This window comes from Haemorhous mexicanus, chromosome 20 (assembly GCF_027477595.1).
Source record: "Haemorhous mexicanus isolate bHaeMex1 chromosome 20, bHaeMex1.pri, whole genome shotgun sequence".
NCBI classification, from domain to species: Eukaryota; Metazoa; Chordata; class Aves; order Passeriformes; family Fringillidae; genus Haemorhous; species Haemorhous mexicanus.
Window position 1 is genome coordinate 7,083,304 of NC_082360.1, and position 120,580 is coordinate 7,203,883.

At 39.8% G+C, this 120,580-nt stretch overlaps 3 protein-coding genes across 10 annotated transcripts; 2 read left to right on the forward strand and 1 right to left on the reverse strand.

The window, feature by feature from the left end:
- Window positions 1–6,369: 6,369 nt before the first annotated feature.
- On the forward strand, window positions 6,370–29,728 carry TOM1L1 (target of myb1 like 1 membrane trafficking protein). Of its 3 annotated transcripts, none has more exons than XM_059864620.1 (15): window positions 6,370–6,531; window positions 6,614–6,698; window positions 8,904–8,982; window positions 14,948–15,097; window positions 15,365–15,484; window positions 16,981–17,088; window positions 17,697–17,813; window positions 20,690–20,823; window positions 23,211–23,271; window positions 24,489–24,603; window positions 25,348–25,444; window positions 25,902–25,980; window positions 26,819–26,906; window positions 27,182–27,254; window positions 28,607–29,728. In XM_059864620.1, the coding sequence occupies exons 1-15, from the start codon at window positions 6,474–6,476 to the stop codon at window positions 28,665–28,667; spliced, it is 1,425 nt and encodes a 474-aa protein (XP_059720603.1). In that variant the 5' UTR covers window positions 6,370–6,473; the 3' UTR covers window positions 28,668–29,728. The 3 variants fall into 3 exon arrangements, with proteins under 3 accessions (XP_059720603.1, XP_059720604.1, XP_059720605.1); XM_059864621.1 differs by having other exon boundaries at window positions 6,392–6,527; XM_059864622.1 differs by lacking the exon at window positions 6,614–6,698 and having other exon boundaries at window positions 6,403–6,531.
- A 458-nt stretch (window positions 29,729–30,186) lies between these two features.
- LOC132336779 (cytochrome c oxidase assembly protein COX11, mitochondrial) lies at window positions 30,187–34,732 on the reverse strand. The gene is made up of 4 exons (XM_059864623.1): window positions 34,460–34,732; window positions 34,238–34,393; window positions 32,968–33,093; window positions 30,187–32,468 (listed from the first exon to the last, which is right to left on the reverse strand). Exons 1-4 carry the CDS (start codon window positions 34,694–34,696, stop codon window positions 32,286–32,288), a joined length of 702 nt encoding a protein of 233 aa, XP_059720606.1. The 5' UTR covers window positions 34,697–34,732; the 3' UTR covers window positions 30,187–32,285.
- Window positions 34,733–34,766: 34 nt separating this feature from the next.
- On the forward strand, window positions 34,767–102,816 carry STXBP4 (syntaxin binding protein 4). 6 transcript variants are annotated; one of them, XM_059864317.1, is made up of 24 exons: window positions 34,771–34,929; window positions 36,401–36,451; window positions 40,233–40,281; window positions 43,826–43,899; window positions 44,098–44,193; window positions 45,184–45,253; window positions 46,068–46,142; window positions 48,103–48,188; window positions 48,808–48,937; window positions 49,481–49,613; window positions 51,644–51,750; window positions 52,116–52,299; window positions 53,288–53,366; window positions 55,798–55,880; window positions 56,373–56,469; window positions 57,783–57,895; window positions 58,562–58,648; window positions 59,742–59,807; window positions 65,519–65,695; window positions 68,649–68,765; window positions 69,283–69,332; window positions 70,439–70,569; window positions 87,021–87,078; window positions 99,956–102,816. In XM_059864317.1, the coding sequence occupies exons 2-24, from the start codon at window positions 36,439–36,441 to the stop codon at window positions 100,065–100,067; spliced, it is 2,187 nt and encodes a 728-aa protein (XP_059720300.1). In that variant the 5' UTR covers window positions 34,771–34,929; window positions 36,401–36,438; the 3' UTR covers window positions 100,068–102,816. The 6 variants fall into 6 exon arrangements, with proteins under 6 accessions (XP_059720301.1, XP_059720302.1, XP_059720300.1 ...); XM_059864318.1 differs by lacking the exon at window positions 40,233–40,281 and having other exon boundaries at window positions 34,767–34,929; XM_059864321.1 differs by lacking the exon at window positions 70,439–70,569.
- The last annotated feature ends 17,764 nt before the right edge of the window (window positions 102,817–120,580 follow it).

Below are 120,580 nucleotides of genomic sequence, written 5' to 3' on the forward strand. Positions count from 1 at the left end.
TGCTGTAATGCATTTGCTTAATTCAAACTTGTTTTGAAACTGCTTTGTCAGGCAATTGAAGTTATTAAAGTTATGACATTTGTTATCCCTTATAAGAGATAAAAATTAGTGGTTTTCTTTATGAGAGATGCTTAGTGTAACAATAATTGTTGAGTAATCTCCTAGTTCTATTGTTTACCTTCGCATCACACAATTTTTTCTTAAATTAGCAACCTAAAAAAATAGTGGTTTTTATTTTTAGAGGGAAGAAGAGCAAAATGGCCCCAGCAGAAGCTAAAAACCAAACTAAGAACACATGTTTATTAGCTTTTTAAAGAAACAGATCCAAACCTGTAGCAATTGTTATTTTTATGCTGAGAAGTCCCTTTGCACTGCAGAAAAGTAACTGGTATGATGAACACTGCTCACTGAAAAGCAGTTAAACTTCTACCCCTCACTTGTTTAATCATTCCTGAGTTCTTCTACCAAGCACCTGCCTTTTAATTTGCTACAACCAACCTGAAACATCTGTCAATTTTTTTTTTCCCCATGAACTAATAATGCTGTAATTAAAATCCAGCAGAGAACTCAGCTGAGACTCCTGGTTAATTAGGACAGGATGTGGCCGTGTGGGCAGCATGGCACTGCATGGCTTGGATTGGAACCAGGGTGATGAGTTTCTGCCAGTCCATGAAGCTTTTAGATGTTTGTTCCAGCAGCCCGCACAATTATTTGAGGACAGTCAAATTTTGCTGAAATTATTTAATTTGGATGCAATGCCCAAAAATTATTTTCTGTGTGTGTATTTTTAAAGGATTTGTGTTTAGTTATTGTTTCTCTCTAAGCACTAAGAAAATGAGAAGCAGCAGTGCTGAACTAAGCTCTTCCTGAGAGATGTTTTGCACTTCAGGTGGCAGTGGGAGCTTCACAAAGAGAAAAATGAACTCCTTGGTAAAGGCCATGCCTGCTGCTAATGGGCAGAGATTGAGAATGTGAATTTCTTCCAGGATTGATTTCCATGCTGATAATTGCAATGGTGCCCAACTAATCAAGATTGTTCCTGGTACTGAAAATACCAGCTTGCTTCAGGTTTGATGCTTGTTGATTCCTGTAGCTCAAGTTCTTATACCACACATTCGAGATGTAAGGATTTGGAGATTGTTTTGTTTTGGAACAACAGACAAACTTTTATTTCTAGTTTTATTGTATTTCAGCGCACATAGAGATGAAAACATCAATCTGAAGACCTCATTTATCAAGTAATTTTTAATTTTAAAAAGTGCACAAATTAAGCTTTTTCAAGCTTGCCCATTGAAGGCAGAGAAATTTATATTGCGCCTCAGAGTAAGATATAAGAAGTTTTTATAATGAACTTAAATAATTTGAAAACAAAACTAAACTAAACTTGTAGCACATAGCAATGTGTACTATCTGTAACCTCAGTGTCCTGCTATGCATCAGCACCATGTAACTCAAAAAGCGTTCCTGATTTAATTGGGCAAGTGTGTTTTATAATTGTCCAAATTCCTGAAGGACCTTCTACAAAATAAACTTCTTCAGGTAGCCTCTAATGCAAAGAGGTGTTTGGCTAATTCATACATTCTTTATTGTTAACTTAAATGAGAACCACTTGTTTGCCACTTTCTTTTGATGATAGAAAAGTTCCCAACTTCTCAAATGTTAGTTTACAAAAAATCTGAATTACCAAGTTCATACCTAATTTTCAATCTTGAGCTTGTTTTTATGCAGCATTAGGTAGATAGATAGATATACACATATATATAGCTGTTGCATCCAATTAATGAGAAAACTGTCTACAATTGCTGTAATTTAAGATTAAGGGAGTCTTTCTTTCTTTGTGAATTTTCCTGTGATAGTCAAGTTGAGGATTCTACCTTCCAGTGGATAAGATATATTTAGTATTTACCCTACTACAGAAAACTTAAGTCAAGACTCACCATATTCTCCAGTATAATAATAATTTCATAATTTCATTATAAATCTAGAATCTATTAGAGGAGAATACACCTCTGTAAAGAAGCTTAGGGAACTGGATGATGCATCTTTGTCTCTGAGAAGGTGAACTTCAGAAAAAGCTTAGTTAAGTTTCCTGAATATACAACAGAATATCTCCAGCTTTGATCCAGGGAAAAAGAAGAGTTGTTTCCTGAAAGGGAGGAGAGGAAAGTTTTTGGATTAACACCATATGATGAGGGTAGAATCCCAGAGGGAGGTAATGTATAATATCTTCCAAAAAAAAAACCCCAAAAAACCCCCAAAAATCTAAACCAAACTGAACAACAATAAAGCCAAACAGAAAACCAACAAAAACAAAAAACTCAACCAAAAAACCACAACCCCAAAAACCTCAACCCTGCGACAATAAACAAATTAAACCCAGAAACATAAATTCCTGAGCAGATGCAAAATCCTTATTTTTAGCAAGATTCTAGCCTTAGTGAAATAAACAGACCAGGAGATCCTTCTTTTTGATGCCTTTATTAAAAGTGATCAGCTCAGAATAAAGGATTTGGCAGGTCCACAGGTTCCTGCAGCAGCTCCCTGGGGTGACTTGGAAGGGGAAGATTTGCAGAGCTTCGTCCTTTCATGGCAGAGGCAGAAGTCCTACCGTTAGAAGAACTGTAGGAGTATACCCGAAGTTCATCATTTGGGTTGTCGGTCCAGGGGCTCCTGGGTCCGACTGACTTCGTTGTAGTCAGGGCGAGGAGTGACCGAGGTTCTCAGTGTCTCTGCCGGCTTCGGAGCTCGCCCCTGCTAATCAAACACCACTCTGACCTCTCAATTCTGCTTTGGCTCGTCTCTTTTGGGGTATTTTTCAGGATTTGGTGAGGGTCTTGTCCCAATGCAGACTGGGTTTTGAGATACATTTGCATGTTTCCTGAGATGCAAATTCCCCCTCCCTCCCCACCGTCTGGGGTGGGGGTTGTCATCCTCTTGGCAGCAGGCAAGGGTGGTACTGAAAAAGAGAATTCTCCACCATAGAGGGTTAATGACGATACTCAACAGGTGATTACAACATTTAACTACCAAAAGAACTCTTGGCCAGTGATCAGTTCCCAGATTTACTTTAAACTCTGCAACCCCTTCTCTTAAAATAAACAGGTAACTTTTTTACTCATAACACTCAGCCTGATGTAAAACAAGGTAGACATGATTTTAGTTTCAAATTAGCTGAGATTCCTGTTTTGTATTGTTAAAGAAAAAAATTTTTTTTTTAAATTCTCAGTGTTTTAGGAGTGGGAGAAATACAGATTTGTCTAACTTCGTCTGAAATTCCAGGGCAGTGAGAGCTGCTTAGGGCATGTGATCCAGGAAATGCAGCAGAGTCACCGTGTGAGAAAATCTGACTCTCATCCTCAAAAATGCCACCTCCCTGACCCTCTTCTACCTTTTGACTGCTTGGCATTGCATTTACTGAGATTTTTTTTTTTATTATTATTTCAAGTTGCAAGAGAGCACTGCAATGCTAACGAGCTGTATCTGAAGCTCAGTAAAAGAGAAAAACCAATATGTCTGAGAGGGAATTTTCCTAAGCCACCCTTCAAGTAGCTGCTGCAAGAAAAACGAGGAAATTCCTTGACCAAGCTTGCCCTCTGCAGGCCTCTACCTCTTTCTGGCACTGCCAGATTTGTTCCTTTATTTCTAAAGAGGCAAATTAAATGTGCTGCTGACATAACATCACTTGGACATTCCTTTTTTTTTATTTTAATAAAATATAATTACTTAAATAGATATTTGGGGACAGCTCTGTATTCTTAGTGCAACTGGGTCCCAAACGGTAATTTATTTTGCCCAAATAGCTCCTTATAAGGTTAGCTGTTACGTGAAGCAGTGAGCTAATAGAGATGATGCAGAAGGGATTTGATTTAACCCTGGAGCTCTTTGTTCAAGTAAAGCACAGGCCATAACCAGCATCTGGTCTAATGAGCCACAGTGAGAATCTCACCGACTGCATTTCTTATGCTGGATAACAAGGAAGAGCCATCCTAGAACAGGCTTCTGGTGAAGGCAGTGAGAGTAAATACAGCCCTTGAGAGACGGAGGAGAGACTGCTTTGCAGCTCCTCACTTAATGTCTAATGAATAAGGACCTTTTAAGAATCTCTCATTTTTAAACAAAACCAAAAAATCATTGCAATGGCTTTTAATTTTCATAAAACACATAAAAGCAGGTACAGGTCAATATCAAAAATCAGTTTATGAATGACAGCTGTTTAAGTATTTCACTCAATGTCCTCTGTGCATGTATGTGATTCTTTGAAAATAGGACTGAAACCTAAATAAAGGTGTGATTTTAAAAATAATTTATGAGATATAACTCTGAAATGTAAAGCCAGCAAAACTAAATTTTAAAAGAATCTCTGCATAGCTATAGCAATTTGGGATTTTTTTTTATTTGTAATTGACATATCATCAAAATCTCTGGTAAAAATGAAATCACATTGACAATCCTGCTTATGTTGGTATAATACATGTTAGCTGAGCTGAGGCAGACAGAATGCCACTCACTTTTGTTTCAAAACATTTTGCAAAGAGAAGTTATTTAATCTCTTCTTTCTTTCTTAACACTCTCTATGTGCTTGCAAGAGGCAGAAAATATCCTTTAATAGTAATAATTAAATGTAATAGTAAATCTTCAATAATAGTAAAACTGCAAGAAATGCAAGGTGCTCCTGGGACTCTTTGACCACCAGCTCATGAATTCTGAGGATTCCAGCCCTGAGAAGGCTGAAGAGCCAGAGAGGTTTTGTTTCAAGCAGAACCTGAAGCCCACTAGTTCACAAATCTGTACCAAAAGCTGATTTCAATTAGTAACCTTAATCAGTAAATTCCAATAAAAAAATGCTGTACTGGAATTTTTTTCCCTGATTAGCTCAATAAAATATGCTCTTTGAAACAAGATCTAACTAGTGCTGCAGGTTTAACAAGGGCTAATTTAAATAGGCCCTCATTACAGTTCCAGGGTTAAAGAGCAAATGAATGAAACACCTAAGTTTAGAGGATATCTTTCAAAATTCTGTGAACTAAAATAAATAAACTGACTTCTGTTTTGACAGCTGGTGTCTGGCTTTTAGCCAAATAACAGGATAACAGAAGTGTGGAAAATTGAGATGTGCTCATTAGAACAGTCTCACATGGAGCCTCATCAGGCTGCATGATGGATTTGACCCATTTACTACAGACTGAGTAAGAAAAAGACTCCTACATTCATGGTACATTATCAATTTGCCTAAGAGGTCTTTAACTTGTTTTTCATAGAGATACTTGCAGGTACACCAAAAATTTGGTTTTCTCCAGCATTCGTGTTAAAACCATCCAGTAGATGGGGCCACAGAGTTGTACAAAACACAAAAGAAAATAAGATTAGTTCCTCCTAAAAAAAACTCTCGTACTGCAAATAGAGCTTTGTTAATCAATAAATTCTAATGTCAGGCAAATAATTTATTTGCTTATATCGTGTCTTGACTGTATGACTCATTAAGCTCTACTCAAAGGCTAGTTAATATGATGCTCTGTGTGTTTGATACTGAAATAATTACAACTCTCAGCCAACAAAAATTATAGCTGAGATCTTAATTTTCATTCATCGTTCGTTCCCAAGTATTGTACAGGTGTGAGACAGGCTTGTGATGAAGCACCACAATGAAAGTCATTGACATAATTGCAGCAAGGAAGTCCACCATGTGGAAAGGTGTGTGTGGCAGGAGGAACATGTTAGTGGTTCCTGCAGAACACAAAGAGGATGAATTTATGAATGTAACTTGGATGCACCACTGGGAATTTTCCCCTTTCTTTGAGATTTTTGCTTGTATTCTTTTTAAATGTGCGGATCAGAAGAGGAGGTTTCAGGAGCAGGGGCAGCCCCGGGGGCTGTGTCCCGGTGGGTGCAGAGGTTAAACTGTTCGCACACGGGGTGCAGCGTGGTACCAGCAGCAGAAGGGGCTCTGAAGCTTCGCCTCACGAAACGCCAAGTTCCTCGTGGATTCAGTTGTGAAATCCCATCTGGGAGCCGGCTGAGCCACTGCTGCCTATGAGCGGGGGGCTCGCAGGTCCATGGGGCAGGAAAATGAGCCCGTGGCTGTGTGAGGTCAGGGGGTGCTTTAGGTCCGGGCCGGGGTGAGGGGCGCGGATGTGGCACCGGCGTCGCCCCAGGGCAGGGCGACATCGAGCAGCCGGCGTAAGGTGCTGATGTGAAGCGACCCAAAAGACAGCTTCGGTTCCCCAGCAAAAGCTTTGCCTGGCGGGTATCGAGGAGAGCCCTATCCCAGGGGAGGCCCGGGTGGGACCCGGCGGGGCGGGGCGGTGCCGGTGCGGTGCCGGGATCAGGTTGGAGGGGCCGCGGCAACACCTGGAGGCGGCCCCGCCCGAGCGCAGGAAGGGAGCGCCCGGCGGGGCGGGAGGGAGCAGCCGGATCCGGCGGCGGGGCCGCGGCTGCCGCCCCGCAGAGCCCGCGGAACGCTGCCGCTAGTGGCCATGGCTTTCGGGAAGGCTCCGAAGGACCCGTTCGGCACCGCCGTGGGTAGCCTGGTCGGTGAGTAGCCTCGAGCGGTGCCCCCGCGCCGCCCCCTCTGTCCCCGCCGGGTGCTGACCCTCGGCTCCCCTTGGCCTTTCAGAGCGGGCGACGCTCGGGTCGCTGCAGACGGAGGAGTGGGGACAGTTCATGCACATCTGCGATGTGATCAACGCCACGGAGGAGGGGTGAGCGAGCGGGCCGGGGGGCTGCGGGGCGCGGAGGTGGCACCGGCGTCGCTTGAGGGCAGAGCGCCATCGAGCAGCCGGCCTAGGACGCTGATGTGAAGTGACCCGAAACGAAATAGCGAAGGGAGCACGTAGCTTTCATTCCCAAGGAAAAGCTTTGCCTGTCGCGGGGCCAGCGGGACTTTACGGATTAGGCTCGAAGGTTCTTCCCCATAGACACAGAAAAAGCTTTGCCTGTCGAGGGGCCATCGGAGCTTTTACGGATTAGGCTCGGAGGTTCTTCCCCATAGACACATGGTAGAGAAAGGTGGTGACACGGGTTTCTTATCTGCTCGTCAGGCTGAAGGGCTACCCCTGTGCTCTGCAAACCCACCTGGAAAAAGGCTTCGAGAACATGGGTGCCTACAACGCTATTTGAAGCTCTTGGCTATTGCCTTCGAGCTGCCCACCGTGTAGTGTCTCTGCCAGGCTGTGCCTCAGCCGGGGTGAAGTGTGGGTTCGGATCCTGTGCAGTGGGGTCTATCCCATCCAGGTGTGCTCCCACGACTGAGCTGGTCTCTTGCACCACATCCATGTTTGCTCAGCCATTTGCTGCTCTGAACTTCCTTGTTTCCACGTGTAAAAGGGGAAAAAAGGAGACTTGTTCTCATGTAAGATCTGCTTCAGCATTGCATTGCATTCTAGCAGTGGCATATTTTAACACTAGCTAAAAAGTTTTCTCCAGAACAAGGAGGTATGGCTTACTTTCTGCACAGGTGTCTTTTTTACTGTATCAACTTATGTATCCTCTCCTTGTTTTGGATTCCATGCTCTCAGCCGTGGTTCTTAGTACTTGGAATGTCAGTAATAATGACTTCCTTCTGGTTATTGCCATTAGCAACAGCACACTTTGACCCTCAGTTTTAGTTTTTATGTAAAGTTTCCATGCAACAGAGCCTTTTTTTAATAAACTGTTTCCTTTTGTGCACAGCTTAGAAGCTCCTTGTAACTTCCTCCTAAGCAGCTACTACTAGTCACAGTCTGTAACAGGATAGTAGGAGCAGCAGAACTGCTGCATCTAATTAGGCAAATGGTTATTTTAATGCAATATCCAGCTCCTGACCAGAGCATTCCCAGATGTTTCAGTGGGGGAAGCAAGCAGGAGTGGGATTGTAGTACAGCTTTCTGCAAGGGAAACTTCTCCACTCCTGTGCCCCCATCTGTCACTTGATGTTCTTCTGATGTGCCTGGGTATGACATATAATTAAGAAAAATAGAGAAATGTCTCCTATTTTTTTTTCTGTTTTTTCTCATGAGGTATAGCACTTCAAACAAAGAGATGCAGTAATGGTAAACATTCAGTTAATTTCATTGACTTTGAAATGTTTTCAACAAATATTTCTTTCTTTTTTTTTTTTTTTAGTAAAACATTGTATTTGGGCCTATTGCTTCATCTTAGATTCTAGAGAGATCCTAAAGAGCCGTTAGGACATCTTGTTTATGTTGATCATGAGTGTTGGGCTGGCCCTAATAATTGTACACTGTAGGTAGTCCATATTAATGAGGCAAAACTGCTTCCCACGTGTGATAACCTCGATACCATCTTCCACCCTTTTCCTCCTACACAGATAGTTAAAAGATATGGGGTGTATATATAGAAATGAAAATGGCTGGGTTAGAAATGCCCCTGTCTCTTGGCTGGAGTGGGTTGTCCATGCATCCATGGTAGTTACTCAGATGAGTTAAGTGCATCCTGCAATTATAAGATTAAACTTATCCATGACACCCCTACTCCTGACAGCACTCCCAGGAGAATATTTTCTAATTGCATCATACATGAAAACTGCCAGTCAACTCTTGATATATCTGGCAGTTGATATTTCCTTTCATGGCAATAAAAGCTAGATATGTAATTCTATTCTACAACAGTGGAAAAATATCATTTTGGAGCAGACTTTACAGGGGAGAAGAACTTTATCTCTCTGCACAAGTCTCTGGAGTAATGCACAGTCTGCAGTAACAAACCTGATTCACTGCTTTGTTGCTCTACTTCAGTGCTGAAGAGATTTTGCTGAAATCAATGGGGCAATTGCTCTGGTTTTATGTGGGTGTAAGCACAGGGGTGGATTTGGTCCTGTATCTCAGGCTGGTATTTTTGTTTCTTGGATGAAGTTATGAACTAGAAAACTTCTCTGGTAACTTTTCCTCTTTCATTTCTTGTCACAGGCCTAAAGATGCAGTTAAAGCACTGAAGAAGAAGCTTTCAAAAAACTGTAACCACAAGGAGATCAGGCTTACCTTGTCTGTAAGTACAGCTATATTTATATTAATTACACACTAAGAAGGCAAACAGTCTAAACGGTAAGGTGGCTTGCAAATTATCCCTGACACAACTCTCCAGGATGTTTTCAGTCTTTGTTGTTTGTGTGTACAGCACTGCCACAGTGCAGATCAGATGGTTTGTTGGCATTCCATGGACTCCTGGATGATGCAAATTCTGGTGGGGGTGGTGGGTAGGGAGCTAACTTGTTCTGTGTAAAAAGTAGGATAGTTCTTATTTGCTCCAGTGACTGTCCTGTGAGAGCCCCACCTGTTTGTGAAAGACAGAGAGGTTAGGGTATTACATAAAAGCTACATTTGACCATTCTATTACTCACCTTGTGGTGCTGATCGTAGTCAAACTAAGCACAGTGTGCAGCATTGGTGGAATGTGTGATACGTGCTTGCTAACAGGAAATGTTATCACATATAAATGATAAACTTGAAGGAAAAGGTAACCATGGTGAGTTAAGTAAGGGAGCAAGAGGCAGAGTTAGCTGTGTGAAATTCACATGTTATGGCTAAAGGTAGGAGTGTCTGGGAATATTCTTGCTTAACATGTGGCCCCTAGAATCTGACAGTGTTCCTGAACTGCCCCGGGGTTTGGGGAGCTGTTGATTTCAGTCAATTTAAGATTTACTGGAGTGTGTTAATGCAGGAAGTTCTAATACTATCCTGAGTTTCTGACTTGAATTACTCTTGACTACCAGTAGTGCTACTGTGACGAGAGTCATATCTTTTGTATTTTAGGTTCTTGAGGATTTTAGTTTTTTGTTAATTGGCTAAAGGTATTTTCTTCACAATTTCCTTTTTTTGAGGTTTTAGAGGCCTATCTGCATCACTTTGGGTACTATTACTCATGGGTTTGGTATTTGTTGTGCAAAATCATAATCTATATCAAGATGTGCTGAGAAGTGATTAAAGAAGATGGGTGATGGATAGTGCCAAATTGTAGGTCGCTTAGCAATTGCCCAAGTGTCTCCTGACAAGTTAGAGATGCAGATAATTGTTAAACATGTCAATATAGACCTCTCTCTCACTCTGTTTCCGCACTTCTTCTCTGGCGTCCTCCTCCACTGTCTCATGAGTCACATTTTTGTGTGTTCTGTGTGTTTGCATAATGGGAACACTGGCTTTCCACTGTACCTGCCATCCCTGTATCAGGTCTGTCTCCTGCAGCCCTTGTGCAGGGAGGTCCTGTTGTGATTATCTGACACAGTTGCTGCTGATAACCCAGGGTTTAGGTTTGGGAGCTGTTCCTTGAGTATTTCCAGTGCAGATATACCCAAGGTGACACTGTAGCTTAGCTTTTAAATATGTAAAAGTGGGAGAAGGATCTTGATCCAGGTCTGTCCAAGGAAGAACTTTATCACACTGACCTGGGAGCTCATTGTATTGCAGACAGAGCATGTGGCAGGTTCATCTGGGAGTGCAGTTCCTGTTCTGTTCCAGCCCCTTTCTCTGTCCTCCCCCTCTCCCATGCACACCTGTAACTTGCCTGCCAGGCAGTCACATCCTCTTGGCCCAGCTGCTGTTTTCTGTTTGCAGAGTGCTCATCCCTGTATTCCTTAATCTTTTTTCTTTTTTTTTTTTTTTTTTCAATTTAAATAAGTTCCAGCCTTTCTTCTAACTCTCTCTCTTTCTAGTTTTAGTTCTTGCATAAGATCTTTTATACTTTGCCTCTCCCTGTGCCTCTGGCTTTTTTCCTTTTTATTTTACAAGTACACTGTTTTTTTACCAGTACTGCCATAATTTTAGCATGTGTAAAATATTTCCTTTGATGACCTCATTGCTAGCCATGTGTGCCTTTTACCTTTCCCACATCACTCTTCCTATGTGCTGTATCTTCTGGTTTTATCTTTTTAATTGCCTTAATGAAATTGTTCCTGTTTTCCATTTTGAAATGCTTAGATGACAACAGCAATTAATTGCAAATGGAAAAAAAGAAGTAATTTTCAATCCCTGAAACACAAACTGTTCCCTCCCTGTGCAATTCTCATCTCTTAAAAATTGTTTTCCTCACAGAGTTTTGCAAAAATAAGGGTTTTTTTTGGATGAACTGTTAGTGCCTGTATTTCTTACAGTAAGTGTGGTCCTCTGGCTTTTGAGATTATACATCAGATTGTCTCTCCTTCCTGCATTAGATAAAACTAAGAAGTATAAACAAATTACATTTCTTATAAATGCACTTTGATCCACTTCTATCTATTCATCCTTGAATTTAATATTTCTAATGAAGCTGCTTAAGGAGCTCATTCCCAGAGGATGCACACTGAGTAGAGTGTGGAAATCTTCATGGAAGCAGCTCGACTGCACATGTTAGCCCTGTTTCTGTTACTGGGATGTGTTAAATCTCAGCAGTGTGTTCCTCCTCCTCGCTCTTGGATGATGCTTTATTTACTTGGAGGAAGAAGGCTGAGTGCCAGCTGGATAATGTGCTGGCTATGGCTTGGCTTCAGGTGCTCTGAGCTGCTGAAGTTCCTGTGAAGTCACGTGGATGGAGGTGTTTGTGTCAGGCCATGGAGTTGCCTCATGCCCAGTCTTTGATAACACCGAGAGATCAGGGCTGGCACTGGAGGTTGTGCAATCAGAGTGAAGAGGATTAGAACTTTCAGGCAGGAATCCAGCAGACTCTGTGTGCATTACTTGACTTTTTATTACCGGCAGACTTTAGATACATAAATTCTCTTTATGTAATGAGTACTGAGACAGCTGTTCAGTCACCTGCACAGAGCTCCCTTGCTTTTGTAAAGCATTTGCTGCAGCGCCCCAGTCCAGATCCCTGTGAGGCCTCAGGAGCTGAACAGCACATGGGGAAATTGTTTATTGAATGTGTCCCTCTCACTCCTGCAGTCAAAGCAGTGGACAGAAATTTAAGATTAAATTACTATTCGTCTCTGTACTATATTGTTGGAAAATATTTTAAAGGAAGTCATTTTCCCCCAGAAATTGGTGATGTTCCATCCCTGGAAGTGTTCAGGTCCAGGTTGGATGGGGCTCTTAGCAACCTGATCTAGTGAATGGCAGGGGAATTGGAACTAGTTGACCTTGAAGGTCCCTTCCAACATAAGCCATTCTATAATTGCCTAGAATTAAATTTTGACAGGTATTTTTTCCTAAGAATATTTCCATTTTTCCTTTTAATCTTGTGTAATTTTTTAATGCAGAAAAAATGTAGCATGGTACATGTGGCCTTCAGATTTTAGTTTGTTAAATTAACATTCTACAAAACAGAGGATCTAAAAAACAAAAGCATGAGAAAGTCCTCCAGCCCCTCAATTAAAAGAGTACTGCTCTATTTTCTTATACTTTATGGTATGTGCTGACAAAGAAGAAGAGGACATCAAGTGGAAGCAAAAGAAATCCAGATTTCAGTGTTTGAAATGTGAAATCTGAAAAATTCAAGACTTCTGAAAATTCAGTGTTTTTGAAATGCTGAACCTTGATCAAGTGTACCCAGCCCCTGCCCTGTAATTGGTGAGTGGCAGCTGAAAGAGCTGCTCATACCGGTTTGGTTTAAATGCTAGCCTTGGAAAGAGCACATTGCAGTTCCAAACCTCAGCTGGGCAGGCATCAGGATGTGTTCAGTGGAGTGTAATCCTGGAGACAGATTAGTGGCTTGTTCCCTTGAGTCAGAAATATGAAGAAGCAAGCTGTTCATCTGGGTTTTCTCGCAGCCACCTTGGGTCTGAGAAGTGTCCCTCACAAGCTGCACCCATTGCTCAGCTTGATGGACCAAACCTGGCTGCTTTAGATGTGGAGTGAGTCCTGAAATCCGAGCGAGGTCTCTCTTGATAAGGATCATAGCTGACTTTCTGCTGTGCTCACCAACTTCTCCCATTTTTTGTTTCTGCTTCACAGTTTAGCTTCACTTCTTTGTAGATGCCTTTTATCATTTTACTTCTGTGATTCAGTCCTGCAAACCAGAAGCCTTGGATTACACAGTTTGCATCTTTTGCTGAGTGCAGATCTCTGGGATCAGTTATACTGGGACACAGCAGCTCTGTCAATTCCAGCACTTCTCACATCCTGTTTGCCATTGACAGAAAGTTTAATGGTTTGATTGAAGTTAATTTGCCAGTTTCGTTGTTAAAACGTGTTTCTGTTGAGTTTCCATTGAGCTGTGTGGAGCAGTGGTTGACTTGGCCACCTTGGATCTGTTCCTTCTGGTGGAAGTGGTTGGGACTGTGAAATCCTATTTGCACTGGAGTCCTATTTGCATGATAAATACCCATATTGAAATTCTAATGAAAGGTGTTATTAGCATGAAAGTGGCTTGTCCAGTTAAAAATAATTGAGTCAAATTCTTCTTTTTCTTATACAAGCTTAGTTTTCCCTGAAGTGAGTGGGCTGGGCTGGCATAATTGAGTGGAGGATCCAGACCATTAGTTCAGTACTTTCAATCAGTGGGTAAATACTCAGTCCCCTAAGTAGGGAATTAATAATAGGGAGTAGTATAACAAGTTTCCCGTGCACTGGGTTGAAAATATTTTACACAAAGCATCTTTGAAGTACTGTACAGGCAAATGACTTGGCTTATTAGCATATGTTTCATGTACACTCTATGAAAAGTAATGTTTTGAGCCAAGATTTTTTTGTAATGAAATCTTTAAGCTAGCTTTTTGCACAGCTGTCTGTCAGTGTCTCTCTGTTCTACCCTGTTTTCATTTTGGCAATGTATTTTCTTCTGGTCTTCAACCTGTTGACCTGTAAGTTCCTATTCACACTGGGAGAAAAATCCCAGAGTCTTGGGGCTAAAAAATGAGTTAATAAAATGACTTCACTTCACAAATGTAGTCTGCTCTGAATAGGAAAGGATACTTAACCTACTTTTATCAAGATCACAATATCATCCCTTGAAATACATGTATCCTTTTGAGAATATGTTCTGTCTGTGACATGATTCAGGGGAAATTCTGTCTCAAAACCCATGAAATTTTGCAGCTTTTTGTTAATGTCAGCCCTTTGCTTTCATCTTTCTATCATCTCTCTTACACTGGAAGGGAAAACGAAGCTACAATTGAGGAGAAAGCACAAGAGAGACAATCTTTCCCTGTGTGGGTCATCATCCATCTTCAGATTTGGGCCAGGCAAGATGAGTTTTGTTCCTGATTCTGCACCAGATCTGATTGATCCCAGTTTCCTGTCAAGTCCCAGCTGACTGAGATATAATGGCAGTTTTTGACATCTCTTCAGCAAAATGAGAATTGTAATCAGCCACCTCCAGATGTACAAGAGAGAAGTATTATGTCATTACCACATCCTGCTGTGTTTGATAGGGCAGGCACAGTGCTTACAGGGATCCTGCTCTGAGCATTTGAAGCATGGTTTTGGAAGTAGACTTCCCTCATGAAGATGAATCTGAGAATTGGAACATTTCAGCTCATCTGTTTCAAATCAATGTGACCTTTGAAATGTGTGGAGAAATTGTGCTCCAAGTTGGTGAATTTGTTCTTTCCTATTTTATCATTAGTCTCTGACTTACAGGGCAGATTAGACGACAGGCATTTAGTAATCTGATTTTCTTCTCTTGCAGAGCTCTTCAGAATCTGTCAGACCAGGGTACCTATATGCTAGGCAGTGAATTAATTCCATTTCTGAACCTGTACAAGTAATTTCTTTAAGATATGGGCAGATTTCCTGCTGTTAAGGTACCATGTGTTGAGTACATGCTGTGATATAGAAACAAGTGTGACCATGCTTCTCTGTTAAAAATAGTGTCACCGTGGCTGGCACAGCTCCTTTGGACTGTGCAGGTATAACAGAGCACACAGGGAGCTGCTGTTTCCCTGAAGCGACCTCATTAGGCATTCTAGTGAGTAGTTATCTGTTCATATCCATTCCTACTCTTCCCATAACTCCATGAAACAAACAAAAAGGAAAAAAGCAGTCAATTTGTGGGGGTTTACCCCCCTATTCTTTGTGTAATTGAAGGTTTTTTGTGTGTGCAGCTGCTTGAGATGTGTATGGAGAACTGTGGCCCAAGATTCCAGTCTTTAGTTGTGAAGAAGGATTTCTGCAAAGACAAGCTGGTGAAACTGCTGAACCCAAGATACAACCTGCCCATTGATATGCAGGAGAAAATCCTGACCTTTATCATGGTGAGTCTGGAGTAAACTGTGAGTGTTCACAGTGTCTCTGCCGTGTGGTAAATGTTTAATTGTGCAACCTGTTTACATCCTGGGAACCTCTTCTGAAAGCAGACCTTAACTCTGGAGCTCTTGTGGTTCCTGTTGCACTGAATGGAGTTATCCAAAGTGGAAGAAGGGAATGACCTGTCTTTAGGACCATACTTTTTAAAAGCATTTGCCTGACCCACTGACTGGCCATTTCTGTGACTCTTACTGTCCCTGATATTTCAAAACCAGGTTTGGGCACGAGGTTTTCAAGGGATGGTGGATGTGAGCGAAGTAAAAGAAGTTTACCTAGAATTGCTGAAGAAAGGAGTGGAATTTCCATCCTCTGACACTAGCAGTGGTGGATCTAAGGTGAGGATATACAAAGACACTTCAGAAATGGGATGTGTTAATTTTATGGGACACAGAAGGCATGTTTGATCTGTATTTTTTTATTTAAATGCTTCAGGGCGAAATATGACCAAATTACTTAAGCAGGTGAGCAGGAATCAGTTTCAGTTATGGCAGCTAAGATAACAACAAAGAAACCTGATCTATATAGTAGTTTATTTCATTTTCAAGTACAGATTCATGGACATGTTCTCAGAAATGAAGCATCTCTGTCTTGAGACTTTAAAAGATCTGTGCATGCTGTTTACTTCAAAATAAATGAGTGCTTAGTGCTCCAAACTTGTCAGCTTCTGAAAGCCTCAACAAAAATGAGTAAGGTTTTCACAACACATACTGTTGAGAATATGAGCATCATCTATCTTTAAGATTAAATGGAGAGATATAGAAATCTGTAAGAAAATATTGTCTGCATATCTCTCCAGCTTTGCAGAGTAAGTGTTATTTAAGCCTCTGTTATAGGCAGTATTGTGTGGTATTTAGGACATTAAATATAAGTATGGTTTGAACATTGTGCAGCAGCTGGAAATACAGTGGATGGTTTAATGCCATTCTTTCTGGATTTCTTTTTTTTTTAGACGAATTTTTACAAGAGCTTTGGGCAGTGTGAAAGCCGTCTGCCACTCTGTGGAATCTTGCAGTTACAGAATTTGATGTCTCTAATCACTGCAGACAGGAATAATTCAGATTTATCCTGAGTTTCATCTTCTGGTTGAATAGTGGAGTGCGCAAAAGCTTATGTATTTAAAGGTGGTTTGAACAAGCTGTGTGATGAATGCTCTCAATAGATACTAATTTTTTCCCTCACCTAGTGCATTAGAGATTATTTTGTTTACCTCATGTACTTGCCAGTAGAAATCAGTAGCAAACCTTCTTTTGTCTTCGCAGACCTGAACACAGTTTTTACCTTAGTCTCCAGGAAGTGAAGGGTTTGTAGTGCAGGCTGAGATTTGCATTTGAATTTTTTTGGCCATCAGTTCAGATGCAATGCAGGTGAAGCTCTCTCAGACTGTTTCTGCTTTTCAGTCCAGGAGATTTTTGTATTTTACATTTTGAAGAGACCCAGACTCAGCCCTCCAGCCTTTCTACTGCTTCCAAGTGTGATCACATTCCAAATTGTCCGTCATTGCAAAATTGCAGTGGCACTCTGGGAAGGACTCTTTGCTCTTAGATGGCTTAATTATTCCTTGCTAGCCTGTACTTAAGCCATTCCCACTTCATCCTGTGATGGAACTTACTTGAAAACCCTTTCTTAAACTATTTGATTTCCAAGCCTCATTTCATTACAAAATACCCATTAGATTTATTTTTTTAAATAGGACTTGCTCAACAAATTCTCTGGGACCACTGATGATGAGGAAGGTTCTGCCCAGTTGTGTAGTCTGAGAGATGTTCCTCTCTCAGCAGGATGCCTGCTGCAATTTTGTTCAACCCAAGCTCTGTTTTTTGTGTTTTCACAGATTTCACCCCGGCCTTGTGCAAAGTCATCCCCATCCTCTGCTAGTCCTGCTAAATGTTCCTTTCTGCCTCTTCCCACAGGCCCAACGTTGTTGTTGACTCCAGAGCAGGTACAACACTACAGGTTTAGGGGAGGGTGGGTCCACCTGGAATGTGCTGTGAATGTGTGGCTAGAGCAGCCTGGGTGCCCCTGGAGGGACCCTCAGTGCACAGGGTGTAGCTCTGGGTTCCTGCTGGGTTTGTGGAGTTACTACTCGAGTCTGTGGATGTCTAATCACATCTTACAGTGCTCTTATGCAAATTGATAAAAGCTGGTTCAGAGATAAGTTTGGCTTTCTTGCTTGTTTCACATAGGCTTGTGTGAAGAGGTTATTATAAAAAGCAGGAAGGAAAGGATAGTTCTCTTCCATTCCTGCTTGCCCTGTATGTAACTAAAAGGAGGAACAGTGACATCAGTGCGAGGGATTAACTGTAAGGAAAACAAGTAGTGCTATCAAGCTTGGATCTTAGTTTGAGTGCACATTTAAAAGCTGAACTAATTCTATTCATTTCCATGTCATGTTACCAGAGTAAAATAATGCTAATTATGGTGATGATGATAATAATAATAATAATAATACATATCATACCTAATGGGAAAGAAAGTGAGTATTAGAGGTAAAAATTATTCTGCTTGCTCTGTTCACCTGCACAATATTCTTCTGTTGAATTCCAACAGATTGGGAAACTGTACAGTGAACTGGATATGGCAAAAATGAATGTGAGAGTCATGTCATCAATACTGAAAGAAAATGTTCCTGGCTCTGAAAATCCGGATGATATGAATCTTTTACAGGTACATGATAATTCCTTGATGGGGCTATTGGTTTGGTTATAGTTGCTTTTTAAATTGTTATATCTTGTCTTTTAACATCTGGATTCAGATTGACAAATGGAACCCAGCAACAGGTTTTTATCTCTTGTTTTGCTCAGCTTTCTTTCATCTCCTTCACCTTCCCTTTGACATTTTGATAGTCAGGAAAGGACAATACAGGTTGTAATGCAAATTTAAGGTCTAGGGAATTCCAGTGGCAAAGGAATTTCATAATGGAGCGTTCTCTGTTGAGCATGTTCTGTCAAACAGCCCCGAGAACATTCCAGCTGGGGAATAGATGATGACACAGTGTCACTCTCATATCCATCTTGGAGTTTGCAGAGCTCTCTTTATTATCACCAGTCCCTTAGGGGGAGACTGAGGGCCCATGAAGAATATGAAACATTGGCTTTATGTGTGTGACCTCAGAGACTGGGAGCTTGCTGTGCTACAGAGGAATTAATGTGCTCTTTAAGTGTAGCCTGAAGGAAGTGTATTGCAATAGTCCAGTGATGAGACAGTGAACCTGTACATGCTCCTTCTGTGATATTATGTGCTTGTGCTGTATTTTCCTGTTCAGAAATTAAAAGTACAGTATTACTTCAGCGTTGCAATACTGACCTATGTTAATGGAAGCTTTTCGGTTTCACGTTGTCTCTGAGAACTTAAAAAGCTTTTACTACATCCTTCTGTTTCCAGCCTTACCTCCAAACTGCTGTAATGAGGAAGCATTTTTGACAGTTTTGCAGCATTAAGTGTTTTGAAGAACTGATTTAATTTTTGCAAGCCTTCAGTGTGCTTCTCCTCCCCAGTGTAGAAATTTTACTGTGCAACAAACCCTTACTGGGTGCTGTTGAGGATACGCTGGTTGATTATTCTTGACCACCTCTGTTCAGTCCCTGACAAGGTTGGGAAACAGGAAAAGTTTGTCTTTCATTTCCTGTCTGCTGCCATGGCACTTCTGTATGTGGGTGAACAGATTGAGCTGCCCACAGTAAACCAGTGGATTCTGACTGACACTCCCAGTAATAAAATTGTTGGCAAAAGGTTGAGGACAGGGTGTGGAGTTCCCATATGTAGGAGAGTGAATGAAAACTCATTCCTTTCACTGTTGTTCTTTCTGTTCTTTTTCCCCTGTGTACGGAGTGGTGTAAAACATCAGGCACAGCCAGCCTATTCCTTGAACAATGCTTAATGTTCTCTTTTTGTTTGTGGCACTACCTGGAGTGCTTGGATTGGACTTCTGTTGTCACAGAACAAAATCCTTTATTAAAAGATATGCTTGTTTAGACTTTGAGTGAGTTAGAGACATTGATTTTAGTACTTCAGGTTATCTGGAGTTCCTCAATAAAAACTGTAACAAGGTGAACTTGATCAGTGTTTACAGTTCTTTTTATTCATTAGTGGCCAGGCTCCTCTCTTTCCCCACCCTGTTTTGACAAGGCTTAAGATATCATATTTCACTGGAAATCATGTGCTGGCCAGTAACTGTAGTTAAAGAATAGTTCAGAATCAGCCAAGAGGAGTAACAAACTTCTGTACTGGATGGTGAATAGACATAATGAACAAATAGTGGATGGATGTGCAGGAATTTGGGTCCAGATCAGCAGCTGGTAAGAATTAGCACAAATGTATTGGAATCACTGATGACTGTTATTCCAGCTGCTACTCCATCATTGTAAAACTCCAGTTTTCAGACAAATCCATGCCTGAAATTAGCATCTCAGTTTCTTCTCTATTGAGCATTAATACTTGCCAGTCTGCTTGTGTAATGGAGTCTTTAGAAATACACATTTTTTTAAATGTGGATCACATAGTAAAGTGTGCAGTTGGGGAGATTTTAAATGTAATTACAGACATTAGGGTGAACACAGTTTTGTGTGTTTTATCCTGGGCTATGAAGCTTAAGTACTGAAAAGTACAGCCCTCTGCAATCTTGACAAAGATTTAGCAAAGGGGTGCAAATTTCTTTTTAAATAAATAATTGATTTACATAAAGTATTGTATTTTTTTGAGAAAAAATCAGATCACTTAGAATATCAAAGCAATTTCTGAATAGTAGTGTGCAAAGAGAGTCATTTCCCCCTCTTTTTTTTTTTTTTTTTTTTTGTTTCTTTAAGCAGAGCCAGCCTGCATTTGCAAATGTTGTATGAAGGAGAAAAAAGTTGGCTGAGCTAAAGTTCCTGTTGCTAAAGAATTTGTTTCTTTGAACATGCAAGATTTGCAGAGGGGAGTAATATAAACAGACTGTCTTCCACTTCACCAGGCAATAATGCAAAATTCTGCTTAATAAACTCTCATAATTCTCCTATCTGTTGATTCTCTAAGGTTTGTGTTGCTTTCTCAAAAATCTATAGATTAAGTTTATCCAGGCTTCCCACTTAAATGAATAGTTGGAGCTTGAGATTGTCACAGAGCACTTCTGACCTTTAGACTAATATTGTCTTTTCTTCAGGCAGACATTGAACAGGATTATGTCCAAGTATCCTGCTGAGTTTAATCAGCTTCAAGCAGGATCAAATCACATTGGCTCTACATCACCCAGAGGGGTCTCTGTTATTTTGCAATTTGGAATTTACGCTTTAGAGGCACAAATATCTTTAGAAATGAAGGTGAGTTGAGAGGTAGGGATTGTGTAGGAGTCATATGGTGCTGGGAGTTGTGACCCTGCATTGCAGAGATCAAAGACTTGGACATTGTTCCATTTGCAGTGGTTGGTACCTGTGTGGTTTGTGTAAGTTAAGGAATGTTACCTGTGATTCTATAATGCTTGAGTGTCTTCATTCATCTCCAGAACAGACTCACTGAGAGACCACAGTCACGATTTTTAATTTTTTTCCTTCCCTTGCCTTGGTCAGAAATTGTACAAGACCTGTCGGATGATGCAGGAAAGGATCATGGAATTGTTGGTGACAGTGGAGAATGAAGATGTAATTGTTGAGCTAATACAAGTAAATGAAGATCTGAATAATGTCCTCCTGGGACATGAAAGGTAAGTACAGGTCCTCTCTCCTCACATTTGGATTCCTGCCTGAATAAATACACTTATTGGAGAGATGCTTCCTATGCCTATTGTTGATCCTCCCCCTTTTTATCATTTTCTGAATTTTATCATAAAATTCAGAAAAGAAATATTACTGCAGAAAGAGTAAATCATGTATTTGCTGCCTCCTAAACACCTCAGAAATGGTTCTGGAAAGTAGTTAAGAAACATTAGAGTGGTGTAAAGCAAATTAACAGCATAGGCAGGAAATCAGATGGAGGCACACAAAAATAATTTGGAATATGACATCCCTTTTTGGCACAGTCCAGTGAATTTGTCAACAGCTGCTCCAAATCCTTTGGTGATGGTGCTTATCTCTGTTAAGTGTCTGTGCTTCCAGAAAAGAATACTTGTCCTCCTTCCTAAACAATTCTGACAGCTTTACTGCAGCAATTGGCCATAGAGCAGCCTTCTGCCTCAGTGCATACTTAGGAGAGTTGCTTGCTCTTCTCAGCTGGATTGAAACATAGTGCTCTGCTTGTCTTACAGCAGAAAATGTTTCTTTCTTTCACACATGAAAGCACAGCAGTACTCCTGTTGACATCCTGGGTATTTTTCTGTTATGCCACTGGTAGCATGACTGGATGCTGGCAAAAATGAAATTAGTTTTCAACTTAAAATTCCAGTGTTGTTCCCCAAAATATCATATGAGCATACTTATGGAGGGTGTTCTTATTTAATAGGAGATACCCTTCCATATTAAGAAGCTCATCTCTTCCACGGCTAAAAAGTGTTCTAGGAATCATTATGCATCAAGTGCAATTGTTTTGTATTAAATTTAGCAAATTTGTATAATTTAGTCATCTTTTCTTTTTAATCCTCTTCTGAGTGCTGCGCTGAAAATATCAGTAATGCTTCTAAGTGTCAGACATAAACTTTGGGCCGAATCATGACAATGTTTTCATTTACTTTTTAATCTTGTCTACTGTAGTGTTGGTGGATTTTACAGCAGCTATCTTGAAAGAACTGTGTGCTCACTTCTTCCTTTAGGCTTTTCCTTTTAATAAGCAGAAAAGGAATTTTATTCAGCTTTTGTGTAAATCCACTGAAATCAGATGTGGGCTTACATTTTTTTTACAAGTGATGAATACTGTTGAGGCCAGGAACCTCAAACTGTGAGTATAAGTTTGTGGCTATAATTCAACAGATTCCTCACATGGTGATGGAAAGAATGATTAATTTGGACAGAAAACTACTGTATTCTAGTAATGTCGTGCTATGGTTTGTATGGTACAGGTCTTCCTGAGTGGAGATCCATTGCACTTGAGAGTGGATAAGTATAAAAATGTATCTGGTTAATTTTGTATTGCATAAGATTTGTTCTTTGGATTTCCCTCTGAACAATGAGGAGTGTAAAGGACCAGATGATTTTAATGAGCTGAATCTGTTTCACACTGTGCGTGTTGTCGGAGGATGAGTCGTGCTGCATTTTCTGTTTCTGATTATTAATGTAGAATCCAAATTAAATCCAGAGCAATCTCAACTGTGCAACCAACAGCTCATGCGTGTAACAGTGCCTCCCTCTAGTGTCTCTGCAGCTTCTTGGTTCTTCCTGGATTTCAGATAAATACTTTCTGTTCTACAATTGGAAAGGTTTTTTCACTGTTGTTTCTTCATGCATCTATGCTCTTTTTCTGAGCCTCCCTAATACAGTAACCCTGAATAGCAAATGCAGTTGGATAAACTGTCCACACATCTGTCCATGCAACACAGGGCTCCTGGTGCTGAATCACAGTGACCTTCCAGATGCTCAGTGTCACCTGTGTGGGTCTTCTCTGGACCCACAATAGCACTGGTATCACTCCTAGAACATACATATTTATGCAGATAGATTTTTTGCTTGTTTCTATTTTTTAAAAAATTACTGCAAAGGGCTGTGTGCGAGAACGGGTGTCTGGGCTGTCCTGGGAAGGCATGAAGGAATGCCCAGAACTCTGAGGACAGAAGGCTTCCTGGGACTCAGCTGGAAGTGTTCTGGTCAGAAGGAATTGGATTTGGCACAGTGGATGTTCACAGTTACCTGCCTAGTGTAAACAGAGGCAAACCACTGTCAGAGGAGCCTTGGTTTTGTTTAGGAACAAGCAGATGTCTGTCTCCAAATGTGGGGCCAGGAACAAACCAGCTGGTGTTGGTTGTAGGAGATACCAGGACCACAGCTCTGGAATGGGAGTCAGATTGCCCATAAAGCCAAGTGCCCCAGAGACCACACCTGGCGTGCTTGTTTGGTGCTTCTGGAGTCTTTTGAGAATCAAAAGTTGATTATAACTGGTTTCATGTTCTTCTGAAGCACAGCACAGGAATGTAAGAATGAATATTTAACTCTGCACCTTCAACAGGTTCTCACGGAACAGAGTTCGTTTCCTGGAGAACCAGAGGATACAGAGGGAGCAGGAGGAGGTAATTAAGGATGAGCCCCTGAAATGCAGGACTGCAAACATACCTTTTGCTCTTCCTTGTGAAAAATACACTTCTGATACATGCAGAATTTTATTCTCTAGTTGAGAGGCACAGGAGACGGCAGAGTGACACTACTCTTAATGATTTTTCTAAAGTCTCACTTGCAGAATTTCATGGAAATTCATGTAACTAAAGTAGCAAATAATGTCAAATGTAAGAGGGAAGCTTGGGCATGAAAAATGAGAGAGATTTATTCAAATGCTGATTTATTGCCTCTGCAGCTAAGCACAATTATCTGCCGTGCAAAAAATGAGAAGCCATAGGTTCTTTTCATTTGTTTCCTGTTAATGAACTAGAGACTGAAATACTGCTGCACTTTGAGAATTCACTTCTTCTATTGATTTTTTTTTTCCTGAGTCAAAGCTTTTTCTGAATTGTGAATAATGGCTTGAAGCAAATCTTTAATGACCATCCTTTATTGATTGATAATTATGGTTGTTAATTATATTGCCCAAAGTAGTTTTGCACATGTTTCACCTTCTTCTATGCCATAATTGTGCAGTCATCTGGGACTCAACATGAAAATGCATTGTGAATGCTGAAATACTGCTGACAATTATTAAAAAAAGGTAGAAGATGGTCTTGTTTTCCTTGAAAAGCCACTATTACTATATTCTGGTTATGCAGGTGGATGGTTTTGCTTGATGGACCCACTGTTGGGTTGGTTAATCATCCAAATGATGCAGCATTTTTATATTATTAAGCAGACTCTGAGTTTAAAATGTATCATCTTTTATTTATTTCTTTTTCATCTGGTGTTACCAAACCTGTATGATTCAAGCATTTGGTTTTATTAAGCCTTTGGCTAGCTATGTTTTTAATTCCAACACATTCACAGGAGAAAGGAGGGGAGCTCTTTTCTGTGTCTTAGGAAACATTATTGTGGTTTTGATTTTTTTTTCTATCCAAAAAGGGACTGGAAAAAAAATCAATCTCCTAAGTACATATCAAATCTCATTAACGCAAGTAAGTAGCATGAAAGGAATTGTACAGAATTGATCAGAAAATCAATATCAAACCTGTATCTAAATGTTCAGAATGTCTTTACAGAATTGAGTCCTTTCTATTTTCTACTTCAGAACTGGTTTTATTTTTTGAAATTGATCTTTTCTGCGCTGGAAAAACCACGCATAACTTACTCTTTTTCAAATGTTAAGCTGTACAGGAAACAGCCATCTGCTCCCTCAAGTGATCTACTTGGCCTCTCCATAGATTCTTCATCTTCTGTGTTTGCAGTGGTGCAAAGGGATCCTGCAGTGTCTCCTTCAGGAAGTAAGTGGTGAAGGAAGTCCCCTTCCACTCTGATTCCCTAAAACCCTCAAGAGCTTAGTGGAGAAATCAAGAAGTTCCTTGTAAGGGGAAAAAAAAAAAAAAAGATACTCCTTAAAGTTAAGGATGTTCCTTAAATTTTCTTAAAAGGAGAATTAAAATGTGTCCATAGGAACAAAATTGTAAGGTATTGTAAGGTTGCCTGTAATTTTTTTACAACAATTTTTCTCCCCTTTTACATAGATTTGAGCAATAGAATATGCCCTGTTTTCTACTGCAGTGAAGCCTGTAAAACACTCTGGCTTGTTCTGTAGACTTGGCAGGAAGAAACAGTTTTTTCAGGAGTGTTAGAAAGACTTGGCTTCAAGTACCCTGAATTACTATTTGCAGAAGCCCCTCCTTTACCTGCTTTAGGGAAGTCCATATACTAAAGCTAAAGGTGTGAATGTCCCCCTGGGAATAAATCCCTAGATTTCCATTTTAATCCTTTTCAAATAGCAACAAGAATTTTAAGTGGTATCTATCATGTAGAGTTCTGCTGATGCTCTAAATATAGAGATAAATACTTTGGATATAAGACTTCTAAGAGTCATTAAAACTTTGCCTGTCATGTGATAAACAGCAATCCATTTCAGAGCTGAACAGGCCTTCCAAACAAAAACTTTACTCTTTTAGTGTTCAAAGTACAAGTAGCTACTTTTGCATAATAATGTTTAAATTACCATTAATTATCACTTTGAATTTCAGATGGCCTATCTGCACACCCTGAAGATAAAACCAGCTCTTATCCATCAATTTACCCACAGCTGGATTCAGCAACTCCTACAAAAGCTCATCAGTCCCCGTGAGTAGTAGCTTATCAAGGAATGGGAATGGATAACTGATCCTTAAGGGTATTAGTGCTCTATAATTCATTTAATGAATATAGAATCTCTGAGGACACAGATTTACTACTTTTACATATTAGTTCAGTAAAACAAGTGAAAATTTCCTCTGTGCGAGACATTGTTTGAGGGTTCCAAATACACTTACACCTGCATCACTGTTTTGTCATAGATAGACATAAATGTACCTGACTTTTGGCTGGGAAAGGGAGAAACATGAAACACCTCTGGAAAAGGGTTCAAGACAGGGGAGGTGTCTTTATAATTCATGTGCATGGGACACTGGTCCATCTGCCCACGCTGCTCTCAGTTGTAACACACAGGAAAGACAGACCAGCCAAAAAAAAACAATGGAACAATCAGAATAAACAGTTTTGATCATTTCTTACTTATATTCAATGTATTGCTCTCTCCTAGATTTGCAGCTGAAGCACAAAACAATAGTTTAAGCAGCCCAGCTGGACACACATATAGCAATGTGAACATATATAGCAATGTGAGTAATACTTATGTTCGGGATGATCATTCTTGTCTGGCAGCTGTCAAATGAGACCTTCTGGATTTACTCCAACTGCAAAGATGCAAGTATCTCTTCTGTGGCCCTTCCCCATACCTCAGGGAATATTCTACTTGGTAACCAGGTCAACTTTTCTCTTTTGCTGCCACAGATCCTAATGTGGAAGCCTGTTTCTTTGGATCCAGCACAGTCCCAAGGGAATTGGCAGAAAGCTCTTGCTCTATTATTTAATTTGTTGCTATGCAAAGCAAACTGAGCTCTCCTCCTGTTGCCATGATGTTACTCTGGTGTACATTTTATCACAAATAAGATATTAAAAACAAACATACAAAATACCCCCAAAAACCGCAAAGCCCCCACAAAAACACAGCTCACGAAAAAGTCACTTAAACCCCTAGTACAGAGCAGGACAAATGTCATACTGCAGGAAAACACCCATAACAGAAGGAATGGAAGGAGCCTGGAGGAATTTTGAGATAATGTTATGAACGCAGTATGAAATAGAAAAGATGAGAAGCAGCTCCCAAACAAACATGCACAGTCCTTACTTTAAACTGCAAATAAAAGCAGATGTTTAAATCTGTGTGGTGGAACAAGTCACACAGAAGTAAATTATACGCATGTGCTATAGAACACTAAATGTTGCTTTGAAGGTTGTCTGGAGAATGAAGATTAATTGGGTTGCTAACTGTTGGTCTTGGAATTTTTACCTGCAGTAGTCAGAGAGTTTAAAGATAAGCCAGCAATTATGTGAGTTAGGTCAAACCAGTTCTCATGGAACAATCTGTTTATGCATTGTTTTGCTCGATGTCCTTAGCTGACGACTCTTTTAAGCCCGGTGCCTCTGAACCCAATAAATCTGCAGGCTGGACAGACTGTGCCATCAAATGCACCATCACCAGCAGGTAATAAATACTGCAAATCACCTCTTTCATGCTTCCTTTTCTTGTTAGAACTTAAGGCCTTTACACAATGGCTGTCAGTGACAAGGAACAGCAACAAGCATTGACAAAGTCACATTTCTCATGGATTCCATGACACGCCTGTCCATTTTAGCATGTAAAGCAGCTGAATCCATGGCAGATAATGTGCTACTTTTGGAAAGACACCAAAAAACATGCAGTAATTATGCTTTTCATTCTCATTTAAATCTGGATGTGTCTCTCTCTTTTTTCTTCAGCTACATCAAAGAACAAGTCACAGTCACCTCATTACTATGAGATAATGGAATTTGATCCCTTGGCTCCCACTGAGTAAGTAACTTTTAAAATAGAATTTTAAAATTCTGTGTTACCAAAGACAAAATGGCTTTTTCTTCTGAGAGGAAAACCAGACCACTCTACTTAGGCTGAGTTAACTGACCAGCTGCATCATTGATGTAAATGACAGTGGCTGCATTTTGTACGTTTTCTTCAAATATTTCTGGCATAACCAATTAAGGAATAAACTATATTGTGCTCATTAACTGGCATCTGTAAAAATGAAAGAGTAATGCTCTATCAAAATTACTAAAATCTTATCCAGTGATATAAAAAGGTGAAGGGAATATAGTCAGGGTCCTGCTGACCCTGGAGGGAGCTGATTGAACTTCAGCACAGGTAGTTCTGGAACAAGGTAACCAAAGGAGTTCCTGTTCATAGCAACTGTGTTCTTTAAAGAGTGTTTTTCTACTGCATATGAAAAAAATCCTTAATTTAAATATTAACTACAACAGGGAATGGATGCTGTGTCTCTCCGGAAGACCAAAATAGTGAGACAGCAAACTAATACAAAACCAAACAGATGGCACAACTCCCCTTTCTAACATTAAATTGCAAAAAAAACCCCAAAAACTGAGCTATCTGTACAAAACTTATTTCTAAGGAGCTGCTGTATTTTGAGGTAGGAAAATCTCAACAAAGCTTTGTGGTGGTTTTTTCTTTGGGGTCACTATTTGTGACAATGTTCGAAGGGGTCTTAGGATGAGGGAAGAGATGAGAAAGTTGACTCCATGTTCAGAAGATTTATTATTTTATGATATATATTATATTAAAACTATACTAAAAGAATAAAAAAAATATTTTATCAGAAAGTTAGCTAAAAATAGAAAAAGAATGAATAACAAAAGCTTGTCTCTGACCAAGACAGTCTAGACAGGTGAACTGTGATTGGCCATTAATTAAAAACAAACACATGAGACCAGTCACAGATCCACCTGTTGCATTCTACAACAACACATAATCATTGTTTACATTTTGTTCCTGAGGCTTCTCAGCTTCTCAGGAAGAAAAAATCTTAAAGAAAAGATTTTTCATAAAACATGTCAGTGACAAAGCTTCCATTGTGTTTTTTTTTTTTTTTAATTAGTGCAGTAATTGCACAGTGGTGCACTTGCCATTTGTGTTCTGCAGTCCTGTTCCCAAACTTGTTTGAACAAAAGTGACGGTATCCAGAGGTTCATCTTTAAATGTACAATCAGATAATCAGAGCAGGGTTGGCTCTGTTTCCATGGAGACCTGGGCATCCTGCAGGGGAAGCTATACTGTAGACTTTGGGCAGGATTTCCCTGGTGCCATTTGTCAAAATGAAATGTGATATAGGAGTCACCCTACTCCTCCTCTTTCAGAGCTATTTATGAAGAAATTGATGTTGTGCTGAAGACAGAAGTTAAAAAGAACACAGACTGAACGTGGAGGTGGAATCCTTTCCTGAACACTCTCTAGTGCTGGTCCTGTGCAGTGCTTCCAGTAACTACAAGTGAATAACAGAAGAGGTTTTGCATTTTGACACAGTAATTAGTGTTGGAGTACTAAGCTGTGTGCAAGTTGAAGAGTTACTTGGCTCCACACCTTGACAATTTGTCCTAAATGTTCAGCTGTGTGTTCTTCAAGGTCACTTGCGTGGTTATTTTAAAGTATTTTGGGCGCCAGTAAAATGTGACTTCCAAATTCACCTATGTATGAAGTAAGACTTGACACCTGGCACAAGTAAAAAAAGACACATTTACATTCACAGAAACTGCAGAATCCAGTTTCTCTTTTGGCCTCACTGCTATGTTCATCTCCCTAGAAATCTATAAGGGCGTTTTGAGATACAAATTTTTTTTTCCTAAAATTGGTCTCTTAATAGATGTCTGAAGATGTGCAGTGTTACTTGCCTACATCCTTAATACTGATTTTCCTTTATTATTTTCTTCCTAAAAACCCACAGTATAGTTGGATTTTTGTTTTGGGAAGAACCTAAGTTGGGACACAAAGTGCTGTCATCAATAGTTAACAGAACAGGAAAAAAGCCTGCTTGTTCCTATGTTGTTGTTGCTTTTCTTTTCTCAGTAAATATTGGAGGGGGATCAGTTGTTTCTTTCAATATTCCTGCCCTGCAGAGATTCTTCTGGTGAAGGAAAAATTAATCATCTACAATGCAGATGAGCAATAGTTACCCGTTTACTTTAATTGTTTAATTCTGTTAATAACTGTTTTATCTTTTAGTAAGTGCCTTATCTATTTTAATGCTGAATGTAAACTGTGCACTTTAACAGGTATAGTTCTCTGAATTTATAGCTGATACAAAATTTGAGAACTTATTCATGTTCATACCAGATAAGCTAATTTTTTGTGAAATAACTGCATTTTAAACATTCCTTATGTTAACTGTTTAAGAAGTTCTCAGCTGCTTTTGCAATTTTTATAGCATAAAATTCCAAATAAAAGCAAATGCTTACTGAGAAATAAACTCTTATTGCTTCCAAGTTTTTCTCTATTTGTGTATTCCCTGAAATATAAATGTAGGTAGCATTGGAAGTATTTTAGCATGAAACTGTGGAGTTTGCTGCAGAACGATTAGAACAACTTCCTTCTATCGAAAGGACAACCTTGAAGGAGTCTGGGAGTCTTTTAAGTTGAGGTGAAAAGGTGAGTTGCTTTACTCTCATTTTTCTTGCAAATATGTAGTGGTCTGGACAGCAGCCTGGGAAAACAGCTGAAAATCGGATTGGAGGTGGATTGATTTATTTTTTTCCCCTACAGCTGAGTTGTACTGGCAGAACCCCCACAGTGAAGGGTAACAAATCAAACTGGGCTGTTGCAGTGTAATCCATAATGGGCGATTGCTGACAGAACCTCTCAGTGTTTGATGCAGCACAATGGTTATGGGATTAGCAGGGTGACCCCAACGTCTGGGAAGAATGATGCATCTGACTCCGTGATATCAGAAGGCTAATTAATTACTTTATTATACTATATTACACTATATTACACTACATCTAAACTGAAACTGAACAAGACCTCAACTGCAGAAAATCTCGTGACTGTCTCCTGACCAACCGCAAGACACAGCTTGCAGAGATTGGTCAAGAAAACAAAACACACCAGAATCCAACTACCAAATTCCTTCAGGTAAATAATCTTCCAGCACATTCCACATGTTCACAAAACAACTGGAGCAGCATATGAAGTAAGAATTGCTTTTATCATTCTCTTCTCTGCTTCTCTCAGGTTCAGAGAATGTAATTCCCACAAATGGTCACAGAGAGATGGAAGGGAATTGGCTAATGACCAAGGTTAGAGCCGGTGTTAGAGGAAATGTGCTCAGTATCTGTGCAAATTTGGGCTTTCAAACTCAGAGAACCCACATTTTTATGGAACTGCCACTTGCCAGGGGGATACTCCTTTTCTTCTAAAGAATGTAGCCAGAATAAAGCAATGGCTGGAGAACTGCCATAATCAGTTCAGCTTTCAGAAGGACAATGGACTAAAGACAACTGAGGTAAGAAGTTGGGGTTTTTTTTCCCCCCTAGCCTGGAATCAGAGATATGTCTTGATTTTTTTTTTCCCTAAAGCATACTGGAATTATAAAGCTTGCTGCTATCTTCATATAGATATATTTCACTTGTGTGGGCTCCATATGTTCTGCTGAATAAAATGCATTAGAGATGAAAGAATGAAAAGTTTTCAATCATTAATAACAGTGAAGACCCGTATGTCATCCAAAATCTGTTTAACCAACACAAGTAATTGGTACAATAATGGATTTTAAAGATAGCATCCATTTATTTTCAAAAAAGCAGTTTTTGAGTTAGTGTATGCAAATGTAATTGAGACTTAAGGAACTGGAAGTTACCATTGCCTTTTCAGAGTCCAGGCTAACCAACATCGCCCTTACTTCAGTAGATCTTCTCTGCTGGAAGGTGTAGAAAGATGTGGCCCAGCAGAAGAGATACTAGCTGGTATTAATTTCTGTCTGAAAATGAGCAGGTTACTTGAACTTGCTCTGCAACTTGCTTCCGGTTTGCAAGGCAGTGATGAAGTGTCATTAGACCTACTGCACAGATAATGCCCAAAAGTTACATAAACATCACTTATGTGTTCTGCTGGTAAAGAGAGTCCCCCTGGAGAGCTGCTGCACTGCTGGGCAGGCTCAGGCCAACTCAGCCTCTGAATGGGCTGGTCTTGGTTTTTGAGGAGATGCCTATGCTGTTCATTCAGCTGCAATTCAGAGCAGTTGTTAAACCCTGCCCTACCCTCAAAGCATGTCAGACACAAGCCAAGCTTGTCTCTTGGGGAGGTGCCCAGTGTAAAGCCCTCTGCAGAGGCAAAGTGCACTCAACAGCAGCACACATACATCAAACGAGTGGGACACAACACAGAAATAAGATAGTGCTTCCAAATGGAAACCATCCCACAGATCTGATGTGCTTACACTTAAATTACTGTTCTCATGATAACAGCTTTAGAGCAGTCTGCTCTTAGCAATGAACTACTGATTCAGTAATAACATGAGAGGGTGCATCACCTTCTGAATCATCTTCTCCTGTGCCAGGGAGGCTTACACAGAAATAACAGTCTAACTTTGTTTAGTTATGAGATTACCTTAATTTATTGTATGGGTTTACCTTCTTCTAAAGTAATTTAACATGCAAGTTATTTTCCGGAGCCAGCAATGGAATTTTAGATGCTTTATCAAATGATTTTTTTCTTAATTTACATGTTGGTTTAAAATTTTGCCTTGTGGTATTCAGATAACATCTTACAAAAAGATGGCCTGAGAAAACCCTCTCTACTTCAGGAAGAGGGTGTTCCCTTCCACTGTCTGATGAAGAAATACTGTCCCTAAAAAACAGGGATACATTAAGTTGGTTTCCAAAAAAAATATATATACATATACTTTGGTAAGAGCATGTGCCCATGGAGGTTTAATAGTATAATTTCAGACTGCACAGTACTCCTGCAGTTTTTTCTTCCAAGGAAAAAGGGCATCAAATCTGGCACTCAGATGCAGCAGAAGTCAGATTTTCTAGAGAAGGCCCGTTACTGATACCCAGGAAGTGGCAACTTCTGTCCTTCCTTTGCTTCAAAGAAGGTGTAAGAGAGAGTGATCAAATCAACTTTAGCCATTTTAGGGTCCTCTGCAAACTCTGGGTCTATGTAGAAAAAGACAGGCATGTCCACTTCCTCCTGAGGATTTAGCCTCTGTTCTTCAAAACAAAAACACTGCCAGTGGGAGGAAAAAAAAATTCCACAATTAGACAACAATAGTAACGATAGATTTTATCTCTGCCAACACGAAAGAAATCTTAATGGTTTAAAATAAACTCTCATTCCCTTTATACTCCTAAAATCCTGGGAAGGATCAATAAGATGAGCAACAAGACAGCAATTTTGTTACTGTGGTGATATAGGAAAAAAATATATTAGCTTTTAATGAAGTGTGTAAAAGTGTCAAGGGACCAGGCCAGCTCACATCATTCTGCCTGCCCTCAGAGTAGTACTAAATAACAGATTTTGGAGCCACTCTGATGGGATGAAGCAGCTTGATGTAAGGGCAGTAAAGCTAAGAATGAATTGATGCACTTTATTATTTGAAAAAAACTATATATTTTCTTAAAATGCTGGCATACGATGAATGTTGTCCAGGATTAAAATGCAATTTATGTGGAACTGTTTTCTTTTGTGTAAAGGAAAATGCAATCTTTGCTTTGTTCCGACTTACTTGTATTTTATTGAAATACTGTCCTGCTTCAAAGGGGACAACGTTGTAGGTGGAGATTCCAATTATTGGTTTGTCAGTAGGATTTTTTGCTTTATAAAATGCCAGTGCAGTCTCTCCTGGTACCACCTGTGTAACATAATTGTACAGTGATTTTCTTCTTTTTTTTTTTTTAAATTCACTGCAGCCCTCCACCCCTCAAACCAAGTTCTTTAGACTTTATCTAGAATTAATTTTCTGTATTGCTATTTCAAACCGGTTATTTCACAAATATTTTTGATTACATGCAATTCATCTATATTCAAAATTAAAAGCTTCAATACTGTCCTATGTATTTTTAATCTTACCCATTTTGCCTGAGTCTTCAATTATCCTCAGCAGTTCAACAGCACACAGAGCATTTTTAATATGCAGATTTAGATATGGTGTGCATTTGATTTCTGAGGTTATTCTTTCAGTACTGGACTCAGAAACTATTAAGAAGCATAACTCCTTATTTTGAGAACTAATTTGAAACAGAAAAGTTAATTTGTGATTTTTTTAAATATTAAAAAAACAAGTTCCTATAAGGACAGGGCAATAGGAGAAACAGTACAGATTTAGATATACTGTTATACTATATATTTTTACATATATATATATATATATATATATATATATTTAGAGAGAGAGAGAGAGAGAGACTTTTATGGTGTATGTGCAATGTGCATGTGGTATATACACCATGAAGTGTATATGTAAATATAGTTTCAATAACTTTTGATAGTTTAATGGAGTGGCAGAGGGACAGCTACACCCAATGTCCTGTAAAAAGGACATTGCCATGCTGGAGCATGTCCAGCAAAGGGCAACAAAGCTGATGAAAGTTCTAGAGAACATGTCTGGGGTTGTTCAGTCTCAAGAAGAGGAGGCTCAAGTGGAACATCACTGGTCTCTGGAACTACTGCCATGAGCGGGTAGTGAGGCGGGGATCAGGCCCTTCGGCCGTGCCTGCACTGAGGGCACCAGAGGAAATGGCGTTGGGATGATACAGGGAAGATTCCCATTAGATATTAGAAGCATTTTCCACTGTTGGTCGAGTCAGGCTTTGGAAAGGGCTGCGCAGGGAGGTGGTCCCCATCCCTGGAGCTGCTCAAGAGAGGCTGGACCTGGTGTGGGTGCTGTGGTTTAGTGGTTGCAGGGACAGTGCCGGCTGCACGGTCGGCCCGGGTGATCGTAAAGGCCTCTTCCGACCGTGACCACGGCTCTGCACGGGGGGAAGGCGGTGACTCACGTAGATCTCGCTCTGCTGCGGTCTGAAGTTCCACTGGATGCTGGCATGCGTGTCGGCATTGAACGTGACCCTGATGAGCCGGTCCCGCACGGGCTCCATGCGCTCAATCCGCTCCGCGTCGCGCCCCGCGCCCGCCGTCCCGCCGAGCCCCGTGGCCTGTCAGGGAAGGGCAGTGAGGGCCCCGCGCCCGCGGAATCGGCGCCGGTCGCGGGCCCCCCGTACCTGGCAGTAGAGGCGGTAGAGCGGCACGGCCGCGTACGACAGCCCCACCATGCCCACGGCTGCCGCCGCGATGTAGCCCACGGCCGAGCGGTTCCGGCGCCGCCACTCCTCCTCCTGCTGCCGGGTGAAGGGGTTGGAGCCTCGCATGCCGCGGGTCCCGCAGAGCCCGGGCCGGGGCAAGACCCCGAGCCGCAGACCGCGGGCACAGCGCGCCCAACCCCGCCCGCACAGCGCCATGACCGCAGCGCGGGGGCTCTCGGGACGGGGGACCGGGGAACGGGGCGGGACGGAGGCGGGAACACGACGAGAGAGGAGGAGAGAAAGCACAGGGCAGGGGCGGGCCGCGTCGCCATCGCATCTTTGCCTTCTGCTCCCCCTCAGAGCGCGCTGAGGGCGTCCTGGCGCAGCCGCCCGTGGCTGCCCCCGTCTCGCTCGGCAGCGGGACAGCTCGGGTGCAGGTTGTGTACGAGGTAACTAGAGCAGCCCACAGGCCGGCGGGGTTCCACGGCTCCGGTCCCGCACCGAGTGGGCTGTGCTGGACGGGCGTGGCCCCGAAAGGCCAGCCAGGAGCGGGGTCACCGGGAGGGCGGTGGTCTCGCAGGTAGCTGGTACCAGAGGAATGACCCGGGTCCCGCAGATACCTGCTTGTCTCCCAGGTTATTCCGCGCTCTCGGCCCCAGGACGGGCTCTGGGCGCGGGGCTGCCCCGGGTGGTCCTTCCGGGGCCTGCCGTTTCTCCCCTTTTGTAGACACTTGACACTGTTTTTTTGTTTGTTCCTTTTTCCTCCGGTGCTTTGCTTCTCGTTATTTTCATTTCTAGGGATTTGGTTTTGTTCAGGCAGAGGTACTGACGCGCTGCAAAGGTAGCGAGCGCTGTTAGTAAGCAGAGGTAACCTGAGCACGGGCAAAGTCGGGCAAGTTCACAGACAATGGTTTTTCACACGGCTGGTGCCGTGCACTGCAATAAAATTTGCTGTAGCAATACTTGAATTTACTGCTTTAGAGCTGCGTCTCTCTTCTTTGATGGTTCCAGTAAGGTGAATCACACAAGGACTGGCAGCTCCTGTTACTTCTTCATTTTCCACGTTGAATAAGAGAATGGTAAAGGCTCGGTGTAGCTATACTTTGTTACTTCCCCTGTCTTCAGATGACCGGTTTTTTCGTTCTTTAGTGAGCAAAACCTGAAAGTGTTTACTGCAGGAGCATTTGTAGCATTCCAAAGTGGATTTAACATCTTTTTCACACAAGAAGTACAGACGTGCAGGAATTGGAGTGGTTTTGTGGAGGCTGACACTGCACCTGGGGATTTTGCTATATCTTGGCCTGAGTCTGTGATGTGACACTGGTGCCAGGAGCACGTGTACTGGCTTTGCCCGTGTGTTGGGAGAGTTCCTTGCCCCTCTTGTTTTGGAAATAATTCCGGTTCTGGGTTGTGGCATGTAAGGGTTCAGCCGTGCACCTCACAAGGTCAGGAAGATTTTCTACTGCTGATACAAACTGATATTTTTTGCATTAGTGCTTTTTTAGCAGTTTCTGAAATGATTGTAGCTCAGTACATCCAGGGTTGTATTTCTGTCAACCTGTTGTATGTGCTAATAAAAATACAATGTGAATTTCTGGGGGCTTTTGCTACATTGGTGGTATGTAAGCCCATTTTGTATGGTTTGGTCTGTTCTACATACTTCATGTGAAAAGTTCAGAGACACTAAATACCAGAGAGTCAGTTAAAAAAAAAAAGTGAGAAAACAAGGTACACAAAACACCATTCCCTTTCCAAGTAACTTTAAATGAAAAAAAAAAAGGGATTGTCTTTGCCTTCAGCAGTTACATTGCATCATCCTAGAGTTGTAATCTGTTTTTTTCCTGTTTTAGATTTTGATCCTGGGTAGGAGCCTGTTCTTCATTTGTCAGAACTCTTAATTTTGAACTTTTATTTTAATAGTGCTTCTAAGAAGATGTCCAGTACAGATCCCCTCACAAATGCAGAGAAGAAGTAAGTACTTTTTTTCCCTAGATGCAGAAATACAATTAATGGATTATAATAATAATTTTTAAAATAATAATAAATTTTGTAGTTTCATTGGTAGGATCTTGTTTTGATGAAGACTTAGTAAAAAATAACTTTGATATTGAAGCAGTCTGCAGTAACATTGCAGGAAAGCTGACACCAACACCAGTGAATTTACACTTTAAGGGAGGAATTGTCCCTTAAGCTTTTCATTAATTTAATCTGCACTTGGTTAGAACTAGTTTTGTAGAGATAAAACCCTGCATGGAGATTTCTTAATTTAATTCTTCTGAACTATGAAAACATACTTATGTATATACTTGTACAATAGATCATTTCTTTGTACATCTGGGGTACCAGCAGTAGCATAAGACTGGAGGTTTTGTATTACAGTGCATTACTTTTTCAGAATATTCTGTCTCTAGACCTTTAATATTTTATGTGTAGTACTTTGGAACCATCATATTTTTACCAATGTCACAGGATATAAAAAAATTATATTCATTCTATAAAGCATAATCTTATCCACTTGGGAGTTGGATCAGATTTTAAATGTCAAACATGGATTCAGTCATGATTGAAAAGTAACTCCAGACCCTTTCCAAACTTCCTAATAACCACGCCAGTGCTATCATCAAAACCAGAATTAAAACCAGTCATAGGTAGCTCTTGCTGGACTTAGCATGTTTGTTGTACTTGTGCAATAGAATCCAGCAAAGAATATTCAGAAGAATAATAAAAAAATTTAATGGAGATTTAGAATTATGCCACCTCATAAATAACTTGATTGTTTAGAAAAGAAAAACCACAAAATATTAAAAATGCTAACTTGTTTTTTACTGGGGCCTGAAGAGGCCAAAACTCTGGTTGCCTGATGGAAATTCAGGGTATGTGATCACATACCAGATACATCTTTCAGACAGCTGTGGCTTGCTAGAGTCATGTGAAAGATGAGTAGTTTACATGAGTAGTTCCTAGCTCACTGTGTTCCAAAGGTGGTTTTTCACATTAGAGATGAACAGGAAAGGCACCTAAAACTGCACTTCAGCTGCATGCTGATGGCAGGCTGTCATTTTCTGTGCTTTTATTTCTTGTAGGAGATGATGCTTCCAAGAATGGACTTGGTTATATGTTAACTGAGGTTTACCTGAGCTTTACATCTTCTCTGTGCAGGGCGTTAGCCTCAAACCATTCATGCTTCTCCACAATTACAACGTTGCCTTAGCTTTTTTTAGGCTTAACAGTTGATGTATAATGACCTATGTTTTCTTTTAACCTTTACAGCCTAATCAGCAGAATGTATTTTGAATAATGAGTGGGTTTGGATGAATCGCATTGAGTGCTCATCCATGCTGTATGATACAGCATTCCTTTGCCCATGGTCCTTGAAATCTGAACTTGGGGTTAGTGATGCTGAAAAGCTACAGTTGCATGATGGATTTCTATAGGATTTTTGTTAAAGGCCTTTGGTTTATTTTTAACAAAAAAGATCTTGTGAATGGAACTTCCAAAGATTCTGCAGATCTTTTTGTCATCTGCTAAATTGCCATGTAATCCATCTCAGTTGCTAAAGCATTGAAAAACTTGCATTGGGAAAGGCAAGTTGTAATTATAAATGTGGCCAGAATGGAATAGTTTTCCAGCTGTTTGGAAATGAATCTTACTTAACAACAAATGACAAATCTTGAAAATTTAGTCTTTGTTATTTATTATAAATTTCATGGAGTTTTGAGTTACAATTTTGCTAGATCTTTCTGGAAGTAAAAAGTAATTAGTGTTCTTCTGAGTGTGTTCTTGAAGGACAGAGCACTTGCAAGAGAAGCAGTAATGCTGTCATTCACTAAAAGCAGCACAGCATCAGAATTTGAAGGTAAAGAGGGATAGAAGCCTTGGGATGATTTCAGGAAGCTGAACAAAGCACAGTTTACTTTGAAGAAGGGGTGGAGGAGCAATCTTCTGAACAAGTAATGTATTACTGGTAATAACTCTAATAAAATGAGTGCAGTAAGGCTAATACTACTTTATATCTGTTTGAATTGTGCAGAAGTTTGTCATGTCTGGTTTAATAAAAATAACTTTTTGCTTTTTAACAAGGAAGTTGGAGAGCCTTGAGCCATGTGTTAATTGGGTGACTTCTATAGCAGAAAATATGACACTGGCTGGTCTGAGTGATGTATTTTGACAAATGCTCCTGATATTGATACCACAAATTGAACTCCACTGGTGTTAAGTACAGAGGTCGTTTTGTTGAAGAAAATCTATTGGTGCTTTTTCTTCTGTAACCTTGCCTAGAGCAAATCTAATTGGTGTGAGGCCTCAGATATCAATGGTTTTTCTGTAATGCCAGTAACAGCAGCAGAGTGAGCTGACTGAGGAAAGGCTGCAAAGGGGCAAATTTTCATCTCTGAAAGGATGTGGTCACTGTGCCACTGGGGCTTTTCACTATTTGGGAACTGGGAAGGCTGCTTTATGTTCCTGTTTCCTTCTCTGATCTGCCCCTTAATCTGTGGTGGGTCACTCTGCCCCTTCTGTGTGTGCATTGCAGGCTTTCAGGGCTGACTGCTCTCTATGAACCCTGTTCAGCATGACATCTCTCAGCAAAGGGAATCTTTCCCCAAAAGGATTATCTGCTAATGAAACCACAGTCACTGCAGCTTAAAAAAAAAAAAAAAAAAAGTGCCTGAGATAAGCTTTTGCATTCCTGGCGTGGCCAGCCCTCCTGCTGCACCTCCAGACCTGACAGATGCTGTCTGATCACAGGGCTGCTCCTGGCTAGAGAGGATTCACGTTTCTACTTAAAGCCCTCAGTGAGCACAGGGTAGTAGGCTTTCATTTCAAGCTGCAGTCTTGTTATGATCTTTTGAGAGGGGGGGAGTAGTAGGGGTACTACTTCCAGGGCAAGCCTGGAAGGAAACGTTCATTAACCAAACTGGTGTCAACATTCAGGATGTCTGAAAATGTGCATCTCTCTGCAGGACCAAGTCTCCTATCACAGGATCTGACCTCTGGGAACAGGGGTGACACATTTGACTTCTTACACTACATTATTCCCAGTGTAATGACATAAATTTGGCAGTTTTATTTCCTTTCACAGAAAAGTACATGTCAGCTTGCATTTCTAGAGAAAATAAATAACCCAAGTTCTGTGTTGACTTTTGACTGCTCTATCTTGAAAGTCTAAAAATCAAGTTACATTATGGCACAAGCCAGTACCATGATTGAGAATGAAAAGTGATAGCATTTGTTTCATTAATACTCCCAGTCTGCTTTGTTGGTTTTCCCTTTTGTGTGGTGGTGCATAATGCAGTCTGCTAGGAAGATTGCTTTAGAAGGGTCATGAGTTACTGCTTTTGACCTTGTTTGCAGGGTGCATGTAAATAAATTATTAGAAGAACAGGAGGAAATAAGTTGCTTTTAATCATTGCTTTTGCCTTTGGCAGCTGGATCTAGATTGCTTAACCACAGTGTAGTAAATTTTCTCCTTTGCGTTTATCAGTCTTTAAAGTTGCTCTAAATGGCCGTTTCAAAGAGAGAAAAAGTAAGCATTACCTCTCTAGGTGAATTAGTGCATGTGACGCAGAGGCTTTCAGAGAAGATTAAGTAGGCAGAACACTCAGCTGGAGCTCTGTGTTTGGGTTTTTTAGCTGTTAGCAGAAATCATCCTGCTCATAACCTTTATCCGGCTGAACTGGAAACATCCAGTGTGTTTTGGTTGCGTTGTCCTTGTTTTTCCTGCTGGGCTGAAGGATGTCCTTGCTTTCTCCAGGAGCTGAAGATGAACCAGAGCGTTTTGATGGTCTCTCTCTCTTATACTGGTATGCTGAACCATTCAGTTCTGAGGGCATTGCTCTAGTCTGTAATTGGGCAAAGTACAGGAAAGATCATTTAAAAGCTGATAATTTTCAGCTTCTTTTCATCAACAACCAGAGTTCATAATTTAGATTCATAATGTAGATTTTTGTGTGTCAAGTAATAAGTGTTTTATGAGCAAAGTGTATTATTCTCCTGTTGATAAAGATAGGTAAATGTTTTGTTTGTGCACATAAATGACTAATAATTTCTCAGGAATTGAGATCAGATGAATATCTGGACCACTATGTTCTGATAAGTACTAAAAGAAATAAAACCCAAAGTTGTTGAACTTCTTTGTGTATGCTGCTAAAAGGAATAGAAGCAGGTTCATTTTAATTGCCTTTGCTGGAGCATCTAGACAAAATGTTGCACACTTAGTCTGTTAGCATTCCAGGACTTCAGCTGGAGTGTTGAGTTTAGTATTTTTTAGTGTAAGAAGGTTATAGTGTACATTTTGGTGAGTTTTACTTGTTTTTTTCATCTCTTGCCTCACATCTTCTCTATGTGCTAAAGCCTTCCTTACAGGTACTTTTGCCTGACCTCAAAAAATGAGTAGCAACATCTGATTATTTAATTGGCATATTTTTCTGCAAAAAACATTGAATTATTTTTTATTACTACTACCAAATGGTTTAGAAGCCTATCGCCTTATTTATATTGTTGAGCACGTTCCTAAAGCTCTGGGAGAAATATTCTGACATTTCACAAATATTGAAATTGATGACATAAAGTAAATGTTGGATGGGTACTGAATCCAAGTAATTTTACAATGAAATTGTTAAAGCTCTGTTTATTTTATTAGAACTATGACAAGTAGCTTGACTTGAAGATCTATGTTATATGGGGAGAAAAAAGCCTTAACACTGAAAGTCAACTAGATGTGATATGCTAAACAAATTTGGGGCATTTGAAAATCTTTGTTTTATGTGATAAAGTAATTTTAAACTGCATGTATTGGAGGGATTTAGTCTTTAGAGCATAAACAGACCTGAGTACCTTGTAAAAGTTGTCTGTCCAAAGTGTCAGTTCTTTCTAATTGTAGGTGGCAGCATCACAATTCCAGTGTTTCAGAGATATCTTACTCCTCTCCACTGACTAATAATAATGATTAGTTGTGTGTTCTCTGTGTCCTCTTTGTCAGAATCCATTATAGTTTCATTAGGATCTCTCTTTTGAAAGTATTCCAAGTTACTTCTGAAGATGTAGATCCTTTCCTATTACTTGTCTTGTTCTTAGATTTGATCATATTTCATTATTATTTTATATGGTAGTATATAAAGAGGTTCTGCAATTTCTGGCAAACTCTAAGCTTCAGGCTTAAAGTCTGAGATTTGATTTTTTCAGACTTGTGAAAGTAAAACCTCTGTGTCAGTTTGTGCGAGATTGAAGTAACTTTTGTTCTTGCTTTTTAATTTTAACAAAAAAACTGCTGTATGAAAATGCTGAGGGGGAATGGCAGAGCAAAACCAATGACAGTAGCAGCAAAAGGCAAGTGAGAAAAAAATTGAATAATTGCCTATTTTAAAGATCAGTGTACCTTGTTTAAGATTTCAGCGATGGAGACAAGTCAGGACAAAGCATGCTGTCCTTCAGCCTCAAAACAAATTTGTGGGATAATTGCAGTGACAGTACTGGGCAGTAATGCAAAATACTCTGTTCTTGTCATGGAGGAGGAGGTTGTCCAAAGGCTGTTCTTAAAGAAATATCGGGCTTGGGGATTTGTTCTTCCTTTCAGGCTGCGATGAAGTAAAAGCAGTTTGGTTCACTTTTAGCCTTACAAAGGCTAAAAGGCTTACCTTATGCTCTGACATAGCATGGTTGGTTCACTTTTAGCCTTAAAAAGGCTAAAAGGCTTACCTTATGCTCTGACATAGCATGGTTGGTTCACTTTTAGCCTTACAAAGGCTAAAAGGCTTACCTTATGCTCTGACATAGCATGGCATGGTCATGTGCAGTCCTGTCAAACACATTCTAAATACACTGGGTTTTGCTATTTCTTTTTAGCCCGTGAAACAAATACTTCAGGAAATACTACAGTGAAAATTATACAGTGCTTGGAGCATAGGTTTACTTTTTGTTTCTAAAGGTTATTAGAATTATTAGGTCTCTTCTTGTGGCCGGCCTTTCTAAAGCAAAGGCTAATTTGGCAAAATGCTTTGAAATATGAGGTTTGGGGAAATTGTTGCTTTTCAGAGCTACTGCTTATCCTTTGATAAAAAAATCTCATCCAATTTTCTTCTCCCAAACCAAAAGAACTGCAGATGTTCTTTAGTAGTTGAATCGCTTGGCTAGTGCTAGAATTTTAAGAACATTTGAACCTTCTGGATTTCTCTCTTCTTTCTCGCACAGCACCTTTTAATGATGTACCCTGCTTTTTGCAGGGTACATCATTAAAAGGTTTCAGGCATAGAGTTCAGGCTGTGTGCTGGATTAGGTTGTGTGGAAGGATTTGGGTCACTGTGTCCTCCACTTTGATCTTCTTTCCCACCCTGCTAATGAATTCTTGTTGTTCCATTTCACTAGGACCCTCTAGAAAATCAACTCTATCTAATGTAGGACAATATGTAGGTCAAAGCAGAAAAACCTCAGTGGTGCTTCTGCTCTTTTCTAGAAGAGATCTGCTGAGTCTTCTCCAAAAATATTGCAGTGAAAGGACAGAGGAGGTATAATACAACTAACATTTTTTTTACCCATAATTAATCTACATGAAAATAAAACCTGGTAAAGGGTAATCTGGATTTATTACCATTCTTAATATTCTGCATTCTCAGAGCAGTGTGCTGGTCATGAGTCTGATGAAACTGTAAATTTAGGTTTCAAAACTCTTAATTTTACACTGTATTCTTTTTTAATTCTGTTTCATGATCAACTGCCTTCAAAATATTTCTCTGCCTTAAGACAATTCCAAGTGCCATCCTGGTGTTTTCCCTTGGGGTGGGAAGGTACACAGAGGATCAGGCAAAAGAGTTTGGAAAGAAGCCTTTTTTACAATAGAGAAAATAATCAATGTTGAGTGAAGAAATTAGTAGATTTGGGAAAAGATTATTTCAATTATATTTTTGATATCTTAGGAAATAATTTTATGCACTGGCTTAGCTGTGCTTTTATTCAAATATTCATTACCTAATGAAAACTGATTTTACGTTATGTTTTTCTTGCCTAAATTTTAAGGTGGACCAGCTTGTGGAATTTTGTTTATGTTTAATCACAATCCTTTTATTACACAAAATGGGATTCACAGTTCACCCTGAAGTGCTTTGGGGGAAAAGGAAGTAAAATCTGTATAGTTATTGTACCTATTGTACCTTTTCATCTGATGTTTGTGATGAACAGATTGATTTTTGGCTGGGAAGATGATGGCTCAGAGGTATCACACAATATGAAGTTGTCAGTGGAGAAAACTGGTTTGGGTTTGTATTTGAGTTGAAAACACAGTCACTGTAATTTCTTTTCTATTAACACAGCTCTACCTACATTTCTGTAATTTGATTTTATTTTGTTCCTTAGGACCATTATGGGCCCTCATGGAATAAATCGAGCTGTTCACCGCATCTCTTTCTCTGATTGCCAGAATGGATTAGGTAACTAAGATTGCACATTCTGTTATTCTGAGTAAATTAAATATAAAAACACCTTTGTCAGCTCATACCTGGCATCAGGAAAGTTTATTTGGCTTTCATGGATTTGACAGCAAATACATTTAGCACAATAGAATAACCAATTCTAACCACAGGTGGAATAACCAATTTTCCACTTTTGTCTTTTTGTTTGTTGTTCAGGAGTTAAAATTATTGGAGGTTATCGGGCACAAACAGCAGAAGATTATGGGATTTTCATAAAGAGAATTCTCCCTGGGGGTGTGGCTGCTGTAGATAGTAAGTAATTGTAACTTTTTTGGCTACAAAGACACTGCATATAAAAAGCTGTCAAAATAAGTATTTTACTTTATGGGTAAGGATATTTAAAATAGTATGGTTTAGTCAGGATCTATGAGGTTTTTACTTACTTGAAAGTAGATAAATGAAACTTGGACCCTTTGTGGAAAAAGATTTTAATACACTCAGGTCTTGAAAGTGTGTTCAAATCTAGATATGGCTGGTGAGGGCAATTGGCAATCTTTCTGGCAATTGGCAGCACTGTTCAGTGAGTGTTGAGATGCTGAATCACTTTTAATTTATAGGGTATAAGAGTTGGGTTTCCTGTGTAAACCTAGTATTTTTAAGTAGTTCTAATAATTTTTATTACTATTTTTTTAATGGTGGTGTACTGGTCGTTAATATCTGTGTGGAGAGAAGAAATTACTCTCAGTAGAGTTTGCAATAATTAAGCTGCAGACTTCCATCCTAGATCTCTGTATGGGTTTTTTTGAGATTCCATCTTGTCTTGTGCAGAATGATCATTTAAAATAATCTGATTCAGTTTCCTAAACTTGTGATTTTCAGGAGGTTAAAAAATAGAATTGGTTCTAAAAAATCTTTTAACTGACTTTATTCATGTCTAAAACATTAATATATCTACACATGGTAACTTTCAGTAATGTTAAGAGCAAGAGTCAAATAAAACTAGTTCTACAACTGCAAAATATAAATTCTAGTCTCAAAAATATTTATGCTGTGTGTAAATAATACAAATAGCTAAATGACAGTTATTTTGGTGGCTGTTCTGGTAGTAAGACTGATTTATAAGTTCTAGTCTTATCTCAGTTATCTGTCGTAATTAGGATCAGGTGCCAAGAGTCATAAAGTTGTTTAATGCATTAAGTCACATAAAATTGAAAGGAAAAGTCCTGGGTTAATACCTGGTTTAATACAATACACTCACCATTTTCTTGTTGATTCATCAGTCACTGTTGGTTTCATTTAAAGGCCGTTTGCTCACTGGGGACCTAATTCTGGATGTCAATGGAGAAAACCTGGTTGGAGTAACAAATGAAAGGTATGTTTGTACTGAGTTCTGAATGTTTATTAGAGCTTGGACTGTTATACATGGATTATTTTGGACACTATCAGTGACTGATTGAAAGAGCACAGCTCCCCTGAGATCCTTGGAATTCAACTCACAAGTAATTTATCCTATAAATCTAATGCAGCAAAACTGTTGTTTGAAAAATGAAGGACTTTATATACTTCTGTAACAGCAGAATCAGCTGGTTTCTTAATGGCACAGATTACAGAATGTGTGTGAAAACAGCAGTAGAAGCTGTTAATACAACTATCTGCTGGTCCAGTACTGATGAATGTAAATGGTGGCAGCAATCATGTAATAGCACAGTGAAGGGGAAGAAGGAGCTGTAGATGGTTTCTGTAGCTGGATCTGTAGAGATCAGTGCAGCTTTCTGTGCTGGAGATGGAGATTGAAAATGCAAAGGAAAATTGTCATTTGTATTGCTGGCAGAGATTGTGAGCCAGGCACACCTGAGTAGTAGTAGCTTTTGTTGGGGTGGGCTGTTAATCCTGAAGGAGGCTCAGGAAGGCAGCAGGATGGCCCAAGGAGTGCTGGGGACAGAAGGGAAGGGAAAGAGAGGTCAGTCCCAGTTTATTGCTGTCAGCAGATGTACCACAGCCTGTCTTTTGCTCTGTTCCATGGTGCTCATTTTAAGTTTTGCTGCTGCTGAGCTCTTTTCTCTGTATCTGGCCATGAAAATTATTAACTACCTTAGCAATTTGTCCATTTTCCTGCTCTTCTAGCACTGCTCACTTCTTGCCAGCGGCCTAGTATATTTATTTGGCCTTTTTCTGCCCCCTTCTAGGGCTGTCGACATCCTGAGAACAGCCTCTGCCTCTAATCATATGTCTCTGCTTGTTGCTAGAGATGAAGAAGCAAAGTAAGAGAAATTGTTTTAACCTCTAATGAAAGTCCAGATGCTGTATCTCAGGGTGGGTGGGTGGGCTTGCATGTATTTTTATTTCAGATCAGTTTTAATTGGAGAATTGCACTGCATGTCACATTTTTCTGCGTGGTATTTGATACCAGTTCATTTTGAGATCACTTGCATCAATCACTTCAAGTAGCAAGCTCAGGCCAACTTCAGTTTAAAGAGGAGGATTGTAATGTTATGTTTACAGCTAATAGTGTTAAAAATTATCTGCTGTGATAGTTTTTGAAATACTACTCACATTTTAAAATATGAAAAATGAGGACTCTGTTAGAGCTACCACAGAACTATAATATTTAAACTTGTCTTGCATTCTGACAAAAATTCAGTTGTTTTTTTCCCCTCAGTAGTTTGCTTTTCAATATCTAATGAGCTTTGAAAAGTTTGGATAAGTAGGTTAAACTATTCAACGCAGCAGGTAGTTTAAAGTATATTCATTTTAAGGACATTTATGTTAAGTATTGCTTTAACCCGACTGATGAAAGTTAAGCATAAAAACCAATATTGGCAGAGAATCATCAGCAATGTGACAAACCAGGTCTGTATTCCCTTTTGACTTAAATCTCGGGAGAAAACAGCTGTTATGTAACTATTTTTGATAATCATTGCAAGAGTATCTGCTGTTATTTGCCTTTCCTGGGATATTCCACTTCCAGAATAATCTCCCCAGAAAGGATTTTTCTCTAAATTCCTTTAGCCTTTTGTCCAAGTTAAGCTTCTTCTTTCTGTTCCTTGAATTCAACAGACATCTAAATCAGTCTATAGCCTCTGATCTCTCCTTTTTTCAGACTGCCTAAATATATGTGAGGTCCACTCTTAATCTGCTTTTATCTAAAGCATACTGGCCTAGTTCCTGTAAACTCTTTGAATAATTAAAATCCATCAGTCCTTTCACCACTCTGGGGGAGAAATGCAGTGGCCTGGGCAGAATTTGCCACTCCATGCAGTCCCTCACCAGCTACCTTTTGACTTTGCATTCTATGCTTAAAGGTTATTTGATTTACCTTCAGCTGTGTTTATGTGTGTACTCTGGGGCCAGCATTAGTACAATAAGTGTTGTTCTTTTTTAAAAAATAATGCACCCAGCATTTTTTCACAACCTTCAGAAGTCAAACTGGAATTAGCTGGGAATTACTCCCCTTGCAATCGGTTAATTTCTTTTCTCTCTGACTTACTCTGTAATATTAATTTGGTGATGTTTCTGGTTTATATCACTCTAGATTATTTTTATCTTTTAAATCAGTTATCATGGAGGTAATCAGAGCTCAGATTATAAACTTCTTTTCTTAAATTAGGCTGGATTCAATATCAGATGAATCAGGTGTTCTTGTATTCTCTTCAGTGCCTGTCACTAAGGGTGTACATCTTTGCCTGTCTGTTACAGTGTGATTGGTGTCTGCAAGGAATTTCTTCTTTTGGCTTTTAGTAGTTAATAAATATCTCTTCTATCCTCTTGTTTTTAAGGAGCCATATCTTTGTCAGTCTCTTCTGGGTTCTTGTTCAGTGTAATTGAACTAAAAGCATTCTTTAAAAACTTGAGTATGCTATAGGTGTATAATCTGATTCCCTCTAATATAAGGAAATTGTTCTGGAGCTTGGTAGTACCACTGTCTTATTATCTGTAGTTGATTGTATTACAAATTTTTAAAGTTTAGTAATATGGGGTAAAGTGAGGTTAAAATGAAGCTTTTGCACCAACAGTCCATAATCTGTTGCTTTCCCATCTTTATCATGCATTACATGATTTTTTTTTTTTTTTTTTTTCCCTTTTCTGACCATTTGACAGGGCTTTCCTCTTTCAGTGGAGGTTGAGCTTCCTTCTCTGAGGAGGAGCAGTTGTTTGGTACAAGCAGTGCAGGTTTCTCAGGGTCCATTCAAACTGACAAAGAAAATCTTTTTATTGGCACAGGAAAGAATTTCATGACCTAATGGATAAGTATGGATCTCACAGTGACACAACCTCTGCAAGAACCTCTCCAACACATCAGTTAGCTGGTGAGAGATCACTTCCCAGCCTGAAACAAACCTGGGAGACAAAAATCAGCCTTGGGTGGAGTAGAAACTTGTCCTTAAAATTCCTTATTTCAGTGGAGGTGTATTGGAGGAAGTGGCTGAAAGTCAAAACACCCATGTACCTTGAGGAATTTGTGTGTCAGTTTCCCTAGCTCTTTAAATAAATATACTGGTATCTACTTTCAATTTTAATTAATTATTTATATGAAAAGTTTTTGGTATTTGTAGCTGAAATGTGCCACAAAATGCTAATAGAAATGTGATCCAGAGCACTATAAATTCTGATCTTTCTGGAACTGCTGCCTAATTGAGATGCCTTTATATATCATGGGGGATTAGTCTGTTTTGTATTTTGCACCCAATTTGAAAAAAATCATCACTTTTTATATTTTAAAAAATTATTCCTGGAACTCTGGGTGGCTCTCAGTTCTTTACTGTGCAGGAATTTTTTTGTTGTTGTTGTCTAATAGCTTAGTTTGTCTGTTTTCTAATATGAAAGTAGTCCTACTGAACTTCCTTACATGAGCTGAAATTTTGTGCTTTTTCCCAAATGTGGTTTTTATTTGTTTATTTATTTTTATTATTATTTATTTTTTTGAAGCAAAATCTAGAGACAGCCTTTCTTCTGGATCATCCTCAAGATCACAGAGTCCTCAGTTGCAGCTGAAGGATAGCATCACCAGCAGCAGCAGAAATAATTCTGTCCCACCACCATCCCCAAAGCTTCTAAAGTAATCTCCAAAACTGACTGTGCTTCTCTTGTGGGAGGTTCAGGAAATGCTCGTCAGGAAAATTTGGGTTGAAAGTGTTAAAGTTTGGTTTTATTTTTTAACTTCTAGTCCTGGAGCTCATAATACCATCGACATTGCAGACTAATAAGTTTTTTTTCTATTTATTTGTTGTTTATGTGGCAGAAGAAGATTAATCAGGTTCATTTTTTTGTGTCTCCTAATGAATTAATGTTGCTGATTTATATGTACCCAGATACTCCCATAAGCCTCAGGATATAGTATATATCTCTATATAGTAGACAGGAGTTTTTAGCCTTGTAAAATAGAGTATAAATTCTTTTTGTAATTGTCAGAAATGCCTGAAGTTGCTGATTTTGTTGTAAATAGTGTAATATTTGAACACTGAGATTAAATGTATAATATTTCTATTTGTTACTGTAATACATATTTGCAAAACCTGTAAGATAAAAGAAGCTACTGCTTCAGTCTTTATTATCTAGTTTTGTGAAGTAATTCTGGTTTTCGTTCTCTTTGTGTCTCTAGTGACAGTGCATTTCAGATTATCTCTGTTTGCAAAGGAACAAGCCTAGGTTTGAATATTGTAGGAGGAATTAACAGAAATGAAGGGCCTTTGGTATATATTCAAGAAATTATCCCTGGTGGTGATTGCCATAAGGTAAAGGCCTTTTTTCCCTTCCTTCCCCTTCAGACACCTGTATTTTTGCCTTAATTGCTTTGGTATGCTACATCTGCAGTCATATTTTAAATACAAAATGTGTTTGTGTTCTTCCTTGCCTTCTCTTTTAACAGAATTATCTCATTGCACTCTTACAGAGTTACATGATAATGGAAATATATTCATAAGTTCATTTGAGTTAAATGAGGATCTTATTCCTCAGTTTATGTATGAGAAGGTACAAAACCAACTTCTGTAAGAGATTGCATGATGCAAGGTAATGCAGGAAGGATGGGACAGAGCTACAGATTGCACCTCTCTTTATTTTCTTGGACATTCAAGAAATCATATTTCCCTGAGACTTAATTTAGATATTTAGATGGATCCTTGCAGTTGGAAATCATTATGTAGGCAAATTCGAAAAAAATTATTCTGAGAGTGCAGACTAATAAAATGTATAAATTTGTGTTGATTACTGTTTTAATTTGTGACAAATGCAGTATGTAAATCAGGGGGATTTGTCAGTGTAAAAAGTGAATAAATAATGCAATATCCTGGTTCAGGTACACAGAACTGTTTATCCAAGTGTCTCCTCTGGCATCCTGAGTAATTATGGTTATGTGGAAGTGTAAATAACCAGCCTTTGCCTCTGGCCCAGCAAGAGGAGATGAGCTCAATTCATGAGCAGTGGATTTTGTCCCCAAGCAGTTTGTAACTATTTGTTGCTGAATTTTTGTAGACTAAGTTTAATCCTAAAATGCAAGCTGGAAGATAAAAATGCAAGGTTTCTCAAAGACCTCTTTTCTCCTATTTTGTTGTGGCTTCTAAAATATTTTTCTTACTGTGAACATATAATTTAAAGCCTATCACACATAATCAATAGACTGAGGCTAAGACATCAATTCCCATTAGGCTCTAATACTGGCAGTAATGGAGGTAATTTCCCAGTACTGGTTATCCTGTTTGGGAAGGTGAAACAGAAAGCATTTTTCAAATCTCTGCCATGTGAGGGCACCGTTGGATATCTTAGAACATGCTGGATGAAAGCAAAATGAAAGACCTCCAGTTTTCTTCTTTAGCCAAAACACTAAGTGACAAAAAAAAAGGTAGTAAAGTACTGGCATAGGTTTGAAACAGCACAGCTAAAATTATGGTATATGGGTGTTAGGCAGGTAAAATTATACTGGTTTTGAGAAGGTATTTTATTTATTTCCTATGTATCATTTTCTGTACACATTTTTTTTCACATAGAGTGACTTTGTGTTTGATTTCTTAGGAGCTGAAGAGCAGAGACATATTCTGTGTTACATAATGTGTATTACATTAGACAAATGTCATCACTCTGTAACCATAGGTGAATTACATGAATTTCCAGTTGAATTGTTGAGGGCTCTTTGTAAAAAAGTGTCTCTGGGACAGAAATGTGAAATGTTCTTGTGCTGGTAGAGAGTTTGCAATTAATTCAACAGAAGCACAAAGCTGACAATATTATTTCTGTCATGGTTTTGACTGGTGAGTACTAATAGACCAATCTGGTTTTCTCATTAACATGGCCAGTGAGTGTCTGAAGAGTTCCATGTATTGCCATGAACATTGTTTTTGAAATACAAATTTATCTAGCTCAGAGCGGAATTAATTAGTAAAGAGGCTTCCTAAAGTCAGATGGGTCGGTGCTGGAAAAATCTGTTGTTTATTTCCATCTTTTTTGTTTGTTTGTTTTGGTTTGGTTTTTGGCTTTTTTTTAACAGAAATGTTTACCTGGATCCAAAGTTCTTCTCCATACAGTTTCTGAGGTCTGTTTTCTCTGATGAGTTTTTTTAATGACTGCTTTAATGGTAAGGGATGATTGTTTAATCTGTTTATTTCTGGAGGCTTGTCAAGCACAGGCAGAATGCAGAGTTATTCTTGGTATTTTTTAGTCCCAGTAGAACCAGGGGAATTTGTCCGAGTGCTGTGACTATACAGTTCTTTCTGTAGTTTTAGCAATTAATATCAAGTTTGCGAGTTTGGTTTTATATTTTTTATTTTAGGATGGACGATTGAAACCTGGGGATCAGCTTGTGTCCATCAACAAAGAGTCCATGATTGGAGTCTCCTACGAAGAGGCAAAAAGTATAATCAACAGAACAAAGATGAGGTATCTGTTACTGTCAAACAGCCAACCATCCAAAATGGTTTAATAGATCATATTTATGATCAGATTAATGTGAAATGTGTTTTTGTGTGCTTACAAGAAATGAGGGATACTAATTTTTTAAAATACTCCGTTGTAATGTTATTTTGTAGAAAAGATTCAAGTGCACCTTTTAGACCTGCAAAATTATGATATTTTAAAAAAATTACAGTATTTGTCTTTGTAATGATGGGTAACAGAACATCCTTTTAGAAAACTAATTAAATAAACCCACACGGTGTTTGGAAACATGTAATTTTTGCAGAAGTATAATCTTATGAATAACATAAGTATACAATATGTTGAAACTTTTTAAATTTTTATTCTAGGTTTGAAAATTTTTGGGAGATAGCCTTTATTAGGCAGAAAAACATACCCAGTCTTCCACAGAATCTGCAGCATCCTTTCAGCCTCTTAACATCTTCTGTAGCACATGGAGAGCAACAGGCTGCAGCACTTGGTCCTCTTCCCTCTCCTAGTGGGAGTCTGGTGTCACCATTCCCTCCAGATGCTGTGAGTGTACTTACTACTCCTCTTACAACAAACTGAGCAAATGGTTGTTTTTCTCCTAATTGTAATTGAGTTTCCATTTTATTAAGAAAACAATAACTGTTTTCCTGCACAATACTGTCTTTATAATATCAAAACTTTTGGAAAAACCATATTGTATAACAGGAGAGTAAACCACACTGATGAGACGAATTAGTTGACTTGGGGGAAGAAAGCAAATGAAATAAGCATTTACTGTGTTCTTAGATACCAAGCTCTCCTTCACTGTTTCCTTGAAGTTTTGGAATTAGATACAAATAGTTAATGTATTTTAGAGACAAAACACTCCCTGCTTACTACCTCTGTGTGAGTACAGTACAATCTCACACTTTCTCTGTGATGATGAGATTTTTGCTTTAAAAAAGTCCTAGAAATATGTGGGGTTTTCCCCCATTCTTTTGGCTAAGCAGCAATTTTAATTCGTACAGCTCACCATTACTGTAAAGAAATAATGTTTACCACGAGAAAGAAGATTTCAAAACTTATATTTCAATTTTTGATAGCAGATTTTCAGTTTATCATATTTTGAAAGCAAAATAAAGTATTGCCTTAGAAGAAGGAAGAATAAAATGTTCTCAAATACAAAGTCAAAACAGGTGACTCTCAAATCTTCTTATATTTGTACTTAAAATTCTTACCCATTTTTCTTTCCTATTAGGGATATAAACATTGAAGTGGGTTGCCTAGAGAGTCTGTGCTGTCTTAGTCTGTGAGGGTTTTCAAAACCCAAGGTTTTGATGAGGCCCCAATCTGATTTTTTCCAATGCTGTTCCTTCTCGCCACCACCCCCTCCATGTCTTTCTTTTTCTCCTGGGGTAGTTTTGATCTCCCCAGCCCTTTTTTCTTCCCCTGGTCTTCCTTCCTGTCTCTTTTTTCATGAACCTGTATTTCTGGTTTGGCTTGTGATCTGCTTTAGAAATGGTATTTCATGACTTGTCATTTCCTCTTGTAGATGGAAACTGGAGTCAAGATGGGAGAGCAATCTCCAGTTACTGCTCTAGACAGCAATCCTGCTGATGTGTCTGCCACGGGTAAGTGCTGATTTAATTCCCTGCCACCCTTTTCCTTGTTCTTTCAATAACAGTCAAACAGAACATAGTGCATAGTGAGACTCAGAAGTCTTTAAAAAAAAGGGAATATTGCACTGTTTTTATAGTCCTAAATAAAGCACTGAGATCAATGGATTTTTAGTAGCTTCTGTCAAATATAACTTACATTGTCTCTAACAAACAGCTGAAACCAAACAAAAATGAGTGATCACAACATTTGCTATACAGCAGTCATGATAATAGACTCAGTAGAAACCAGATAATGAAGACTCACATATAGATCAAGATTAGGTTGCCATAGAAACTGTGCTTTCTTGATTTGATGAAATTCTGGGCATGTATGCTGCTTGCATGGTTTTTTTGCTTAAATGAGGGCAGCATATTGAAAGGATGGAATTAACATGCAGCCCTCTAAACAGCTTTTCAGTTAATAACAAATACAATATATTGTGTGTATTTGTATTTTAGAGTCATGTAACAAGGACAAGAGTAACTTTGATCACATCTTGAAATACCTCTTTTGAAAACAACATGTAAGGAAAAACGGGGTTTGTGAAATGTGGTCAGAATCAAATCTGAGCTGAACAATTGTAATTCCTGTGGAAAACAACTATGTTGTATTTAGAGTGGAAATGCAAGAGTGACACAATAATGGGAGTCCCCATTAGCACACTGAAAGAACTGACTCTGTTCAGTATTTCTCTGTGCAGACCTCAATATTCTTCAGGCAGTGGCAATTAGGCATAAGCTGAACTTCTAGATATCTCTCCACTGATATTATTTAAATTGTACCTGCATTTTTTAATACCCCATATTAGATATTCAAATTTAAAATTAAACAGTTCCTATATTGCCTGTCTGACCAGTTGGTTCCCTTCCTTGAAGGGTGAGCTGCTCAAATGTAGGGCTGTTGAAACTGGCAAGGTTTTACTATTGAATACACCTGGAGATTAATGTTCACACGGTTTTTACTTATTGGCTGTGAAAAACACTACAACTGAATCAAAGGAACAAGACAAAATTATTATTTGTTAATATATTCAGTATATAAGACTCTTGGTTAATATGATTGAGTAGACAGGAGCTTCTTCTTTTGAAGACACCAGGAAAGGCACAGTCTCTGAACACATCTGAAGAATGTAGGGAGTAGAGCAGAAAGCACAAATACTTGCAGCTCCAGTCATGTTTCATTTTCTTCTTATTTAACAGCACATCTTTAGAAAAACCTGCCACTTCTTTCATGCTGCCCTTTTTCAAGGATAAACTTTCAAGATAACCTTGAAAAATTCAAGCATCTCTTAGATGAGATACTCTTGTTTTTAACACTTTATAAAAAAATCAGCATAGTTTTGAGAAGTTTTTTGCCCAAACTCACACACGAGGATTTTTCATTCTGAGCTGCAGTGAAGTTGAGCCAATTCCACCAAGGTTCTAGCCCACTGCCTTCAGACTTTAATATAGCATGTGAGAGGTGTTAATGTCAGAGATTTTCAAGATATTTTGGTTTATCCTTTTGGCATGTAAAGAGAATGTAAATTACTTTGAGCTTGGAAACAGATATGCTGTGAAACTAAAAAAATTTTTAAAAAACCACAATTCTCTACAGATACCTTCTGTTCCTTTAGAGAGAATCTCAAACTGCAAGATCCTTTACTTGTCAAACACTGGTTTTGATTTCAGTACCTTTTTAATTCATTAATGAAACGATGAATTAAGACCTACGTTGTATTTATAAATAAGGAATGCAAACAATATTTTTTTTTATTTGCATACATCTACAAGCCAAAGTGATAGTTCAAAAAACCCATTTAAACTTGTGTTTCTGGCTGTAAGGGTGGAAGGAGAAGATGGGTGATGGCCTAATGGACAGGAGTTCTTGGAAAAGAGTTCCTTCCCAGGAAAAAATACTGAGGAGCCTGTGGAGTTCAGCCTAAGCTCCCTCCCATGTTTGGAACAGGTCGTTTCCTCTCTTCCCAAGAGTTTTTTAGATCACTCCATGTGCCAGTGGCAGCTGTCAGTTACACTCAGGGTGTGTCTTGGAGGTCTCTTGGGATTCACAAGTGTGTTTCCCCTTCTGTTTCCTGAGTATCTGTGTATCTCTGAGAGAAGAGAAAATACCACAAGGAGAAGCCATATGCTTGATGGATCACTCAAAGCTATTCTTGGTTATTTTCTGTTAATTTCCTACTTGTCACTTTTTTTATGCAAAAAAAAAAATAGTGAATGTGTTTGATACCCATAATTTTTGTTGATTACAATTATGTCCTTTAAAAAAAGAAGTCAGCCTAAGGATTAACATGTATTTTTGGCAAGTGGTATTTAGCTGGCATCCACTTGATGAGCAGAGCTTCAGAACAAATTTTTTCAAAGCAATAGTTACCGCTACATCTTTATTACTTTTTTTTTTCCTTAGTTATTGCCCGCAGCCAGAATGATGATTATGAGCCCCAAGGAAAGAACTTGAGTATTCATCTCAAAACAGAAAAGCTGGAGAGGGTAAATACTTAAAAATCTTCTGAGTTCTCCTTCCTCCCCCTTCACAATGCAGGTAAAAACATATGGACAGTATTTCTAGGCTGACAAACTTTAAAGTATAAATGACACACAGAATTTTCTATTTGGTGGTTCTTTCATGTTGCAGGCCAATATTTCAGTTTATGTATTGGGCAAATTACTGTTTTTGTTAATCTAATTACTGATTAACTCTTCTGGGAATCAGAACATCCCTCAGGATTTTTAAAGCAGTTATTAAGGACAAAAGGGTTTGCTTATTACACTCATCTGTATTCAAGGTTAAATAATATCTGAACATCTCTCAATTAGAAGGAAAAGTCACTGAGTGGCTCTGGAATAAAAGTGTTGTCAGTGAGAGTGTACCAGGATACAAAGGCTCTTTGAAGTGTAGCTCTTTAATTACTCCCCCATGTCCCTGCAGTCATTACCCTTAGTCCTTTCTTTTTTAGCTCCAAAATAAGTTTTTCCTTCCAGGCACTGAATTATCTTGGGATTCAGCTCACAGATGAACAGCAGCAAGCCCTAAGGCAGCAACTTCATAAAGATTCTAAAGGAACAGTGTCTTTTGGAGGTAATAATTTGTTAATTACCATAGAAAATAATGAAAAATAGAAATACAGAAATTATATATAATAACCATTAATATATTTCTTGTCGTTATTGGGCTGATGCTGCAAATAAAATGATAATTTGAGGCAAGAACCTTATTTTGCTGTATGAAAATAATCTTGAAGTTCTGCTTGAAACTAAGTAATGTGAATGCAAATCACAAATTTATTTTATTAAGAGCAGCCTTGGGAAAGTTTTATTTTGTGCTCACAAAATCTTGAATTTTTTGTTCTGACAATAGGGAGCTGTAATTTTTCCAGAAATTGCTTAGGAGAGTTGTGATGGTTAAAGAAGCTTCTTGAAGCAAGTAAATGGATGGATCATTTAATTTTAGTATGTGGGAAGCAAGAACATTTCAACTATTGCATATAGAAACAGGTTTGCACGGAAGACCATCACAATTCTTCCAGCTAAACCTAATTCTGATGAGAATCAGTTACTTCTTGTGGTTGTGACAGTTTTGGTTGATGACAGGGACAATTTAAAAATATTTTTCGGAAACTGTGAGACATGGTGGATCTGATGCTAAAACTGATGGAAATTTCCCTTTCCCTAAAGTCAGTGAAAAACACTAGGGTGTGAAAAATAGTATTTTCTACTTAAACATCCAAAAAGATCTTCAGCAGGAAAAATTCTGGATGTTCTGTCAGATTTTATGTGGAGTAAACCGACCTTTGTATTTCCACCTTTCTGTCATAGTGTAGCAGAATTTTTAAATCGAAAATGTATGGGTAATCAAAGTCGTGTTGATTGTGCATTAGACACTGTTTGTATTTAAAACTTTCAACTTGGTCAACATCAGTTTTACCAAGCCTCTATCAGGGGTTTAAAGGGTCTGAAAGGAATCCATGAGCTCTGAGCTAGCAGGAAATTTTCTTTTTTTCTTGTCTCCTCTGGTAAGGTCAGATGATTAGAAGGGCAGGTGTGTATACCTGGTGTGCAGATTTATTTAATTTTTCACAGACACCTGCCAGATGCAGAACCTCTCAGGTACTTTGAAGGTGCACTTCACACCACCTTTGTTTTCTTTTCTCCTTCACAATTTGATTTGAGGATGTTTCATTCCATGATGTGTTTGGGCCTTTTTATTCTTATCAGCTTTTCCAGAACTTTCTCTTTGGAGATACATCTCTGTTTTTCTTTTTTTTCTTTAGAAATCTGCATTTATCAGAGTGGCTGTTCATGGTGATATTTTCAGTTGTGTTGCATCAGTGATCTGTTACTAAACTGAACTTCCAGGCTATGGCAACAAAATCTGAACTGCTTTTTTCCTAGATTTTGTTGAAGTTTCAAGAAATCTGTTGTCTGTGCAATCAAATGAAACTGATGATGGCCACAAATCTGAAACCTTTGGGAGCAGTGAAGTTGCCAGCTTACAGGACTCACAGGTAAAATATGTGCCTGGTCAGTGTTTTAACAGTTGGGAGGAGATTATTGGAGAGTTTATTGTATGTAAAATAACTCCAAATCTTGGGCAGATGTTTAAAACAGCTCTGCAGCATGGGATTCTTGAAGATTAAGATAACCTAGTTTCTGTGAAGCTTTTTTAAGCAGCCTAATTTGTAGAAAGCAACTAATGTAATCAAATTGTGGTTTGTTTTAAGTCTGGACAACATTGATTTACTGAGGTTTCTTAATAGAATTTGGATTGCTGCAACCTGTATGAGTGAGAAACAATTACTGGGCCCGGTGATTTGAACTACTGCTACAGTGAAAATGATTTTATTCTAGAGGTGACTTTAAAAAAGAGCATTTTTAGTATATGAACACTGAAATAAAATTCCTTATTATTTAAAATGTTAAAATAGCATTGCATTCTTGATGCTTTAAAAGCACTTTATGAATCCATTTTAAAAGGAAAAGTAATTGTTCATTTGGAAGATTAAGTTGTTTAAAATTTTATTAAACATTTTTAGCATTTTCAGATCTGTAAATCATCCTAAAATTAAGATTTTCTTCTCATTTTATTAACAAGAACTTTTAATATTAGTTGTTAAAGATTATGTAAGACAGTTAGCAATCCATTCCAACCTTATATATTTATATACCCGCAGTTTGTAACCTGTGATTCCTTGGAGGATGACGTAGAAAAACTTAAGAAAGAAAGAAATGAAGCTTTAAAAGAAATGAGCAAATTAAAGGTAACACTATTTTTTATTTGCTTTAAATTAGTCAAGAGACTGGGGGGTTTTTTTGAGTGTGTTCAGGAATTGTATAGGAATTTATTGGTTATTTGAATTTCATGTGCAGTTTTTCATAGATTAATAAAATGGCAGTGCAAACAGTCCTAATCACATTTGAAGATTGCTTACAATATGTATTGAGACAGTGAATTTTAGCCATTATACTGAATGCTAACACATTTTTTAATCTGGTCTATAGAGAAATGAGACTGCTAAGCAGACATTTCACAGAAGTGAATTTGGAGAAATAACTGATTTGCATGGCAATTTTATTTAAAAATGGGTGATGCTAGTAACTGCAGAGTCTGAGCATGTGCTGATACTTCTGAAAGGAATCAGAACTGGAGGATAAATTACCCTGTGAGCAAAATTAATACATATTTTCCAAGACATTAAACAATTCCTAAGTCCTAAAGCAATAAATATTATTTCTTAATACCCCAGGTTGCTACCGAATTCCCATGGTCCTGAATTTCTTTTTTAACAAACCATAAGATAGGAAGTTCTGTGTTCAGCATACATAACTCTAGTTCTTCAACAGGAGTACTGAGCTTGGGATACAGACAGTTTAAAAAATTGCCCTGTGGTCCAAAAAATTTCTTGCTGTAAATTCCAGAAACATTGGGTTGAAATGGCCAGAGGTCAGTTCTCTGTTCTGTGCGCAGTGATTCTTCTTCTGAGAGCTTTGTACTGAAATGAAAGAACCCCATTTACATTGAACACAGTGAATACTGACCAGGTGTCCCTAAATTGCTGATGTGGAAAACTGACAGTGATCAATCAATAATTAATTGCCTTATTTCTTACACTCTTTTACACACATCCCAGAAATGTTCAGTAAATAATTATAAAATACTCAAAAAACTTAAACAGCATCAATGAATTCACAGAAAAGTTATCTTTTAGAGATGCTTTAATCATAGGTTTTATAAAAGTTATTGATAGAAGTTAAGTATTGTTATCTGTAGTTTTGGAAGAGCTAATTGCTTTAGGACCAAAACTCCTTCTCTTTCAAACTTATTTATCAATCCTTTCTTTTTTTTTTTAATAGGAAGAATTGTCTGAATCTGTGAACTTACAGAAGCAGTTAGCAGAGCAGCTACAAGTAGTCAAGCAAGTATGTTGAAGTCTCTAAAAATTATTATCATGTAAATATATTTAATTTTTTTTTTGTGGAAGGGAGAAAGGAGCACTTCTTTTTCTCTTAGTGCTCATATAGACTATACTTTGACACTGATTTCAGCACAAAGGTGGTTCTTGTGTTACTACAGAGCTTTTGATTAAAAGTGGAGAATTGATTCTTCACTTTTTAGAGCAGTAATCTATTTCTCTGCTATTGACTTCAGATAGGAACCCTGAGACCAGCTGGATCGATGAAGTGGGATGATTATGTAGTAGAACCTTTCTAGTCTTAAGTGTTCTTGAAGAGATTTTGCTGCTCTTAGGCAACAGTTCCCTAATTTACAGTCCTTACATTAACTACTTTATATGTCAACCAGTCTTAAGTGTGAAAAAATTACCAGGAAAAAAAGTTGTAGTCAGGGTTTTCTGAGGAAAGTCTTTTTTCTGCATCCAAATCTATCTATAATTATGAGCCAATAAATCAGAGTGTTTGGCTTCCTTGTGTCTCTTAAAGGAAATTCCCAATTAAATGTAAGTCTCATGTCATTTATAGCCTGGATTCAAAACCAAGGAAATGTCCTGTTCCCTCTTCCTCCTGAACACCCCATCAGTTTTTCCTTCTGATGAGCTGGCTGTTTTCCTTCCCTCCTGCACTGCTGCACCTATTCTTTGCGGGTTTCTCATGTCACATGTCATGTAAAAATGCAAGATAAAGTTTGAAAATCCCCTGTATTAAGATTAGTTTTATATTTTGCTCCTACGATTTGTTGAACACCTTCATTATCACCTTTTATTCCTCAAGTACACGAGAGCTTGCTTGGAAGCTTTTTCCATTAGTATTGTGGGGTTTCCTTCTGTACACTGTGGGAAATAAATTGGGTTATCTTCTGGATAAAATTTAACTGGAAGATTGTTCCAGTAGTGCACTTGAGTTCCCGTTCTCTAATGGGTTGACTGTGTTGTTCTAAACCAGAACACTTGTTCCGTGTTATTAGTCCAGACTAAAGCTGGTACAGAGTACAATCCCCAGTACAAACCTGCTTTTCCTGGGAAGGCAGCCTTGGACAGGGCTGGTTTAAGACGTTTTAGGTGGCAGCAGTGCTCATTTGCCACCACTCGAGGTCCTCCCACTTTTATTTTTCTTAGGTGCTGTCGTGTAGTGGTGAAATTCAATTTTGCCCTGCAAACCTCCCAGGGATAAATACTGATTTTTTTTTTTTTTTTGTAGGAATTGAAAGGATTCCATCTAGTGAAGTGAAAGAGAAATACCAAATTATATATAATTATAGCATTGTGTGATCTATTTTAAGAGATAAAAATGGGCTTTTAATGGACATTTTCTTCTGTTTATACTTGGTGCACGTTCAAGTGTTTTATATATATTGCTATATATTTATTTCTGTTGTTTAAAAGAAATATTGGCACTGAGATTCATGGTGATAAATTTTTTAAAGTAGGCTTCTTATAGTACAAGTTGCCATTTAACTTGTGATGTGCATTCCTGCTTGAGCTGTTTAGTGAAAGGAGTTAATGAGTACATTATGGAACCCTAATGGCCTGATTAAAAGTAACAAACAACCAGAGTAAACAAAAAACCCAATTTAAGGCTGTGTTTAAGGTCTTCTGACTTCAGCCTAATTTAAACTTTTTTTTTAAATGACTGCTTTCCTGAAAAACAAGGTTTTAAATGAGGATTTAGGTTACCAATCATATATTGAGGCATATTTTGTAGTATTTCTCTTTTCCACTAATTGTGAATTGCAGAGATTACAGATTAATTAAGACAGCCGTACAAATATTTTGGTTAATGAACATGCTTTGTTAGTACCAATTCATTAAACAGTGATTGACTCTGTAATGAACAGCATGAATAAACTCTTAAAATTGGGAATGCTGCTAAACTTGCAGTGAAGTAGTAATTATTTTCTCATATTGGTATGAGACAATTAAAATTCATTAATTGATCTATTTTTGCTTTGAAGTTGTGATATAGCACTATGTCTTTGGGGCTTCCTTGAAATCATATGTAAGCTGAAATTGGCACAAAACACAGAAAGGCACTTTTGAGTACCTGAAGTCTTGCCAAGAGCACGAATGTGAAATCTGTAATGATGTCTTCTGTCTTCCTGGAGGAGTTGGCCTGGATCCTGTGCTGCCTGAGAATCCTGGGGTATTTCAGCCTGAATGATCCCTTCTGTACTACAGCCTTTTCTGGGCAGTTTCTGTCAGCTGGAGCACACAGCTAAACATAGGAAATGGGAGAGGTTGTGAAGATGGTATCCCTGTTTGTGGTATCCCACACTCCTGGATTTGGTTCATAAGGCTGAGGTTTGCTACTCTGTGGTTGTTTTCTCTAAGGGGAAACTAGGGGCTTTGAATGACTGCTATTTTTTGGAAGCAGTATCTAATCTCTGTCACCCTGCCTGAAAGAAGTGTTTGGTTTATTTCATTAGGTTTTTTTATTTTAATACATAGTAAAGATACTTGAAGTTCTTTTAAAGGATGATTTCAATATACAATTTTTGTAGAATTAATCAACAAGCATGATTGATTTGTGACTACAATTTTCACATAGTTTAAAAGAATATATTAGTTTAGGTGTTTGTAGTGGCTGGAATAAAACTTGGATAAAACCTTCTTACACTCAAATTTATCCAAGGAAGAAATAGAACCTGGCTTAGGAAGAAACCTGTACCTTGAAATTGCTTTTTTAAGGATTCAGCTTCTCTCTTCTAGCTGTTAGTTTCTTATCGGTTGTAGTGGCTTCATACCAGATCAGGACAATGGGTCCCATGAGGTGTTTATATAAATGAAATATTAGCAGCTGCAGATCTTCTGACTGTTGTGTGTTAGAATCCTAGATTGGTTTGGATTGGAAAGGACCTTAAAGCTCATCTCATTCCACCCCCCTACCATTGAGAGTGACACCCTCCGCTGTCCCAGGTTTCTCCAAGCTCTGTCCAGCCTGGCCTTGGACACTTTTTTCAAACATTTGAGTGGGACAAAAGCTCGTGTTGCTGAAGTGGGTGTTACCCATCAATTCTTCACTGGTGGGGCCCCCTTACCTGCCAGGTGAGAGAACCCACTGTGTCCCCACAGTACCAATTCCAGTAACTGGAGAATGGGAAAACCTGATGGAATCATTTCCCTTTGTGCCCCTCTGCTCCAGCAAACATCTGTGGTGTGTCAGACAATTTTACTAATTCAGTTGTAGTGTGTGTAATTGTTTCATTGTAATGTAAGATGCCATTGTTCCTTAATTATTCCTTTAGGTCTTTCACTGTTGAAATCTGGTCATACTTAGTCTGCTATTAGAGAGAAATTAATATTCAACAACTGGAGTTCTGAAAAAACAATGGAGGAGTAAAGGCAATTCTGGATTGTAAGAGATTAAACCTTTATCTCAAGGATGTCTTCTTTCAAAATGAAGACCTCCCTTTTCATAATAGCAATTTTCTCTTCACTTTTCTTATGTCAGTTTATTTAAATAATTCCTAAGTGTGGGTTTTTAAGATGCCACCCTTTCTCAAGGCCTCTGTGTTCATTTATATTAGTCAAACTTAACGTCAGAGCATCTTTTCACTTTTGTCTCCAAGAGTCTTTTTCCCACCTCCAGCCTGTTTCCCAAGGATGCCTTTGCTGCTGAAGGCTCCCAACTCATCCACTGTAGCAGCAGGGCCCAGCTCTTCTTGCTGTTGACTCATTTTGTTTCTTACATTGACAAAAAAGTGCCCTCCCCAAAGGCAGTAATTTGACCTCAGCTTCTGTAGGTTGATAACTTCGTAGAAGTCCCTGTGTTCCCTGAATTGTTTCTAGGAAAAAGGAGTGCCAGGAGCAGCTTGCAGGAGGGGTGATTGTTGTGCTTTCAGGGAGTGTGAGCAGTAATGACCCTCACACTGCTCTTAGTGCTGTAAACACACAACTGTGACACCAACATGAGGAAAAACACACACAGAGCAATAAGCTTGGGATGAGTCTGTGTTTCCAGGTGCAGGTGGTTCTTGTGTAGTTCACCTAATGCTTCCAAAAGAAAAAAGAAAATCATTCTACTTGCTGTCAAATTAAAGGTCACTTCAATGCATCTCTTAATGTTTGTGCCCTGTAACAGAAACCTCTAAATTATGCAACAGCAATGTCACCTGTGTTCTCTAATGGTGTTGCTGTTCTACATGTGTGGTTACTTCCACTGCTCTATTTTCTGAGAGACCAGGATGTCCCTGGCCATCGTCCAAATTGGTATTATATTGCAAAGATGAGGAAGATGATGTACTGGTTATATGTCAGTGAGATTAGCTGATTTATGGCCCAGAATACATTGGCTATTAAGACTAACAGTGTAGAGGTTAAAAGTCATATGAAGCTGAGATTGGTAGAGCATTTTACAGAAAGAACATTATCACAAAATATAGGAAAACATTACTTGAAGGATATTGATTGTATAGGATAAATGCTTCTACGTTAGGAAAGAATTAAATCTGCATTTTTAAGTTTGACTGACCTCTCTAGACATTTCTATTATGACACCTTTTATATGCAATTTCTTCCACAAAAGAGGAAGATCGGGTCATCTAGGTTTTTTAGAAACAGCAATTTCAAACCTAGCTTCTAGAAGGTTATTTCCTCCCCATGGTAAATAGTCATAGTGTGTTTCTCCTCTATGGGAGGAGTAATACCCACCTGTTTTCCCTCTAGTTCCATTTCCAACCAGGATATAATTATAATTATAAGATGTAATAGGTAGACCAGGAATACAATATTCACCTAAGTATCCTTAACTGAGCAACTTCTACAAAAAACTTCTAGCTCTGTGAATTTGTGTATTCAAATCTGATAACTTGAATTATTCAGAAAATTGCTAAAAAGCGACTTTTCCTACAGATAATTAATAGCTGATGGAAAAGATGGTTCAGTGATTTTGGTGCCAGTGAGCCTGTACGTTTTGTGTGAGCAGTTTGTTTGTTTTATTCCTAGATGAGTGTAAACTGATCCATTGTACAGACCTTTAGTTTGGCTTTCGAATTTGCTAATCAGTTAACTTCAATTAATATTCAGTCCTAAAATGTACGGAGCAATATCTTTCTTGAAAGAAGATTTTGCAACATTTAGGGATTACGTTAGTTGAATTAAAAGCTAACAGTTTCTGATTTTCTGTTTTCTGTACATTATTTATATATAAGTTTTATCTATCACTCTTCTGTGATAATCCTGGATTTTAGGAGCATAATAGGACCAGGAATGAAGCAGAAAAACAGATTTTATATAAAAGCACTGATTCTGAAAGGAGTGTGGACTGAATTACTTGCATTAAACATCCATCTACATGATGTGTGAGCTATGACTAAAGTGTGAATTCATGCAATAAAAATGAAATGAAGTAACATCTCATTAAGGTGCTTTTTTAGTGTGGAAGCAGTGGGGCAGATCAACAGCATCTGGTGCATTTCAAGAAAACCTTTCATTCAGGTAGATTTTCAGTAATTATAGAACTTGTTATTTAATTTATTAGGAAAATTATGTCTCTGTACATACCTGGTTTTCATTTGCGCATCATAATGTTAAAAATTAGCAGTTGAGCCCTCTAACCATGAACGCTAACAGGTAGCCCTGATGCCAGCTGTGAGCTAAATCTTGTACTTGTGAGCTAAATCTGCTCTTTTTTTTGGTAGCTGGAATTGTAACTTCTCCACTGAATTATATAATCTGCAGGAAGCCAAGGCAGCTGTGGAGGAGACAAGAGCCCTGCGCAGCAGAATTCACCTTGCAGAGGCTGCTCAGAGGCAGGCCCGGGGAATGGAGCTGGACTATGAAGAGGTGATTCGCCTCTTAGAGGCTGAAATTGGAGAGCTGAAGGCTCAGCTCAGTGAGCATTCTGGCCAAAATAAAGTAAGCAAAGTCTGTCAGAGTTACCATGGTTTCCTTGCTGTTGTCATGTATCTGGTTTTCATTTTCTTTTCATCTGCTTTTCTAAAGTAGGTCACTGTTTGTCTTTTATTATTCAATAACTGGGATGATGTGGATTGAAGAGGGTAATGTGAAGTGTACGAGGCTTCCTTTATCCAGGCATCTTTGGGCTTGAAAAACAGGAGCTCCTAGCATATGTGGGTTATAGGTCAGAATGGCACATCTCAAGCATTAAGCATAGAATAGTTTCTGGGCTGCAGATATATTGTCTTTAAATACTACACCTTGCATATATTTGTATGCTTTTGTACTCATGTGAAAATGGCCTTCAGGTTTATGTTTCTGTCTTGGTTTGGAAAGACAGGTGCCTGCTAAAGAAGGCAAGAGCCTCCCCTGAAATGGAGAATGCAAACCCTCCCCACCTTAATTTAAAATTCATAGCAATTCGGAGGAATTGCTATGAATTTTAAATTAAGGGGCTCTCAGGCAAAAAAATATGGGAGCAGGAAATAACAGTTCTTTAATAGGGAAGGAAAAAAAAAAAGGATAAAATAAAACAATGCAATACACTAGAACATTGTGTAGAATTTTCTAGTGAACTCAACATGACACGCTGTTGGTCAGGGTGTTGGTAGCAGTCCAGTTGGAAAAGTGGCTGCAGTCCTCCTGAGGTGTCAGGTGTGGTTCTGTTGGAGCAGGGGGCCCTGTAGAAAAGGGTGTATTCTTCCTCTGCAGATCCCTGGAAGTAGAAGCAGCTGCTGTTCCTCTGGGGAATCCAGTGGGAAGCTGTGCTGGGGTGTCAGAATCTCCAGATTATATCTGGGTAGCAATGCTTGGCTCCTCCCTCTGGGCAGAGCATCTCACAATGGGATGTTATAGTTCTTATCAGTCATGTGGTGACATTCAGTAGCTGTTATCAGCAGATGTCCCCTGCCAGGAGGAGTGATTATGATCACTTAGGGAGAGAGATAAGGAGAAATTGCCCACTTGACACCAGACAACTGCCACAGAGATGGTAATAGAATACATCCTGCCTTGCAATCTGGAAGAGTTTCTGTTAGGTAAATAACAAACATGTAAAGTCCAGTCCTGTTTCAAAGTAAATTTAAATTTAATCAAGGTAGTCATTTGAATGCTACTAATTCTGCAAATAATAATAAAAAAAATATTAATTGATCCTTATAGTCTACTTCATCGCCAGCAAGGCATTTCAGAACAGGCTAAGAAATAAAATATTTGATGCACTTCAAATTTTTTTTTCATAACTACTGACCTGTATTTTAGACACAGTTTGAACAAGTGCAAGCAGGTTGGCATTTGTGAGGTTACCTTGTTTTTCTCATGAAAAATGAATGTGCATATGACCTGGTGAAGAAAACCTACTTAAATGGTGCCCTCTTTCATCCTGAGAATTAATTTAATATTTCAAGACATTAGAAGGTAAAGTCAAGCTCTGGGGTAAACAGAGAACAGCATAGGAAGTCCCTGTGGCTCCCAGGAGGAATTCCAATCATCTGATTGTGAGTGATGAGGTTAATCACACCCTGGATGTTCTGTCTCAACATCTGGGTATGATGCTCCATCTTTTATGTCAGGTATTCTTGCATTACTGTTTGTTTTCTAGGACTTCTATAAATAGCCAAATTTTAAGAAATTCATAGAGTGTGGGTTGCTTTCCTGGAGGTTTGTTCCAGAGATTCTAGCTTGAGTTCCTGAAATTCTGACTGAGTACTACAATATCTGTGTGCAAATTTGAATCTCTGCATTTCTTATCCAAAAGAAGCAGTATCAAGTAGCTGCCAACTCCATTTTATAGCTTTTTGTCCCCATCCTGCTGTAAAAGGGGAGTCAATTACAGGAGCCAAGTTTCAGGCAGGGTCATGCCTGTTTTGTTTTTTTTTTTCTTTAATGACTGAGTAAATCTTCCCCTAAAATACACTCACTAAAAGGAATATAACATATGTTGAGCATAAATAAAAATCACATTGGTCCCTCTCACTTTTCTAGTGTGAAAGAGTGAGTTTTTTCACCAGCTTCTTCTCCAGAGTGGACAGTGAAATTACCAAAAAAAGGTGTTTGAATCAACAGATTCTTCGACATTCAGGCATTCAGAGGGATGATGGTTCTGCTGCTTTGTACAGAGTATACAAACAAATTATTTGCTTCCAGTAAAGTTAGTAAGTGGGGTTTGGTGATTATTTTGTAAGTGTTTTAGAGTAGGTTGTGGGCTTTCAGAATGATCACCTGCAGTGTGATGGAAAAGTTTATTTTTTAAATACAGTGCTTTTTCTGTATTTTGGAGAGATCTTTCTAGATCTTGTGTCCAGCAGACAGCTGTGCTAAACAGACATGCCCAGGTACATGTGAGGACTTTACCCCTGGTCCTGTCACAGGAACAGTGCCAGGATCTCTAATGAAACCCAGAGCCTCCAGAGCTGGATCTAAAAGGGCTCACATCTTCTGTACTGAAGGAGGAAGGGATGCATAACACTGATCAATAGGTTATACAAGTGCATGCAGAGACATCGTAGGGGGTAATTTCCTCCAAGATGTGCCATAATTACTGTGTTGGCCAATGGATGTGTGGATGCAAACTAGGGAACTGTGTTTGTTCCGGCTGTTTGTGCACCCTGCTGAGATAGTGTCACCATAAGGTTGGTATTTTTGAGCAAGTCATCATTCAGTTCAAACTCTCTTAATTTTCAGCCCTATCCCTGTTGTTATCTTCCAATTTTAATTTACCTTTCTATCATTTGCCAAAATCTGTTGCAGTTTGGAGCTGATTTGCCAGCTGCTCAGGCATTCCAGTTTTATGTTTTACAGAAATATAGAAAAGAGTGTGTTAAACATTCCAAACACTCTATTCACACTATGTGTCTGTGTGATCCATGAGAGGAAAATTATTAGAATAAAAGCCTTAAAATACTTTTCCCAGGAGAGCATTCATGACTTGAGAAAGAGGGTTACAGTTCTTGACTGCCAGCTACGGAAATCGGAGTCAGCCAGGAAGACCTTTGAGGTGGCCACTGAAAAATTGCTACAGTTTGTAGAGGTAACTTTGCCTTTCATTTTTGCAAATATCTTATTTGGAAAAGGGTTTTGTTGATGTTTGTGAGGAATGAGCATAGTAAAATGAGTATAAACCAGTTTGCAGAGATCCTTTCATTCCTGGAAATATAGATGATGTGTAAGTGTGCAGATCCATCTAGAGGTTTATATAATCTTTGGGTTTTGCTGTGCTGGACAAATGAGAATGATCAGATAATTTTTTCCACCTAAACTCTATCATTCTGTGAAACTCCTCAGAAGAAAAAGGCAGAAAAGCTAATAGTTGATAATTCTTTGGCATGTTACGAAATAACAACGAATTAAGTGATATTGTTGTATTTACTTCATTTACAGGGGTTATAATGTTTTGGTTTTTACTTTTGCAATTCTAGCTGGGAGACACTAGACTCTTTAATTGCAAATCAAGTCCCCCACCCCCAAATAGACCATCAAACTATAAGGTATTAACTTTTTGACTGTGTTGATTTATAAACTGTTAACTTCTTGACTATGACCAACAGGTTGTGCATGAAATACTTTCAGATAACTCTACTTCCTCAACAATTTTAAGGTAATGAAATGAAAGTATTAATAGTGAAAAACTCTGCTATTGTTTCCAAGTCTCAAAAAATTGCCTTTAGCTGTTTTTTTCTGTACTTTTGCTGTATAGTTCTGAGTGTCATTTTATTGAAGGAGAGGAATGAATTATAAATTAGGCTTTCAGGATAAAAACCTCTGAATTAAATTAAAATAGTTAGTAATTGCATAACTATGATTGTCTGGATGTTTCCATAGAGTAATTATAATGTACTAATGATTAGTTAAAATGCAAGGAACCTTAACAATGGGTTATAATTTTTTAATATTCTTTTTTAGATTTTCCTAGGTGATGTTGCATCACAATGAATACGGTAGCATAGAAATAAATTGATAAAATGTATATCCATTTACATTTTGTTACTTTTCTTGTTTAAAAAGCTGGTGGGAATTTTCAAGAAGATTTAAGCAGCCTTTGGTCCTTCAGAAGACTGGCATGATTGTGCCTATATATCGCAGATAGCATTTCATTAATATTTATGTAACAGTAAAATTGTTCAGTCTCTTTCCTGCAGTTTTTTTCAAAAAAGGCTCTCAAGAAAATCAAATGTATTAAAGTGAAGAGAACTGGAGTTTTATTTCAAAAAACCTAGGCAGGCTCAGACCAACTAGGATATCGTAGGTAATCAGTGAGATGTGGTTCCCATTGGCACTGCACACAACAACAATGCTATCTGTTTTATGAAGTTCACAGAATTTATTTTAGTGAATGGATTAATTTTCAGATACTAAGCCAAGGTGACAAACTGACTCTCTAACAGCAGAGGAGATAAGAGTTGGGTCCCATGAAGCAGTGTCCCTTCTGAAATGCTGGTATGAAAATTCCATTCAAGTTCCTTTCCTGACACTCTCTGAGTCCTTGACACTGCATTTTGAGTTCTGAATGTTACTTGAATTGAGCTTTCCAAATACCTTCATTGTTCAGCCAGGACTGCTGCTCGGGCAAACTCACTGATTTGGGAGCGTGAATCTTTTTTGTTTATATAGTGAGAACAAAACCACTTTAGAAAAACAAGTTTACCTTATTAAAAGGAGCAGTTTCCTTTATCATATTACAAATAAACACTTTTATTATCTTAGTGACAGGAGAACATTGTCCACTAAAGCACTTCTGGCTCGGCTGGGAAGGGTCGGACCTACTGTCACAGCAGCTCTTGCAGCAGAAGCCAGGGACCTTGCCAAGTCTGTCCGTGCCATTTTGGAAGTAGATTGTGAGTGAGTATGTCCATCTCTGTGTGCTTTGAAATCTGGTATCAGTTCATCAGCCAAGAAGATGGATCATTTCATTTAAAATTGGATGTGAACTGGCTGAATAAATCCTAGCATGGAAGGACAGAGCAGGTTCAGTGTCAGCTCAGGCAGCGTCTTCATCGAACTATAATTGGAATATAAAGTTATTCCAGAGTACATTTCTTCACAGGAAAACTTAAAGGACAAAATTAATGCCAAAATGTGGAATATTAAGATTACCAGAATCATGTAAAACTAGCAAAATTTCATTACTTTAATGCTCTGTTTTTCATACTGGAATATTTACAAAATGTTATTCTGCTGGATTTACATGAACATGTATCAAAGTGTTTTAATGAAGATGTTGCTGTAGGGAGTGAATGTAGGCAGCAGTTCCATTTGGAGATATCCATGTATGTCCTCAGGTCATAAACAGGTTTGAATTATCATATAATTCCTGGTTCAGATCATTGAAATGATTGTGTATTTTGATGGTATTTGCCTGTAGTTGAGCAGGCATGTCAGTTCTAATCCAATTTTGATTTACAGAAATGGTACATCACAGGAGATTTTGGAAAGGTGGTTAATTACAGTTGTCCATAATTATTGTATCAAATATTTGAATAGCTTTGAATGTTCAGGAATTAATTTAGAAAGAGACTGAAAAAATGGTTGTTGAGAAAATAAGATATGAAAAATAGTTTTTTGATGTTATTTATGAAGCCTTAATGTGTTACTCATTCTGTGGCAAAAAAAGCAAAATAAGAAGATAAAATTTGTCCAAAAGCATCCAGAATATTAGAGTTTCTGGTGGAGTGAAAGGAGTAACAGTGACCAGGAGAGGAGATAATTGGTTTTCCACCAATGATAATCATAGTTCTGTCACACTGAATTGGTCTTATTACACTACACAGAAAACTGTGCAAAGAAAACTTTTGATTTTAAATGCAGCTGAATTCTAACATGTGGTTATGTCAAACATAATAGGTAGAATACATGTTAGAAAGCTCTGGAGCCATAGCAGGGATCCATTTTATGAACCTGAGAATTAAAAATAGGTCTGCAGAGAAGGATTTAAAGATTGAACGTCATCTTTCTGAGTTCATTCTGATTTGGAGAGCATTACAGATAGATTTGGGCTCTGACAAGCTTGGGTATGAGATTAAAGCTTTAAACCTCACTGGCTTTTTTCTCCCTCTCCCTCCAAAAAAAAGTAGTTAAGGCAAAGGAACTATGTAATAGCATTCTGTCTACAGTGTTCTCTGCCAGCTTCTCACTAAATGTTTTCCATGTGCTCTGAAGTTTTCTTGCAGATGGACTATCATAGAAAGGGGGCTCTTGTGTATGTGGCATTCCATAAATATCATCCATCAAAGAGAGAAGTGTAATAGAGACTACAGTGCAGACTGAAGGGTTTCCTTTTCCCTGGAAGGTGTCCAGAGCATAATAATTTGTTATTGAATTCTTAGAGAGAGAACTGGAGTTAATATTTTCGAGGTTGCTCAGTGGATCAGAATGTCTGTATGGGAAACCTTTGTGATACATTTTACCTTCTAAATAGAACTTCTGTTTCATTATTTGCTTCATTCTTGTAAATACGAAGTAAAGGAGCCCCAGCCAGAATTCCTCTTTGATTCATTTACAATACATGTGAAACAAAGTCTGGGTGCCAAGAAAAGGTTGTAGAGTATTTTGCCAACAGAAAACTGCTTCCTTTGTAAAAAAATCTTCTTGACAACCAGGTCAAAATGACATATTTATTAGTTATCCACACAAACTATTCCCTTCCTCTGTAATAGCCTGACATTTTGCCTGAGGGAAGAGGCTGGAAGAAGTTCAGTGTATTCCTGAAAAACTTTGAGAACATGTTGCCTTGTGATACTGCTGCAGATCAGCTTTCAGCTCTGCAGGCTGAGTGACAGCTCTGTGAAGGCACTTTGGTGATTCTTCAAGCGAAGACTCTGGAAAAAGAAGAACAGCTCGTTTTCCAGGGCTTACTGCTTCAGGATCCTCCAGATCCCAAAATGCAAATAGTGAAGTAATAAACAGAATAATCAGGCTCATCCCTTGAAAGAGCCATTCTTCATCTTCTTTAAGGACTGTAAGCTCTTTTTAGAAACCAAGCCTTGAGAGACCATTCTGCTTTACAGAATGTGAGCATCTCCTGAACACTTGAAATGACTTCCATCATACAGAGGCTAATAATGCCTCAGTGAAGAACTGCAGCATTTAAAAGTAGTTGCTGCCTGCACTTAGTAGACCATATGGTGCAAATCACGCTAAAAAGAATAGTGATAGCATTTTCTTCTTTTCTATTACAAGTTTAGAAAAGGAATACACTGGGTAGTGGTAATGACCAAAATCTGATTAACCCTGGAACATACTTATCTCCTCATCAAAGAGCAGGCAATCAGCATTTAAAATGGGCACTCATATAACACAGCTTTCAAGTATTTTGGCTGCTGATTTCCTCCCTCTGCCTCTGACACTTCTGTCCAAAAATACAATCTTGCTGTAATTGACACAGTTCCAACCATCCACATCCAGGAAGTGCTCTGAAGCCCAGTTCTCCACTCAGTGGGAACTCAAGCACTGAATTTGGAGCTATTCTATCCCATCACGTTCCTGTAATTTGCTCTCAGCCTCTAACACGAGGCAATCATGCTGAAGTTCACTCAAATGATCTCCAAATTAATACAGATTCCAAAACTCCTACTTAATTTACTCATTTTGATCTTGCCAGTCACTATGCATTTCATTTTGAAGATCCTACAGACAGAAGTTTAGTTGCCTGGATCTTATATTCATTTTCCTTGAATGCTGACTAGATAAAAAATAATAGAAACTGCTGCTGCTCAGCATCCATTAGTGCCTGTTCTCTTGATGGTTAAATTGCTTTTGATTTTTGGGCAATGCCTTACATCTTTGACATTAAAAGCTGAAATATTGGATCTATCCATTTCTTCAGTTTAGGGATTTTTCAGTTACATTGTGTTCAAATACCAAAACCATTCCATAGTCAGGAAAGTGTCAGTTATCCCTTCCTGTTCTTTTGACAGTGTGGGTGGAACTAAGCTATAGAGTAACAAGGCTTCACAAATAACTGAGCTACAGCAAGGCTTCACAAATAACAATTTTGCTATTTTGAAAAGGGCCAATATTATTAAGTATTCATATTTCTTTTGTTTGTTGCAGGCCTGGTGTGTTACAACAGAATAAATGCTATTTATTAATACATTTATTATACATTATTTATTTAAAGATTTTTGCTATTTTGTTCTTGAATCTTGTATTTTATGAACACAGCAGTACTGAAACTTTGTGCAGGTAATTGGCTGTAGTTCATCAGCCAGAACATCAGCTGTTCCCCCTCCCCTTTTTATCTTTTGCCTGTACATCAAAATCTGTGGCATGGACAGGCATGTCCTGGTTAACTTCTGTTAGTTTGGCTCCTGATATTACAGATGCTGTATCTTCTTGTATTTTTAATATTGGGCAAAATTATTTCCTGCAAGGTCCAGTTTGTGGGAGGAGTGGAGTGTGCATTGAGGGAATACCTCTGACATTCTTACAGCTGATGAACTAGAACTGTACCTTTCCTTCCTCACTGGAAGAGCTGCCTGGGAAGGAGCAGCATAATGACAACTAAAGAGATAACACTGTGTATTCATTGTTCTGGCAAGGCCATAAATATTTCAGTGAATTACTGAAACCAGAAATAGAGGAGTCCTGATAAACTATACAGAGTATACCCTGAACACAGCTGTACAGCTCCCTTTTTAACAGTTTTTGCTAGCAAAAAAATTAATATCACTACTGTGTGCTTTAAAGGTAGAAAGCTTATATTTGTCAGCTAAACATTAGCTAAACAGTACTTCTACTAGAAAATATTAATTTGGTGACATTAATATGTATTATTCCTTTGAAACTTTTAACAACAACAAAAGAAGTGAGTTTTCCCAAAAGAGAATTTATCAACTGTTTTATTCAAAGGAAAATGTCACGGTTTTGCTAGTCCCCGAAGGTTGATTTTTTTTTTTTCCCTCCAAACAAAAATACTTAATGGCAAGATAGTTTCATTTTTGTCAAAAGTAATATTATTAAGTTATTCAATGAACTTTTTGCTGTTGAATCTTGAGTTGACATTAAAAAGAAAATCTAGAAATCTAAGAATTAATTATTTAATTTTTACAATAAATATCAGTTATATACAAGTTGAGAAGTGGATCTGTTTCACTTTATATTACAGACCTTGTTAAATTTTTGTCTTATTTTGAAAATGGGAATGTTTCATTAAAAATTTGATAGCTTTTCTGCAACTCTTTAGATTAATTGCAAATCAGATCACAGTAAGAAATCCAAATGTGAACAATTTAAGTACTTGCATAAAAATTAGAATTCAAAGTTGCATAACAAGAAAAATGGCTTCTGTAATCCTCAGGAAAAGAAAATCCAATCATATTTAATATCATTTTACAAGGATGCAGTCAAGAATGCAAAAGCCCTTTTCTACATAACTGTTTACTTGCAGCAAGACTTTTAATTTTCTGGAAATCATTTAAATGTCCCATTTTGCCATCCTGGTAAAAAAAAAAAAAAAAAAGAAGAGTTGTAATTCTGACAGTGTTCATAGAACTGTAATTTCAAAAAGAAAATCTGTCCAAGAGTTTGAATATGTTCCATTGCAACAGAAAATAAATGTTGCAACTAAGCAATGTAATACTGTACAGTATTGAAAATAATTCTGATATAAATGAAATTGAGTGTGTATAAAAATTATTTTGAAAAGGGAGCACTAGACCTCTGAGACAAGTCCATTCTCTCTCCAGTCTGTAAATCTGATACAAACTGCTTTATTGACATGATTCCTACATCTTGATTACCCCATTTTTAAAAAGGAATTGGAGTCATGAAGCAGCTGACTTGCTCATTCATAGGTAGGAACAACAAAAACTCAAGGATTTAACAAAAGTCTTCTGAATTTAATATTTACATTTTTTCTGATTAAGTGTCTTATTGATAGGAAATCCTGAAGGGAGCTTTTTTATTTTTTCCTCCCTTGTCAGTATCCTACAATTACTAGAATTTAGTATTACGCTAGAGATGCTATTCTCCAGCAGCCTTTGGTAACTGTCAGCTTTATTAGTGACTTGTAAAAATTCTTTGCTTCTGGTTTATCATTACTGTCTGTGATGTTTATGCAGTGACTTTTCATTGAACAAAAATGCCTGGACTCTGAAACAGTGTCAGGGAGCACCTTTGCACTGTCTGACCTGGAAATATTCATTAGGAAAGGAATGACTAATGAGGAAGCACAGACAGCCATAGGCTCCCTTTCAGGTTTCTGAGAACATTTTAATGAGTTGGTTTCTTGCCTTCTTTATTATAATTGCTGCAGTTCAGTACTGTAGGTCTGATGCAAATTTTCAGTGCTGTATGCTGGATCCACATTAATTTTGTAAAGCGTGGTTATCCACATATTTTTAGGTGATTGAGACTTACAGCTGTGGTTTTCAGGCTGTACTTAGTCATCAGCCACTGAGCTTCAAAAGTCTCATGACTGATTTACAGCTTGTCTGCAGAACCTGGACTCTTTTACCTTCTTTTCAATTGCAAGATTTATTATGATAATCTGGGAGAGGTTTTGATGTTGGGTAGTGATCCCTGACTCAAAAAAAAAAAAAAATAAAGGCTGCTAAATTATAAGCATCATCACTGATGAAATACTAATATTTAAGTACTTGTCTGTACTTAAAAGCAGTGCCTGTAATGTTACAGAAATAAGTTATGCCAGTGCAGCCAAACCAAGACTAATGTAAAAAATAAAGAATAACAAACAAAAAAAAAAAAAAATCACACCAAAACAGAAAACAAGACCAAAAAACCCCTTTTGCTGTTTCACCTTCAACTGTGGTTTTGTTTTTTTGTTTGGTTTTCATGTTGATGTTGGGGTGTGAATACAGGTGCTGTCTGACAAGCCTTAAAAACATTCCCTAAACCCTGTTTCTCTGGCCAGGATTACCTTGGGTTTGCAAGAAATACTTCTAAGGAGACAGGAGAAGAGTTTTTCGGTGCATAATATAATTAAATTGTATCACCTCCATGAACACAAGACATAAAAACGCCTTGCAAATGGGAAGCAGAACAAATGTCTGCATATAATGTAAATTACACAAAAGTGTAGAAAAGTAGCACTCAGTAGTTTGCCAACAAGGCATCAGAAAAGATTTAGCTGGGAAGGACCTGCAGCAATTAGACCGTGCATCCATGTGCCTCCAGCCAAACAAATTATTATTAGCTCAAACAAGCAGGTATTTGTCTAGCATTTCCCACTGCTTCTGTGGGCTAGCTATTGCTATCTTTAATTATCTTTGCCACTAGATACCTTTTCCTTTGGCTTAAATCCTCCTCACTGTGGTTAAAGCCTGTTACTACTTGTCTTGACCCCACTACTTCCTCTTAGTGGCAGCATTTAAAATATTTGAAGACCATGTAGCATCTCCACCTTGTTTGCTGTTCCCCCAAATGAATGACACCACTTTGCTGGATTTTTCTCTACACCACATCTCTCCTGGCCACTTCCTTACCTTTGTATTTCTCAGACTTCTCTTCAATTCATCAGAGTTATATTGAGTTCTGTACTTGAGAGCTTCCTGTGGGAGACAAAAATGGAATAACCTTGTTTGCTTTAATAGGCACTCATACCATGTCCCAAATTGTGCTTCCTTTCCCTAGTAGCTCCATGGTACTGGTTCCTGTGAAGTTTGGACTTTCTTCTGCTCCTAGAACCAAAGGCATTTGGGTGTGCCCACTTCCTGCTGGGCAGCTGATTATCCACACCTTGAATACAACACTTTGTTGTTGTCTTTATCCAGCTGCACCCTCTTTATTTCAGACATTTGATCCAGTTAGTCAAGCCCTTACAAAATTCTAATCTTGTTTTTCAATGGCGTTTCAAAGAAAGGTCCTTTTACCAATGGGTTTTAAATCCTGAATTATCCCCAAACTCCCCTTCCTTGAACTAAACCCACATTTTGTTGAGTGTGAGTGAGGAATGACATTCTTTTCACCTAACTGGCCTTACTTGGGGGTGTTGTTACAGGGCCCAGGAACTAGACCCTGCTTATTTAATTTGGTGTCCGAGAATCAGAACATTGCAGTAATTATGGACAAACAGAGAAGCCAGATAAAAGCTGACACTAATAAGGACAGAATAATTTCAGACCCTGATCAAATCAGAAAATACATTTAAATATCAGTTATGAACAAGTTGCATGCTGATTTATTGGTGATTGAATATGCATGTTAATCCCCATGTTTCACAGCAAGGAAAAACACAATTCAGTGTCTAAAGCTTGTATTTCAAGACAGTTCTTTAATGTGACCTAGATTTCAGAACTCTGTTGTTGCTGCTAGAAAAGCAAATTATTCTCTCTCCATTCACTTACCTTTAATGAGAAAAGATGAGTCAGCTTTTGAACAGGCACTGCCTGTCCTGACTTTCAAATCAAAACATTTTAATAATGAAAAACAAGTGATATAATAATATCTTAAAATACAGATGACCTAACAAGATTAGTGCAGTCTCATTAGGATAATTTCCAGCATTTTTAATCTCTAAAAAAAAAACTTCATTAAAAGTCTACGGACTTGTTTCATTCAGACTGTGACCCCTCTATGAAAAAATTAGTTGACTCTTCCCATACAAGTTGTATTTGCTCTAGGTAACTGAAGTCAAAACTCTCCAGATTCAGCAATTTTACTGGATGGTAAATACTTCCTAAACTGCCTCTCTATTAATTTCTCTTGACATAATGCTTAGAATTTTGATATATTAATCCTTCATTATAACATGGTGTTTTGACATAAGGGAGGAAACAAACTTTGAAATTCTGTGGCACAGAGATGCAAATTGTTCCCAAGTTGGAGAAAATACCCAGGGGAGGCAGGAATTGGTCTTGGCCCCTGATCAGTGTCTGAAAGCCAGAAAATACCCAGGTGAGATAGGAATTTATCCCTGAGGGGTCAGTCCCAGATCCAAGTCTGACATCCTCCCGTTTGGACTAGCAGGGACAGCTCAATTCAGCCAGCTGCTTGTGGGCAGAGGGGGATACCCCAGCCTCTCCCTGTGGCTCTGGGTGCCAGCAAGCACCTGTGCCATCATTTAACGTGACCAAAACCAAAGTGACCATTGCAGCAGAGCTGATCTCAAGCACTGTGTGTGCTTTTGGCAGGCAGTGCTGAGTTCATTTTCTTTGAGCATCCTGAGAGACCTGCATACATGCTGACAAGGGGAAGGGGGATGAGCAGCATTCCCTTTGTTGGGAATCAGTATGTGCTGAAGCTGTCAGGGCTCATCTTGTCTCAGAGGGCTCGTAGGCTTTGCTGTCAGCTCCTGCAGTTGTCACATTTTTTCACTTCTCCTCAGTAGGTAGGAGTGAGAAGCTGAGGGCCAGCAGAGTTCCTCAGACACGTACAGCACACAAGTGTGTTCATTTAAATGGAAAGAAGTACAAGGAAAGTTGATTGCCAAGAATGAGAGAGGAAGCTTTTATAAAAGTGTGTTTTAAGGAGAATTTGCTAGAGGAAAACATAATTACTTGGTGCTTGTAAAGGAGACCTAAAGGAGGTACAAAATGTATGTCTGGTTCACAACAGATGTGTTACCTCATGGCATGAGGCATATGGATCATTAACTGGGAGTTAAGGAGGGAGATTTTTGCCTTGCATTAGTGATTGCTATGGGTATTGTGTTTGGTAACAGAAATTTTCCTTTCACTGTAAATTTTACCTTTACACTTCAGGTAAAGTTCAGCATGCTAAATGGATGCACTTTCTGATTTCTTTTTCCCCTTCCAGATTTATAACAAAGATGGAAGTCTATCTTAGATTTTAAGAACTTTTACCATTATTTCTAAAATGTTTAAAATTATTTCTAAAACCCCTTCTTTTACCTGTGTGTAGCTACAGGCTTTGTTATATCAGGCTAAAAGGATATCTTGAGTTGATGTATTCTTACAATTCTTGCTTCAAAAGGAAAAAATATTACTTTGGTCAGTCCTTGCTGTGAGATGAGCTGAGCAGAGAGTGGTTCTGTCTCTCAATTGTAGGTGGTTCGTGCCAACCCCTTCTGCAGTTTAATTTCATCATCAGTGCAAAAAAAGTGAGATATTACTTAGTAATAAAGGCATATCATGTAATACTATTGCTTTTTAAATCTCAGACAATTTCTGCTCAATTCTAATTTTAGGCAGTCATTTTAATTTGTTACCAATGAATGCTTTCTAATTAAACTTGCATTTAACGATCACATGCGTCAGTGAGCACCAGGAGCTGACAGTGATGGAAGGGGGTGGATAGCACAATGGATGCTGACAAGAGAAGTTGATCCAGTAAAGGAAGGAGATGGGTGAATTCCGGAACAGAGGAATCAAGGGAGCAAGAGAAGAGGGAAACTGGGGAAAAAGAAATCATTTCGTGGGACATACACTGAAGTATTCCAGGCTATTCCTTATTACCTGATCCTGGTGGTGAATGCCCTGTGTGCAGAGCCTTGAATTTCTGGAATAAGAATGGTTATTCCAGGTTCTTTTTAATAATCTGAAAGTGGCTTCTACCAATTCAGAACAAGAATGTTCCCCAGAGAGTACTTCCATGAATTTAACTTTTTTTAGCCTTTATGACATTGGTGTAAAATTCCCCAGTGCAGGACTGTTTCCCTAATTTAAGAATTAGTTATGTGTTCCCTGTGTTCTCTTCAGCAGTTTGAGATTCACAGGTATAAACAAAATTAATTTCAATTTCATTTATGCAAATATTCCTCAAAAATTACTTCGTAACTTGCAGTGTGTTCAGTCAGCATGGAAGCAATAATGCACTCTTGACTCATCCCAAGTGGACAGCATCATGTTAATAGTCAATAGTGGGAAACTGCAAAAAAAAGCTTGCAATTAATTCATAGAAAGGAATATTTTTTTTAAAAACTGGAAAGGGCTGAGAAAAATGTAATGGGGAACATGTGTTTACCATTTTTCAGCCTTAGCAGGGAGCAGTACCAGCCCTGTGATCCCCGGGTACTGCATTTCTCACACTGTGTCATTAATTGAGACTCGGCTGTAGAAGCCTTTAACACTAAAATAAAACAAAACATCTTTAACTTGGCAAACAAAACAGATGGGACCCACTGGAGGATATGGAGCACTGGTATGATTTCTTTTTCTTTGCAGCCTTTTCTGTGAAAGAGGTGGATTTCTGTATTCTGCAGTTTTCTGATTTTTCTGTATTGCCTCCACCTTATCAATAGATTATTGACCACGGTAAGCCAAATAATTTGAAGTGGTTGATCACTGTATCCTTTTGTATTTTCACTGGACAGCCAGTATCATTTTAGAAAGAAGCAGTGTAGGTGAAAATTCCAAAAATCAGCATCAGATAATCAGTATGTTAAATGCATTTTTAAAAGCAAATAGTATGAGCCAGTGGATTATACAAAATCCAGTGTTTGGTCAGAATAAGCTGGTCTGAAGCCCCTCCCAGCTTCCACTGTTCCTCACTATTGAAGGTTTATGCTCTCCTGAGCTAATGCATGAACAAATGTATTGCACCCATGACTGAAATGTTATAATACTGAGGGACAAGCAGCTTCATGGTATCTTGGCCTCCTCAAAATCCTTTTTGGAACATCTGACTATCAAATGTATGATGTGGAAAGACTTTGGAAGCCAGTTGATTAGAAGCATATTGAAATAAGCTTGATTTTTTTGATCCAAGTTGCTAAAGAATTACTTTTTTTCCAAGAGGTAATTATTTTGTATTATTTTGACTACTACTAACCTCCTGCACAGATTAAAATGAGCATCACTTCCTCCGTTTGCTTCCTATCTTGTTAAGCACCTAAGAGTTTTGTGAAAGTAGTTAATTAGTCCCTCTGAAAAATATGTACTTTGGGTTTTTTTTCTGTTGTATTTCCAATATTCAGCTTCTGAAAAGGTACAATTTTAAAGGTAATTCTTTATCCTTCTTAATGACACACCAGGAACCTCATTGCTCAGGTGACTGTAGCTCTCACTCATTTCTGAAGAACTTCAAATTGAGCAGAGTTTGTTCTGACTTTGGATTTCCTTCCTTGTTAGGTAGGACAGGAAAATGTCTGTACTAATGCCTGACCACATGTGCTGTTTGAGGTCATTCTTATTTCCTTAAATTTTAGTCGGTTGACTGGTCATTGTTCATAAATTGCAATTGCTCTTGTATTCAAACTGTTTCTAATTAAGTGTACCAGGCTTTTCACAGACAAGTATTAGACTAGAAGAAAGACATTTATAACAGTTTGTCATTTCAGAATCACCAAAAAGATCTAAAAGTTTTTCATATAATCCTTCAGCATGAAACACAAGCTATTTAATAACTCCTCCTAAATTTTAAGTTGTAATTGTTTTAATCCAAGATTAATGAGTTTTCCAACATAGATGGGTCCATATGTTATGATTAATAGGCCGTGGAAAAACACAAGCTCATCTTTCACTATGCTCTGAATGTCCAAAGTAAGACAAATGCTGTTCCTGAAGCCTGGTTTCTAGGAACAGACTGAAGGGACACAAGCCAATCTGCCAACCATAGTCCAAATCAGCAGAAGTTTCAGTTGCTATTATTTCCCAGATGTCTCTACTAGAAGACTACTGAGTCATCTTTGTTTAATTAAGTGACCAAAAACAAAAGAAAAAACCAATTTCTTTAAAATGGAATTTGATATGTGAAAAAAAGGAATGGAATGTCCCCTCAGCAATTATTTATGAAAGGAAACATATTTGGTTTTGGGAAGAGCACTTGAAATGATCTAAAGTGACACACAAGCAAATGCCAGAAGTGCATATTCACTTCTGAAAGCTGTTTTCCTGAACCTGAGTGTTTATGATTTAATTCACAAAAAAGCAGGAATATTATTGAGAAAAAACAGCTTACATTATTGATAGCCTCAAAAAATAAAAGTCCATTTTGCAGCTGCAGCCTTCTGGACACTCTGGACAAACAAGGGTGGATACTTCTCTGCAGATTTTTGCTTTAGTTGTGTCAAATTACCTAAGTCACAGAGGAGTTCCTCTGCTAGCCTCACACCATGATACCTCTGGTGCCATCTCTGGGATATTCCATATTCCAGTAGCACTCAGGAGTCCAAAACCAGGCAACTTAGAACCAGCAAATCTGACCTTCAGCTTTCCATCCTCTTGGCATTGCTTAAATAGCTCAGAAGAAAAGGGCCAAAGGCATTGGGGATCTTAATTAATACCTTTACCTTTATTATTGAACCCACTGGAGGAAGGTTTAAATGTTGAGAAGAGCTGAAATTGATGGCTATTGAAAAGAGATTAGAATTCAAAACCACATATATCAAGTGACAGAGAAAACTGGTTTTAATGTCCTTTAGCAAATCTTCTGTATCAGAAACCCTTTTAGCTGGTAATTCCCATTTCTTAAAAAAAAAACATCTTTTTTTAGACTGATACTAAATAAAAATAAATTATCAGTAGATAAATAAAGGGTATGGGCTGGCCCATACTCTAGTATGTAAAAAAGACATGTACAACTGAAAAAGTCATAAAAGGATATGTAACAAAGACATCCTTATTTCTGTTGTTGATCAAAGAATGGTTCATTGTGATACAGAATATGGGTACAATGTGGCTTTAGCATTGCAGAGAGATACTACATCCCTTAAACTTAATCTGAAATTAGTATTCCAGATGCTGACTGTTTACCCATAACAGGAAGGGAATCCCAGCCGGAGACACTTTTACTGGTGGATAACAAAGGTGTGAACAATGCTGGAAATCACTTTGTGTTTCAGGGAAGAGCACTTAGGGTGAGATTAGCACCTCTGGGAGGCAGTTGTCCCTACGAACTCCTTCCAGGTTCATCAGTGCTATTTGGTGCCTGCTGTAATGGAAGGAGGGTTTTAAACTCTGGCCCCAAGGCCAAAAGAAAGCACTTAAAGACACCCTTATCTTGAAGTATCTAAATAGGGCAAATCTGGATAGAATCCTAGTGCACAGTGCATTTTTTTTTTTAGCGATTCTTACTATAGGCTCTAAATGTCTCATTTCCTTTGAGTAATTTTGTCAAAAATGAGGCAAAATAGAGCGTTTATGGACTTCAGTATTTTGATGTCAAGGTTGCAGTTTTCAGTCAACTGAGTGTTCTTCTGTTGTATCTGCTCTAGTACTTTCATCTGCTGATCTCCACATATCTTTAATAATTTTAAATTAGATTATTTAGGGGGAAAAAAAATCACCCAACTACATTACTGCAGTTTCTAGGTTTGATAACTGCCCAGGAAAATGAGGCTTTCCCCCTAATACCTGTATTTCCCCCTTTTTCCTTTAGAGACATGAGGGATCATGCTGTGTGCAGTGTTATTGAGGGAGCACACACACATTCTCTCTTGGGGGCTGCAGGCAAAGTCTTCCATGTCTGTCACTTCCTGCAGGTTTATAATTCGGGCTGATGCTCATCTTTTTTTTTTTTCTTCTGGGACCCACAGTGTCAGTGCTGGTGCAGGTTTTGTCCTGTTAAGCTAAGGAGGTGATAAAGATCGATGAGCTCCACACTTACCAGGGATCAGGAAGGTTCTGTTTGCCCGAGGGCTTCATTTCCTCTCAGCTTTATATAACTCCAGAGCAGTGCTTATCCCAGCTGGCAGCTCAGGGAAGGAGGAGCAGTCCCCAGGGACCCTGCCCGGCTGCAGCAGTGCTGGGGCACAAACAGCAGCAAGTGGTTCTTTGGTTGTGTTTGTCACAGAGAATTACAGACATTTCTTTGGCATTAACCCTAATTAAATGCACATACTCAGAACAAGATGCTGGTAGGTTATTGTGTGTTTTGACTAAAGTGCTCTCTCTCAGGAGACTGCTCTTCCTTTTGCACGCACAATTGATTTTGCAGTTTTACCTTTTCTTTACCTTGCAGAAGGTAAATAGTCACAAGTATTTGAATAGCAAGAAGCCCTCTATTTTCTGCTGAAATGAACTAGTTTTTAAATACTGTAAATCTGTGATTTCTTAAGATGATCTATGCAGACAACTGAAGCCAAATTTATTATTTATGAAGATTCATCCAGGAGACTGTAGCAGTTCACACTAGAGATTATAAATATGCAGGAAATCTGAGATTGCTGGAGTTTATGTAGGCTAAATCCTGTATATTTCAGACTGTTTTTCTGACTTTTTCAGCTCTTTTACTTCCCATTTACTGCAGGTGAGAGCTTGCAGCCTTTCAAAGCAAGTCCTGGGACAAACAACAAATTTGACCCTGGAGGGTGTGAAAAAATAAAGCAGGAGGAAGTAGATCAACTTATGAATGATTCATGGAGACAGTGAGCTTGGAGGAAGTGGAGATGATGTCTGGGGAAATACAATGCAAAACATGAGAGCTTCCTAGCTGCCAGGGGAAATACAAGAAATAGAAGTACAAATCTGAAAGGGAAGGAAAGTAATAAACAGAAGAGCACTAAAAACCTAGTGGAGAGCAAGTAAAAAGTTTGGAAAATAAAAGCATTAAAAACCCTGTAGATGTAGGTGGATTGTGGAAGCATACAAAGAATGGATAGGATACACAGTCTAATGCATGCAAAGCCAAAAAGGCAAATAAAGCACTGGAGATATTTCCAGAGTTCCATTTCTAGGTGACAAATGTATTCAGTGTATTTGAAAAGCAAAGTCTTCAGTGGGTAAGGGAAGAGTACAGAACATCAGTTATTGCCACCTATGTACAGTTCTTCATTTAGAAGAGGAAAAAAGGCCATTGTTTTAATCAAATCACCAGTGGAAAAAAGTGCAATTATCACTGATAAATGAAACAGGTGATGTAGGGGAGCCATGTAAGTACAGAGCTGATGCTGGGCTTTCACTCATAATTGGGCAAATCCATTGCCATTTACTTGGACATTTATTTGGTCATTTATTCATGCATGCTTCATGCAGGAAAAAGGAAAGGCCAGGGCAGATGGAAGCAATTGAGGGATGAATCCCATTGCCATTTAAATAATCAGAAAATATCCATGCTGAATAAAGCATCTTTCATGGGAGAGGAAGGAAGAACCAGTGAGCATGTCTATCATATTTGTAGTTTAAACATCCTTTTCTTCCTCCCTTGATAATGGAGTCAGAGCCTGAGAGCTGCTCCACAGCAGCTACTTTGTGTTTAAAGGGAAGTAGCTGTGGATTATTCTCTTTGAAAGGGAGTGGGTAGTGTGTTTTGAGGAACAGGTTGTATAGATCTCTCCTAAACTGAAAATGGGAAGCAGCCTGATATAAGTGACTAATGGGGATAAAACTGATAGGGGAAAAAAAATCAATCCAATGGGTTTTTTATTTTCCAAGCTGTACTGACTGATCACAGCGTTGTTCTAGTTCCCAGTTCTCAAGTTCCCTTCCTGAGTTCTGGAGTTTTGGTTCCTTGTTGTGCCTTGCTGGGTGCCTACAGGCATAATTCCTTCCCAGGAGGTTTGTACCAGCTCCAGTGTGCCCAGTCCTGATTCAGTGGCTGTAATGAACTCTGTTTATACTGGAGAACTTAAGTTACCTCTCTCCACTTTTAAGAAGAACCACACTAGGGACAAAGGTGTGACAACAGAAGAAAACCACCCTTTTAAAAAAGAAATTTAAAAAAAATAAACATCTGCACTTAGGATAGTCCTTGAGGAGGCAGCTTTCAAAGCTCAGATGGTGCTTGCAGTCCAGAACATTTTCCAGATAAAAGTTTTAAACCAAAAGCAGGCTCACAGATGGTTCTAATGAGCTGGTCTTTGAGATACACTGGGACTTGAACAAAAATAGTTTAACTCCTAAGACACTAATATTTCAACATGAGTTTCAGGCAAAACACTCTAAGAACAATTTTTCTTGCATATTTAAATTTTATATATATTTCTAGTCTCAAAAAACCTACAGTTTTTCAGGACCTTGCACTTGCCATTATGTACTTTACAGTGCAGTGTCACAAAAGCAGGAGCGTTTTGATACAGGGACTGATGCTTCTTTCTCCAGCACTTTTCAAACCCTACTAAGAGTTTGTTTTGAACAAATAGTTATTAAAAAGGTAAAGATTTGCTAGGACAATTTAATTTTTAAAGAAATATAGAATAGTACCCTACTAGAAGTATTACTGAGCATTCTAGTAATAGAAGTATCATCAAATGATACTTATAAAAAAAGTATCATCTGGTAATAAATCTATCATCAAAGCTAGTAGCTTTGTGGCGCAGCAAGTATTTGTTAAATTGTTTGTTTATATAATTGTCTGTTACAAAGGGAGGTATTGATTTATAAACTTTTTATGACATTGTTTGAAATGACAGCATTGTAACTTACGCTGTCTGAAAAATATGTTTTCTGTGTCACTTGAGTTTTGAGAGACTTACTTCTTTATCTCCTCTTAGGTCTGCCTTATGGATGGGAAGAAGCTTATACAGCTGATGGAATCAAATATTTTATCAAGTAAGTAGTTCTGGGGGAAAAGGGTCAGAATTGAAATAGAAGCACATCAAACTAAACACATTTTCAGAACTAGAATTAATGGAAAAATTTATTGCACATTGCACTGTATGCTGTTTTTTCTAGAATATAGTGAAGATTAATTTATGTAATAGGGTTTCTTTTATTGTTCCTCTAAAAGACTGGAGGAAATGGTGAAAAAGATAATTCACCTCCATTCCTTATATATCATGATCTAGTTAATAATAAGTTATTCTAGCTGCTTAAATTTCCACAGTGCTTAATTCTTATAGGTGCCAGAAACACAGTTTTGCAGGTAGAATTCTGCAGTTTCCTAAAAGAGAGGAAGGGAAGCAAATAAATTACTTTTATCCCAAACTCTTCCAAAAGTCACGTAAATAACACTGAACTTGATGCATTAACTGGCCAAGAAAAGCAGGGTTTTTTCCTTTTTTTTTTCAAGCACACTGCTCAGTTGTCCTTGCCTCACCCCGTGCTGCCTCGAGCGAGATGTATTAAAGCAGACATGGGTTTTTTTCTGCAGAGGTTTCCAAACACACTGTATATGATCCTGCATTCCAGCTCTAATCAAAGGGTGCCTTTTATTTTCAGACAGATGTAGGTTACTACATGAGATTTATATTAAAAAAAAAAAAAAAAAAAGTAGAAAAATAGCTTAGGAAATTAAAGTGAATTAAAAGCCAATTTCATAGCAATGGAAATAAATACAAGACTATTAAAATAGAGCACTGTTCCTTTGGGCTCTCTGTTCATACAGGGAGCCATGATAGGACAGTTGGAAAGTTAAGGTGGATGTTGGACTCTTTTCTGGGTAATACTATGGGCTTTTATCTGTGTGACTGGAAACTGGGCTTGAAGATGGTATTATCAATAATAGCAAATAAAATTTAGAATTAGAACAGAAGAAATGACACATTCTTGAAGCATCTCCCCTGGGGTTTTTTTGGGTTTGTTCCTGTGTTATGTACCTCAGTGGCTCTGCAGAAAGCTGGATTTGGTGGATGTGTGCAGACACATCTTTCTGAGGTCTGCACTTGGATGCTGAACCATTGCAGATGTGACATGCAGATGCTTATCAGCAACAGTAGAATCTCAGCTACTCTAGGTGGTGCAAGCCTAATTTGCAGAAAGCATCAGATATTTTGCATCTTATCCCCACTTGCTGCAACTACAGAGTGGAACTCAGGAGTTCATATGAAAAAGTTTTTTCAGGAATTTTTGTAGATCTTACTTAGTGACTCTCTTCATTTTCTTCTGGTGACAGTGCCCAGGTTTTCCATTGCTGTTATGTTGTGTAATCTGTCATAAAAAATTCTGCCTGTCAGTCTTTGTGAGGAAGAAAGGCAAGGAAAATTTATCCATCTAATGTCAGAGAAGGGTGTGAAATCACCCTTCATGACCACTGGCTAAAAACTTCTTCTGAGTGGAGTCTCCACACTGAAGTGGTGTTAGAGTTCTCAATGCAGCTCATTAGAATGGAATCAACTGAGCATTTCAATAACACATCATGGTAACTAATATTATTTTTGACTGTTTCCTTCTTTTGCTTTTATCACTGTTTCCAAATGCCTTTGCAGAGTGTAAGCCAGGCTGTTTGCATGCCTGGCAAGCCATACCTCTTACTACACTGTGTAATGTGTATGAAATCAGCTGTCAACTGTTTGGAGCAAGGAGCATGGCTTGCAGAGTCCCTTGTTTCTAACACCAAATGGTGGAGATTTCAGGGTGAAAACCAACACTGAAAAGATCCTTTTTCTAGAAGGAACTTAGCTTGAGGGGCCATCTTATCAGCTGATCCTTTCCAGTAGGATTTAATCTTAATTGTTTAAATGGGGATTATCAGAATAGTTGATACTTCACAGCCCTGGTACTAATGCTGTAACCTTCTTGTTCTCTTTGGCTGTGAATGTCAATCCTTTTATTCTACTTTAGAATCCTTTCATTCATTTTTAGCCAAGCCAAGCCCATGAGGGGCTTAAGAGTATTTCAGCACTAGCCCACTTCCTGTATACAAATGTACAATCAAATATTATTTTAATTAGCAGTTGCCTTCAGTTCCAACATGCTTTATTGGGCCATCAAGTAGCTGAATCCATAAATCTATACATTATAAATCTAATGCAGTAAACACCCCAGAAAGGAATTTTAATAGCACATAAGCTTGAGACAGCTTGCTGTAAAATTTCCATAAATATCTCTGAAGGGGTGTAGCAATATGAGGTGCATGAGAAATCAGAGTTTAAAAGAAGCAAACCAGCTGGCTTGTGTTACACACTAAAGTGAAACCCACTTATGTGAATAATTGACATGAATAAAACATTTACATTGGGCTGAGCAGCTCCCTGTAGCTACCAGGGAAAGCTGAATCTTGTCCATGAATCTTGACTTCAGGAAAACTTCTGAAATCACCACTTTTATCCAGCAAATCATTTCAGCCTCAGTACATTATTTTCAATCAACCAGATTGTCAGGACTAGTCAGTGCTGCAGGGTGAGAAACCACCCTTTAGACTGCTAAAACTGACCTGAGCCTGGGCTGGGTATTGAGCTCATTTTTACAGCTCTACCATGGAATAGCAAACTGGAATGGAAGCCTCTCTGAGTAATAGCTCAGTGTGCACTAGGAAAAACGCTAGTTCAAGTGTCTTACTAAAATAAAATAAATTAACAGTTATCAAAGGACAAAAATGCCAACAGTAGATAGGGGTCAGCTTCATTGCAAATGATCCCTCCTGCCAGGCAGTAAAGGTGGAATTTGGGCCCAGATACGTTTTAAGATACCTTGTTGTACTTTAAAATAACAGAGCGGACAAGCACTGTTGTATTTTTATGTAGCCATAGAACCAGTCATTCACACATGGCACCAGATTCACACCCCATCAAGAGAAACAAGGCACTGGTACCTGGTTCCTCACCAATTTACGTTTGGAATCTCAGTCCTTTTTATACTGGCTGGGTGTCCCATTCCAACATTTAGTTGTTCTCACAGTGTTTTGTTAACCTAGACAAAATTTCCCCTGAAGCAACTTGTGGTCATTGCTTCTTGTCTGTGCCCAACATCTTTGTGAAAAGAGTGGGCTGAACAAACCCAATTCCTTCAACATTTCTTCATGTGCCAAGTTCTCCAAGCCTCCCATCACCTTGGTGACCCTCCTCTGGATCCTCCTCCGTTTTTCTATTCTCTGTCTTGAACTTGGATGATAAGTGCATTGAAGAGACCCCACATAATAAGGTAAAAAGGTTCATTAATTAATTTTACTGAGATGATTGATGAAGGCATTTTTTAAGGTACTGATTTTTTAAATAGACATTTCTGTCCGAAACAGGCATTTCATCTGTAAGTCCCAGAAACACAAAGGGGCTAATGAGCCCTCAAAGTATCACCTACACCCAGATGAGTGTGAGAGCACTTACAGTCAGGCATTAGGATGGGAAAAGTTTTGTAAAGAGGGGAAAGGCCATCTTAATCACTTTGCAAGTTTTCATGTGGCTGGTTTTATCCAGGCTTAGTTCTGGTGTTAATTTGAGTTTACAAAGTGTAACCAACCACCACTAGAACAAAATCTCACTTTTGCTGTATGCTCCAGCACTAAAATCCAGCAGTGCAAACAGTGTCTATTCATTCTACCACTGAACTGATTTTGTGAATTAGGAATTTCTGAGTTTGATTTTCAAATAGGAAAAAGAGTCTGTGCAGAACTGCTCTCCCAGGGAGGCACCATATCTGCTAATTAATGGTTTAATCCTGATAATTTAAAATCACACAAGAACAGCATAAAACCCCATAGCTGGGACACACTAATTTTTCCCCAGAAAACCCATTCTAGTTAATCTCTTCCATCCTCCCACTGTGTTCACCTTTAACATATGGCAGCTCTGTATCATAAGGCTGGCACCTAAAATTAGGCAGGCCCTTGCTATGCTCCCTCCTACTCCCACCCACTCCTTGCATATGTATGTGGTTTGTAAGGACCAGCTGTGAATTTTGCCCCTGTAAACACTCTTTCTCTAGCATTTTAATAGGACTAGATTTCAAAGATTCTACATTAACAGCTATTTTCCTCAAGAGTGCTTATCTTAAATTTTCACATAAGACAAGTAGAAGTTCAAATATTTTAAAACTTTTGGGATCTTTCCCCTTTGATGTATTAGGGCCTGTGATGTTTTCTGTCTATCAACAAAGGGGAAACAGTAGTGCTTTGTTTAGGGTTGTCTTTCAGCAATTTATCTGAAAATCAGAAGTTTCCCATGGAGGCATTGAGTACTTCAGGTGCTCCATTGGAAGGTGGAGAATTTGCTCCCAGTTAAGTAGAAGCCTGAAGTCAATACTTAGAAAATACAGATTAATAAAAAACACACATTATGTGTTCCAGTGGATTTTTAAATCATGCCTAATAAAACAGGTTTCTACTTGTAAAGCAGACACATTGTATTTAGATACTAAAAAAATGTATTTTGTTTGGTCTTGCTTGGGAAAGAGGCACCATTCACTTTACTGAAAACTGGGCATTCATAGAAACTGTTTATCATTTTAGCTGAGCTAAGAATAGCAGAGCATGTGTGATAGATGAAGAACTTCTGCAGTATAAACATTGATGTTTTACAGCACTAGAGTTAAAGGTATCATCATAAAAGGAAATAAATCACAATTGATTTGACTTACTGCATGGTAACTTGAAAATATAAATTTGTTCCTTTTCTGAATGTTCTCTGCACATTTCTGCTGTTTTATAAACGAAGGATGCAAGCCCCAACACTCTGAGGTGTGTTCAGCTCACTTCTGAATACTCTGGTGTATTACAATATCCTGGTTGTCTGCAGGTTATCTCTAGCAAGGGTTGTGGCCCTTGCTAGAAGAAATCAATTAAGTTCAAATCATAGCAGACCTTATGTAGAAGTAAATTTCTGTATGTTCCACTTAAAGTTTTCAGTCAGTTCAGAGCAGCAAACTAAGAAAACCCATGATCTGCCATACTGATTTCAGCATGAAATTGAAATTCCCCTGGACTGAATCCAGTGCCAGCTCTGCTCCCAGCTCCTTGTAAAGCAGTAGGCAAGTTACTTGCACCAAAATTAGCAGTTATCAAGTCATCATTGTAGGTGTCCCCATCTTAACTCTGATGTTTTGTGGGTAGGGATGGGTAATTTGAGGCATGCAGTGCTGGTTCCACCGAGTTCAAAGAAAGCTTCAGTTACTTTGCATCTCTTAAAATTTGGGCTTTTCCTATTTTACATTTTGTTTAACAAAAAAAAAAAAAGGTTGTTTTTGAAAATATTTCCTTTTACCTGTTTTCCTCAAATTCTCCTGAATGAAAATAAAGAATAGTTATATAGTCACAAGAAGTGGCAAATACTTAAATTGAACTGGCTGAGCACTAACCAAGTGCTATCTGCTGTTATTGCTGTTAAAGTACAGGGATGCAGAGCTGTCTCCCTCCATTGGCCCAGCATCAGTTCACACACCTTCTGAAGAAGCCATGGGAATCTGGGTAGTCGTGACATGTTTCTCTTAGATTTTTTGAGTTCAGTTTCTCTGATTCTCACTGAAATCAGTTTGCATGACTACAAGGAAAATAATCTCAGATGTAGAACTAGGAAACTTGGCATTGGATTTTATGATAACATGAGATTGTAATACAAGAATGTTAAGACCTTAAGCTGCTTTTGGTTGGGCAATCCTTTTTTTCCTGGGAGATGGTTTGTTTTTTAATATCAAGAACCAAAGTGGAGAAACATTCTTTCAGCTTCCACAGATACTGCACACTCTGTCCAGCTTCTGGCCTGTCACAGAAGGCATCTGTTAAAATTTCTTCTGTGTGAAAACACTAGAAAGTGAAATTATTTTGCTCCCTGGGTTTTGGGAGGGCCATCGGAAGCAGATCAAAGCACACGGCAAGGTTTTTTAGGATGTGCTTCATCTGGAGCAAAGTCACTGCTCCAGGTTCATGTCAGTGTAGTGCACAAGGAGTTTAAAGAAAAGCCTTGAACATGCTCTGATGCATTTGTAAATACACAGCACCAGAATTTTTGTGCAGCTCACTTAGAGACAGGACTGTGAGTAACTGCACACATTGAACCAGCACTTCCAGAGGAACAGCACTTGGCTGCTACTGGGAGAGACAGATTTCAGGTAGTACTTTCAAGCTGAGAAGTGCCTGGGCTGTCACTCAAACCTTAATTCTGATTCAGCCTTGGCTCAGATCCTGCTGTTGTTACTGATTTTATTTTAGTTCGGGCAATTTGTTTATTGTTGACAATTTTTAATGATGCAGCACACAGTGTTTGGCTGGATAAATCTTCCTAGTGATTACTGCCCTCTGAAATGGCTCATAGATTTTTCTGAGTAGACAAGGGTTTAATTGGTTTAATCAAGGAATAAATAGCAAGACTGTCTTCTGGGGTTTCACTTTATATTCCTCAATCTTTAATTAATACTCAAGCAAAATCTGCGATCTCGGAGGGAAATACAAGAAACATTTATGTTGCCTCAGGACACAGCTCCATGAGGTGACAAGTGCTCTTGATCTTAATACACCAGTAAAATTAAGGTCACTGACATTTTCCAGGACCTGTCCAGCATCTCCTGGGGTACTATCAAAGGTTGTATGTTCCTTTTGAAATGTCTTGTAAGAGGGTACAGGCTTAAGTGAATTTTAAGAAAAAAGGAAAAAGAAAAAAATGAATGTTTCCATTCAAATAATCCTATCTTGATAAATGCAGTGCAAAAGCCCTTCTCAAGCTGCCTTTAGGATTCCTGTCTGGTATCTGTCATCCTTAGATGCTCTCCTTGATTGATTGATTGATAGATAATACTTGCATCAGTGTCACTCAGTTGTTTTATTTTGCTCTAATTGCTTACCTGCTAAATTAAAATGCTTTAGTAACAGTTCAGAATAAGTTATGCCTGGCAGATCCTCCCAACATTTGCTCTTCAAAATAGCAAGAGCTTTCCAGTGCTTGACAGCATTTAGTGTCTCCTTTCTGACCCCTGGCCCTTTCCAATCCCTTTCCAGAGGGGATTCCAGCCATGGCAGACACCTTGGCTGGCTCTGCAGGTGTGTGCTGCCTCCAAGAGCAGAAGAAACAAAATATGAATATAATATCCCTTAAATTCATAAGGGACAACAGCAAAGTGTTAAAAGGACTGGCTCTGGAAAGCTGAGAAATAGTTCAAGTTAAGAGTGCACCAGAATGTGTGAGGTGCAGAACCAGCAGCTCCATATATATTTAATAGAATATATATTTATATATATTTATAGAATATATATATTTAATAGAATATATTATATATATTTATATATATAATATATTATATATTTAATAGAATAATAGAGTGATTTAGAAGCAGGTAGAGATTTGAGGGCAACAGAATTGACCCACTTCCAGCATTTTGGCCATCCTGTCTACCAAATATTGCTGTATTTATCACTCCACAGCCATGTGAGGGAGCCTGGCTGGAACTAAAGGCCAGCTATTGCCTTGATCCCATGGACTGCCTTCAGGAGCAGCAACTCCCTGGAACTCCTGTTCCATTGTGACCTGCTCTAATAGGGAAGGATGATTCCCTTTCCCTGCCAGGATGTGAAGGTCCTCAAGGTGCTGCTGCAGGCTGGGACAGCTCCACTATTGTGCAGGATCTATGCTGGATTTTATATATTCTAGTTATACAACATTTCCAAATGTGCCCAAGGAATTCTGATCATGGCTTAAGAGAGTTGCTTTAGAGAAGCATGAGAAATAAAAGCTGAGAGCCTTCTCTGAGGTGTGAAATTTGGGACAGTGAAAGGGATAAAGGATCCTTGCAAAGCAAATGGCTGTCCCAAGCACAAGGGGAACAGGAACAGAAGGGCCTGAAAACAAAAGCCAAAGGCAGTAATTCCAGCAAATCTTGTGAAGCTCTGTGGAGTCCAGCACAGAGTGACACAGAGCCTGTGCTAGAGCAGGCAGGGAGGATGGCAGAGCCTCTGCATAAAGGATTAAGTTTCAGAATCTTCATTCAGAGGCATTGTTCTTTATTTTTCTGTAGTTCTGGCCCTCATTAGCCTCCAAGCCAGCAGTGCCCAGGGTCTGCATGCCACTGGGTAAGGAGGGAGTGAGGAGTTGGTGTTCCCTGCCCTCTGGGAGATGGCACATGCTCCTTTCACAGCAATTCCAGCCCTTCCCACTGGGAGATGCATGCAAGTGTGAAAACTACCAAAGCACCATGTGGAATATATTTCTGGGTAGTGTAGATCATGTTCCCTTCAAACCCATTGCACCTACACCTAGCAGTGCTGTTTGCTGCATTTTTTAATGATTATTGCAGTAGCAACAGTGAAAGCACCAAAGGGTGAAGCTCTCAGGGTGTGCAGGTCCCTGGCTCTCAGCAGCACTGGGGGCCACCAGGCCTTTGCAGAGGTTTTGTGCAGAGATCAGGAGCAGCTTTATCAATCATCAGTATTCTTCAGATGAGCACTCTCGTATGTTAAAGGGCTAGTGAAGATTGGGAAATCAAAAAGCAAAGGCAGATTAAAAGTTTAGTGAAATTACTACTATGGATTACATGGATTTAGTTTATGGGGTATGCTCATTAAGGAGGAGAACATGGGGTTTGTGTTGTTTTACACAAGCAGAGTTTCACTTTCATCTTCCATGCTGCTCAGTTTGGTAGAGAAGAAAAGGGCTCATCTGAGGCCAGAATTTGGCATTTTTAGTTCAGATACAGCTAAATCCTTTTTGGCCCCTAATGAGTAATGGTCCCTATTCATTAGGAGAGTTTGACTGAGTAATTGCTTAAGGTGGCATGTCCTCTCCTGAACTGATCTCAAACAAAGGGATCTTGCACAAAGTGGCTCCTTTTCAAGCTCAGGAACCCTGTTGCAGTTGAAACATTGAGCCAGGTGTTGTGAATGTCATCCCATGTTAAAAGGGGGGAAAAATCAACTTCCAATAATGCATGTTGGGTTTGTAGGGCAACATCCTGCACTGAGACCCACAGCACTTGTGTCTGCCGGGCTTCACAGTTCCCTGTTAGGCTCCAGATTCTGGCCCTAGCTGGAGAGCACAATTTAAGGTAAAAAAGATGTCTTGATAATGCTTAAAATTAAAAAAAGAAAGTGCAGATGTTTTTTCCATTATCTTTTCTCTGAAATTTTGAGTTTTTCTTTTCTTAAAAGATTGTATGAGGTTGTAGTTTTAAAAGAAATAATTTTCCATGTGAAGAAGGAAGAGCCATAAGGAGAGTAATTATAATGGCATTTGAAATAATCCACTACTATTTCTTTGCCAAAACATCCCTCTGTTCTCATGGTTTGTTTTCCCAAGCTCTGAAATTTGTCCTGCAGTTTGCTAATGTTAAAAAGACAGACTAATCTACTGACATATTTCCAGATCAAATGTTTCTGTTTTCTAGCAATAAATTTGGCTGCCCTCCGATAGCAGTGATTTGTTTGAAAACCTAAGAATCTTTAAATGTTGCTAATTGCTCTGAAAATGTTAAATTAGACTTTAGAACAGGAACATTTGCAAATGGAAAATGTTGTACATTTAAACTTTGTAATGCTGGCTTTCCAAATATTCCTTTAATATTCAAATCAGTTGCTTCAGTTAAGCAAAACCTAGAGGTAGATTTGGACTCCCTCTCACATTTTATTGCTGGCCCTAACACACAAATCAGAGAGGATGTATTTCTAATACAAGAATGTTCTCCAAACCAGTAAATCTGGGATTATCTCTTCGGACTGATTATGTCAAAGCTCTTTAGTCACAGCACTTTTGGAGAGCTAAAAATAAACAGCAGCAGGGTTTATACATTTATTCTCTACCTAAATAATCTCCACGTATTGTGTGTGTCTGTCTACAATGTGAGACATGGTATCTGGACTTAATGTTTATTTATAAGAGCTCTTTTCCAAGGAAGGATTTTGGCAAAGGGTTTAAACCAAACTGTCTTAAGAGAATCACCCCTGGGATAAAGTCTAGAGCAAGTTGAAAGGACCTGGGTTCAAACCAGAAGTGTTTGCAGCAGCAGCTTGACAACATAGCAAAACTTGGCCCCGTGTGTCTTGAAAATGAATGAAAATTGGTTCTTTTCTTTCTTTCCAGTGATGAAACAGTCTTATGCCATCAAATACAGAGAAAGGTAACCCAGATTTCAGTGCCACAGTTTTGCACAGTTAAAGATCTGGAGAATTTTGTGCATTTAATTTGTGTGAGAGCAAACTGAAGTTCGTACAGCAGTAGCAGGAAGTTGGGCATGCTGTCATTTGCCTCCTGGCCCTGGAGAATGTAGGAGAAAAATCTTCTGAAGAAGAAACACTTTACAAAGGATTTTTAGTTGGATAGTCAAAGACCTGTGGATGCCTTTCCTTTACTCCTGTGCAGTCTCTCCTATTTCACAGGGTTGATGCTGCATGCTCAGGAGAAAATGGAGCCAGGGCTTCAGGTACACAGCAGGTCAGGGCATGCTACGAGGAAGTAAAATAGGAAAAAGAAAAATATTCTAAAATCATTTTGTTCTTATTTAAATTCAGCTATGGATTGCTCAGAAATGGTTTGATAAAAGTAGGCAACACTTAAAATAGTGCTGGAAGCATTAGGTCTTGCATTGGCAGAGGTGGAATGAATGGAATCCAGTCCATTCAGCACCTGTAATTCTGTAGGTGTTGGAAGAAGTTCTGTGTGTTATACCAATAAATCACATGCTGGGACTTCAATTTGGAGCACATCTCCAATACTAAGCCTTATTGACTGAATATTTTAGTTGGGAAGCAAGGCATTTCCTGACATTATAGAAAACACTGCAGAAATATGCAGCAAAGCTATTTTTCTGAGTATATTTACAAATGTAAATATATTCATAATATAAATATGAATGCATACATTTCCCTGTGTTGTGGAATAATGGGAACAGTGTTCTTCGTTGCACAGACTTTATTACCAAGTCTCTCATAAAACATTGTAAAACAACTCTTTTCATGTTCTTGTTGGCTGTCACCTGACTTTCTAAAGGTAAACTTTGGAAATGTTTGGCAAGTTGCTCTTATTCCTAGTAAAAAAAAGTACATTTGCTTTCTTAGAAAGAATTACTGTCCTTAAGAATGGTCATTGTCTGCTGCAGTGCGTTTTCTGTAGGAACATGTTTTTCATTGTTCCTTTTGTTTTAACTCCTGTGAAACCAATCCTACAACCCCAGTAATGCATTTTTTCTGTAACAAAAGAAGGAATGGAGTCCATCCAGTCCTGCTCCCACCAAGAGAGCACTTCTGAATTGGTTTTACACATAACTTGAGGTTTGGGGTTTGATTTTTTTTTTTTTTAATGTATGAGAATAGAGAGTATGGCCTTTATATTCCACTGTGTTCCTTGTGTGGTCCTTTTTCAGTCATTGCCTCAGTTGAGGTAGTGCCTGAATTCACAGGTTACCTGTTCAGAGCAGGGATTTACATTAGGATTATATTTACCTTTTGGTGAACAGTATCATCCTCATCACACCCAAGTGATTCTAAGCTCAGTGCACTCAGCTGAAAGGTGTGAATAATATGATCATGGTGGTGAGAACAGTGATCTCAAACCCATCACTCAGTGTAATGGAACATTGACTTGAATTCCTGCTTCAATATATCTGTTCCTGTAATCAGTTATTCGAGTGTTCTCACACAAAGACAAAACCTGTTCTCACTTGTAAAGGTAAATCCAGAGTAGTTCCTTCAAATTTAATTAAACCAATGCACCTGGAAAGTGAGTACAGACCTGGGCTTTAGGGACACTATTAGGACATGTGAGAAGAGCCATTTGTCCTTCGTGGCATTTATTATACCTACAGTATTTTTCAGCTTGTTCTTGTAGTGAACTTATATTACAAAATTAATCTTTGCACTGACTTTACTATAAAAGCTGTGAATTTATTAGCAAGATTTTTTTTCCAAGTGAAAAGAATCTATTTCCTTTCCTAAGAACACATTATTCCAGAAGGGAGAAGAGGCAGTGTGTTGCCCACACACAGTATGGCTCACATGCACACACCACTCACAAGGTGTGCAGTGTTCTCACCACAGACTCCAAACCTGTCCATGTGTCTGTCCTTACTGAGCCCTGCTTGGGCTCTTTCCATTCACACAGAAGCTTTCCAGAGACTATAAAGCACCTTAGTCTGCATGTCAAGTGTAGGGTTTAAACCTTAAAAATCAGCACTGATGCCCTTTTATTGTGTGTGTAAAGGCTGTGGGAGCACATCCAGAATTTGGGCTAGCAGATGTGTAAAAAACATACTTTTTTTTTTCTTTTTTATTCTTTGTGCAAGAAGAGGAATTAGTTAATGATGCTAGAATAGAAATCATGGAGTTGTTTGGGTAGAAATGATCTCAAATACCCCCTCATTCCAACCCCCTGCTATGGACAGGGGCACCTTCCACTATTCCAGATTGCTCCAAGCCCCATCCAGGCTGGCCCTGGACACTTCCAGGGTTCATGTTCTAGACAGCTGAGTGTGTTTCTACAATGTGATTCCACATTTGCTCAACTTCCTCTTGACCACCCTGCCTCCCTCAGGCTGTAACCAGTGAGATGGCCATGGTAATATCCTGCTGTGTTAATTGTCTGCAGCTCCAGTAATTAACAAGAAATGTCACCAGTCTGTGTCAGGAGTCTCATACAAAAGCATTCTCTTTATTGCATTGGGACTTGGAACCTCCAGTCCAGGTTCTGGCTCTCTGAAGACTCCATGTTTTGTTCTTAAAAATCTTGCAGTTGGCAAGAAAAAGACAAATTCTGTGTTTGAAGGTGTCATAATGATTTTTACAACTGCAGACTCCACCTGGAATTCCTTGTTTTGGGATGGGAAGCCTCTTGGGTTGCTGATAGCATTTCTTGTTGGTTTTTAGCCACGTGACACAGACAACGTCCTGGATCCACCCCGTCATGAGCACTCTGAGCTTGCTTTGCTCCGAGGAGGAGGAGGATGGGATCAGAGACCTTCCCAGGCCCAAGAGCTGAGGACAGCTATGGACAGAGAGTACTTTGTCTGGTTTTAGTCCCTTAGTGAGCAGATGCACAGGTTTTAATCTGCCTACTTTCTAGTGTGATGTAGTTGTACCTGCTGACATTTCTGCTCCTCAAGCTGGAGGAAGTCCTGCTGGTTTTGAGATGGATTTGTTGATGGTGTGCTACAAAGGATGCAGGTACCACAGGAGTCCTTAATTTGCCCCATTTTGGTGTGCCAGGGATCAGTCTCACCTTAGGGCCCAGTCTTTTCATGATTTCCCTATGGACCCATAATTTCCCTGACCTGAAGCTGAATTTTCCAGGTCAGCTGAAATTTTCACAGCTCTGAGCAACATGAGATTTAAGATGGGACCACTAGTGGTAGATTCCAGCTCATGGTTGACTGAGAGATGCAAAGTGAGGTGGGGTTTTTGAACCAATGCTAGTGAGAATAATGGGGATAACTTAACTGAAAACTCTTATTTCTATGGGAGAAATCTTCAAATAAGTTTTGATACTAGAAATTTAGTGATTTATTACAAATATTGGAGCCCTGATGACTTTTTAAACAAATACTAAGATTGGTTGTTAAGCTTTAGAAAATGTGTCTTTGATAAGTTGTCAAGTAAAAAGAAAGTTTTCATAGAGGACATCATACTCTAACAACAATATGAGGCAATATGAATATTATTCTACTTTTGTACTCGGCTAAACTGATACAGACACACATCAAATACTTCAGTGGAAGCTGTGAAGTTTCAAGTACAATGAAAACTGTGAAACCACCTCCAGGATCAGCAGAAATCAGTCACCTCCTCAGAACTGGTCTTTTAAGTAGAACAAAATCATTTTGTACACATTGGTGATGTTTTAAAGAGGATAAAGAAAACGATGGGAGGTGCTAGTGCAAGTTAATGATCAGGTTCCTGTGTACCTCAATAGCGCAGGATATTTTAAATCTTATTATTCACAGCACAATGTCTGATGTCAGCCTTGTCAAATGGATGATTCTGTGCTACATTTTTCTGGATGTTCTTTATATGTGTGTTGTGTATATAATGGTGGGTGTTACTAATGAATGAGACAGACCTGAACCTGCAGAAGCACTGATGGATATGCCAAAGGAAATCTCTATCTCTGCTTCAGTCCAGGAGGGAGAAGGGGATTGTGGCAGTGTGAGGAAGGCACAGGCTGCAGTCACATTTTGTGAGGTCTGTCTTCAGCAGGTGTGGCATTGGAGTTAAGAATCCTTGTCCTCTGAGGAATGAATATCAAAACCAGACTCCCTCTCAGTTCTGGTGCTTTGACCGTGCTCTGTGTTCCCAGCAGTGCAGAGCTGCGCCAGGTCAGGCTCACTGGAACAGTTGATCCTTTTGAACCAAAATAATTCACCTTTTTTTGAAATCCTAGTCAAGCCTCTGAATAGCAGCCCAGTAATCTCCTGCACTTGGCCAGAGAGCTAGAGAGCACATCCCCAAATGTCCTTCCTGAAGCTCACAAAAGAGGCCTTTACAGGCTTTGCAGGAAGTAGATGTCAGGGTATATTGAATAAGCAAATAGGAAAAATTTGTTTTGTACTTTCAACTAGGTCAGACCCAAATTATCTGTGAATCTACACAGGTGGTGTGGATTAGGGGGAAAAAGCTTGCTCAGCAGACCCACAGTAACTTACATTTCTAAGAAAACTTCTCCTAGCAATAACACATGAATGCTTTAGCCATATTTGCTCCAGTGGCTCCTGCATGCTCCACAGCCTCCTTTCTGCTCCCAGAGAGCTCAGGCCAAAGGGACAGAGCATGTGCTTCAGTTTCAGGCTTGGACACTCCAGAAGCATTTTTATTTAAATCCTTTTTCTCAGAATGACACAGACTCATGACCTACAGAAAATATGTCATCTGAATTCCTTATGGTATTTGCTGTAGTAGTCATTTGGATGCTTTATGACAGCACTTCTGTTCATACTTCAGTGATACCCAGCCTGCACACAGATTCCAGCTCCCCAGTCCTGCTCAGGAGAGGTTTGAGCCACCACTTGCCTCTTGCAGCCTCGTGGCTGTCAGCCAGCTGGGTGCTCCAAAGGGGACCAGCTATTTAGGGATGGGGTCGGTGGCTCAGGCAGGCTCTGCACAAGCAGGGGCTCCATGGAGAGCAGCTCAGAGCTGTCCTGCTGGATCAGCTGCAGGGGGACGTGCTGCCCTTCCCGGGCGTGCAGCCTGCTGTGCATGGCGGCAGTCTGCCTGCTCCTCTCACTGCCACCTCCCACAGACCCCAGTGTGGCACAAACCTGCAGCCTCTTTCTCTCTCTTATAAACTTGTCTAGAAATTAAAGATGTTAGAAATAGATCTCTGCATCTCTTCAGCTGCTCCAGTGAGCATTTCCCTCCTCAGATAATCCACCAGTTCACATTCTCTGGGGTTCAGAATACATTTTCTTACCTACGATCTTCAAATGTTCCAATCTATTTTTGTACACTGGTATACTTGTTTCCTAGGTTATTTATCTTGATCTCCCCATATCTCTTCCTTTATGTGAAATAGTTTTGTGAAAATTATTTTGCTTAAGCTGAACTGTGTATATTAAGAAAATGGTTATAGCATAACTTGGAACAGAATTTGTAAAGAGCAGTTGTCAACATATCCGACACTGTAAATGGCAAATTTTCATTTTTATTCCTGAATTTAAAAAATTAAGTGGAAAAGATACTAAAGTGCATGTGATAGCCTTTAAATTAATAAAACTACACCTTTATATTGTCATGAATCTGTCCCACATAACATTCTCCATCTGTTGAAAAGCCTCTTGTAACAGAATGCTTTAGGAATGCTTTGGTTCATTTCTGACACTCAGGAGGTGCTTGGTGCCACCGAGGTAAGGAAAGGAAAATACTTTAAGAAAAATATTTGTGATTGTGGAACAGGCTGGGATGTGCAAGGCTGACTGTGGCAAGACTCTCCAGGAGCTCAGGAAATGCTGCTCTGGCTTGGCTTGTGAAATATTTCATTTTCTGGGAACTGCTGGGTTTCTTAACCCTCAGCTCAAGACACACAGGACTCCAAACCAAGCTCCAAAATTCTGTGGCCTTTTTGCAAGTGCATCTCTGAGTGACTTTGGTGTGGCTCTATTTTAAGTCAGCAGCAGAAATTTAAGTCAGCTCAGGAGCCTTTGTTGAGTTCTGTGCTCCTGGTCCTTGTGTGTTACCAACACTGCCCACTCCAAAGACCCTGCAGGGAGTGAGCCCAGTCACACCAGTTCAGACTGGCACCTGTCAGGCCAGGCACTGGGGCCAGCTTTGCAGAGTTGTTTAGCAGCTTAAACATGTTCAGGGAGTTAATGGGAATTAAGCACCTAGCCACTTAGATGCTGCTATAAATGCTGCTAGGCATGTTTAGGTACCTAAATACCTTAGTAAATCTTTCTCCTGGCTGCTTGCAGTGATAGTGCACCAAAAATCAAATACCAATGACTAAAGCCTCACCTTTGTCCTCTGTAACCAGCTTTGCCTTTCCCTGATGATTCTTTTCATGTAACACTAAAAATACCAGCCAGCTCACAGGTTGTACCATATCCAGGCTCTGCTCATATTTTCTGGTGGCTTGATTATTTATTGCTCATTCTAGATTTTTTTCCACCAACAGTGGCTGATGTTGGCATGGATTTAATAAGTTGGTATTTTCACAACACTCATCTAAAATAAGTTATTGTATTATATGATAATACAGGTGTATTTTAGTTATTTTATTACAAGATAATATGCTGTTTACAGCAGCGCTCGAGACTCCAGAGAAATTAGTCCAGCATTTTTCCAAAGCACACATAAGCTGTGTTCTTCTTTCACCTTAAGAAGGATGTTTGATAGAGACATTGAACTACAGCTACATGATCCTCATTATTGACTGAGGCCTCCAATGAGGGAGGTTGCTGAAATGACCCCTCATTCTGATGAGGAGGAATGCAATTTCTCCAGCCAGTCACTATGGAGAATTTTGGTTTCATTGTTAGGCTTCTTGGCTAAAAGCAAACCATGAAAAATCAGTAGTTTTGCTGCTGTTTCACATAAGTCACTGTTTCACCCTGACCCCCAAAAGCTACACTCAGATCAGAAATGTCTTCATCTCCTCTCAAGTACCCTGCCTGTCAGCTACCCACAAGGCAGTATTTCCCTGTGGTCCAGTTATTATTATCATCAAGAACTGTCCTTGTTCTTGTATGTGAAGAGAATTCATTAAAAAATGATTGAAATGGAAAAAGAAAAAAAAAAAAAGTTTCTTTCCTGAAATAGAAATGTAACAATAACAGCACTTATATGGGAAAGAGAAAGGATCCAAGGAAGGCAAAGTATTGGGGTTCCTGCTATGTTTTCATTTTCACTCCAAAGGCTGGTAATACATCCCTGTTCCTTTCCAGCCCCACTGTTCCTGAGAACAGCAGGAGCATGGAGTTCTCCAGGGACAGGGGAGATCTCAGAGGCCCTGGCTGAGCTGCACATTTTAATCTCCAGACTGAGCCACTGGGGTGCCATTGTTAGGGGCTGTAATTAGCCACTGTGGGGCTTACGTGTTCCCAGCCAAAGACAGCTGCTTATCACTGATGGCATGGCATGAGCAGGAGCAGAGAGGGCCAGTAAGAACCTGCCTGGCACTTTCAGACCATATTACACCATCAAATGCAGAACTGTTGTAAATAATAAAAATACAGAGGATCAGGAAATAGGCCCTAACTGTTGAAGAATGCTTTCTTGTTACTTGGCTAATTGAAAGATGCAACCAAAAGGAATTTTGGTACTAACTGAAAATATGTAAATGGAATTAATTATCTCTTACTCCTTTCTCTGCTCAGCTTTGGGCATGCCGTCCAGTCCCTTGAGCCTAAACTCTCCTGTGCTTAACCCATTCTGGCTGCAGATACTGAAGCAGCACAGTCCTGCAGGCTCTGCTGTTTCCAATAACCACTTAGAGTCCTGCAGAGAATGATACAAAAGCCAAAAATTAAATCAATAGTAAATGTTCACTAACAGGAAAACTCCTGTGGCTGGCTGAAGATAACAGAAAAATGTTTTACTGCTGTGCTCGGAGGTTGTTTGATACAAAACCCTGAAGTCTGTTTCAGGCCAGATTTGTTATTGTTGTTTGTCCCAATGTTTTGGATACACATTTTAACCCGCTTACAGGAAACTGGAGGAAAAGGCCTTGGTAATTTCACCACATTCATAAAAAAGCAGGTTCTCATTTATAAGAAAACTCAGTAGTCATTCTGACTGACGTTTTGAACAGCACCAGTGGCTGCTCCCAGGGAGCTGTTCTGGGCCAGGGATGCTTGCCTGGAGCATGGGGGTGGGGGTTGGGGGGGGATTAGCAGTTTTGATGTGGCTGAGGGAAATTACAGCTCTCCAGGTAAGAAGAAGGACTGAGTTTCTTTTTTTGCTATAGCCAAAAGGGAAAGGGCTCTGGGGCTGGGGTGAGGACAGGGGCACCATGCCAGGGGCATCACCACCTCCCTGAGCTCTGGAGGTGGATCCTACAGAGTGTTACCAGGGGAGCTCTTCCTTGCTCTGGCAACTTTTAGCTCAGTGTAGTGGAAAGCCCTGAATCCAAAAACCAGTGTGCTCTGCAAAGGCACCAACAAGCTGCAGCTGCAGGCAGGGAGGTTAATGAGCAGAGATGTGCAGAGTAGGCTGTCCTTCCTGGCCAAAGCCAAGGCCATGGCTCAGCCTCCTCCTTCTGTGCCCACTGCACCCAGAAATTGTTCTTGGATGCATCCATCTACAGCTGCTCTGCCCAGTTCTGATCTGATCCATCCCCTGGAGCACAGCAGTGCTCAGCTTTCTCCCTGCCACTACCACTTTTCCAAGAGAAGGACTGTGGCTCTAATAGCTCCCAAGTAGGTAAATGGAGTTTGCAGTAATCCCAAATACCTGAGATAAGAAGCACAGCTCTGCCATGGAGGCTGAGGGCTTTAGAAGCAAGGAGGCACAGGGACTCGGATGGATGTACGTGCCTCGTGTCGTGTCCCTGCCAGGGCTGGAGCCTAATTGGATTTCACAAATGTGACTTCTGTGCCTCTCGATCACAAAACCAAACTAAACCTCAAGAAGTTCTGAATAAATCCATACCTGAAGATTGCCTCAAAAAACAAAAAAAAAAATTTAAAAAAAAGTCTCATTCCAGCTCTTCGTCTGCCTCAGCTGGGGGACAAAATGAAAACTTCAGACCTATTGCTTTAAAATAAATAAGAGAAGCAAAGCACAGCCAGCAGATCTGAATTCCTGGGTGCACTGAATAAAATCAGTCATGTGATAATGATGGGATTTTCTAGAACACCTTTTAGGCATGCCATTTCTGCATTAAATCTATTCAGATGTCCCTAGAACATCTGCTTCTTCTGTAAAATGGGAGTGACTGCCACTTTTTACAGTGCACTGACAGCTACAGCTAAAAGCCTGGTAATTGCTAGCAGGAACTACTGCCTAACCAGAGATTTTCCTCAAAATTAACTTGCCAGGATTTTTAAGACTATTGCACACAATAGCCCTGTGTCGGTTCACACAGCTCTGGGAGGTGGAGTACGCGTTAAAATTGTAGGTAACAGTGGGATTCAAACAGACTCCAGCCTCCCTTGAAGGCAGATCAGACGCGGCTGATGCTTGGAGCCGCGGCAGCAGAGGGAGCAGAGCAAATCCCCAGATTTGCTGTTAATGTGACCTAGAATCAGTGGGAGCTGCTTTTAGCACGTGGGTGCCATGGGCTGCTCCTGCTTCCCTTCAGGGAGACACCGGAACACCTGCTAAAACCCTGGGCAGCCTCGAAAGAGAGGAGCCATTTATAGGCACTGCCCGGGAAGATCCACAGCTCTGCAGCAACACGGTCCTGGCTGCTTTTCATCTCCTCCCTCTCTGCCTATGTTTATTCATGAGTCAGGGTGCAGGGAAGATGAAAAGGCTGCTGGCAGACTTCTCCCCGGAGTCTCCACTTGGAATGGTACCACATTTCCAGGGAAGCCTCGCTTGTGCTCCCAGCAAGGTTGATCCTCGTGGGAACGCCGTCATTCCTTTGCAGCTCTCAAGGCAGGCAAACATTATCATCCATACACTGAGGCACAGAAAGTCACTAAACCTCATCTGGTGAGATCCAGAGCTGGAGTGAGATTTTACTGCTCTGGAAAAACCCAATATTTTGATGGATTAGGCCGGTGCCAGGCTGTCCCTCTGGTCTTTACAGCAGCCACTTGAACAGCTGTAAAACAGCACCTAAAAACCAGGGGGCTGCTGGCACAGGGTTCAAGCCTACAGAAAACCCAGCTGACATCTTTCTTTGTGAAAGGGAATAGCAGCTAGTGGAACAGAAAAGAGAAATCCATGCCTAAATGAAAGTGACACTAGGAAGGACTTCTGAGCTCAGAATAGCTCCTGCCATCCTCTGTCACAGCCTCACTCCATGAGCCAGGGACAGGCTGCCAGGGTTCTCAATTCTTGTAAGACAAAGTCCTCTGCCCGGAGAATCTGCAAACTGGAATAAAAATCAGTCTGATTTTTGTAATTTTGAGGGGAAATGTTAAAAAAATTAAAAAGAAATCACATCTCCTGTTAACTAATATAAAACTGGAAAGCCTAATGGGTTTTTCAGTTGATTTCAAATTCCCATCAGTGCTGTTGGTGCTGCTGCTGTATCACAAAGGGGTCTCTGCTGACAAGTTTGTTCTCTAAACAAAGCAAAACCACAGCATTTTGTGTCTGCAAACACAGTGTGTGTTAGTTACAGGGTCCTCTCCCATGAACTTGTGCATGTTTTACTTTTCATTCAAATTTACAAGCACACTCAGACGACAGCAAATTCTATGTTTGTAATAAAGCCAGTGCTCCCTTTTCAGAAAAGCCAGTGGTACCGACCACCATAGACTCTTTTCTGACCCTTATGCCAGAAATAAGGCATTTCCACAGATTTCTTTGAATTTCTAACCCAGTCGCTGTGGCCAGGAGCTGTAGCAGCTGCGTTTCAACAGGGAGAGTGAATTGTTGTAGTAGAGATTACTCAAGAGCAACTAATCTTAGCATAACAAAGCCTTTGACTGACTTCCAAAGGACCTCAGTGCAACTTTAAGTAAATCAGTCTCACCTACTCACAACACAGACCAATTAAGATGTTTTCTTGCAGGACAGCATCTCACAGTGTCCCTGTCCCAGGCTGGACCCCCACCAGCCACATCCATCACCTGCTCCGAGGGGCTGAGGGTGGCTCAGCTCTCAACAACCCCCAGCACCTGTCAGGATCAAAACCCCCAAATCCAACTGGGGTCTCAGCAGTTCAGTTTTCCTATGAGGAGCATTGTAAGAGGGTTTGTGGAGCAATCTGCAGTGTCTGAGGTTGACACTGACACTGTTACTGAGCAGACGCTGCCGAGCAGCCTCTGAGCAGCTCCGTGAAGGGGCTTGAGAGATGGAGGATCTTCATCCAAAAAGGATGTTACTGTGAGGTCCAAAGAAATCTAATGTACTGCTGTAAGACTTCCTACTGGAAACAAGTACCTGGCTGCTATGTACAATAGGTTTGCAACCTGTCAGTGTCATAACAGACCTTGTTACTTAATATGTCTAAGAAATCCCACAGTTAACTCTGGCAAATACTCACCTGGCATACAGGTGTTAGCATCTTAAAATCCCCCTACCTGATCCTACAGAAAACAGGGACAAAGAGAGAGCAACAACACCGATGAAAACTCAGTGACTTTCCCAAGGTCATGCAGCAAGTGGTGCCAGGGTTTGGAGAGCCAAGGTCACCAGCCTGGTGCTTCCACCCCTGTACTGAACTGTCTCAATAAGTGAAGGCTCCGGATCAAGTGTAAAGGTTTAAATTACAATAAAATTTTATTCTTCAAAAACAGTAGTAAAAAAAAAGTTTTAAACTTTTTTATCTCCTGTGCAAGAAAATAAAAATACTTAGACAATATGAGCTTCTTGCAGAAAGGACAGGTTTTCCAGGAAAGAATGTACACAACAGAATAGTTGACAAGTCAGTTAGATAATGATCAAGATAAAATAATGATGCTGGATATCTGAGCAATGCATCGGAGAATTGTTCCCAAAATCTTGTCTAAAAGTCTGCAACAGCTGACGTTTTGTTTCTGTTGCATGGAAGTTTCTTGGCCATGGAGGCATTGCCCAGCCCGATGGCTCCAGGACAAAGAGGAAGGAGTTCCCCAAGGAGAAAAACAATCCCCGAGTTGTACAAGCACAAATGCAGAGTATTGTGAGGGGCTGATTGTGCTGAATGCAGCCAGCGGATGGGACTCTGTATCCATGGCAGCTGAGGAGGTGACTCATGGCACCACTATAAATACAAACTTGCCTGCAAAGAACACAGGAGTAAAATCTGCATTTGTACTGCGTTTGCACAACAAGCTTGATAGACCACTTCTCCCGGCATTCCCAGTGCATCCCTCAGGATGAGACACTGGTGCGGAACAGGAGAGACCCCACAGCCTCCCTGCTCTGTCTCCCCTTGTCCCAGCTGGTAGCACTCAGGGACATCGCACCCCGGCAGCGGCAGCATGTCCCGGGCTGAGGGAGGGATCGTGCCATGCCACGCCAGGAAGGCACCAAAGCAGGGAGAGAACATGGATGAGTACAACTGAGAGCGTACAAGAGCTCAGTTCACAGTAATTCAACGTGCTTGCTTTACTCAGGAGCAAGCCCCTGGCCAGGGCAGTGCCTTCGGTCACTAAGAACAGTGATGGCACAGGAGGAAGAGGTGGCTGCAAAGGGGATAGCCATTAAACAGCCGCACACCACCTCACCTGGATCACTCCTGGGAAGGAAGAACACAGCACTGGAATATCTGAAAGTTCCTAGAAGGAATCACAGCCCTCGTAAAGACATCAGGCAGAGCTCTGCTGGCAGCCTGGAATTCGCATCAGCAAACAGTTCGGCATGTCTGCGCTTGCAGAGGAGACTGCAACTTGCCTGCCTAGGAAGAAAGGGGCAAAGGCAAAAAGGCAGTCTCTCCAAAGTGAGAGAAGTGCCACTTGCTTCGGAGCCGGGGAGCTCAGCGCCCCTGGGGCGGATGCAAAGCCGCTTATGGGCTTCATACCACGCTGCTCCCCCGGCCAAGGGAACGAGGGTGGAGGCGCCCTCCCGCTCCTCCTCCGGCTGAGTGTGATGGGTGTGAGCGAATCAGTGGGGAAGAGAGCTGCGTTCACGGCTACTCTGCAGTCAGAGGTCTTTAAGAGATAGAAATAGGACTTTTAAAAAATATTGTACCGAATTCCTAATGATTTTTAGGAGGCACAAATAACGCTCTCTTTACAAGAACCTTCTTCTCATTATTTAAATATCCCTTGGCTCGGCGAAGGTGGGAAAAAAGTCAGAAAGTTGATTTGGTTCAACACTTTGAAAAAGACTTTGAAAGAAATAGTGATAGACAAGCACTTTCTCTCCATTCAGGGTCACAAACCAGATGAAATCTCGCTGCTCTGGTAATTTTTCGCAGGTGTTATTGTATGGCTTGAAATTCCAGTAAAATGGAAAGATAATCAAATTGGAATCCTATTAGTATGTACCTTTTCTAAGATTAGCAATTTCACAGTATATTAATTTTTTCCTAGATTATTTTAAATGTGTAAAAGCACTTGATTGAACAGAGCTGCATGGGCAGACAGTATTTCAACACTGTGAACATCTGTTCCGAGTTACCAAAATTCCAGTTCAAAAACAAATATTTCCCTCATAAATCAACCCAAACATTATTCTGAGTGTTGTAACAGATGCAAAATGATTCTGGCTCCCTCTGCCCTGTGGTTTGGCTCTTTCCTTAAACTTGATGTGAATATATTTATTTAAACACTTCAAGAAATACACATCTGAAATGGCTATTTAAGCTTCCTTGGAGTGTGTCTGATGTTGGTTCATCCTTTATGGTGAGTTGACAGACTGCCTCATTAATGACAGATTCTATTAATTAGTGTAAGCTCTGGTTACAACTTTGCAGATAAACCTGTTCTGGAGCAGCACTTAAAGTCCCATTAAAGTGTTCTGAACACTTCAGCCCAACAGCACAGTACTGATGAGCCTGAGTTTGTCAGAGCGGCAGAATTTATTTTGGGGTTTATATTCATTCTGTTCTGGCCTGTTTCAGTGGGCTCTTTGCCCCCATTGTTACTGCTGCTGGTCATCTGTCATGAGCTAAATGAATCAGAAGAGGTATTGATTTTTCTGGCATAAAGAAATGAGATTTGTTTATTAAACATGAAATTTGGAAACAGGCTTTATAAGAGAGTTCCCAGTTAATGGTCTGAGTATGTGAATAAAAATGTTTACTTAGGCAGAAGCAGCAATTCCACACTTTGAGGTGTTTAATTGCATTAAGCTTCATATGAGCAACTGGGATACAAGATTTTTTTTTTTTTTTTTAATAGTTTATATGTAACAGCTCAGCCAGAAAACTGAAAACTATTCAGTTTTCTCTTCTCAGCCAAAGAGAAAACTGAATCGTGGTACCATAAATAAATACAAACTCCTGTATACATAAAAATCCTTTTAGTTGATCCCTCCTTCCACAAAATACCCTTTGGGGGCAGAAACAAGGCCATGCTTTGAGGATGACGTTTTAGAGTTGTTAATCATTTTCTGTCTTAAATGCTTGGAGAAAACAGTGAGTGTGGACTAAATATACCCCTGCCTTTAGTGCTGGTTGGGAAATGGGAGTCCCAGGCCAGTTCTCTCCCACAGACAATGGGAACACTGGGCCACAGGGAGACAGGAGGATAGTGAAGGGAGCACTGCAGGACGCAGGAGTCTGTGTCAGTCAGTGAGAACCACACAGGGAGTTCAGCCATAAGAACCTGCATTATTCCCTTGAAGGGATGCCAAAGTTGTAATGAAGTTGAGGGCCACATTTTCCAAAGACAATTTGTTAATAAGGCATAGCAGTAAAAATACTAGGGAGCTGCAACATTTCTATTTGTAAAGAGATCAGAACCCATTCTATATGCAGTAGGCTACATCCTTCTATGGCATTATACGTTAGCTTTATACATTGTTAATTAGACCTAATTTAGGCCTCAAAAAATCTCATTAAAATTCTGATTAGTGCTGTTGGCAAGCAGCCATCTAAAAAGCCTCTATTTCTTTCTTTGATAAGTTTGAAGCTGCTATAACAAACAGTAAAAATAAGATCACAGCCTTCTTTCTCATGCCAATCAACATAATGTATTCTCCAGGTCAAAGTCATTTAAGGGAAAATACAGGAGGAGGACATCTTTATCTGCCTGCATGAATGCTGTCAGGTGGCTATATAAAATTATATGCCTATGCCCTTTGGCAGTTAAAAAAACCAACCAAACAAAAAACCCCAAACCTAGGTATGAAAAAGCCACTTTTAAGCCTTCAAAACTAACTTGACTCTGCAAGCCAATTAAGTAAAGGCGTTTTTTTAAAGGCTTTAAAAATTGATGGGAATAAAAATATTACAAAGCTGGTTTAATATAAAACCTTTCTGTCTGATGTTTTCTGCATAACTTACTGCCTGATGCTTTCCATACAGCTTGTAGTCTAAATGCCTGGCCAAGAAAACATACAGGCAAGAATATCTTTAGTCCAAATACAGTCAATTATGCACCCACATTGCTGCAGATCAGAGCAGATAACTTTACACAAAAAAAAAAAAAAAAGTCAAAGGCAGAACAAAGCAACAAACAATTGCAGTACTGCTCTGCTTCCTTGTGCCTGGGTATGTTGAGGAGTTGTTAAGACACAGCTGCCAGCTATTATTGTATTCATCTCAATTAACTTAAACATTTCACTTCAATACAGGAAAACTTTACAGAGCTGAGTGCTGCTTGAAATGGCAAACACAAGGTGTCTCTTTCAGTGTACATTTTCTCTGTACACATCTATCCTCACAAGAGACCCAAGCAATGAGCCTGGGCTTGCAGAGGAGCCAGCAGAACTCTGCAGAGCTGCATACTCCAGCAGAGGAGAGGCAGGAGGGCACTGATCTGTCCCTGTCCCTCAGAGCACAGTCTACAGTGTGCACCTGCTCCATCCTGCATCACCCTGGACGCTGGTAGGACAAAGCCAACATGTGGTTATGGGAAAATACCACCTTTTCCTTCTGATAAACACCCAGCCATGCCACTGAAATTCAGCCTTGGGATGCTCTCTATCAGTAAAGCTGCTTCTGGGTTGGGATATACATTTAAAAAAAAGTCCAACTTGCTCTATTTTTCCAAGCCTTTTTAAACTGTAATCTTTAGAGGTCTAATCAGACTTTCTGTATCAAATAAAGTAGGGAGATATACACAGAATCCAGGGTGCATTTGCCTCTTAAGACAGTGTTCAGTCTCTGTGTTGCATTGATATTTGCATAAGCACGTTTTCAAAAACCTGGGAAGCCTGGTAGGCTGATATTTAACATATTCTGATATGATATGGCAACTAGTTACCAGCTGAAATTCCTGATGAGAGATTTAAATAGAACAAAACAGGCCATAAGAGAGGAGGTAATTTAGCAGAATGCCCTGGCTGGGTGTACCTCGAGTACCCAGGAAGGGCACTGTGGGCTGGCAGCAGTGTCAGGAATCTGGTCAGGTACTGCATGGAACTGAGAGGAGGAGTGCATTAAAAAAGAGGGGTAAAAGAACACTCCCAGTCTCAGAAACAACATTTAATTAATCTAAACCTGCAGGACAAACTGCATACAGTTAATAATGTGCATTTCTGCACTACTTGCTACTGTTACAGTAATTTTTTCATTAAAAGATATAGCATGACTTTAACGCCTTTATATTTAGAAGCCTGATTTTTGTCTGTAGGAATTTTCCCAGTCTTCCACAGAAGGTCAGGCTTTCCTGCCAAAGATAAGAAAGGTTTATCACATTTCTGGATTCTTAATAATTTAAGTCCATACGATTAAGAACTGCTCTGTGCTTTCTGCATTTTGTTTCTTCAAGAGGGAAACCTGGGAGCAAGGTGGATGTCCCAGAATTAATCACAGAAAGAAATCCTAAGCTTAGGGCAGCCTAGCAAGGCTGAAGCCCAGGGCAGCAATCACATCAGTGACTTTGAGACAGCTCGTTGCAGAGGCACGGGTTTGCAGTATCAAGCTGTACAGATCCTGAGCTGATAAGCCTATGCATGTGGAATTCTTCAGTCGAAATTCTGCCTGACCTTCCCCAGCACCATGCCTCCGGCAAGCTCTCTGAAAGCAGCCATTTGAAGTCAAAGAAATCTGGGTCATTGACTTCAACAGAAACTCTGATTAAGGAGGGGATGATGCTCAGCTCCTGAACCTTTCACTCCTCCCTTTTGCTGCAGCTCTGCCTGGGGATGGGCTGTTTTATACTGTGTTCATGGGTGCTCTTCTGTCTCCAGTAAAACCAATGCCAAATTCCAAAATCAAACACCCTGAGCATGTAAGAACAGCTATTTCTAAACTGTCTTTTTGCAACACGCAAGCCAAGAGTGAAAAAGGAAGAGGAATGGAGTGCAGAGGAATAAACGGAAGGATCAAGTTGTTTTTCCCATTGGCACCAGCTGGGAGTTGTCCTTATTGAGGGGAAGGTCTGACTGAAAAACGGGCCAGCTACTCCCTTATCTGTTGTCTCAATCCAGTTCTGTCATCTGGCTGCTTACACCTACTGGGTCTGAATAATTCGCCAAGGCACCAAAGGCACGAGGTGCCTGGAATGGCCTTGAGAGTCTGGTTAATGCTTTACAGGGGGAAGGCTGCTTTAAAAAGCAGAGCAGAGTATTTGTTCCAAAACTGTAGTCATCACTGAGAGCCACACTTACTGAGTTCAAACCAGGTCAGCTGCCCAGGCAAGAACATGTATTTGATCTACCCTGTCATGGTAAAGGCTGCCTGTAAACTTTGGCAGAGAAAATTATTAATCTTTCAACTCACAGCACATAAGCAATGACTAGTAATACCTATTTTTCTGAGAACTGGAATGCCTTTTGGAACCACCCCAGATTACTTAAGAGAAGTTCCTCTGCCATCACCCAAAAACAGTTCCAAACCTGTCTCTCCCACATTCAATTAAATTTAAAAAAAAAAAAAAATTCAAAAATATTGGAAAAAAAGGCAGGAGCATGGTTCATTCAACAGGCATTTTTCGTCTTGTGAGGAGCCCCAGCAGCTCACTCAGCTGCACCCCACGGGGACAATAAATATCCATTTTTCAGTAATTCAGTGCTGTGGGTAGTGACTTTCACTTGGAAAGCCAAGTGAGGGCTCTGGCCAGAACCTCTGTGGAGGGGAGGGAGGTGGGGGGCAGGCATTGCTCCTTGGTGTCTCTCGACCTTCTCTTCAAAAGCTGCTGCTTTCCAGCTCAGTTGGGTTTGGATATCTGAGCATTCTCATGTGGCTTTTCATGGTCCTCCACGTTCTGCGTCACATAGCTGGAAACACGCTGCCCTGAGAGGCCAGCCTGGGAGCTTGCACTGCTTTGGGACAAATCAGAACTAAAACAAAGGCTGAACCATGAGCCTTTTCCAATTCTCTCCTGTTTAGCTTTTTTTTTGGGGGGGGTGTTTTTTGGGGTGTTTTGGTTTTATTTTTGTTTTGTTTTTGGGTCATTTTGGTTTTGGGATTTTAATAATTTTTGGTTTGTTTTGTGGGTTTTTTTGTTAGGGTTTTTTTTTTTTTTTTTGGTTGGTTGGTTTTCTGTTGGTTTTGGGGGTTTTTTTTTTGAGCATCTCACTCAATCCTTTCATCCATTATTATGGCTCCCAAAGGGCTGAAGTGGAGATCCACTCAGTGGATGAACCACTGGGTATTTAAGGTACTGTAAACCATTTGCTTTTTCAGTTTGTCCTGTGCCTTGACCCGAACACTTGTTCTGCATTATTTATCCTCTCCATCTTGCAGCTTGTTCTCTGCCCGCCTACTTTTGCAACTCTTTCTCCAAACAGAACATATTTAACAGAGGAATGAAGTGACAGTAGCAGTTCAGCTGTGACCATACAGCTGATACCTGACTAGAAGCTTTGATCTTTCAGGTTTGAGAAATCTCTCACTGCACATACAGTACTGGTTCCCATTTAACCCTGAGACAGAAAGAGAAAATCCTGAATTCTTCAGACCAGTATATATTTTAATACACACAAAGTTCTAGATCACAAGCTTGACTATACAATACCCTCTCCCAGCATGGGAGTGGGTGTCTCTCCATCTATCAGTGACCATTAATTCTGCTGAGCCATGATTACTGCACTGTCTTCCTGCCCCACTTTTATCCATGTTTATGGAGAAAATACAGGTAGGTGCCTTGGAACATACTGGCCAGCTGGATTCCTAAAAAACCCACTTTTACTCCAGCTTTCTCTATGCAGAAAAAAACCCTGCAGTCCTGTTTCCAGGAGATATTTCAGAACAGAATTCCCAATTTCCATTACAGGCTATGCCAAGGCAATGTATAAGAGAATGGGAACTGCTGCAAAACAGTGGAGAAAATGAATCTCATGAACCGTGCTGGAGATTTTTACCTCAAACCTGCAGTCCTTCCTTTGTAAAACGAGTTTAAAATAACTTGGAGTGGGGTGGGGGTGTTTACTGAGCCTTCAGCAAAGGGGCACGAACAGATTCAGACCTAAGGGCACGACCGAGCGCAGGCCAGGCCAAGGGTTACCCAAACGCGACATCCGCGCTCCCCGCTGTCCCCGTAGTCACGACCCGAGCCAGGTCTGACCCGCAGCGCTCCGTGCACGGCTCCAACGGGAGCAGCTCCGAGCGGCAGCGACCGTCGGAGCTCTCGGGGGCCCGGGGGAGCTTCTGCTCTAGCGAGGGCTCATCCCGCACGGTACCCCGGGGACACGGGGACACGGGACAAGGCGGCGGGCGGGAAGTGGGGGCACACGGGGGCGATGACGGGATCTCGGCGGCAGGAACACACAGCACGGCAGGGAAACAGCCCCCGGGCAGGGCAACAGTCCCAGGCAGGGCAACCTCCCAGCCTGGACACTCTCTTCCTCCTGCAGGACACCGCTAACACCTCCTGCCCGGCCGGATCCCCACCCCTCAGCAGGACAACATCCCTCAGCACGACTCGTGCCACCGGGACACCCCTTTTCCCACCGGGGCTCCCCCTTTTCTCAGCGGGACACCCCTTTTCCCACACGGACACCTGTTTTCCCACACGGACACCCCTGCTTGTCCGTGGCGGGTGCGGCGCGGAGGACGCTGAGGAGGCTGTGCGCGCGCCCGCCCGCGGCCCCGCCATTAGCCCAAAGTAGGTCACGGCCCGCGCGCGCGCTCACGTGACGGCCCCGCGCGCGCTGCTCCCCGCGCCGCGTGACCGGCGGGCGGGGCCGGGGGCACCGTGAGGGGACCGGGGTCGTGTCCTTGTCCTCGGCGCTGTCTCCCTCTCCCTGTCCTTCCCTCACGGACCCATCGGTGCCTCCCCCGCCCAGCCTCCGGCACCGGGCCAGCGCTCTGCAGGTGTCGGGGTGCCCGGGCCCTCGCGGTGGCCGCCCCGCGGTGTTCGGGACGCTGTCCACACCGACCTCTGCCCGTGGGGCTCCGGCTGAGCAACCCCCGACCCCGGCCCGCAGCAGCCGGCGGTGTCCGTGGGTGCTCGGGGATCCCGGGTGGGATCGTCCAGAGCGGTGATCACCATGTGCACTTTGGTAGAAGGACCCTTGAAAAGTATAAAGAGTTTTCGACTTTAAAATGGCCTTGTAGATTGTCTTTGCTAAAGAAAATAATCACACTAAAAAAAAAAAAATCTTACAGGACATTAACCACTGGGTACTTGGTTTGAAAATAATCAGATTTTTCATTTAACTGATCCCAGTGATGGAAACAACCATGAGAAATATAAATATTGGTTGAAATAATTTTTTTTAATAGGGCACCCATCAAGATATTTTCAATACAAAAACTAAGCAGCTGCATAGTCTTTCATAAGCCATAAAATAGACATTTTATGGGTGAATGCTAAGCTAAGAACACATGCCAGAAATTGTATTGAAATTGGAAAATGGAGAAATTCAGGCAGCGTATCATTAGCTCTGTTTTGTCTTGGTTGGCTCTACCTGGTGTGCACCATGTGGGGTCAGCCAGTGGTCAAACCAGCACAAAGGAATTAGGGGCCACCTTTGGCAAAGTGAAGCAAGTAAAAATCAGTAATTTGTATGTACAGACAACAACATGGTGTCCTGACAACCTGGAATTTAGGTTAATTGGGATGAAATCTGCCTGTGTAACATGGCTGGAGTTAAATTACCATTCCTGTTGTGTGAGACCAAAAATAACAGCTGCAGTACTCTGCTCAGGTACTCTGCTCTGCTTTGCTGGCTGGTCTATAAATCAGGAAGAGTTATTTTGGCTTTCACATCCAGGAAATTCCCAGCTCCTGTGTGTTGGGTATGCAGGGTCTGTAACTACACACAGTGCTCAGAGAGCCTTCCTTTTGTTCTACATTTGCACTGACCTACCTATAATTTACCCCATTCAGTGTCAAGCAGTGAAGCAGTGAAGGTTTCCTGTCCTTCTGTGGTGTTGAAAATGCTCTTTCTTTCTGTTGAGTTGGGTCAATAATCATAAAAACACAAGTAGTTGTGCTGAAGTTGAGCTTCCACTGGAAACTAATCTTGTTACTGGTGTATCCCCAGTATCCCCATTACTTTTACATCTTCTGTTCTATTTACTCTTCTTTGCTGCTTATCGTATATGTAAATCATATCTCTATTTTTCTTTAGACAGCATAGAAGAAACATTCTGTACCACATCTGCATATGGATTGGCAATCACCCTAATCTTTGTGTCACTCATCTGTACCTCTGTAATTAAAGGTTTCCACTAACCAGCAATTTGGCCGTCTGAGGCAACGTTGGTACGTGTACAGTCATTTAATAATCCACCGCTTTTTTCCTTACCTAGGTGGCACTTAAAAATGCCTGTGCTGCTGCTATCACACTCCTGCTCCAGTTGTGAACCATGTGGCATCTGTGGCATCCCAAGGTTCTCCCAAGCCCTGCTCAGCCATGCCCTGAGTCTGTTCCTGCCACTTGGCGCTGGTTCTGCGGGGCCTGATGGTCACAATCCCCAGTCTTCATGTTTTTCGTTGTGCCAGCGCAGTTTCATTGATTTGAGTGTACTTTGGACTTTCATCAGTTGCTTGTTTTAGGCAGTTCATTTAACAAGACACCTAATAATAGATGATAGAATTATAGAATATCCTGAGTTGGAAGGGACTGACAAGGATCATTGAGTCCAACCCCTGGCTCTGCACAGACACCCCAACAATCCCACCCTGTACGTCTCTGAGAGAATTGCCCAAAGGCTCCTGGAGCTCTGGCAACCTTGGGGCTGTGCCAGTTCCCTGGGGAGCCTGGGCAGTGCCCAGCACCCTCTGGGGGAAGAACCTTTTCCTGATATACAGCCCAACCCTCCCTGACACAGCTCCAGCCATTCCCAAGTCCTGTTCCTGGTCACACATGTAAGAGATACAGTAGATACACAAGGGGAGAACATAACTGTTCCTCAGGCAGCTTATATTTCTAAATACTGGGTAGTTTATGCACATAACTTATTTCTTCTAGAGAATATTTATGATTATTTATATTTGTTGAAGGTTAAAAGCTGACTTTTGAAGAAAGAATCACAAATAAACACAGATGGTATAACTTTGCAAAATGCAATCCAAAAGAAAACCCAAATGAGAATAAGGGAGGCACAGTCACCTGAAGGGTGAATTTACTCTGGGACTAATGGAGTTCTTGCACAGCCTGCATGGGCTGAAGGCCAGAGCAGATGGAAAGTCAACCGTGCTTGAATGAGGATCATGGTGAGTGGGGAGGAAAGGCTCATTTGAGCAAAAACGGAGCCTGGGAGTCTTAGTGGATGATGAGTTGACCATGAGCTGGCAATGTGCCCTGGGGGCCAGGAGGGCAGTGGGATCCTGGGGTGCATTAGGAAGAGTGTGACCTCTCCCTCTGCTCAACCCTGATGAGGCACATCTGCAGTTGTGTCTCATCCTGGGTTGCTCAGGACAGGAGAGACAAGGAGCTGCTAGAGAGGGTCCAGGCCCAAAGATGGTTTGGGGTCTGAAAAATCTCTTACAAGAAGAGTCTGAAGGGAGCTGGGCCTCTTTAGTCTGGAGAAGAGAAGACTGAGAGGGGATCTCATCAATTCATGTAAGTATCTCCAGAGCAGGTGCCAGGAGGATGGGTCCAGTCTTCTTGGTGGTGCCCAGTGACAGGATGACGAAAAATGGCCATAAACTAAAAAATGGCTATAAACTAAAACACAAAATGTTCCATCTCAATGTGAGGAAAAGCTTCTTCCCATGGAGGGTGGTAGAGCCCTGGAACAGCTGCTCAGGGAGGCTGTGGAGTCTCCCTCTCTGGAGATGTTCCAAACCCACCTGGATGCATTCCTGTGCCACCTGCCCCGGTGACCCTGCCTGGGCAGGGGAGTGGGACTGGGTGATCTCAAGAGGTCCCTTCCAGCCCGAAGGATTCTGCGTGGTGGTGACAGCGCTGTCACCCCCGGGTGACACCTGGCAGAGAGGCAGGGGGAGCTCGGTAGGAAAC

Excerpts from the sequence above, each read along its gene's own strand:
- LOC132336779 (XM_059864623.1), bottom strand. The coding sequence starts at position 34,696 with ATGGCGCTGTGCGGGCGGGGTTGGGCGCGCTGTGCCCGCGGTCTGCGG. Across the intron at positions 34,394-34,459 it reads TCTACCGCCTCTACTGCCAG|GCCACGGGGCTCGGCGGGAC; the intron begins GTACGGGGGGCC and ends CTTCCCTGACAG. Across the intron at positions 32,469-32,967 it reads AGTATTTCAATAAAATACAA|TGTTTTTGTTTTGAAGAACA; the intron begins GTAAGTCGGAAC and ends TCCCACTGGCAG.
- STXBP4 (XM_059864316.1), top strand. The coding sequence starts at position 40,214 with ATGTCCTTGCTTTCTCCAGGAGCTGAAGATGAACCAGAGCGTTTTGAT. Across the intron at positions 48,189-48,807 it reads TCCAACACATCAGTTAGCTG|CAAAATCTAGAGACAGCCTT; the intron begins GTGAGAGATCAC and ends ATTTTTTTGAAG. Across the intron at positions 56,470-57,782 it reads AGGAACAGTGTCTTTTGGAG|ATTTTGTTGAAGTTTCAAGA; the intron begins GTAATAATTTGT and ends CTTTTTTCCTAG.
- TOM1L1 (XM_059864620.1), top strand. The coding sequence starts at position 6,474 with ATGGCTTTCGGGAAGGCTCCGAAGGACCCGTTCGGCACCGCCGTGGGT. Across the intron at positions 15,098-15,364 it reads AAATCCTGACCTTTATCATG|GTTTGGGCACGAGGTTTTCA; the intron begins GTGAGTCTGGAG and ends TTTCAAAACCAG. Across the intron at positions 15,485-16,980 it reads CTAGCAGTGGTGGATCTAAG|ATTTCACCCCGGCCTTGTGC; the intron begins GTGAGGATATAC and ends GTGTTTTCACAG.